Below are 144179 nucleotides of genomic sequence, written 5' to 3'. Positions count from 1 at the left end.
GGTTAAACTTAGACCTTTGGATTAAGATTTGATCGAGCCTTCTTCTACTTAGGATAGACTAAGTTCCTAAGCAAAGTTAGGCAAGGGATTAGGGTTTGGATTGACCCAAATGATTAGGACCAATTGAGAAAAATACAAGTGAGATAGATCTTTCTCTAGCACAAGGCTAATTGGGGATCAATAGATGATAAAAGGCCTAAGTTAGTCTTTGCAAAGTGTTGACCTTAGTTTGGGAGATTGGTGATTGATTGATTGATTTGAATTTGGTTTAAGGTGTTTGATTAGGTTGATGTGCTAAGTCCTCGAGGATGGAAAGAAAATGATTATGAAAGAATGAATTGATGATGGAAAGAAACAAGAAGGTTACCCAAGACGAGAAAGACACTCAATATGTGATTTTTGGTTGAGGAACGAAAGAGCGAAATACAACCACTCCTATTGATTGATTGGGATAAGCCTAACCTTGGATTGAAAGTGTGAGTTCTCAATGGTTCTTGGTCAATTTTTTTGTTGAACCCATGGAGATAATCATGGAAGTGATGCAAAAAAGGTTTGGTGTTTCAACAAGAGCTTTCAGTTCGTGTATAAGAAGCTTCAACATTTTAGGGTCTACTTGTAACTAAGCTTCTTCTTCTTCTTCTTCTTGATTTGATGATGAATGGACCTTTTGGGATGCTTGAGAGATTTTGGTTTATGGTACATGGATGGAAACTGATTTGGAAATTTAGTTCAAGCAGAGATGACAAAATAGAGGTAGAGACAGTGAAATTTAGGTGGAGACAGCAATCCTTAGGAAACATAGACGGAAAAATAGAGGCATAGATGGAAAAATTTAGGCAAAGACAGTGAAACTTAGTTTGATAGCGACAAGGTAAAATTTGATAAAATTTTGGTCAAATTTTGAAAAGTTGGATTTGTTTGACTTGGCAAGAGATACCATGCAATAAATACATATTGGCCAAGGTGATGCTTAAGACAAGTGTGAAAGTGAGGGCCTAGATTATCCCAATGTGACAAAATTTACTGGTTTGCACAATAGAAGACACGCAAAAAACATGTGAGCTAGGCTAGAAAGTGGAGATGCTAAAGTGTAGGTGCAAGCACCAATTTGTCTGTGCAAACGTTGATTGGGGTCCTACACAGATTATAGTTAGTCTGAAATTTTGAAATTTAAAAATAGAAAAATATGCGGGAAATTTTTTGAGCGGAGATGTCGATTGGTAAGTGCAAATATCGATTTAAGTTCTGCAAGAAAACTATCAATTTAAAAATTCAAAATTTGATAAACAGAAGACAGGCGGGAAATGGCAAAGGCATCGATGTATCGACGGAGACGTTGATGTGCAATATGTAGAAAACAGACAGCTAAAATCCACAAAAACATAAAGATTTTTAGAATAACAACAAATGCCCACAGAGTCGTCGAAACTGAGGCGAGGATGTCGGTCTGTATCTATGCAGACGTTGATCTACATTTCCTATGAAAACAAAGTTAGTAGAAAAAATTTAAAAACATGGAGACGTCCATTCAGGCCCGTGGAGACGTTGAAGGATAGGCAAAGATGCCTATCCAAGGCGGAGATGCCAATGCGAGACTTGCAAAAATTATCTACAAAAACTTGTAAAAAATGTTAGATGAAAGGGACTTGGGGTCCCACCGAGCATGCCAAAATGAAGAGGGAAAAATCTAAGACAAAGATCAATTGCATGAATCAAATAAAACATGATAAAAGCATTCAAACAAACAAATCAATCTTTATACCTTAGCTTTCTCTTCTTCCTTTGATTGAGCTTGAAGTGGATGTGTGTCCTATGCTCCACTTGATTTACTCTTTTGGTGAAGGATATGTGGAAATGATAAGCATGATTGGGGTAGATTAATTAGGTTGGATGACAAGGATTAGGTGAAGGATTTGTAGGAATCAAGGTTAGACATAATTAAATAAATATAAATTCATTTAATTAATGGTGAAGATTGAACTTAATTAAATAAATGTAAATTTATTTAATTAAGGGTGAAGGTTAAACTTAATTAAATGAAATCTAAATTTATTTAATTAAAGGTGGAGATAAAGATAAAGGATTAAATAAATAAATATTAAATATATATTTATTCAATTGGCTAGAATGGGATAAGGTGGAGTGTGGCTGGAAATGGACAAATTTACATGTCTACAATTGCTACTTAAATCTTATTCTAAAAAACGTTTGGATTGCAATGAAAATGACAGTGAAGATAGAAATAACTAAGTCTTGAAATAAGCCAAGATTGATACTATCATGCATTCCATCGAAATATTAATTACTAATGAATAAATTACCTTCACACATCATAATTTATCCATGACTTAAACATTGGCACATCCTAAGAACTGGAGAGCAATTTCGGGGAGAGAGCTTATAGTTGATTAAAATGCATTCCAAGTTACCTAACTGATGAAAAAAAAGATTCAAACCATAGTCAACTACATGCAGAGATAGAATCAAACAAGATCTATCGGCTTCTGCACAGCTATAGAATCGACCATAGCCTCGGTATCGTTCATGCAAAAAGACACCATCTACCCAGTTCCTACAATGCACCAACATCCTATACATTCAAAACATGTTAAACATACATATAACGACATGTCATTGCATTGTAGCGTATGCACCTCTTGCATTCCTACTGTGCAATCTATCTATAGTAAATGAATAGTAAATGAATACCCTCCATTCACTTCTGCTACTCTTTTCTCCTCTATTGCTATCAGTGAGTAATGTCTTGCCTCCGTAGTATATATACTAATTTTCTCCATTCCTAAGGTTCGATTGGCTTAGTTTTTATATTAAATCTAAGCATATCGATGGCTATAGAAAAGAAAAGACTCTATTTTTATAAATGAAAAGACTTTGTTTTTATGTTTATGTTAAAAACATATGGTTCGATACTTTTCTTTTAAAGGATAAGGTTTACTAATCTTAAAAGAAAGTTTAAGTTCTCCTTAATAATTTTATAGCTTTTCTTTTATTGAACTTTCCCTTAAAAAATCGAAAGCTTTGCTTTTATTTGAAAACTTTTTCATATTAAAATCCTTACCTTTTTTAATTTTATTTAGGATATTTCTTTTTCTTTAAGTTTACTTTTCCTTCTTAGAAATAGTTTTAAAAAAAGAGAGGAGTTTTTCATTTTTCATTTTAATTAATAAAAAATATAAATATAATATAATTTGTATTTAATTTTTTAATTAATAGTATTTAATTGTTAATATAATTTTTTTATTTTATTATATTTAAAATTTAAGGAAAATCAATATATATTAATTAAAATACTAAAAATAATGTAATATGAAATTATATTTCATGATTAAATAAATATTTAATTAATTTAATTATTAAAATAATAATCATCATGATATAAAAATTTGCATGTATCTAATAGTCAATGTGTTCCATCTAAAAGACATATTAAATAAAATTCAAATATATTTCAAATACATAAAACTAAATTTAAAAGATTTCAAAAGTTCAAGAATAAAAATCAAAATAAAAAATCATTCAAGCAATTCCCCTATGCTTCCATCTTTTACCCAACCATGGTTATCCCTTGTCATTGGTTTCTATCCATCCCTCCATCCAATCCAATCTAATCCATTTATCCTCCTCCCATCCTTCCAATCCAAAAATATTGATCCAACTCATACAATCTAGTTAATCCTAATCCATACTATCCAACTTGCAATCTAGCCCATCATGAAATTAATTAATATATACTTTAATTTGATATCTCTTGTCATATTCTACATAAATTTTATTTATAAAATATAAGTATGCTAGTTATTAGTACTTGTCATAGACAATATTATTGCATTCACTTAAGTCTAATTAATCATTTTTTTGCACCAATCAAAAGTGATTATTATTATTATTATTATTTTAAATAAACTTGGAATTTATAAAGTTGAGATTTATATTTTTCAACTAAAAATTATTTATCGACAATATGATTGGACCAAAAAAATTAGTTTAATAGGAGCAAATTTATAGGAATGATCGATTTTATAGTTTTTTTTTAGATTTATTTATATTTAAAAAATAAACATATATTTTAAATAAATTATTTTTTAATTTTTATTGATAATCTTATAAACAAACTAATTTTTTTGTATAAATATATATAATTTTTAAAAAAATATTATTCTTCTTTTTGAAAATATAGATATTAACTATTATATAGAGATTTGACTCACACCACTTAAATTTAATTTAATAAAAATTTATATACATAATTAAACTATCTCATTACAAGCATTACACAACAAATATTTCTATTAAAAGAAATTATAATTATAATTTTGTACAATTGTTTTTGAAATCATTTTATTTTTTATTAATACTTTTGTAAAATCATAATTTATTTTTTAATCATTTTAATATATACAATATAATTTAATAACATTTAATCATAAATTTAATTTTTATTTATTTAGTCACTAAAACATACCTATTTTCACTTTATTTTTCATATTATATAATTTTATAATTATTAATATTTTTGTATCGATAATTTATGATTATATTAATATTTCAGATAATAAAGTATTACATATAACATCAAAAATTAATTGGCTAACACCAACCATGGTCAACCCAAAACCCCCATAACACCATTCACATCTTATCTTCGAATGCTGACAAAGCATTAGAAAAAAAAAGACTAAAATCTATCCTCGCCCTTGGTCGAGGCCATGAGACAAAATGACCATTCTAAATACTGTAATGTTAAAAAATATAGCATTCTAATTGTTTATGACATATATGTTGAAAACATTTACAAACATAAAACAAAGGGCATAAGATTTTGCCCTTCCAATGCTTCATTGGTTACTCGATCCTCGATGTCATGACTTCCCTAGTTCATTCACCCAGAAGTCTTCTCACTGGAAGTTTGATCCATGGCTTTTTTAATTCGTCTTCTCCTCCTGCATCCTTTGTCTTTCAATTTTCTTTTCTCAGATGAAGTCTTTGAGCACTTCCCAGACAAATCAACCATTCTACAATACTATAATGTTCAAAATACAACATTCTAATTGTTTATGCCATATATATTTTGAAAACATTTACAAACATAAAACACAAGGCATAAGATTTTGCCCTTCTAATGCTTCATTGGTTACCCAGTCCTCAATGTCATGGCTTCCCTGGCTCTTTCACCTAGAAGTCTTCTCATTGCAATTTTGACCTATGGCCTTTTTTATTTGTCTTCTACTCCCACATCCTTTGTCTTTCAATTTCTTTTTTTTGGACAAAGTCTCTGAGTACTTCCCATCCAATCAGAGCTTCCTCTCACCTCTCTAATCTATCCATGTCATCCTTCCATAGGATAAAGGATCAGAACTCCTCATTCTATGGAAGGACAGGGGAGGAGAATGAGGAGTTCTGATCCTTTATTTGGACACATGCATAGAGCACCCATTCAATATCTTCTTTGGAGCCCAACTCTAATCCCCATGCAACCACCATTGAAACCACATCTACATTGGTTTGAATTTTAAATTCTAACCACATATAATCCTCCCCAAGAAGCACATCTAAAATCTGTATAAAATTTGACTCTTCAAACTTAAAAAATCCAAAAAATGCACTTCTCTAAGACCTTACCCAAGAATGCGAGCTGCCATTTTCTAAGTGATAGAGAAAAAAATTGCTTCTAGTCTCTTCGGCTTGCAAACAAATTGCCACCACCTCACATCCCACTACCACCCTTACTACCTTGTTTGAGGAATGTGAGAAAATGAGGAAAAAATCTCATGTTGTCTTTTAAAACCCACCATCAACCTCAACCACTTATATTCATCATATTCAGGACCTCGGTTGGTAGTGTACCTTCCTCCTCATACACTAGCTCATTCGCACAAAATATTCCCCCATCTCTTTACAATGCATGTCATTTAATGATAATCCCACTTTGGATAGAGTGTGTGCTTCATGATTTTCTTGGTGTGGGAGATTTTATAATTTTCAAATTCATATAAATATTTTTAAATTAATTTAATAATTTTTCCCAACCTCCATGAAGGTGTCTCTCCTTTGATGATCATTGAATCCCCTTCTAGATGCAAGTTAACAACATTCAATTTCTTTGCCATTATGACACCCCCCCCCCCCCCAATAGAGCTTCCTAAGCCTCTGCTTTGTTTTTTGTTCCCTTTGGAAGCCATCTCACTCCAAGGGCAATAATATTGCCTTTCCAATCATGGGTAATGTAACCAACTCCTGAGGGACCTGGGTTGCCTTTTGATGCACCATCAAAATTTATTTTAATCCACACCTCCTTTGGTTTCTTCCACTCCACAACAGACTTGTCCTCCTTTTTCGAATCAATCCAAGAAAGTCCGTTAACAAGCCATAATAATTAATAGTTATTTTATTAAGATCAATTATAAAAAAAAATTGGTTCATACTATAGTATTTTATTGATATTCATTGAAAATATTACATACATCAAAATACTTCCATCCAAACAGACACACCCACAAGATCTGTCTAGAATGAACACACCCAACCCCCCACAAAATTTGTTCCAGAAACCAGAGTACAATAAACCACCATAATGAGCATGTATTATGCCTGACAATCATCAAAAAACACCATACAATAAAAACTATTTCGCAGTCTTAAACCAACACAACTAACATAAAGGATATGCAACTATGCATTTATCTGTTATATGTATTTTCATCTTTGAACCTATACAGGGTCATCACCACCTCTATCCTTTGCATCCTCGGTCTCACCTCACGACCCACCTCCGCCCTTGCCACTTCATGCGCCGCTCTGAGTGCCTCTTCAACTTTCATCAATTTTGCAAATGTCTTCAATGCCTCCCAACCGCACCTCACCTTCAACTCATCCTCTTGCCAGCAAACAAAGGGTATGTGATTCACCAGCTCAACCACCCCTTCAAAAACATCAAATCCCACTCTAGGGATAGCCCATTCAAATATGAAGTCCATGCCCATCAAGTAATCTTCAGCTATTAAATCATGCAAAACTCTCTTCACCCTGTCCATCAAATCCTCAAATTCCAACCCCCAAGCTGCAATTAAGGAATAAATCTCCATATTAGTCATGTACCTATGACTTACAAATGCAATCTCTTCCCCCAAAATTAGCTTTACCGCTTGCACTAATCTCTCATCCTTGAAAAGAGATAGGCCTTGAAGCCGCCTATCTGTCACCTTGCCCACAAAAGGCACTAACATCTTCTCAGTTTTGAAAGTGAAACTCACCTCCATGTAAAAACTACAATGCCACCACCTCTGCAATCTTGTCCTTCACTCCCTTCAACTCACTCTCGGTGCGAATAGTAAAATAGCAAATAAGTAAAGCAAAGCCAACAAAATTAAATACATCAATCGATCCCACCATTGCCAAACTCGACACCATCCTCCTACTCCATCGACACAAACCAATTTCATCAATGCTTTTTCATAAATGCATTGTCCGAGTTTTATTCTTCAATCTGTCTGCATGATACGACATTAATTCCACCTCTAAATCGTGCCAATAGGTTTTGCTAATTTTCATCACTTCATATTTCCATAATTCTAGGAGTTGCCATAGAGACATTAACATCCACCACATCATCAGTTAGCAGACTGTGAAAAATATTCTAGTTGATATTCATGTACCTCTCCAAAAGATGTGGCCCATTTGGACAACACATCTGCCACATTGTTCCCTACTCTTCACACATGTGAGACTTTGAAGTCTCTAAAAAATTTAAATCACTCTTAATTTTATGGACATACTTATTTAATAATCATGCATGTATTTCCCCCTTAATGATTGCATTTACAATAATCAATGAATCACCTTCCAAATGCAATTTTTTGAATCCAAAATTTAAACCCCATTCAATTGCAAGAAGTGCAACTTGCACCTCTGCTTCATTATTCATGTTTTTCTCCAATCGCTTGGCACCTCATGCTATAATGTTGCCATGCCAATCTCGAAACACCGCCCCTACACTAGAATCTCTTGGATTATCTTTTGATGCACCATCAAAAAATTTACTTGATCCACCCTTCTTTAGGTGGTTCCCATTGACATTTAAAATGTGAATTTGTAGTCACCAAAGACGGATCATCCCGTCTAGGCCCATGAACGGGCCTAAAATGGTTTGTGGTAATCTTAGTGAGAATCGAACCAGAGTTGATGTGTAGCACTGAGATCATTAGCCTAACACTACGCCTCACGACTCGCCTTCACACCAACTCGACTACACACACACCCTTATTAAGATCAGTTATAATTAATATTACATAAATATTAAAAACATCTTAAACTAATAATTAATAATTATGTTTAAGATTAATTTTATTATTATAATTATAATTATATAGATCTTATAATTAAATTATGATTATATTCTTAGGAAAAATGTATATCTTCATTTTAATGTTTATATTATATTATAATTATTAACATTATTTTATCAAAATGAGAATTATAGTTAATATTACAAAAATAAAATTAAATAATATAATTTTAAAATAATAATAATTAAAAATTATAACAAATATTTTTATTACAATACTATAAAGATAAATACTCGTGTGACACTTGATATTAATATGATTTTATTAAAAAAATAAAATAAAAAATTAGAAAAAAATAAAATTTAATTAAATAATAATAATAAATTATATATGTAGTTAGAAAAAAATAATTAAACATTTAAAGATGCATGAAATCCATGATTAAATAAATTCACAATGAACAAAAAGAAAAATAATTTACAACGTGCATATCTTTTATTAAATTTTAAAATGTTGAAAATGAAATTTAAAACGAAAAAATATATATTTATTAGGAAATTTAGAAGTTGCATGTTTGTGTGATGCTTTATTGTAATTAGGGGAAAGGACCCGGTAGTCGTGCACCCTAACTTTGCGCTTCTCAAAATCCTACTTGGAAATTTCAAATCACTCCGATTTTTTTACAGCAGCTTACTTGGCAAGTCCCCTGCTAATAACTAAGGTTTCAAGGCCACGTCATCAAATATGATGCCACATCAGCATGCTTTTTGCCAAGGTGTCCAAAACAGCCCCAAAAAAAAGTGAGACCAATAGGCGTGCAAAAGAGACCCCAATAGTTGTGCAGCTGACATGGCATCACCTGATTGGTTACTTTTTACAATATTAGTACATTTCTTAACAACTATTGGTACATTTCCTAACAACTGTTGGTACATTTCCTAACAAAAATTGATATTTTTTGTTTCAAACAATAGGTTTTATTTGTTCAATTTTTGGAACAAAAGGTATCAACAACCCTCACAACAATTGGTACATGCTCAACTACTGGGTCCTTTCCCCTAGAAGTTTCTTATTTATTCAGAGGAATCACAAATAAATAGAAGTTGAATATCTTTAGAAAATTGCCAAAAAAAAACAATGAGTTTATCTTTAAAACTTTACATAGAAGTGAAAATAATATTAATAAAAAATAGTTTTAATTAGAAACTTCAAAAGAAAGCATCTCTTCGGTTTCTATATAATGTGGTTAAAGGAATGCAGAGAGACATGTTATGCTAGGAAATTTTCATTTGTGGACAGTTTTTTATTAGGATTTTAGATTTAGTTTTAATAAACTTTTATTAGGATTTAGTTTAGTTTTATCTTTTGAAAAGTTATAGATTGAAGAAATCTCAAGAGTGAATTTATTATTATTCTATATGTAAGATGAAGAATATTTCTATCAAAATGTGCAAGAAGGAAAAGAAGTTTGAAAAATTTGGGCACAAGAACCTTGGTTCAGCAATAAAGGAATTGAAATTTGCGAATTCAAGTAAGATCTTTGAAAAACATTCTCATTAGTTTATTTTTTAGATTTAATGATTTATTTCATGTAGTTTTAATATCAATGCATAAAGTTCCTTTAAAATTTTAGATTTGTTTAAATGCATGTTGATTCTATTTTCGAGGAAAAATTAAATTTACATGAATGCATATAGTTATTTGAAAAAATTGGAAAAATTGGAATCCATGAAATTCTTCTTTTATATCATGTGCTCTTTTATCTCGTAGGAAATTTCTATTCTTGAAAAAGAAAAAAAAAATACTTTCTTTCTTATTTACGAAATCTTTTTATTTTATTTTAAATATTAACAAAAAATAAAACAAAATAAAATTAAAAAATATATAATTTTTTTATATTCATTTTTTTTATTAAAATAAAAAAATTATTAAATTTTATTTTATTAATTTTTAATTAAGATCTATAAAATAATTTATAAATAGATTTTGGTATGTTTATTTAAATAATAGTGTTATTAATAACAAAATTTGAATCAAACAAGTTATTATAATTATAATTATAATTATATATACATACATATACATATAAAAAAATATTGATAGGAAAAAAAGAAAATAAAAAGAAAAAACAAGAGAAAGTAAGGATGAATTATTTAATAAAGCAACCCATGCATGCAAACAACTTTAAATAAGGTTATGTGCTTTTAAAAAATAAAAAATAAAATTTATCTATTAATTTACTTTTTAAAAAGTTTCTAATTTAGGTAATGTTTATTTTATATTAAGATTTAATCAATCGTAACAAGTTTCTTATTAATAAATTTCAAGTATTTTTCAATCAAATATTAAATTTGAAATAATATGATTTTGATAAGATGTATAAAATATATTAATATAAAAGTGTTAAATATATTTGACAGTGAAGATCATAATTAATTATTAATAGGAAAGATATTAAGATTAGATCTTATTAGTACTTGTCATAGGTAATACTATTGCATTCACTAAAGCCCAATTAATCAATTAGTTTGCCTCACTGTTCCTGTATTTTCTCACACTTCCAATCCCCATGCCATTATCAACAATTAAATGTCCATACGAGTTTTATACCTATGTCGAATCAGGTTGAATGCATCCCCTACAATGATGGCCACACATTGTGGTAGCAATTCGTCTGAAAACTTGAACATTCTGTTGAGCCTTTGGATTGTTAAATCCCCGTTCAAAGGGCAGAGTTGATTCCTGCTCTTCAACGTGAAATTGGCTTCCATTATTCACCTTGCACCACTCCACCACCGCACTCAATTTCATTCTAAACTATCCTGTTGAAACCCTTTGTCAAAGGTTCGACAATCTTCACCCTCAAGATGCGAAGAATGATGGGACAATTACTTGATCGCATACTTTATCCTCTTAGTACCTGAAATAAATGCATCACCATGATTTAATTGACTGTCGCCTTTGGACGCCACAACCTTGCACTCTATACTTCACCTACATGCATCATTAATAAATGCAGAGTCCTTACTCCTCATCGAAACAAACCTGCCTAAAGTCTTCAAAATTTAAAAATCCTTTAACATTAAAGTTCTTCAATTGTACTATGAATTTGATTCTGCAAATGTCAAGCCTCTATACTACACTTCATAATAGCTTGAATGACAATCAAGGAATCCCCCTCTAGATGCAATTTTTGAACACCCAAGATCTTACCCATTATAACTGCTAACAATGTTGTTGATGCTTCTGCTAAATTATTTGTGCCTTCTTCAAGCTTTTGATCACCTAAGGCTATCACCTCACCCTTCCAATCTCGAACAATAACCCCTGCCCCAGATGGTCCAAGATTGCCCTTAGAGGCACCATCAAAATTAAATTTTCACCATCCCTCATTGGGTCTCTCCCACTCCTCACTAGATAGACATAAATTGCTAGTTTGAACGCAACCATGCCCCTTAACAGGCCTGAAGCGAATACTCGGCCAATGGGATTGAACCCATCGATCTACTATAGTGAAGGAGACCCTCGGATTAAAAAATTGGGATGGTGTTGCACCTACCATTTCCTCAATAGCATTGTTGATTCTCCTTTTTAACCTTTCCAAAGACTGCCTTATCCAATAAAATACGCCTGTTACGCTCTTTCCATAACTCCCAAATGACTAAAGAAGGACTAACCTTCCAAATACAAGAAAAGGTCAATTTTCGCCACCTCCACAACCAACTTTCAAGAACCTATTTCAGTGTTGCTGGCATAGGACTCTGCCACCCCAATAGGCCCTTTAGCATTTCCCAACAAGAGCTAGCCATTTTGAAGTTTACTAATAGGTGGTTTATGGTTTCTTCATCTTCACCACACATAACACACTTCAATGGTCCATAGAAACCTAAATGCTTTCTCCTTTCACCTATAAGAATGCACCCTCTATAAGCCAACCATGCAAAAGCTCCTACTTTAGGCAGGACTTCCTTCCCCTAGAACAAATCAACTAGCCAATTATCCCCAACAGCTCCTATTTCCAAAAATCGATAGCCCAACTTCATTGAGTATTTACCATTGACAGCCCCACACCACACTACTTTGTCATCACAATTCACCCTTTGAATGTTTCTGGTACTAAATATCCCCTACATAAGATCTTTCCAATGATCTGGGATCTCTAAATCTTGCACACATTTCCACTTCCATAAACCACCCAAGGGTCCATCCTCAAAAGTAAGGTAATCATAGATCTTCTCACCCCAATGCAGTAGAAACCACTCCCTTAATTCCTCATAATCAAGGTTCTCCTTTAAAATCGGGTAACCATTCGAGGAGTTGTCCCCAAACTTTGCTTTCCTACCAGAACCTACCTGCCAAGTAATATGATCAACACTGCCTTTTTGACATGAAATGATAAAGCTCCAAATTGCAGATCCTTTTGGTAGATTGATAGTAGTAAAATTCTTGCTACTATCCATAGAATCTAGATATTTTTCTTTCAAGATCTTTACCCACAACAGAGAAGGTTGAGACTAAATGCTCCAAACAAGATTTGCCCCTAATGCTTAATTCAATAGGTTCCAATCCCTAAGACCTGTGCCCCCTTTATTCTTCGCCAAAAAAATTTTATCCCATGCTAGCAAAAGAATTTTATCTTGATCATGTGCCCCATTCCAGAAAAACTTTTGCATCCATTGCCATATGGTCTTGACGATCTTCTTAGAAATTCTAAGGCACGTCATTGAGAAAATTGAAATTGCAGATACCACTGATTTTAGCATTAGTATCCTTCCTGTTGAGGTTAACCATCTTCTCTTCCAACCATCGATTCTTCAGAGACAACTCTCAACTAAATCCTTCCAAACAGTTGATTTGCTAGCACCCCCAAAAAGAGGGATGCCTAAATACTTTCCAGGTAAAGTGCAATATTTCATACCCAAGATAGAGAAAATTTCATTTTGTTTTTGGCTACTTGTGTTAAAAAAGAAATATCAAACTTTCTCCAATTGATGCATTTACCTGAAGCTTGACTATATCTACCCAGAATGTCCTTCATTAATCTTACCTCCCTGAAAAATAGTCTCTCCCAACAGTAAAGTGTCATCTGCAAACTGCAGATGTGAAATACTCTCCAGACCTTCCACCACCTTAACATCCCCTCCAACTTCTGTCTCGCCTCTTTCTTGTGATCAATCTTCCAAGGACCTCAGCCATTATGATAAAGAGGAATGGGGATAAGGGATCACCCTGTCCTAAACCTTTCTCAGCCTCAAAGATTCCTTGTGGGATGCCATTAACTAGGACTAAGAATCTAGGGGTCTTTATGCATCTCTCCAATTCAACCATTCTAAACAAAACCCAATTTTTCTAAGAACATCAAGGAGGAAGTCTCTCTTCACTTCATCATAGGCCTTTCTTATATCTAATTTCACCAGCATACTATCCATTCTTGAGGTTCTGATCGAATAAATAGCCTCGTGAGCAACTATCACTCCTTCATAAATAGAGCAATTGGGTGAGAAGTCATTTTTCTCCAAAGAAATAACCAAATCCAGTACCACTTTCAGCCTATTTGTCATAACTTTAGAAATAATCTTATAAATTATATTATAAAGTGAAATAGGTCTAAAATCATTAAAAGACTATACATCTTCCTTCTTAGGTATGAGGACAATGAAGGTGTTTTTGAAGTCTTTCAACATAAAACCCTAATCACAAGCAAGTTTGAGCACATAGTGGGTTGTAAAGTGAGAGGGAGGGATATCAAACTTATTCATAATATCAGTCCAACTCAGAGTAGGTTCTAAAGTTCTTAGAGTGTGAGGATGGACTGATATTATGATTAAGTTTGATATCCCAATATTTGGATGAGCACCCTTGAAGAAGAGTCACGGGTTCCCCATTGTGTTGCAAATTCCACCATATGGACCATTCTCCACACACCTCTATATTGTTCCAAATAATATCACTGTTCAAAATAATTTTTCTCACAAAGTCCCAAGCTTTCTAGAGGAATTTAAAAATAGTAGATCCAACAGGTTTGACTTAAAGGAGATAGCAATAATATCACTGATAGATAATCCTTTCCAGTTAGAATTCCTCTTAGGAACAGATTGGGAAAGGTTGTGTCTTACCAATATTTTCCAAGGTTCCTCCCCTTGCAAAGCCTTAATTATTCATTTTGTAGCTAAGGAAATTCCATGCCACCTAAGGTGCTTCAACCCTAATCCACCATGGTTCTTACTCAAACTACACCATTGTCATTTAATTGCATGTTGCTTCTTCCCCCCTTTTCCATCTGACCATAGGAAATCCCTGATTTGCTTTTGGATATGTCCAAATTGGTAATTGCTAAAGAGACATGCCGATGCAAAATATATATTATATGAGGAGAGGATCTCTTGACAAATCTGGAATCTCCCACCTATAGAAAGGAACTGTTTATTCCACAATCCAAGCTTTCTATCAATCTTGTTTTTAATCCATTCCCATGTCTCCTTCAGATTAAGGTAAATGGCAAACGATACACCCAGGTACCTAACTAGGTGGTTAGGTCCCCCCCACATCAAAGTGTGTTTCTAAGCCCAATTAGAGGGTTTTGCATCCCATCCCAACATGATGGATTTGGCAAGTGAGATCTTGCTACCTGAGGCCAAGAAGGATGTTTTTAATTTACCCATAAGAATATTTATATTTCTTTCACTTAGCTCTGCTAAGATAGCTGTGTTGTCAACAAATTGGATATTCGACAGGTCCTCCCCATTTGGAAGAGTTATGCCTCTAAAAGAGGGCGAGAAGGAGGAGTCTCTTAAAAGGTAGTATAGGGCATTGACAACAAGTACAAATATAGTTGGTGCCAAGGGGCACCCTTGCCTGATGGATCTTGAGAGAGTAAATCTTTCTGACTGCACCCCATTGGCTTCCACACATGCACTAGCATCTTTCATTAGTGTGTTAACCATTTTGAAAAAATGATCAGGGAAGCCTAAGCTCTTAAGCATTGTATTGATAAAAGTCCATTCTATCCTATCATATGCTTTTTCAATGTCCAACAACAACATAATAGCCTTCTGATTAGATTTTTGAGCCCAATCCATTACTTCCCAACATGTGAGTAGGTTTTCTAAGATGTATCTGCCTTTAACAAAACCTGTTTGTGTGGGGTTTATAACTTTAGGGAGTATATTCTCCAATCTAATAGCCAATACTTTAGAAAAAAATTATAGGATACATTAAGCAACGTAGTAGGGCGCCAATTTTTTATGAGCAACCTATCCCCCTCCCTAGGGATTAGTTTGATGAGGCCTCTATTGATGTTGTTTCCCAATGAACCCTTATCCACTACTTCCTCATAGAGTTGCAAAAGATCATCTGCAATCCAGTCAATAAATTCTTTATAGAATTCAATTGGTAACCTATCTGGTCTAGGTGCTTTATCATTGTTGAGAGCCAGAATGGCATTCTTGATTTCACTAAATGTCAAGTTCCTATCAATAATTTCGGCCTCCTTAGCACCAATCTTTCTAGGGACCATATGTTTGATGTGTTCTCTAGCAATTTCTTTGTTCAGACTATCACCTTCAAAGGTGAATAGGTTCTGAAAATATTGTGCAAAATCTTTAAGGATGTCATCTTGATTAATTACCTCCAATGATCCTGAAGGTTTATATTGTATGTCTTTCTCAGCTTCCAATAGTGTAAGATGTGCCTCCATTTCTTCTTTCCTAGAGTCCTTAGCCCTCTTCTTCTCAACAGTTTGGAACAAGTTTATCCAACTGGTTACATTTAGGTTCTGTCTTATAATAGGACTTTTATGTTTGATGATCACAAAGTTGAACTGTCTAATAATAGCCACTACCTATTTTATCTCATCCTCCAATAATAGGCTTGTGTTAAGGGCAAATGCATCTTTTTTAATAGAAGGAAATCTATGGGATCCACCATGAGTAATCACAATGTTGATGGGGTGGTGATCTGACAATGCATAGGGGATTACCCTAACACCACTGCCCTTATCATCATTTTTAGCCTTAAAGAAGAAATTGTTGAAGTAGAATCTATCTAACCTACTATACATTCTTTTCTACCCTTGTTGATAGTTACACCATGTAAACAATATAGTGTTAGCTTCTGCCTTTTTGTTAGCCATAAGGTCCACAAACTTGAATTTATTGATCATTCTTAACCAAAAGGAATCTTTCATCCCCCTTCCATTCAAATCTGTTCTCACCATGTTTATCTAAAGGAAACTCAATCATATTAAAATCTCCACCCATAATCCATGAAATCTCATCCAGTTCACACTTCCATTTCCACAATTCAGTGCTTTCCTTGATATCATTTGAGGCATTAATGGAGCAATTCCCAAATTTAAAATCTTTATATTTCAGCTCCACCCAAACCAGTTATAATAGAGAGAATGTCCCCACTTGGTAACAAATTTGTTCCATTTATTACTCAAAAGGATGGTAGTCCCTCCCCTACCTTTATTATATTTAGTAGTGTAATACTTAACGTATCGTCATATGCATTTCAGGCTAATATCCAACCAATAGTCCACAACTTTGAGCTCTTGAAGCAGTAAAATGTCAATTCGTTTGTTCATATTAAAAAAATTCTTAACAACATATTTCTTGTTAGGGGATTCAAGACCCCTAACATTCCAAGAGGTGAGATTTACTTCCATATAAAATTTTAGGGGGCAATATCCATAGGCAACCTAAAGTTGTTATAGCATTTAGGTAGAGATTTCTTACCAGCCATCCCCTCATGAGAAGAGGTAATAGATTTTCCAAGTCTCCCTCTTTTCCTTTTGAACTCAAAGCTCTTCTCTAAGCCGAGCAGAGGGGTACTCTTTTTAGGCTTCTTCTTAGGGATTCTAAAGGTTTTTTTCCTATGTGCCTTTTCTTTACCAAATTCCTTTATGGTCTTATCTATAATGTCTTCATCGGGAGTCCCTTCGGAGGGTACAATGGCCCAAGCAACAACCTTATCCATCTCATCATTTTGTGAGGATCTAACCTCCACATCCATACTCATCCTAACAACACTGTCAGAGGAAGGGGAACTACACTCCAAAGAATGTTCTCGGGTTCTGAGGAGATTCTGCCCTAGCTTGAAAGGGGGGGGTACATGAAGGCTTCTCATGAGCCTAACAATCTTGACAAATATTTGAGATAAATTCATATTTACTATCCCTCCCAATCTCATAAGAAGGGAGAGGTTTATCACTGCTACCGGAACATTCCTTGTCCTTCTTCCCTATCCTAGGCTTTGACAGAATATCATCAAGAACCAGGGGGTTCTTTCAGTTGTATTGCCCCTTTCACTGACATTACTGTTAAGGGGATTAATCACTCCTGGATCATCAGGAATCTTCTTGGGGTCATATTTGTTCTCACAATTCATTGCCTTCTGAACCCTAAGCCGATTTGCATTCATTTTTTTAAATTTCTCTAGGATCAATTGTTGGGCATTCAAGGTTCTATGTTTAGGCCTTGAGTCACATACAAGAGAACATTTAGTATCCCCCTCAGAAATGGAGGAAGTTTGGAGGATGTTCAAGGATCGATTCACCTTTTTGATCTCAATACAAACAACATCGATCTTCTCGCTTAGAGAATGAGAACTATTATCACCATCTCCACCCAAAGCGGTCACAATAGGGAAGCTAGAGTCAGAGGTGGGAGAAATAGGGTAAGAGCTAAGAGCAACAAAATCAGTTCTTAGAGTGTGAGGGTGGAGACTGTTTAGTCAACTTAGAATTAGGACAAGTAGAAATTAAAGGGAAGAAAAATCAGGGACAGGAGTATCACAAGGATTATCATGTTCAAGCACAGGTGGGGGGGGGCTTGACATTCTTTTTAATGAGAGGGCAACTCCTTCAAACTTGTCCTTCTTTTCTACATAGGAAGAAAGATAAAATCCCCTCCATAAAATCAATAGGGCAACAAACAACCTTATCAGGCAGTCCGGATCTGAGTTCATTCGGGACATGTTTGCCAAGGTTAAGTGAAACCAAAATTCTTGCATCCATGTGCAGCAACAAATTCACAATATTATCAAATTTTATGATTCTCCCCAAATATTCAATGGCTTTAGGGATAACATTCTACAAGAAAGGTGAATTTTTCTTTATAGCAATCCATCTGGGGCACAACAAGGCCCAAATTTCTTCAGGATTAATTTCAGGATCCCAACCTAGGGCTCTGAAACAGGCTAAGCCAATGGTCCAAAACTATTTTTTAGCTGCCTCTTTTTGACTATTAGGGTTATTAAAGAATATGATAAAAAGTCCCTTCTAAATCATTTTTCAAAATAAATACCCTAACCCTAGTTTTTTTGCCTAGACATTTTGTAACCAATTATTCATGTAATTTCTGGATGGTAACTTATCCACAATCTGGATGGTAACTTATCCATTTTGTAAGCAATAACCTAAATCATATGGTCATTAAACATGATAACAAGAGAAAAAGTAGGGGAATCCTCACCTCTTCTTCCTACGTCTGCATGGTCCTCGGTCGATGCCCTAGTAGCAAGAAACTTCACGACTTACGAAACCACCTGCGCCTGCACCGCCTGCTTGTATGTCTTCTCACCATGGTTTTGATCTCTAGAAGTATCTCTGACTCCATCGTATGGGGATTTCAAGCCCATATAATGCAAACATCTACTCCCACATTAAATGCAGGGACAAACCACTTACCACCAAAAGGGTTCGGTCGGTCTTCGCCTGCACAAAGCAGGAGTTCGCATGCACAGGCCAAGACTTTGAAGGCAAGTTGTAGAGCATTCCTCTATATTATACTATATTATATACCTCTTCCTTTTATATACATGTGTCTTCCTCTCCCTCTCTCTCCATATCACAAACATAACATGTGTGTTTTGGCAATGGATCCTTATTACTCTCTATCACTCAATATCACCTTGTAGATCTATCTTTACATCTTGGCATCTATTTTGCATTATATCCCCCTCTCTATCTTCCCACCTCTTTATATTTATTTCTCCCCCTTTTTGTCTCACTCTATCTTACTCCTACTCCCTCTATCTCTAGACATGTGTCCCTCTATTCATTTATGCCTCTCTCTCTCTCTCTCTCTCTCTCTCACACACACACACACACACACACACATATCTCCATCTTTAGCTATACCTTTTTTTAATCTCTATCTCCTTACCCTATCTCTCTCTCTCTCTCACTCTTCTTCACTCCATTTCTCCCTCTCTCCCTATTATGAACATAACATGAGCTTAATTATCTTCTCAATCCATAACTTTTATTTCACTCTTGATCGAATCTTTCCAAGTGGATGCATAATTGATTTGAAGATATCATTTATTCATTAAGACATGTGTTGCACAAACAACATCACTTGGTAACTGGCCTATCAATTGACCTTATTTAATACACAATAGTATGCAACTAATAGACCAAAAAATTCCCTAAATGACCTTCCACACCTATTTGGCATACCTATTGCATACCAAAGTGCAATTGCTAGTTTTAGGCTAATGTCAGATTACTCCATCAATTGTCTTCTTTCACTTTCTTTGCTGAAATATATGTATGTTTATTTCAATATCAAAACAAAAATGGCAGTGTATATGGTGAAAAATGATGATGATAAACTATTGTAAAACCACAAAGATCCAACCACAATAAACCTTAGTTCTACAACCAAACATTCACCATACACCAATGAAGATACCTAAGAACATGCAAATCTATAAATGAAACAATGATACCATTCACATGCCAAGTAGGGTTTCAATCTCCATTGTCTCCTATCTCCATTGATCTCGTTTGATATATTTGCTCTCAGATTTTGTATGTGCACAAGAGCTCAACAAAGAACGAATTGTGGTTGTGAAGTCGTTTGATTGCATAAGTATTGACTAGGGTTGATAATGATGAGAGAGTCCTCTTAAATAAATGGTTGGCTAGGATTAAAGGGTAGGTAGTGAAAATGATAAAATATGAGGGGGTAGGTAAAGGAAAATTAAGAGATAAATGACGTGTCATAGAGGAAAAAGCTAATGAATTAACTAAAAAAATAAAGATTTATTTAATTAATAGAGGAAGTGGGACCAATTAATTAAATAAAAATATTTATTCAATTTAGGAGAAAGATAATTTAAATAAATAAAAATTATTATTTAAATGAGAAAAGGGCTAGAAGAGGCTGAATGATTTAATTAAATAAATAAGAATTTATTTAATTAATAGAAGACTTAGGATAAAATAATTAAATAAATAAAAAATATTTATTTAATTAAATAGGACAATTTTAGGTGTCTACAAGCGGCAAACAAAAAAATAGTTTGCTTGAAGTACTAGACAAGCCAAAAACCCCATAACTTCAATCACCAAGATCCTTATGAAATCTAAACAACAAGCAATCTTTTTATTATTTTCACAATAAAAAACAATAACTCATCAAATTTTAGCAAATAGACAAGGACTCTAATTGTATCACAACTCTTGTTATTTTTGTATTTACTATTCAAAATCACATTGAAAATGTAATTAGAATAATTATTTTAAAATTAAATTAATATTAGAGCTATTCATTCTTTTAACAGAAAATAATGACAATTTAATGATAAATATTTTGAAGAAATAAATAATAAAAGAAAATCAGCCATTTATCTTCATAAACCTTCTATAAAGTGATAGATATTCAAATGTTCAAAATAGTAGTTTAAATTCTTTTATAAAAGAAATTTGTTTAATTTATTTAATGCTTATTTCAAAATGATTTGATAATTATATTAAGTAGATTTATTTCGAGAAAATAATATTCGTGAAAATTATTCTAAGGAATTATAATTATTATAAAACATTGTTTTTAAGAACATTCAAAATTAGTTGAATTTATTTGATTCTCTTTCAAGAAATTATTTAATTTTAAATAATTTTATTTCAAAAATCATTTTTAAGTTTTAATAATAGACAGTTTTCTCGTATCAAAAAGTAGATTATGTTTTATTAATTAGATATTCTATCTATCAAGTAGTACCTTGCAAAGTAATTAATAGACCCATTTAAATCTTTACCCCCATTTTAATCTTTCCTACGAAACAATTAAATTTCTTCAAAGCATTTTAAAGTTCAAGTTTTCAAGTTCAATTATTAAATAGTTTCCCATTCAAGAAAATAATATTTTTCGAAGTAGATAATTTATTCTTCTTTAATTTTCATACAAATATTTCTTTCAAGTAAATTGAGCTACTTATCATAGTTTTAATTCTTATGTAGAGTACGTTACTTGTAAATTGGATTTGTTATCATAGTTTTATTTTAAGATAATTTTCAAGTAATTTGACCTTTAAGTTCCAAGCATTTTATAATGAATAGATTATTTTCATGTAATAAATTTAGTTTCATATTTCATTATTAGAAAATTAAACAAGAGGAGGGTGAGTGCAAGATCACACTAGGCCAAAAAGTGGCAATAGAAAAAAGAAAGGGTACTTTTCCTTACCAAACACTTCAAATTTTGCTTTGACTTTTTGTAGGGGTCAGGCAAAATTTGAATTTGGTTTGTAATAGATATCCACCAATATAACGAATATCCATTTCCTAACCTCAACATTGTGATTGCATGTTTTAAAAAACAAATATCCATTTCCAAAATGAATATTCGTTTTGTTTAACCTAAAAAGCATACTTTAGTAAAATGGGCATAACTTTTGAGTTTCCTATCAAAATTTTAATTTATAGGCATTGAAAAGGTGATTTAGAGACCTACAAAATGGATAAGTTAATATTATTAGATAATACACCAGAAATTAATTATAATCATTTAAAGTTAATCCTTTTCTTTTATTTCTTTAAATACTCAAAGCTTTTGCATACAAAGTCTTTTTATTTCATTTTTTATTCCCAAAGGAATTGAAATATTTAAAAAGTAGTAAAAAATGAAATATATAGATTTTTTTTTTTTTGATCGATAAAAGGCTGAAGCCAAAATTTATTTCTTTTATAAAAATATTACATCTCCATTCAGTGTGGGCACCGGTAGGAAAGAATGGAGATAAGAAAACCTCCGGTCTAGCCCAGATCCCTTATGGGATCAGATATTATAAACAACTGTAAATTTTTACAAATCCTCATCTGAGGATGGAGGTTGTCTTATTTAGACATTTTAGTTTCTTTCTGTACATAAAATCTTGCAACACTTTTCCGGTTGGATCCATCTTCACAAATTTGGCGAATCCACTAATACTTCGAGCTTTAACTTTTGTCCTGTATCCCGAATCTGCAAAACCTTATTGCAACTTACTTTGCCAGACTGTTAGAAGCATAGTAAACATAATAATTTGCAACAATCATTCAATGAATAATAGTATCTTTTCTTTTTATGTAAGAGGATTATAGCCTGGATATCCCTTAGCTTGAAACCATCTTAACCTTTTGGGTTTCAATTTAAGAGATTATCCAGGCTACAATTCTACCTACACTAATGAAAAGGATCAATTTCTATCAGTTCCTTAATTACTTTTAACTATGCAGACATCTGATTCTCCAAAACATAAATATATTCATATGCATATGTATGTATATTTATATGCCAATATGCGAAATAATCTATCATTGAGTCTGCCAGGATCATGAGTATATACAGATGCACACAGAAATATATATGCCTGGAGAAAGGAGTGAAACAACAAAAGAGCAAAGGGACTGTCCAGAGTCTTATCATAAATAGAACCTTCTAAATATCTGTATCCATGACTAAGCCTGGACTTTCCTCTACTTCCCTCCTTAAAACCTCTACAAAAAAACATGCCACCCATTCCTCAGTAGTTTGTAAGAACCCGAATGAACCCCACACGGTAGAGAAAGGGTATCTCAAAATCCAAGATAAGTCAAATGCTATGATTTTCTGTAAAATCCTCTTCTGTCATACAACCAACGAGACAGAAACCAGAGATATATGTCCCAATTTTAACACAGGGCTTATATCCTATGTTAAAATTATTACCAACACTAACCGATACATAGAATCTTGAATACCAAATATCTAAAAAAACTAGTAACCTTAGCACGAAGACACATAGCCTGGCAGTCCCTTATTGTCATTAGAAGACATGATATATTCCTTATTGAAGTCTATACCCTCGCTGCCCAGGACAATCTTAACTCAGACTACTTGCACTGGAGGGGAAACCTGCATGTGCCAGAGCAGAAATACCAGACTTCTACCAATCTCCTCTCTACACACCTGAAACACCCCTTTCACCCACACACAGAATTGGGTGTCTAGGGACAGTTGAGGAGAGATATAAACAAGCATATATGAAGGTTCAGATATGGATGGATATGAATATATATATATATATATATATATATATATATATATATATATATATATATATATATATATATATATATATATATATATATATATATATATATATATATATATATATATATACATACTCAAATACATATAGTTCCTGTATATATGTGTGTGTGTAATTGTGTATGTTTCTATTTACACCCACACACACACACACACACACACACATATATATATATATATGAGTATATATATACATATATATATATATATACATATATATATATGTATATATATATATATATGTATATATATATGATTGTATATATATACATATATCTATATATATGAATATATATATGTATATATTTATATATATATATGTATATATATATGATTGTATATATATACATATATCTATATATATGAATATATATATGTATATATTTATATATATATGAATACATCATATAACATGAATCAATCCGATGATAAATACATATGGGATTATCTATAAATATATACATATATATATATATATATATATGTGTGTGTGTGTGTGTGTGTGTGAGTATATATATATATATATATATATATATATATATATATATATATATATATATATATATATATATATATATATATATATATCTGAATCTTAGTATACCAAAATGCTGATATAAGGAAACGGTGACCGCACTTCCTAGAACTTATAAATGAGGGACTTGGAGAGGACTTGGAGAGGAGTGATATGAAGGGGTGACACGGCCATCACCTAAAATTAATCCGAGGGTATACCCTTCCTAAAGACATACGAATTACCATCTGCCTCTAAATTGGCTAACTTGTCTGCTATAGAATTCCCTTCCCTATAAATATGTTTAACCGAAGTTTCCTCAAAGTATTTGATCAAATCCAGAATTCTTTTTAATTCCGCTTTCAATTTCCAGTTTGACACTTCCCTAGTCCTGACTGCATTTATAGTTAACGTCGAATCCCCTTCAATTTCCAGATATTTAATCTTGAGTGATTTAGCTATAATCAATCCCTCCCGCAACGCTGAAAACTCAGCCATGTTATTTGAAGCCACACCTATAGGCTTATTAATGCTAGCTATTAGTACTCCGTTATCTTGGTGAATAGCACACCCTATACCTGCTACACTAGGGTTCCCTCGGGAAGCACCATCAAAGTTTAGCTTAGCCCAGCCCTTTCAGGGGGGAGCCCATTTTGTTAGCTTCCTATCTATCTCAGCCTGTTTACCTCCACTCCCAATAAACGGGGGAATTATCAAACCCATCCATTTAGATCGAAGTACCTCATCCCATATGGTTAAATTAATAGACCTTTCCTGTGTATGTCTTAGTCTATTATTGACTTTTTCCACAATTGTTACCTCGATCTTATTTAGAAGGGATTCTACCCTCAATTTTGATTCTTTAAAGATCCGCCTGTTTCTCTCCTTCCATATTTCCCATATGAGGATTGTCGGGGCAATTGTCCACACTAAGTGATATATATCCTTTGTGTGAGGAGGTTGCCAACTAATCAGCCATTCTGAAATGTCCCTAGGTCTCGGAGTCAGCCAACCAAGGCTTGAGCAAAGCCATTCCCAACATCTCTGACTGAAACTACAATTAAGAAGCAGGTGATCCACATTTTCTTCCTCTGATTCGCATAGAGGGCATCTCGATGGTCCCATGAATCCTAATTTTGAGAACCAATCTGAGGTAAGAATCCCTTTTTGGAAAGCTGCCCATGAGAAGATACCAGCTTTGGGTATACCAACGTTATTCCAGCATAGGCTAATCGGAATATTAGGATTGGTTGCAGCTCGTCTGAGTTTTAAAAGTGAGTATCCTTCTTTGGCTTTATAAATGCCCGAAGCACTACCCGCCCATATTATCCTGTCTTTCCCACTATGTAATGATAGATGCCTATGCCTCAAATTATTCCAGAGGATCTCCTTGTCTGCATTTGACAAGTTCATCTCATCAAGGGGTTTCCACTCCCAACCCAAAGCGGGGTCATTGGAGATAAGCTTGATATAATCCTTAACATACCTGCCCCTGATTTATTTGCAATGTTCTATACCTTCTTCGCTTGTTCCTATTTTGTCTAGGGCTGAATATCCCCCCCAAGAGTCTTCCCAGAACAGTGCCTCAGATCCTTCCGCAATATCCCATGTTAGATAATCCCTAATCACCTCTCTACATTCTAGCATAAAATTCCAGACTTTGGATCCCTTGGGTAGTATTTCCGTCCTCAGTATACTATCAAGGTTGGACTTAGTGAGATATTTAGCTTTGAGGATCCTTACCCACTTAAGATCTGGTTCCGAGTACATTTTCCAGACTAACTTCGCCCCCAAAGCCATGTTTTGTACCCCCAAATCTTTGATGCCAACTCCCCCTATACTGATAGGTTGGCTAATTTTATCCCAAGAAATTAAAGCAAATTTCTTTTTGTCTGAATTCATATTCCAAAAGAACTTCCTCATCTTTTTTACCATTTCTAGTCGAGCTCCTTTAGGTAATTGCTGGCAGGACATTTGATATATCGGAATAGCCGCCATAACAGCTTTTAGTAATGTAATCCTCCCAGCCAAAGAGAGGCATTTGTTCTTCCAAGAATTCAAATTGAGATCCATCTTTTCAAGGATTCCTTTCCATAATGAATTAATATTGTTTCCCTTATCCATCAGAATCCCTAAATATTTACAAGGAAGTTTCCCTTTATCAAACCCTAAGATATTACAAATATCTGTCTCTATGTTTTGCGAAGTGTTGAAGAAGAAGATTTTTGATTTATTCTTGTTCACTTCCTGACCAGAAGCTAATGCATAAATGTCAAGAATCCTTTTGAAAGCCATGGCTTCAGTCCTATTCGCACATCCCATCAGCATTGTGTCATCAACAAACTGCTGATGGGTTATGGCCTCCATTCCATTAGTAATTTTAATACCTTTAATAATCTGATTCATACGAGCACAAGAAATGATTCTCCCAAGGCCCTCTGCCATTATGATAAATAAGAAAGGGGATAAAGTATCTCCTTGTCTAATCCCTCTAGATATCTGGAAGAAGCCCGCTGGGGAACCATTTATAAGTAATGATACCATGGGAGATGAGATGCATTCGAATATTAAATCGATCCATTGTTTAGAAAAACTAAAGGATTCTAAACATTTACACAGAAATCTCCAATCGACTTTATCATATGCCTTCTTAATGTCTAATTTGATCATCATAGCAGCTGATCGATTCTGATGTAACGAGTGCATGACTTCTTGAGCAATAATAATGCCATCAAAGATAGATCTACCTGGAACGAATCCGGTCTGTTCCTCTGAAATTATGCAAGGGAGGATGCCTTTCAATCTATTCGCTAAAATTTTAGTAAAAAGTTTGTAAATTGTGTTACATAAGGAAATAGGTCGGAAGTCATCAAAATTTCTTGATTCCTCCTTCTTTGGAATCAAAGTAATGAAAGTATTGTTGATCTCCCTTAAAATACTTCCAGAGTTTCTAACAGCTTCCAATGCTTCCACTACCTCCTTACCAATAATGTGCCAGCATTTTTGAAAAAAGCAAGCGGGAAAACCATCGGGGCCGGGTGCTTTATCAGGGTTAAGTTGCCCCAATGCTAATTTTACTTCTGATTCTGTAAATTTGTCGCTAAGCGCTTTGTTTTGGTTTTCAGTTATGATCTTAGGAATATTCCTAAGCAAAGTTAAATTGGCGTCTTTAAGGGATGATTCCGAACTGAACAGGGTTTTAAAATGGTTCACCGCTTCTGTTGTTATGTCCTTTTGATCTTCCAGTAGTATACCATTATTACTCATGATCTTGTGAATACTATTAGTGTTCCTCCTATTTTTTGTACTATTGTGAAAGAACTTAGTATTCCTATCCCCATTTTGAAGCCAATTCTCTCTAGACTTCTATTTCCAAAATATTTCTTCTTTTGTTAACGTATCCTCATATTTCCCGAGAAGCTCCTTTTCTTTGAGGAAGCTATCCTGATCCATTCCTAGTCTAAACACTTTTTCATTTAGGTCTGCGATTTCTTTTTCTAATGAAATTTTGGTTTCAAAAATGTTACCGAAAACTTCACTATTCCATTTCAGTAACTTGCTTTTGAGATGTTTTAGTTTATTTACAAGGCAAAACATCTTTGATCCCTGAAAATTTACCTCAGACCACCACCTGGAGACGAGATCATAGAAATCCGGATTTTGCATCCACATTTTTTCAAACTTAAAGGGGCAACACCTCGGTGTAGCCTCTCCCTCTATGTTGAGGATGATAGGATAATGGTCAGATCCTGAAGATGGGAGTAACGAAGCTGAGAGGTTAACCGCTAGATCACTCAAGTTCCCTCTAAAAAGGAATCTATCTAATCTCTCAGTGATTTGTGTAAAGCTTGATCTTCTATTGTACCAGGTATACACACCATTACTAGTTTCTATATCTATCCAATTGTTATGAGCAACCCACTCTCTAAAGTCTTTTAAGGACTGCGGTTCCCTTCGAATACCACCCTTTTTTTCTGATAAATTTAGGATAGCATTGAAGTCCCCTCCTAGAATAACAGGGGAAGAGGTATCTAGCCCCATCATAAACGAGATTTCCGACCAAACTCTGTGCTTTCCTGCATCCGGGGTGGGGCCATAAATGTTTATTAGGGTAAATGTGAGATTGTTGTGTTTGCTTATTACCTTTCCCAATAGCCAATTTCTATTTCCTGCTATAGGACAAAATAATATACTACGTGGATTCCAAATGATTCCAATACCACCAGAAGCTCCCCTGGCTTCCACAAATTCACAGCTAAGAAGACCTAATTTCCTTTTAAAAGCCTCAGCTTCTACCTGGGCTAATTTAGTTTCTTGTATGAGAGCGATGTCATGTTTCCATTTTATAATGTTGCGTCTAATTAGACGCTGTTTGTTAGGGGCATTCATGCCCCTAACATTCCATGAAGAGATTTTCATTGGGCCGTGGGAAGGCCCTTCCCCTTCCCAGCATCAAAGAAGGCTGTTAATTTGCCTTGGTCTTTTGCATTTCCATCCTGCAATCTTAATTCGCTCAAAGATTTTCTGCCTCTACTTTTAGCTTCTCTAGCGCAGTCAGGAAAGTTTTTCCCCTCATATATGTTTTTTATCCCTAAGGTTTGCTGGGGAACTATCACTCCCTCTCCATCATCCTCTCCCAGCTGGGACTGAGCTACTGTGTAGTCATTGACAGGAAGAGGTATGATATCTCCTACCCTATTCTCATTATTTTCTTCCTCATCCATAGAAGCCAAGAGCTCCTAAATTAGAAACCTCTTCTCAGCTTCCTCTTCCGGAGAAAGATTTTCAATTACATTATTATTGAATACCTCTAGAGCTGCAGCCATTCTAGAAGACATTTCTTCTTGATCTGCCTCATTATCTTGTCCCAAGTTTTCGACTGACTTTGTTTCAGATGGAAATTTCAACGAATCCACCGAATCGGAGATTCTTTTTGACATCTCCACTAAGGCTTCTTCTTTTATAGAATTTGCCTCATCTATTATTTTATCCAGATCACTAATATTACTGGAATTATTGTGTTTATTTTCATCTGTGTTAGCCACTGGAGGGCAATTAGCATGTACAGGGGATGAATTTGATGTGATTTTTTCATACTGATCTGAAAGAGGGTTTTCCTTTTGATCGATACTTTTAACCAGTACTGGGCATGTTTTCAGCCATATATCAGTTTCATTTATAACCCCATCATAGAAGGTGGGATGAATGCTCCATTCCCCCCTGTTTGATACTAGCATGGTGGGTTCTAAGTCCGGGGAATTAATGTCAGATTCTACTAAGATTTTGATGTTCTTGTTTAAAACCTCTCTTTCTAATCCTTCACAGCCCAAAAAAGACCCAAAATGTTCCCCTATGTATTCTAAGATTTTAAAATCCAAATATTCGACTGGTAATGTGCCCAGATTAATCCATCTTGGGCATTTATTTAAATTCTGTGAGTGTGGGTCAAAATTCGGCATCCATTCACATCGAAAAAAACCATAGCCTTTATACAATTTTACCTTACCATGGAGAATGTCATTCCTTGTATTTTGATTATCACACAGAATTGCAAGAAAATTATTTTCCAAGATAGTGATACTTACCTGTCCCGGATATAGGGCCATCCACCAATCGATAATCTTTTTTGAATCTTCTCCAAATCCTGTCCATTTTGCAAAAACCCCACACTTGCTATATAAATTGAATTGGGGTTCCATCAAATTAGCTGGGATATTACATATTCGCCTCTGCCTTATTTTAGGTTTTGGCTCAAAAATTCTAACTTTCCCGAGCGGCACCAGATTAGCCCCAAATGCCGGAGATTGATTTGTGGCTGTGTGTTTGAGCCTATCGAAGTTTAAAGATATATCTCTTTGTTTTCCCATCTTCTTCTTGGATTTTTTTGAGCGAAAGACCTGCCAATTTCCGTCGGAGGGTAGCGACTTGGCTTCGGCATTTTTTGCCCTAATTACATCATTTTTCCCAAAATCGCCCGCTCTGTAAACCGAATCCCGCCTTTCGTTTGAAATTGTAATGTCTCTTGCAGGGTTTTTCTTACATGGCGGACTGAAGACAGAGATACTCCTCGGGCATGTGGCAAACACCTGTCTGCACCCCCCCGCCGAAAACCTTGACAAGTTCGCTGTATAATAATTTCGCATTTTCGCCAAATAGCAGAGCAGAACCATTTATGATGGATTATGAGTATTATTTGAAGTATTGAAATATATAGATTTTATGTACTAATGAGACCAATTTTTTTTTTCATATTTGTTATTATTAAAGTTTTCCTTGTTGTCTTTGATCCTATTCACATAAATTCCCAAGTTGACCTAGGAGAAATTGTCTCTTTATACCTCTCTCCCCCTCTCTCTATTTACTTAGCTATATATTTCTCTCCCGCTCTCCTTTTATCTCCCTTTCAATCCATCTCTCTTCCCAAGTTCTCTTACTATACTTCTATTTATATTTCTCCTCTTTCTCTTCATTGTCTACCTATCTCACTCCTTTTCTCATCCTCAAGTTGTATCTATCTCTAGATATATCTTCATCTTTCTATCCATATCTCTCTCTCTCCCACTCTATCCCTATCATTCCTTATTTCTATATCTCTTTACTAGTCTCACTTCTCTCTATTTATCTTTCTCCCTCTACCTATATGTACTTATTACGTGTTTCTATCACCTCCTTTATCTGTCACTCTTCCCCCCTATATCTTTATCTACCTATAGAGCTATTTGAACATGTTTGTCTACATCTAATTATCTCTAAATCTCTCTTATTCATTCCATCTCTCCCTCCATGTGTCCTCTCTCTATCTCTTTCTATTCATGTCTATCTCTACCTCTGTCACCCTATCTCCATCTCTCTCCCTATCCATCCCACTTTCTATATCTTCATCTATCAATATATCTCTTCCTCTACACATGACTAATCTATCTCTCCACCTCTACACTCTCTTGACTCTCTATGTATCTCTCTCTTTGTCTACCTCTATCTCTCTATATATCCCTAGCTCTCTTTCTGCATCCTTCTCTATATCCCTCTCTATATCTCTTTATATCTCCCTCTCCATTTGTCCATCTCTATCTCTATTTATCTCTTTATCACTCTATCACACCATCTATGTCTCTCTCTCTATCTATATTCATCTTCTTTCATATCTCTTTATCTCTCCTCTCTGTATCTCCCTCTGTGGACCACTCTTTATCCCTACCTCCCCATCTCTCTAAATATGTATCTAGATGCATTTACCACTCTCTATCTCTATATCTATTTGTCTCCCTCTACCTCTGCCTTCATTTATATCTCTATCTTGCTCTCTAATTTTCTATCTCTAGATGTGTCTCCCTCTTTCTGTCCATCCTTCTTTTTTTGTTTTTTTCCCTCTCTCTTTGTGGACCTTAAAATCTATATATATATATATATTTGTTTCTCCATATCTTTCATAGGTATTTTTATCTCTCTATATTTCACCTACTATCTCTCCCTCTCTTTATCTCTATCTCATTGTCTCCCCATCTCTCTTTATCCTTATATCAAGCTCCTCGTATTTATCTTTATCTTTATATATCTCTATCTCTCTCCCTCTCTCATTCTCTCCCTTTCTATATATTTATCTCTTCCTCTCCCTCTCTATTTCCTCCTTCTCTAGCTCTATTTTAATCTATATATATCTTTCCCTATTGGTAATGGAGCTTGATTATCCCTCTAAGTTAGATGCTTATGTGTTAGTTATATTTGGATCTTAATTATTAATGAGGTGTGTGGAGTATCTTCCCCCTTTGACTTTTGTTGCTAGGGAGGGAGGGAGAAGTAGGGAGTGTGTGTGTATGTGTGTATGAGTAAAAGGGATATATAGAGATAGAGATATATAGAGTAAGAGATATACAAATAGATGGAGATAGAGGGAGAGAAATAAATAGATGATAAGTCTATAAATATATAAAGAGAGAATGATGGGAAGAAAAGGAGATAGAGGGAAAGATATCTAAACTTAGAGAGATAGAGATAAGGAGAGAGAAATAGGGACTTTGCATGTATGAGTGAAAGAGATATGGGGATAGAGATAGAGAGGGATAAGGATATTGGCATACAAAGGGAGAGGGAGGGAGATAACTAGAGATATAGAAAGAAAGAGTAATATGGGGAGAGAGAGGGAGAGATGGGGTTAGAAAGAGGGATAAATGTCTAGAGATAGATATGAAGTGTAAAAGATAGAGGGGGACGAAAAAGGTAGAGAGAAAGGTAGAGAGGAAGTTAGAGAGAGAGAGGGATATGGAGAGGGAGAGGGAGAGGGAGTGGAGAGGGATAAGAAGAGGGAGAGTGAGGCATAAAGCTAAATATATAGAGAGGGAGAGAGGAAAAGTGGATAAATATAAGTGTAGAGCTTGATAGGGAGCTTTAGAGTGAGAGAAGGAGAGGACGAGAGGAAAACCAAACAAATATAAGTGTAGATCTTGAGAGGGAGAGAAGAAGAGGGAGAGAGGAAAACTAAATAAATATAAGTGTAGAGCTTGAGAGGGATCTTGAGAGGGATAGAAGGAGAGGGAGAGAGGGATCTTAGGGGAGAGATAGTGACATAGAGGAGGACATAATGAAGAGGTAGTAACATAAGTGTTAGAGCTGAGAATTAGAGAGACATGTCTAGAGAGATGTATGAAGATGGACAAAAAGAGATGAAGGGAGCAAGGGAAAGTTGAAGTGATAGGTTTAGATCGTAACAGAGAGAGAGGTACAAAAAAGAATAGAGAGAGATATGATGGTTTCCCAAATTTGGTTGCTCTCTTTAGTAAAATGCCTAAATTTCTTATTATTAATTACTCATTTAATGTTTCGAGTATTTTGAGATGATTGTTACAAAAAATCATGAAAGAGGCGATTCAAATGCAAAAGTTGTGAGCATTTGATGTTTTAGAAATGAAGGATGAATTCAAATTAATTGTTATTATTGTAGACACATAAAATTGACAATGAATATTTAATTAATTATGTCTTTATCGCATGGTTAATTTAATTAATCATATTAGCCTACCATTACCTTTAAATTAATTAAATTATACTTAATTAATATCCCCTTTCCACTTCTTCCAAATATTGATTTATTTCAATAAATCAAACTCACCTTTATGGAATATTCCATTTTTGTCCCTAATCCTAATTAGCTAAATTAATCCATGATTAATTAGGCTAATTTGGTGATTCCTACAAACCTATCATCCAGTCCCCTCATTATCCTAATTAATCAAAAGCCTAACCAATGTTAATATTTATTCAAATTAAAAATACTACACATCTACCCAAACCAACATGTGACTCCACATGTGACTCACAAGTCACTTCACATGTCCACATCACCTTTGACCAAGGGGTTCTCACACATGTGTGAGGATGCTCTTCCCCATAGAGTCACCCTACTCTTTCCCCTTTTGGCCAGTGTGCCATAAACTCTCTTCCACTAGCCCTTACACCTTTCCACAAGTGTTTTCACTTGTCATCTCTTTGTTTCTTCCAAGGTTGATCACACATGTGTGAGCACACATCCCCCTTCCCCTAGGACCTTTGTTCCTCCCAAGGTGGGACCACACATGTGGGACCACATTGACTTTCACCCCACTTCTCCTTGTGACACTAGTCACAAAGCTAAGCCTTCAAACCTAGGACCACATTCCCTTTCAATCTAAGCCCTTGATCCCCCTTTTAATCTTGACCGTCCATTTCTAGGCTCCCAACTCTATAAATTGAAGCCTCTATCCATCAATAAAAGATCCACTTTTTGATACATCCTCATGCTGGCCTTTAATCCACTTTTTAAGCATCCTCATGCTACCCTTTTATCCACTTTTTCATTGCAAACTTGTGTTGTCCTCTTGACATCATAAGCATCTCCATAGTATCTTTATCATATCCAAATCGTTATCCATACATCCTTACTTTTTAATGCAAATGTGAGCAATCCACACTTAACTCCACTCAATCTCCCACTCTTCATTTGACAACCTCAAAGCAATGTGGTTCGTGGAGACGAGGAGGAGAAGAAGAGCTAATGGCATCGAGAGTGTCTTGAGGGAAGTCTTAATGTTTATTCATTTTATCTCTCATATGCTTCTATGTTTAATCTTTCTTGATATCATTTTTAAGATGGTTTCGATTTCTAATGGTTTTTAATCTTACTAATCTTGACTTTAACCATTTTGATGCTTTTGAAGTCAAAATAACTTATGTAGCTAGTCATGTAGGATTCTAAGGGTCTCTGATGGTTACAAGGGTCAAAATAAATTCAATTGCACACACATAGACAAAATAAGATCAAAAGTCTCGAGAATCGATGGGGAAGTTTTTTGCATCTCCATTCACAAATCTTAGTCACTCGGTGTGTTAAGGTGGGTTGCCTGACAATTCTTGAGAACAAATTGAACTCCTATCTCTAAAATATTGTAAACCTTCAAAATGATCAGGTTATTGCAAAGTAATAACCTTAGACAATCATCCTTGCTCAAATAGGAACATGCATCTTTCATCTTGCATATTGCACAGTAGAATTTCATGTCAAAAATTTCATTGTCTCTAAGTGCATTTCTATTGATCATCACATCATAATAGGCTTGTATACTAGGGGCAAACTTTTTAACCCAATAACCCAAAAAACATTCGTAAAATCTCAAAATATAAAAAACATTGGGAAAAATTGTACATAATTAAAAAATCCAAAAACATCACAAAAACCAATAAAAAACATTGCAATCAACTGATTCTTGTTCACACAAACATTCAATCAGATGCAAAAACAAACTGAGCCTACAAATCAAATACTCAAACAAGACAAACTATCAATTAGTTTACAAAATGGTCAAATGCCTAAGCTAAACATCAAACAACTGCCTTAACAAGGATGCATCCTTCCTTACTACAAGACATGATGACACATCTTTTGGCAAGAAGATTCTTTGGTTGTTTGACTTTTGATAGTGCTTTTAACTTTTACTGATTTACATCATGTTCCTATGTCACTCAAGGATATCCACAAGTGATTAGAGTGGCCATGATGGTTCATGGTATCTTTTCTTTGTTTTTTGTTGCAGATTGTTCCAATGAAGTTCTGGGGCAAATACTAATGGTGTCTACATGGGAAGTTAACTAAGCTATAAGATCCTATACAAAAATACAAAGTCATGGATCACTATGGCTTATTGACTACATTGTATACCTCGACCATCAGTATGTGAACCAGAATGGAGGGGAATATTCCTTATCTGTAACAGGTGTAACTCTCAACCTTGGTTTCCAATATATCGGTCAAGATCATAACATATCCTACCATTGCATTTCATCAATCCATCAATCCATGTCGCTGCATATTAGTCATACATAGCTAACCCCCCTCACCCTCCCTAAAAAGATCATCATCACCGCATAACCTGCATCATTATCCATCTACTCGATCAAGCTATGTAGTCCTTGATCATCTAGGTCATCCTGTACACAACCACAAGTTGTTGTGTCTACCTTTTAAACTCAACTGTCAATTGGTCAACCAATCAAACACAATCCAAAAAAATAGTTACATCAATTGTCTAAGTCTCAACGGGTAATTTAACTCGTATACCTTGACTTCATCGGACAATTCAATCAATTGTATAAATAGTTCACTTTGACTCAATTACACATACTTTATCCTGTCCAAGTGACCAATTGACATCAACTATCATGCTTTTGTTGGCATTTCAATAAGTTTGTTAGTATAAGGATATTGAGAAGGTTGTTGGAGATTATTGATATAACTGATAAAGGATAATTACTGTTTTAATAATATTATTTTGTCATTGATGTCAAGAAATTGATTTTCTGATTCAGTATGATGTTGCCATATCTTAAGAAGTATGTTTTGATGAGTATAAAGATGTCGATAAGTGACACAGAATGAATGTGAAAATGAAGGGGAATAATAAGTTATTCAAATGGGCAACTATTACCGAGTTAGATAGTGATGAGATTTTGTTGTTTTGATTGTTTTGATATCCTATATATGTGTATTCAAAGACTGAACAAGAAGAAGAAAAGATTTCATGCCATAAAGCGAGTAAAGGTTTGATACTATTCTATGTTACCAAGCAAGGAGCTAGTCGGTAAACACTAAGGTTATCGATATCGGTTAAAGAAGGCAGAATGTCTACCGAGTGAAGTTCAGTATTAACCGAGTAACAACCGAGCAACAATAGAACGCATTGGATGAATAAAAGCATTATTAAATGAAGGATGCCAATGAGCTGGAGATGTATAGATGATTGGTATGTCGTGCAAGAAGTTTGTTGAGGATCTATGACAATGGAAATACAAGAGTCAGATCTACAGCGCAGATTGAATGGTCATAACCTAGCACAAGTACCAAGGAAGGAATACAAGTTTCAAGGCGAGATAAAACATTTTTCAGATCGAAGGATTCAATGAACCTAGTCAAGTATGATGATCTGATGGCTAAGATTGATCATGGGAAATGTGATCAAGGAGATTAAGCGGTTAGGAATTGTTTATAAATAAGGAATTGTTGATGAACAATGGATGCTGGCAAATAGAAGAACAGTGATGCTGCTGTAGTGATCACCGAGTACAGAAGATTAAAGAACGGATTGAGAAGCCCAGCAAGGAGAAAGATAAGTCTTATGACAAGATTATCTTGAGTACATTGAGCACATAGAATCTGCTTTAGCATTTCAGATGTGAAGTTGTAGATATATTTTATTACTGTTATTTATTCTGTAAGTGACATGAAATCTCTTAACCAAGTGGACCTAACAGTCTTATTTGTAAATCCTCTAGCAAGGTAACATTCTGAATGAGTGTTTGAAATCCTTTGACAAGGTCACTTCTAACAAAGTGAAGATTCTAACAGATCTAAGGAAAATCCCTTAACCGGGTCACATCTAGCAATGTGTTTATGTAATCTGTAACAGGATTGGCTTTTAATCGAGCATACTCTAGAAGGGTATATTTCTTAGTGGGTCCGAAATCCCATAGTGGTTTTTCCCTATTTGGGTTTCCACATTAAATCTGGTGTTAAATGTGTTGTGATGCTTTAAATTTGTTAGTTTATGAGTTTGAATGATTTACAGTCTAGGTTGCATATTGAAGTAAAGGCTACCGAGGTTGAATCTGATGAATATATTGTAATGGTGAGTTTATATGATTCACCCTCCCCCTCTCATCTTACTAATAGCTTTGACTAAAATTGGGGCAATTCAACCAATAACTCCAGATTGCACCAACACTATATTTTGATCAATTGCACAACATCACTCAAAGGCATCACAACATTGCATTTGCATAGTATCTCTTGCATGAGCTAAGGGTACACATTGGCTTATCATTATCCTTTTTCTCTCACCATTCACTTTCATCCTATCGCCATCTCCTTCCACCTTGTGATGATGACCTAATCCACTATTGCGAATCCAAATATTCTCACCAGTCTGAGCTTTTTCCCATCCATATGAGCTTACCTAGATTTGCGCATAATGTGTTAACCAAATCCAAACAGAGATCCTCTTGACTAGCGTCTCTCCCAGACAGCTTAATCTATTTCCTATCATCAATCTATCTTATCATTAGTGCCCATCGAGATGCATCCTTCCCATGACTGGCAACTTATCCAAATCCATATTCTACTATTGGCAAGAGATGTTTGTTGACCACGTGAGTCATTTTCTTGAATGATCTTTTTGCTTTGATTTCATTTTTTATCCTAGGCCTATATCTATTCATAGCTGCCTTGATCTTCCTATATCTTGGCATGTCTGGGTTGGTGTACATTGGGGCATAGTTTTGTGGTATGGTGTGTTTGCAGTTTCTCTTATACGATCCAACAAGTCTCACATTTACCCATCACGGGTGTTTGTGAACTTGTGTACATTGAGATAACCTATTGTTTGTGAGTCTAGTCCACACATCAGATATTCACTACATTTTGATTCCTATAATTAATAATGTCAATAATCCTTTGCAAATTCAAACATAGGATTTATCTCTATATAATGCATAACAAAAATCCCATCCTTTTCATCACCTTCCATTTAACCCATCATATCCTCTCTCATTCCATATCCCTGTTTCACCTCAAGGCTTTGATTTATTCAACTTTCTTATCCCTCCCTTTTCCCTTTCATTCTTTATTCTAATCCATTTCAAGAGTGCACCCATGTTCTTAACCCGCATGTCCTCTTGAGGGGGCATACCATGGCTCCTTCGTCATCCTTCCTCAACCCACCAGTGACTTGGGCATCATGCTACTAGTCCCTATCCTTTTCTGTCCACCAGATTTTGTTCTTCTTTGACATGTCATCACTTCATGTTGCTATATCAAAGAGGGGCAAATATAGACACATAAAATTGACTAAATTAATATTTAATTAATAATGTCTTTATTGCATGGTTAATTTAATTAACCATATTAGCCTACCATTACCTTTAAATCAATTAAATTATATTTAATTAAATCCCCTTTCCACTTCTTCCAAATATTGATTTATTTTAATAAATCAAACTTACCTTTATGGAATATTCCATTTTTGTCCCTAATCCTAATTAGCTAAATTAATCCATATGATTAATTAGGCTAATTTAGTGATTCCTACAAACCTATCATCTAATCCCCTCAGTATCCTATTAATCCAAAGCCTAACCAATGTTAGTATTTATTCAAATTAAAAATACTACACATCTACCCTAGCCAACATGTGACTCACAAGTCACTTCACATGTCCACATCACCTTTGACCAAGGGGTTCTCACACATGTGTGAGGATGCTCTTCCCTATAGAGCCACCCTACTCTTTCCTCTTTTGGCTAGTGTGTCATAAACTCTCTTCCACTAGCCCTTGCACCTTTCCACGAGTATTTTCACTTGTCATCTCTTTGTTTCTTCCAAGGTTGCCCACACATGTGTGAGAACACATCCCCCTTCCCCCTAGGACCTTTGTTCCTCCCAAGGTGGGACCACACATGTGGGACCACATTGACTTTCACCCCACTTCTCCTTGTGACACTTGTCACAAGGCTAAGCCTTCAAACCTAGGACCACATTCCCTTTCAATCTAAGCCCTTGATCCCCCTTTTAATCTTGACCGTCCATTTCTAGGCTCCCAACTCTATAAATTGAAGCCTCTATCCATCAATAAAAGATCCACTTTTTGATACATCCTCATGTTGGCCTTTAATCCACTTTTTAAGCATCCCCATGCTACCCTTTTATCCTCTTTTTCATTGTAAACTTGTGTTATCCTCTTGACATCATAAGCATCTCCATAATATCTTTATCATATCCAAATCATCATCCATACATCCTTACTTTTTTATGCAAGTGTGAGCAACCCACACTTAACTCCACTCAATCTCCCACTCTTCATTTGACAACATCAAAGCAATGTGGTTTGTGGAGACGAGGAGGACAAGGAAGAGCTAATGGCATTGGGAGCGTCTTAGGGGAGGTCTTAATGTTTATTTGTTTTATCTCTCATATGCTTCTATGTTTAATCTTTCTTGATATTGTTTTTAAGATGGTTTCAATTTGTAATGGATTTTAATCTTACTAATCTTGATTATAACCATTTTGACGTAATATAATTATTATTGTTTTAATAATAATATAGAAACACTACTCATTCCATTACGTACAACTCTGAATCACCTTTCCAACACCTATAAAAAATCAAAATTTCTATAAGAAATGTAAAAGTTATACGCATTTTACTAAAAAATATTTTTCTAGGATTTTCAAAACAAATATCCATTACTAACATATATTTATTTGTTCTAATATAATTTTTTCCCTCCACTTTTCTCTTGCGATTGCTTTGGTATTTGTCTTGGATATGCCAAACCTAGAAAGTCAACACAAATGTGTTTATAAGTTTTCCTTGGTTTTTAAGACTTTGCCCATGTGGCGAACAACTCTTTTTTTTAACTTGAAAATAATCGAACGAAAAAGACCTTTTAAGGAAATTGTCAGATTTTCACCAATATAAATTTTGCCTTATTTTAAATTTAATAAATAATTATTATTCATTTTTTCCATACATTGTGATTAAAGTCTTCATTGATATGTTGATTGGAAAACATCAATAACTTTCGAAGGATTTCACATTTTTTGTATCCAAAAGATGCACCTCATTCTATGCTTCGCATACTATAGGATTTTAAAAAAAAAATTATATATTTTTGACCAAGTTAGAATGGTCAAAAATACAAGTTTTTTTTTTTTTTTTAAGATAATTTTAGTAAAAAGTCCATAACTACTATTTACTTAGCAAAAAATTACAAAAAATATGTGTCACATCTAGACACGTGTCCTCTACTTATATTTAAAGTGGCATGAAAAAATATTATGTTTTTCTTGTACTTAGGTTGGTCAGACATACACTTGCTTTTCATCTTTTTTTTTCTAAAAATTTAGTAATAATGCATTGAAATTTCAAGTTTTCACCAAATAGGTTTTATTTAAAAAATAACAGCAGTTGCTTAGAAATTACATTGAATTTTCTACAAATTCTGTTCTTACATATTTTTAAAATTATGTTGATAAATTTTTTAAATTTTCATGTCAATTTGCTAACTGTGTTTTTTTGAGTTTTCATCACCACTTAAGGGCCTAGTTTGGCCCCTCATGATCCTGCACATACCCAGGATTGAAACCAAAAACTAGCAGTGCTTGGTATCAATGGTGCCTCTAGGTCAAACTTATGGGTAATGTCATCATGTTGAACTACTATGCTTATAACATAACAAAGCTACAATAACAACATTTGTGGCATCATCCCTTTAAATCACTAGGGAGAAATAATGAACATTTAGAAGTTAAAATCCAAGGGGTGGAAAATTCCCCTTGGATCGAAAATCTAATAAGAGAATTTTTCTTAATCAATCGACATCTGCAACAAAATAGTAGAAAGCTCCATTAGGGTTTGGATACGTAAAATGTTTTTTAATATTTTCTTTAAATCGTTGAAGAGTTTTGTGAATTGATAATGGTTTAAGGGCGACGCGAATCAAATGAATTAGGACTTAGATGAAATTGACAACAAACAAAAGATCACTATGGACCATTATGCTTATTTCTCAGCATGGGTAACAACCACAAAGAAACTGTCCAGGACAATGACCCTAGAAAGGGTTGTACCCACTATATAGTTTACATTAAACCTAGTTAGAAAATAAAACTACATATATATTATGCCTTGATCTCGTGCTGAAATGGTGTATGTAGGCAGTTTAGGGATAAAGTTATCTCTAGTACGCAGAAATTCGTGAATGGGCTTTAGGGTTTGCCTAAAGGAAATTGTGATGACATTATTTAGGTGTTTAAGATATATATAGTGGTTGGAAAACAAATGGATAACTCTAATTTAAGAGATTAAATATATTCAATGTATACTCAAAAGGAATCTCAAATGGATTCACTTGACTCCTCAAGGCTTTAGGTTGGGTAGACAAACTATTTGGGACAATGACCCTAGAAAGGGTTGTGCAACCACTATATAGTTTACATTAAACCTAGTTAGAAAACAAAACTACATATATATTACACCTTGATCCCATGTTGAAATGGTGTATGTAGGCAGTCCAGGGAAGAAGTTGTCCCTAGTATGCATACATTCAAGGATGGGGATTAGAGTTTGTTTAAAGGAAATTGTGATTACTTTATTTAGGTGTTTAAGGTATATATTAGTTAGGAAATAGATACATAACTTTGAGTTAAGACATTAAATATATTCGATATATACTCAAAAGGAATCCCATATGGATTTGCTTGACTTCATGAGGTTTTAAGCTAAATTTTGAGGTGAGATTCAAGCTATACTATATTTTCACATACTCCTAAGGATGACGACCTTGGTGCACTCCTGGTAGGGAGTGTAGTCTTTAGAGAGTGACTTAGGACCCGAATAATCTCGATGAGTCGAGGTCTTTGGCCATAGCATTTCCTATTCTTTATGAATATATGTTGACCCCATTTGGGTAAATGCCTATCCTAGATGGATAGATGAACTTATGTCCCTTATAGACAATTGCCTAACTAGTATGGTTAGATGCCTACCCGGTTTGGGTAGATTCCTATCTTGTATGGATAGAAGTATTTGAGTATGCATTTGAATCAATCATATATTAAAGTGATGTAAAGAAAAGTGAAATTTTGGGGTTATGGAGTATGGTTATTTACAAATTTTCCTTCATTTCTCATATAATTATTTGGTTAATATAGTAATTTATCATTTCCTCCAATAATTAAATGATTTTAATTGTTAAACAATTTTTTAATCTATTTAATTTACTTCATTTCTATGCATCTATTTTATTAAATAATATTTTATTATTAAATAAAAATGTTTCCTATTTTCAAATTACTCATTTCCATTTATCTATTTTATAAAATAATATCTTACTATTCAATTAAAATGTGAACTAATTTAACCATTCATAATTTCTATTTCTATATCTTAAGTTTTCATTTAAAAACTTAATCTTCTTCCTAAATTAACTCTTCGTTTTAGAAACTTTGTTCTCTTCCTTCAATCAAATCAATATTCAAATGGAAACTTTATGTGCATTGATTAAATAATATTTTTTATTATTAAATTAAATAAATCAATATTTAAATGGAAACTTTATGTGCATTGATTAAATAATATTTTTTATTATTAAATTAAATGTCTCTACATATCTTTTTGACTTCTATCTAAATATTTATTTTGGAAACTCATTTTATCTCTTTAGTTAACTATTCTTCTATTTCACAATCTTTTTCTCTTCTCTTAGTTAACTATTCATCACTTCATAAATTTTTTCTTCTCCCTTCACTTAACTCAATCTCTAAGTAGAAATTGAGTATGCACATTCATTAATCACTTAAAATGAACAATCTATCATTATCTTCTCAATTGATAACTTTCATTTTTAGTTTATTTTAGTTAACTCAACCCCTCATCCTCATCTCTATTTCAACAATCTATAAATTCGTGCATCAATCTCATGGCTAATCACAATCTTTGAATTATCAATGATCATAATCTTATTTTGTGCTTATGTTATATTCTAAGAGCAACACACCTATGAACACCCATTTTCAAGGTCCGATTGAAGAATCAACAATGATGGACAAGGTTTGTGCATGAGGTAATAACATTTATTTACTATTGCTCCATGCATTCCCTTGTTGTATGTCAATTTTATTATGTCTTAGTACATTGTCTTGCTAACAATCTTTCTTATTATACAATTTGCTTATAATTTTTTGTGCATGCTTGCTTGTTGCTTGTGTGTTATCAATTTTTGCATTTATCATAGTTTTTGCATTCTATTGCCACAAGGACATCATGATCTTCCATATCACGGTGTTGTAAACCATTTGTTTACATTTGATCATATGCTTGACTCATTGTCATCTTGGTTCCTTATATTTAAGTGCATAATATCAAGTATAATATTAAATATAGGTTGTTTATATTATTGCAACATGATGATCATCCACCCTGTTTCACTTATAGATACTCCTTTTTAACCAACCTCTTCCAAGCCCCTTCATCCGTTGTCCTTTAGTCTTACCATCCATTTTGAGAGCACACCCATGTTTTTCAAAACCACATGTTATTACGAGGGGGGATACTTAACTCCCATCCTTGTTAGTGATTGAGGCATCATGCCACTGATACTCATCTTTTTTTAGCCACTATATTTTATTTTTATTTTATACGACACTTTTCACAATTGCTATGTCCTATAAAAAATCGAAATATGTAGATACCTAAATGTGTTCATATCTAACCACACTTGATTTTATCCTTATCTTAACAATTAATTAAATACATATTCATTATTTATTTAATTAATTTATTCTCCACATTTTTTCTCACCTTATTCTAATTTTTAATTAAAAATATATAATTTAATTACATCAAAGGCATATTACACTCATATATGGATGCAAAAGCGTTAATCAATAAAAACTTAAAGCATTTGATTTGATGTTTGTGTGACACTTTTTTTTGATCAACGATCACTTTTGACTAGAGCTATGAACCAATGAGGACACATTTTTTGAGGGACCTCATCCTTAGATGTTGGGATTAACCCCTAGGCCAGAAGTACTTCCTTATCACTCCAATCTACTCCTTATCTCTCCACTCGCTCCTTATCTCTCCATTCTCTTTATCTTTCTATTCGCTCCTTATCTCTCTATTTTACTCCTTATCTCTCCTTGTTCTCGTCCTTCCATTTTGCAACACATCAACTACCGTTGGTATGTTCCTTAGCCATGTTTGCATTCAACCTGCTTTTGGAGAATCGAGGTATTAGCACCTTTGACACTTTATAATCCAACGTGCGGGGGCCTATCATCACATTGTTATATGGCATGTGGGGGAACAATCTCCATTACGAGCCAACGCTAAGTTAGTTGACATCGACAATACATACTTTGTTGCTATGTCAATGACCAACATCCTCCTACCATTACTCGTACTTTGAAACTACCAGCGACAATTATTTTGACATCGACAAGCATCAACCTACATGGGACTCAAACCAAAGATCCATTATCAACAATGGGTTTGCAACTACCATTGCACTACGGGGTGAACCTCGACGCGTTTGTGACACTTAAATTCATAAAGATAAAAGAAATACATTTTAAATATTATTTTTTAATTTTATATTAATTTTAATTATTTAATGCTAATTATATCTTCACTTCTACCTCTCAAATACCACTCACTCTAAGGTTAATTGATTAATCAATTTTGTCTATTTCCATCATGCAATGAGTTAACTTCATAATTATCTCAATCTAATGTTAGTAATTATGGGAGATTGAAAGTGTCCTACATAAGATCGACTTTTTTCTTAAAGATAAGGATAACATTGAATATACAATAATTTTATAATGATATGATAATATAATAACAATATAATGATATGATAATATAATAATAATAATAATAGTAATATAGTCTCAATTTTTTTTTTTGCTTTGGTCAAGAGTTTAATAGAAATATAAAAATCTAATATTATTATAGTAATTTGGTACTAAATGCTTTTTTTTACCTTTGTAAAGAGTTTAATGAAAACATAAAAATATAAAAACAAGAATATATTAAAACATATTAATATAATCATATATTAATAATAATTTAATATTAATATAATCCAAGGGGTTGAGCTTAACTGGTTAAAACACTGGGTTCTCACCGTGGAGACCCAAGTTCAATTCCCAATAGGGACATCTGAAGCAGAATTCTAAGCTGTAACTCTTGGCCTTCCATAGGATGGTGAAGGTCTTGGGGTCAATCTAATCAAACATAATAATAATAATAATAATAATAATAATAATTCAAAGATATGTAATGGGGATGGGGCCCCCTACTGTGTCCCCACTGGTTCATAGCTCCAGTCAAAAGCTATTAAGGCTTTGACCAATTACTGATAAAAATAATAATTTAATATTAATATAATATAATAATATAATAATTTTTTAAGTGGAATAATGAACAAATATGATATTTTTAGTGTACTTTACCTATATTCCTCTAAATATAGGTATGCTAGTTTATCTTTCACTTTTATCTCCCACTTTAATTAAATAAATACTTATTATTTATTGAATTAATTTATCCTTTCATATCACTCTTTTTCAATAATTAATTGAATAATTTTATTATTAGTTAATTAATTATTTAGAGTCACATGACTAAGACTTTGTTTAGATTCATTGAATCTAAACATTACAATAAATTGAATCTAAACATTACAATAAAAGCCAAACTAATTTTTCATCTCATCCATCTATTTTACACTACATCTCCAAATCTCAACCATTCACACAAGGATATGCCCTAATATACAACTTAAAGTTAACCCTTACACTTCACATGCCACTTGTCACATGATTACAATTTAAATCTAAACTCTAATCTTCAATCAATCTCAACCATTTACCAACCAATCAATTTAGGCCCTTGATTATGTTAGTGTAGGTTTGGAGATGTGGCAAAATACTTCAACTACATTTGTAACTCCCACCTACTCATAGGTAGTTATCATACACACTTTCTTTTGACTTGTTGTGCCACCTCTCATAACCACTATTTTGTCATTTCCTAAGTGGGTTATGGGCTAGTTGGGTTTTTCACCCTCTTTCGACTTAGCGTACCACCTTTATAACTCCTTTTTTGTTTTCATGTAAGGAGGTTATGTCACGTGTTTTGACATTTACCAAGTAGTTCAATGATACCTTAGTGAAAGTATTGAGAACCTTCTTAAAATTCTTTTTCTCTGTCTCTATTTTTCTCTTATTTCAAAATTATTTTCATTCGGCTTTTTTGATTTTCAATCATTTGTTATTTGAAGTTGTATGTGATCTATGACCAACATTAGATTCTGACTCGCTTCTCGCTTCTCATAGAATCTAACATGGTATCAAAGTCGTGTTGTCTGACATAGTTCATTGTTTTTTTAATTTTTAGAGAGATTTGAGACTATTAGATAGTTAATATTTTTCTTAAATACCAAAGGGGGTGTTGTATAGGTTTTTATTTTTTATTTTTATGTTAGGAGGTATTTATTTTCCTACACATTATTTAAGCTTGTTTAAGTTATTAAGAATGGTTAATATGTAGACGTGTGACAAAATACTTCAGTTATATGTATAACTCCCACCTACTCATGGGTAGTTGAGTTACACACCATCTTTTGGCTTGTTGTGCCACCTCTTAAAACCACTATTTTGTCATTTTCTAAGTGGGTTATAGGGTAGTTGGGTTTCTCACCATCTTTCGGTTTAATGTGCCACTTTTATAACTTCTTTTTTGTTTTCATATAAGGAGGTTATGCTATGTGTTTTGACATTTACAAAGTAATTTAGTGATAGCTCAGTTAGAGTATTGAGAATCTTCTCAAAATTCTCTTTTTTTGTCTTTATTTTTCTCTCATTTCAAAATTATCTTTATTCAACTACTTTTATTTTTGATCATCTATTGTTTGGAGTTGCATGTGATCGATCACATCAGATCTTAACTCGATTCTCACTTATCACAAAAACTAATAGATTTTATTTTGGAAACTGTATAAAAGAAATACCTCTCACCTCATTTGAATATTCATTTTTTTCATGCCTTTATCCTACATTATTTTTTAATCAAACCTCATTTTGACATCATGCCATTGGTCTAAACAACCACATCCCCTCTCCCCCAACCATCCCCAATTATAACATCAAAAGTAGCAAATCAAATAAAAAAGGAGCTCAACCAAAGAGATGAAAATATAATATGAACAAGGTAAATACAGATTTCATCATCTCATGATTTGTGTCTTTTTATCATTTTTATCTTCAAAAACATTAAATAAATTGCCTTAATAAATACAATTAACCCTCTACTAACTAAGCCATGACCCCTTCCACATTAAATAAATGTAAAATTCAATATCAATCTTAAATACAATAACCTTCAAAAGTATTATTTAATTACAGTGCACAATACCTTATCTAGATCAACTTCAAGAGTCTTGTCCCAATTGAACTGGTTTGGTGCACCTTAAAGAGGGTCGGTACCTTAGGTGGAATGATTAAACCATCATTTTGGGGACTGTGCAAGGGTCAGAGAAATCAGAACTGTGTGAGGATCATAAAGCCAATGAGCTGTACTCAACGTCTCCTTAAAAAATAATAATCTAAACGGGCCGTTGTACACCGGTAATGATGAGGAGGAGTTCCTCTAAAACTCCACAACCAACCTTAAACCCCACCCATTTTGCCTCCGGGACTGTTTGGAAACCGTCGGTGAAAAGCAATTTATAGGCAAATACCATCTCCTTCAAAAATGGGGAAAAAGGCAAAGACCCATCCCATCGGTACGGCCGCCACACTTGTCAGCGGCTGAAATCTGGGATTTTGGGATTCCAGACCAGTCCCTGATGGGTCCCATCTGAGCAGAGGGGAAGATCTTTATTAATTGACTGTAATTAATGAAAATCGAGGATTCTTAATATTCGCAGGGAATTCGGAAAAATTGAAGCTTAAGCGGGAAAATAAATTCATGGAATGGAGAGGGGCATTAGCTACTGGATTATAACTGTGATATTAACTGTGAAATTTCTTCTTCCGCATCTCTTTGCCTGCGTTCCGTGGCAAATTTGCTGGATCGGGGCCTTCTGCAGCCGGTAAGTTTCTATATTTCTGCTGTAAAAGTATTAATGCTTTATTGACTCTAACTTAAATGCTGTTTTTAATGACCGTATTGCAGTTTCAGGTTTCATTTCTATTTTTGGTTTTCTTTGTGCCGTACTGCAGTTTCAGTTCTCATTTCTATTTATGATTTTCTTTGTGCTTGTCTTATAAGTTTAGCAGTAAGGGCTCCATTGTGGCCCCGAAACCGGGCGCTTTTGTTTTATGTAATGCTCTTTGGGTTGTTGTGAGTTGCCGGGATTGAGAGTATAGATAAGTCCAGTCCAGGTAGGGCAAATCTAAGCATAGGCAGAGAAAATGCTGCACGGTAGATAACCCTCGCCCGACCTTTACATGGCCTCAATGTTAAATCTTGCTATGTTAAAGTTCAAGCATAATTTATATCTTGTATACCTCAACTGAACAATATATAAGGTAAGCTGTGAAATACTTGCTGCATATAATGTTTGGATGAGGGAGGGCTTATACCCCAATTGGTACATCGCTTGAACAAGTTTTGCCTTTGTTTTTCATGTAACATGGGCACACATTTGAGAATGGCTTATATTTTTGGGTACAGTTGAATCCCTTTTTGTTGTCTGGGAGACTTGAATTTCAGTAATATGTGTCAAATTGTCTTTTCATATTTATAGTTGGCACAGAATTGATCGTTGCTTGTTTTGAGTAGGAGAACCCCTTTTTGTTGGCTAGAGGGACTTGAATTCCAGGAATATCTGTCGCAGTGGTGTTTACCAACCGAACAAGCAAGGTTTCCCCGAGGATTGAACTTGGGCCGGCGGTCATAATTCCCCACCAATTTACTGCACACATTGATGTTAGGGTTTCATCAAATGCCTTCTCGTGAGCGGCCATGGCGGTGAAGATATTGCTTTCGAGGAAGGAGGAACAAGTAGTGTTCCTATGCACATGCGCACTGCAATCTAAGCACGATAAGTTGTGTGGGGTGGTCTCATATGCTATAAGCTAACCTGCATGCTAAGCACAATCAGGTGCATAGGGTACTGACCATCATAGCTGCACATGTCAAACATATGGTTTAATGATGTTTATTTACAGATTTGTAGTAGTTTGTGTTATGGGGCATTCTCTATCAGCTCATTGTATTTGATTTTTAAGAAATCTTTCTTGAAATATTCTTGGCAAAAGCTTCACTGAATTACTCATGTTTTCTTCTGCTAAGTTGCTAGGTTTGAAGGGATTCCATTCACCAATTGGACTTGCACAATTGTCACAATAATATTAACTTTTAAATCTAGTGGGTGGCTTAGGATGGAGTCCCATGGGGGTGCATTAGGATCTATTTTCAAGGAGGAGGGGTCTCATAAAAGGAAAAAAAAATTGCTATAGGGTTAATCGGAATCTTTTCCTAAATAATAGCAGCCCATATGTTTTAGATTTGCAAATTTGAGCGGGTGGAAAATGTGGGGCTAAAATTCTTTTTTGGGTGTTTTTTCGTGTTGTTGATCATTCATGGCATTGGATGATGTTTGAAGGGCACTTCTTGTTAAGGAAATGTAAGATTTTCGAAGGGAAAAGCAAGATTTTTTTTAGATTCGTACATGAAGTTATAGTCTTCCACAAAGCCATTCAAAAGAGAACATTACAGATTTTAGAAGAAAATAATAGGAATGTAGAATCCTCTAGAAAATAAGAAGCTTCTATATTTTAGATCTTGTAAATCTATATGACTCTGTTCACCGCAAATAATACTAACGTACATTACATTGGATTGAATATAATGAAAATTAGATTAATATATTTTTTCATTAAACCATTTAACTTTGTTTTATACTTTTTTTGGCCTTGTTTGGCAGCTGTTCCATTTTTATTGTTGTTCTTGGGCTTGTTTTTACATGGAATCAAAGCTGAGTTAGAGCTAGAAATCTTCCAATAGGGTTGAGCTATTGCTGGATTGATATTTGTTTAGCTAGATAATCTTTGAAGTTATTTAATCGATTGATTTGAGGGCATTTTTTTTAATGTGGATTTTACAAATGAAAGTTTCCCAATCTTTGACAAAAGCGGTTTTGCAGATTGCAAGATTGCAATCAACAATGCTTTAAGAGAAAAGACTCTATGGAAGATGGTGAATACAAAATTTAGAGAACCTGAACAAAATGAATACTCTTTCTTCTCTCTTAGCATTTTGTCTTTATCTCCTTTCTTATCCATATGGGCTTGCCATGCTCACTATCTTTGTTAATTCAATTTGTTCTCCAATATCTCTTGAATTCTTATCTTCTTTGGCCACGGGTGTGTTTGATTTTGGATTACATTACTCCTTTATCTTTTCCTATGGTAGTTATTTGATATCTTTTCTATTGGTCACATCCTTTCAAGGATTCCTTTTGGAGTTCCTCTCTCTTTCCATTTTCCATCCCTTTGATGCATAACTTCCTCACATAAGGCAAGCACCAAGGAGATAGTGCCACAAATTATCAAATAAATTCATCCTTTCTTTTTTTATATCCAATTTGAAAATTTAAAATTTAAGTGTACCTTGTTGTGTTGCATATGGTCTAATCAAGGTCTCAATAACAAAACCAATGTTAGCAAGAAAATGGGGATCATAGATTGAAGTTCTGAGCCCTAAGTGCTTTTTTGTGTGTTGTATTTATACCTTGGACTCAATTATACAAAGGGAGCAAGGAGTTAATCCAAATAGAGTACTAATCAGTTAACCGAACATAAAAACATATAACATAACACATCACATATAAAAGTTTAGTATATTCTTATTATCAATGTCAATCAAGTATGTTCATTTCATCCTTATATCTCCTATTACATCATATATATGTATCCCTTTTATCTCCAGTATATGTTAATTCATATTCCTATATGCACATCCACGATACATCCACACTTTATTACATATATCTAATAGATGGGACATGATCCATCTATTCTATCTCTATCTTAGATGACGCCTTTTGGGTCTTAGGCTTCACATGCTCTTTGTGATAGAATGTGATAGGTTTTCTTTCGATTGTGTTTGTATGTGCTCCTTTCCTGCCAACAATAGGCTTGATGAAACTCTAGATATAGTTCGCACGACACAACCAATTGTCATTTAGGATCAATTGATCTCTTGGGCTTTCTTTGAATTTGATTACTTTTGAATACTCTATTGGTGGCTAATAACCATGTCACCCAATGCCTCTCATGTTGGAGTAATTATAGTATTCACCTAATTAATTATCTAATTAGGCCCCTTATTACTATAGTACATCTTAAGCTAAACTTAAGATTGCTTTTGTATTATTAGATTGAGTTAATTATATGTCAAGTTGTCTCAAGTTGTATGATTAAGACATTTGTCATGCTCTAACTTAATTTTTTCGTAGGATTTTCATCTAGAGTTCTATCTATATGCTTATATAAGCATTCATTGTAATCTATCCAATCTATTCAATTCATTTATAGGTTAATCTCAATATCAATTTCCTTTTTGGATCAATTCTCTCTCAAGGTTACATGGCATCAATCATGACTTCTCTAGAGATGTGATAGGTGTTTTGGTTGTAGGTGATTATTGGGAGTTGGGGAGTTAGCTATCAACTCCAACATGGTATTTAGAGGAGTTTTGTAATTTTGAGACATCTTGCCTTGTGTTGAAAAAATGGCTCATCTTGGAGCAAAATGGGCATCACCATTAGAGTGTCCAAAAATATAAGGAACGATTTTTGTGTCGTCAAAATTTGAGTAGTTGATTTTTTAGAGAGCACATGATTTGAGGCAAAAATCCAACCATCAGCAAACAATCGGTGCACTTTGGAATATATTAGATTTTGCGATTGTGTTTGGGAGGCTTATAAACAAACAAATTCTAAAATGTTTGTCACAAAGTATCTAAAATTCTACAAGATTCTAAAAGTATCTATGTCTCAAAAAGCAATTGCGACCACCTACTAGGCACTTTGGTCGAATCTAGGAGATTGCGTTGAAACTATGCATATGCAGTGCTAAATTACATTTGCGTTGCCAAATCCCACGATTATGTCACGAAATTGGCAATTGCGTCACTTTACCAATGCTTGTGGTGAAAGCTGTTAGGAAAATGGTGTCTCAACCACTCTTGTGAGGGGGTTTGGGGGCAGTGTCCCTGAAAGCCACATTCTATGTATAATTTATCATTGTAAATCTTGACTGTTTATCATTAGGTCATTTGATCTAACAGTGGATATTTTGTGTGCTTTGATTTGCCTATAAGGCAATCTTATTTTATGAGGGCATTGGGTTGGGTTATGACTATGTATTGTGATGTATTCTACGAGTTTGATAGTTGTTGAGTTGCCTCTAGATCTCCGTTGGTGATACTCCTATGAGAAGTTTGCTCTACAAGTATATTGTAATCTGTTGTTGATTTCTAAATAATATGTTGGGGGACTTTTGGAGCATTGTGATGTATTCTAAGAGTTTGATAATTGTTGAGTTGCCTCTAGATCTCCATTGGTGATACTCCTATGAGAAGTTTGCTTTGCAAGTATATTGTAATTTGTTGTTGATTTCTAAATGATATGTTGGGCGACTTTTGGAGTATTTGGTTTTTCTTTGGAAATGGCTTTTTCCATGTAAATCATTGTGTTGTCGTATGCATGCTATTTATGTTTATTTTCTTAAGTTTCTGTAATTGTTGTTAAGATTTGAAAAGTTTTGCAATAGCCTCCTTTCAAGATTAGTGTAGAAAGTTGTTCTACGACTTTAACTTTCTTTCAAGTGGTATCAGTGCTTGATCACTTTTGGTTTGAGTTGTGGGTTGTTGGGTGTTTTGAATTAATTCAGATTTTAGTGGGGGCTTGTAAGGTACTTTGTGTTTGTGTTGCACCAATTTTCAGATGGCAAGTTTGTTAAGGAGAATAGAGGTGGATAAATATTCTCAAAATAATTGAGATTTGGAATTTGAAGGTGGAGGATCTATTAATAGATTGAGATTTGTGGGATTCTATTGATGTTAGACCTACAAATCCTATTGCGGTTGCTTAGTATGATGTTATGGTCTATAAAGCCAAGGGTCTAATTATATTGTGCTTCATAGACTCTATTTTACTCAATGTCCATGAAGAGTCCTCTACAGAGGAACTATGGAAGAAATTTGGTGAGATGTATGAAGTCAAATCTTTCGTGAACAAATTTTATTTCTTGAGAATGGAAGATGGTGGATTAATTACATACCACAAAGAAGCATTTAATTTATTGGTGGCTCAATCGACATTTGTTGGTGTCAAGATGGATGAGGAGATATGTTAGATCTTGCTTTGTTCTTTGCTTGATTCGTGGGATTCTCTTGTGATGGCTATTGGCAAGCTTTTGTTATTATGAAGACTAAAGATATGGGTTCATCACTTTTTGAAGAGATGAGGAGGAAGGTATCCATCAATGCCAAGGAGGATTTAAGTGTTTGTAGAAGACCTAAGAAAAAAAGGCAAGAAGAATGAGAAGCATAATAAATCCAAGTCCAAGGGGAGATTCGAATCTCTTAGAAAGTCCCAAGTTATTTGTTTGAATTGCAGTAAGATTGGACACTCCATAAGGAGTGCGAAGAAGAAGAAGAAGAAGAAGAAGAAGAAGAAGAAGAAGATGGTGATGTGTTCATGCAACCTTGGCCACTCATGCGGGTAATGATTCATGGTTAATTGACTCAGGTGCCTTTTTTAATATGACCTCTAACAAACAAAGATTGGTTTTTTGAATATGAAGAATTTGATGGAGGTAAGGTGTACTTGGATGATGATTCTCATTTATATATTGTTGGCCATGATAAAATTAAAATCAGGTTTTCTAATGGTAGAATAAAAAGGATTAATGATGTGTTGCATATTCTTGGACTAGCATGATATTTGTTATTTATGAGGGTGTGCAGGTATTCTTTTTTGATGTAGGATGCAAAATGATGAGAGGTGCTATGGTGATTGCTGGAGGTGTTAGATTTGACACATTGTATAAATGAATTTGTTGGAGTGTAATAGTACTTATGTGAAATAAATTTGTGAATATTTTGTTGGAAGAGGTGAGGGTTTCACCTTCAGTAGATGGTCATGGCTTTTAGGTACTTAAGGGTATTCTTTACATTAAATCAAAGTTACCTGCATATAAGAGTATGTTATGGCCTCAAAGATTTGGCCACATTAGAGATTAGGGTCTAAGGACTTCAAAAAATAAAACTTCGTTCTGAAAGTTTAAATTATTGTAATCTTGACTTTGATTTCTGTGAGCATTGCATTTATGGAAAACAAAATTGTGTTCAATTTTATTCGAGTTGTCATAAATCTTGTGGTGTGTTGGATATTGTTCATATGATGTGTTTGGTCTTGTAGATGTTTCTTCCATTGCAAAATCCACATATTATGTTTCATTTATTGATGATTATTTTAGGACAAATATATTTTCTAAAGAGCAAATTAGTAGTTTTTAGTCAATTTAAATCAATGGTTGAGTTGTATACTAGAAAGAAAACAAAATGTTTGAGGACTGATAATGGTGGTGAATTTTGCTTTAATGATTTTGATAGATTCTATAAAGATAGTGATATTAATAGATAGAAGACAACTTTCTACTTCACAACAGAATGGAGTTGCATAAAGAATGAATAGGATGATGATGGAGAAGGCGAGGAGTATGTTGAGTGGTGTCGGTCTAGAACAAAAGTTTTGGGTTGAAGTTGTTACCATTGCTTGTTTTTTGATTGACAGTTCTCTTGCATCAACTTTTGTTGATAAAACACCTATGGAAGCATAGTCGAGTTATAAGCCTTTATTGAGACATCTTAGATTTTTTGGCTTGAGACATATGCACATGTGCCAAAAGAGAAGTGAACAAAGTTGGAGAACAAGACAATGAAATGTATTTTCATCGGATATAGTTTGGTGTGAAAGGATACAAGCTTTGGAACTTTGTTGCGCAAAAGGTGATACATAGTAGAAGTGTTATTTTTAGAGAAACTAATCGTCCTTTTGTTACATTACAGATAGAACAAATTGAAAAGGAAGATGTGATTCAACTTGTTTCTATGCCTAAAAAAATTGAACCCCTATGGAAGCATGGTTGAGTCATAAGCCTTCATTGAGACATCTTAGAGTTTTTGGTTGTAAGACATATGCACATGTGCCAAAAGAGAAGTGAACAAAGTTGGAGAACAAGGCAATGGAATGTATCTTCATCGGATATAGTTACGGTGTGAAAGGATACAAACTTTGACACTTTGTTTCACAAAAGGTGATACATAGTAGAAGTGTTATTTTTTAGATAAACTAATCCTCCTTTTGTTACATTACAGATAGAACAAACTAAAAAGAAAGATGTTATTCAACTTGTTTCTATGCCTAAGAAAATTGAATTGAGGCCCCTATATAGACAAGAAGTTGAGGAGAGCTCATCTAACTTTGAATCATCAAAAGAGGAGGAAGAACCTCCAACTCAGCTTGTTTGAAGGTTTATAAGGCATAGACAATTGCTTGAAAGATATTCACCTAATGATTGGAGATGTATTATAACTTTGAATACTAACATAGATGAACCTAGATTTGTAGAAGAGGGACTAGATATGAATGATGCGAAATCCTAAAAAATTGCTATAGATGAAGAAATGACAACTTTGAAAAAGAATGATATATGAGATCTTGTACCATTTCCTAAAGAACAAAACCTTGCTGATTGTAATTGGGTGTTTAAAAAGATTTGTTCAGATGGAGGTGTTAAGAAGTATAAGGCAAAGTTGGTTGCAAAAGCCTACTCTCAAGTTGAGAGTGTTGATTATGGTGAGATATTTTCTCTTGTTGCAAAAGTGACATTGGTTAGAATTTTGCTTTCTATTGTTGTTGCTTATGAGTTAGAGGTTGAAAAAATGGATGTGAAAACTACTTTTCCTCATGGTGATTTGGAGGAAGATATTTATATGAAACAACCAGAGCATTTCAGGGTAAAAGTGATTTGTTTTGTAATTGAAAAAATCTTTGTATGGCTTCAAACCGAATCCTAGGATGTGGTACTAAAAATTTGATAAATGTGCTAAGTTTGAAATTTGTTATAAATCAAATAGGTTTGTTTATACTTCATAATCATTTTGATGGTGATAATTTCCTATATGTTGCATTATATGTTGATGATATGTTATTCATTGGTAAATCAAGGTAGAATTTTAGAACTGAAGTCTCAATTTGCTTCTAAGTTTGAAAGGAAAGATCTTGGTGCAACTAAACATATTCGTAGGAAGGAACTTAGAATAGATAGAGTGAACAACAAACTATGGTTAGGATAAAATAAGTATGTGAATTCAGTTTTATAGAGGTTTAACATGCAAAATTATGGACCATTATATGCTTATTTTATGGTTGTAGCAAAGTTATTTGCTTCAAATTGTCATACGTCCCCATCAGAGATGAAGACATGAATAAAGTCCCTTACCAAAGTGCAGTTGGAAGTTTTATGTAACGGCCTGCATTAGACAAGACTTTACCCAAGTAGTGGGAGTTTTTTCTAGATATATGTCTAATCCTAGTAGACTTCATTGGGATGTAGTTAAAAGAGTATTTAGATATTTGAAGGGTACATCTGCTTGCATTAGACAAGACTTTACCCAAGTAGTGGGAGTTTTTTTTAGATATATGTCTAATCCTAGTAGACTTCATTGGGATGTAGTTAAAAGAGTATTTAGATATTTGAAGGGTACATCTGCCTGCATTAGACAAGACTTTACCCAAGTAGTGGGAGTTTTTTCTAGATATATGTCTAATCCTAGTAGACTTCATTGGGATGTAGTTAAAAGAGTATTTAGATATTTGAAGGGTACATCAACATATTTTTTGTGTTATCATGGTAATTTGATAGGAGACAAGATTTCTCTTGATATTCATGGTTATATGGATTTATTAATTGATATTAGAAGATCCACTAGTTCTTTATGTGTTTACTTTATTTGGTGGTGTAGTGAATTGGATGAATAAGTGACAAGATGTGGTTGTTTTGTTCACTACTGAAGTTGAGTATCTGGCAGCTACTCATGCTTGTAAACAAGCTGTTTTTCTTAAGAGACTGTGTTAAAAAATTGGAATAAAACAAGGTGCAATGATAGTTTATTGTGATAGTCAAAGTGCAATTTGTCTAGTTAAGACCTTGACATTTCATGTTAGAACCAAGCACTTTGATGTTCAGTATCATTTTGTCAAAGATATGGTTGAGGATGGCAGGGTTAGGTTGGTTAAGGTAGAGACTTTGATGAATGTCGGAGATTCCTTAACCAAGACTGTGAGCATATGGAAGTTTAGATGGTGTTCGGAATCTATGGACCTCATAGCCCCTAGCAATTAATTTATAGTGTAGATATCTCTCTTTGTTGTTGCAAGGTGTTTGACAAGTGAGAGAATGTTACGAAAATGCCGTCTTAACCTTGCATTCACATAATGTTACAATTTATACTGAGTTTACATTTGAGCACGGATTGGTCCAAAAGATCCCCCAAAGCTACTTATTGGCTAAATAAGCATGCCAGTAAATGTTTGTTGCAAGATCATGTGTAGATTTGAAGACATTAAAGTTTCTTTTTTAAATTTTGTTTGAAAATTTCAAAGGTGATTTTGAAAGTCTTAGAGGTTTCGAATGGGCTTGAAATCGGTTGTAATCATCATAGCTGGTTATAGCTTGATAGAGCACTTCACGAGCTTTGCAATGTTTTAAATGGTTCATCAATTGGACACTTGAATCAAAGTTATGACCTCTGAAAAAAGTCAAAATGTGTTGAACGCATCAATGAGCTATAAAAGGGACTTACACGTGTTGGTGCGTTTTGACATATAGGGCATCTTGGATTGGAGATAAGTTGTGCATTATTTTTTTGGGTGGTTTTTAACTCATGGTTTTGTAATACTGTTTGGTTGTTTCATGTATTGTATCTCCTATTTATTAGGTGTGTTAGATGGAGGTTGTGGGTAAGAGTCTTATAGCTATTGAGTTACCTCTAGATCTTTGGTTGGTGATACTCTTGTGAGAAGCTAGCTTTACAGGTATATTATATATTGTTGTTGATTTCTGAATAATATATTGGATGACTTTTGTAGTGTGGGGCTTTTCTTTCGAAAGAGTTTTTTCCACTTTAATCATTGTGTTGTGGTATGCATGCTATTTATGTTTGTTTTTGTTATGTTTTTGTGATTGTTGAAAACATTAGAAAAGTTTTGGATAACCCTCCACCCTCCTCTCAAGGTTAGTGTAGGAAGTTGTTCCGCTAGCACAACTTCCTTTAGTTCCTATCCTTATTTTCTCTCTCCTATGGAAGGGACATCTATTGTACTCATGAAATAGAAGTAGTTATTGGGGGATCACATTGACTCCTATCCTCCTCTCACTAGTGCAATTATTTCGTTTTCTCTTTTTTGGAAAGGAGCTTTTTCCTATGCGGTTTCCTCCTTTTCTTTAATCATGAAAGATTGCATTTGTGTGTACATGGGTACTTACTCAAGCCTTGTAGTTGGGACCCATCCATGCCTCTTTTCATGCATTTGTGAATCCATCATTGCATTTATCATTAGGTTTAGAGCTTCTTCCTAATTTTATCTTAAAGGGGGTGTTAAAGAATTCAAATAATCACCTAATTAATTGTCTAATAAGGTCTCTTATTCTATTTTATTACACTTAAGCTAAACTTAGGAGTGCTTTTCTATTATTAGATTGAGCTAATTGTAAGTTGTCTCGAGTCATATGATTAAAACACTTGTCATGCTCTAATTTAATCCTCTCCTAGGGTTTTCATCTAGGGTTTTGTCTTTATACTTTTATATTTTTTGGGAGCTATGGGGTTAGCTATTTGTGTCGTAAATCACACCCCCTGTAATTCCACGCTACATAAGTGCCTTGGCTTTACGCTAATTGGAGAATTTCTTCATCGCTTTGTCCTTTTGTCCATTTCACTTGCCTCGTTACCTTTTGCTTTGTCTTTTTCTTGACTCTTTTGGTTGATTAACTTCTAGATGCGTGCATGCCACATAGATGTTTGCGTGCTGCGCTAGCATTCCACAAATTTGTAGGCCGAAGGTGGTTGTTGAAGCTTTACACTTGTGCTTGATAAAGATCATAATGTCTCTTCCCGTGGCCACCAATGTCACTTTTGTTCCTAGTCTTCATATCTTGCCTTGAGAGCTTTATTTTGGCTCTTTATGAACTCTATTGGCTTTCTATTGACTCTATGCATTCTTTCTAGCTTTATCTTATTGATTTTCTAGCACTCTTGGCTCTCTCACATTGTAAAGTTCATGTTTGAGACTCAACATTTTCACGCTTTGAGGAGGGCTTCATGCTTCTTCATTTGGCAAGCTGTCCGCTTTGGGTGCGGAAGGGGAGTTCTCTTCTCACTATTATCTCCATTAGCATACTTGTTATTACATTTACTATCTATTCCGTTTACCATTTTATCTATATCAATCTATCCTAGCTGCTCATTGAGGTGGAAACACCAAAATGGGGGTTTGACTATGGCATACCTCTAAAACATAGACCCAACATTTTGTTTTCTTGCTTGTGTGCATGTTACTAAGAGGAGTCTATTGCTTGAAGCTTCATTCGTCGATTGGTTGTAAGCTTGCTTCTTTTCGTTTGTTCATTTCTCTTTTATTTAAGTATATTTAGTCTTCTTTTTGTTTTCTATCATAAGTTTGTTTAGTTTAATTTATATGGAACATGTATCTGTTACACTATAATTTTTATATGAAACTCTATACTTTGTTTGTACAAGACGCCAGCCTGCTGTGCTGTCGTCCACGACCCATGCGTGCCTCCTCAAGTAGAGAGCTAACAGATGTCCTCAAAAGATTTTTGTGACCTATCCCATGTTATTTACGGGGCACCTGACAACTTTTTGTTTTGTGCGTATTCTAAGTGGAGAGGTCGATTAGTGAGTCCTTGAGAGGTTGATATTTGCTTGTTGGAGTGGTTCACTTTTCTCCCGCTATATTTTGGTGAGCTTGACATGAAGCCGGTATTGTGTAATTAACTTTAAAACATCTAAGCATTTCCTTAATTATTATTTTATTATCATTCGCCAAACTTCATTTCTGCATCATCATACCTTGAGTTGAGTGGTGGCTCATTTGTTAACAGTGGGGAGCTTGCTTCGTTATACTTCTCGACAAAGATAAGCAATCACTGTCATAGTTGTGATGGTTGGTCCCACATGCCAAGTTGATGTTATTACGGAGTTCCTTTTTACCAATGGTTTACATAGGGTGAGATATGATGAGTGTCATGGCTTTGTTCACACGCATGGTGGGCTATTTGTTCCCCCTTTGGGTAACACCATTTTGATGGTCCTTGTGGGACACAAGGCAGTGTCTAGTACGGTCATTGTCATTCTCAAGGTGGATCTGTTCCGGGTTAGGTTGGGCATCCCCTGGCTGATCACTATGGAAGCAATCCCCTTGGTTGTTCACAAATGTCTAAGGTTCCCTCACAAGGGCACAATGCATGTTGTCTAGGATTTTGGATTTCAGTTGTTCATTGCCTCTGGGGGCTTCTCATTGGATCATTTTTGGCCTGCTCTAATTGGGCTTATCTTTCCCCAATGGAGACCTTCTATATAAGGCTTACTATAAATACAAAATGGGGGAGTTGGCTTCTACATTGGTCCAACTTGCAATTTCCTTATCTCTTGCATTGATTTTTTCTCCTCTTTCCCTATATGCTTTTGTGTTGTAGCGGGTTGTATCTTTTGTCCCTTCTTCATCGAGGGCTAAGGATATACCTTTTCCTCAGGGAAGACCTCCTTGCCTACCTAGGACCATGCAACTCCCAACAATGTCTTGTTCATAAGGCCAAGGAAAGACACCCATGTTGTCGACGTCTGAAATCCAAACTTTGAGCTTTCGATCCTAGCTGATATCCCTCGTCTTGCCTAGTACAATATGTTGATTTTAAAGCAATCAGATGTTAATTCAATCAATTTGATTATAATCAGACCGTGTATAAGCAGTAATAGTAAGAAAACACAAGACACAAGAACAATAACAACAATAAAACACAAGACACCGATACCCTGGGAAAACCTCCCTCCTGAAGGTGAAAAACCCAACCTTTAAGTGTGATATGTATTATCTCAAATATGGATAGTTTACAAGACTTATCTCAGATTGCAGTTCAAGAAATCAGTGATGGATGCAGCCCTTCATTAACAGCAGATGATAAGCCGAAGCAACAGAAGTTTGGATCTGATTTGCACAAGATACCTTGAGATGAACTTTGACAACTTCGCTATATTCAACCTTGCATAATCGCCTTGCACAAGTTCGCATTAGAGAGAATCGCTGCTAGGAGAGGAGATAGGAACATATAAATGTGTTGTATATTCAAATGACTTCATCTTGGAGTATTATATATCAACCTTAGGCGCTAATTACCCTCAGGTCGACTTGCATGAATAATAATATATTATTATTGTATATTCCCATGTTGGACATTTGGGTCCAGCCCAATAGTTGTTTAATTGCTCTTGCACGTTACATTTTGGGCCCCGCCCAATGACACCTTGTATTGCTTTATCACGCTTTGGGTCTAGCCCAATAACTTATTAAGATGACTTTCACGTTACATTTTGGGTCTAGCCCATTGGCATATTTACATAGAGGATAATACAAGTGTATACAATAGGTATCCGAGCTAGCTACAATTTCAACACAATAAGGGTAGGCGTTCACCTCGAACTTGTCCATCACCTTTGTCTCCTACATCACAGCCCTTGAGGGCGCCCCTTGTTCCTTCGATTGCTCCACAAGCAAAATGAGAAAGGGTGCTTGCGGTTACATCTTGCTTCATCGGTTGGGCCTTCTCCTCTGCCAACAACAACTCTTGAGGCCTCTCCCGTGGAGCATGATGCTGTTGAGCCATCTTCAACTTTCACTCTTGGTCCCCATTTATACTGGAAGCAGCTTGTGCATGATTGCAAGTGTCGTCGGTGAGTGATGGGTTGGGAACGCGAGGCTGCTCTAAAGGCTACAAATGGTTTGTCGGTGTTTGGTTCTGTCATTCCTGTTGCATTTTTTGCCTTCTCCATCTTTTGTGCTATTTCTTGTTGCTCTCGGGATTGTCGATGCGCCTTGTCCCAAAAGGGTATAAGTTTTCATTGCTTCCTCCTTGGAGCCACCTCTCATCATTTCCTTGCTTGATGTCCACCCATTCTCCCATTGTGTTGAGATGTTGCATACATAGGTTGTGTTCAGTGTAGCGTTGTTTGCTTCGCTTGCCTTGAAACTTCATCTTCATCAAAGCTTTCTTGGGGCATTGAAACCCACTACGGTTGATTGAAGGCCTTCATCTTTGTTGAAACTAACTGAAAGTTTGAGCAGGTTCTCGTTCCTAAGTTTTGTTGTCGGAAGCTAGTTTCGATGCCCTCTTTTTTTGTTTCTTTGTCTATTTCAGTGATTCTTTCGTTATTTGCATTTGTTTGCATCATTGAGAAGGTTCCACATTCTTCAGAGTTTGTCTCCGTCCCTCTTCTGGAGGTTGGCGGTCCGACTTCCGTTTTGTTGCCTCGGGTCAAGTCACTTGTCTCTTTTGTTGAGGGGCATTTGTTTGGCTCTTTAATGGATATTCCGACATTGCCTACGATTTCAAGCGATCGTTGACTCTTGTTGACTCTTGCTTCTTAGGAGCTTTGGGATGAGGATGTGGAAGCTGCATCATCCATAAATCGTCATTGGCAAAGCGCCAGGTGTTGCCCTTAGGGTTGTTCCTCTCCGATCTTGCCCTCCCTCCTTGTATGATCATGATTGGGAGGATGGTGACCTAATGGGGGACGATTACTAGGACAATCCCCTCCTTATCTTGTAGATTAGAGCATTCTTGTCTGTGTTCCCTTGTGCTTGCTTTATGTGTTTTGTGCCCCTCTAAAGGATCCAAGTTACTCTATTGGTATTTGGAAACATGGGGTGTGGACTGTCTTTATGTGTTTGTGATATCCTAAAGGACCCAAGTCACTTTTAGGTGCTTGGAAATAGGAAATTATCCATCGTAAGCTTCCTTGCATTTGTTGATCTTCTTTCTTCTATTTGTTGTATCTAAGCTTCCTTCTATTTGTTGCATCATCCATAACTCTCGTTGTTGGCAAAGCGACAAGTGTTGCGCTCACGGTTGTTACTCTTCGGTCTTGTCCTCCCTCCCTGTATGATCATGATTGCGAGGATGTGAGCTAATGGGGGGCGATTACTAGTATGGTCTCCTCCTTATCTTGTATATTAGAGTATTCTTGTCTGTGTTCCCTTGGGCTTGCTTTATGTGTTTGTGCCCCTCTAAAGGATCCAAGTTACTCTGTTGGTGTTTGGAATCAGGGGGTGTTGACTGTCTTTATGTGTTTGTGTTATCCTGGAGGACCCAAGTCACTTTTAGGTGCTTGGAAACAGGAAGTATCCATCATAAGCTTCCTTCTATTTGTTGTATCTAGATTTTTGACATTCAAGGATGATGCAAAGCATTGGGGGTATCTAGGCTCTCTTCCATGTTGACCCGATTTTTTATTTTATCTTTGCCTTGTACCTTCATATCCGCAAACTTTGAGACCATGATGAGTAACTCATATGCAGCCATATGCATTATTTAATTTTACTACTGTGAGTTCTTTTGACATTGAACTATCAGATCTACCTATCTCTATGTTTTTGTTGATGTTGTGGATTTTATGTGTCATCTATTGCAAGGTGGCATTCCATGAAAACATCTAGTTACATTGACGTGACACAATATCTCTTCTCCTTAGAATGACATGCATTTCAAACATACCATTCTAAGGGGGGGCTATCATATCTTTGCATTTGCATCTTAGTATCTATTTATCTAATGATCTTTATTTTATCTGTTGGCTTAGTGGGGGCCAAATCGCTTGATCTTTATTTTATTTTTTGCCTTTGTGGGGGCAAAACCACTTGATCTTTATTGCCTTTGTGGGGGTGAATCCACTATCAAATCAATCTATGGTTGGTCTATCGTATGGCTATCTAGTATAACATATCTTGCTATCCATATCAGCAAAATCTTTTTTTTTTTCATCTCAGTGATGACTATCTTGTTATCTATGTGTTTGATTGTATCGTTTTATCAAATATTTTGCTTTTTCATCTAACATGTTTGTCTACAATTGACATGTTTGATGGAACAACCTTGCAACATCTCACGAAGGTTCAAGTCTTTTCCCTTGGGGCAACTATGCACGGTTAGAGGATTCTACTTCCCCTTCGTATCTCGATAAAATCTAACTCTTTTTACTTTAGCTCACATCTTGTGATAATAACATGCTTGCTAAAGAAGGGGCAAAATGTAGTGTCGTAAATTGCACCTTGTGTAATTCCACGCTATATAAGCACCTTTGCTTTATGCTGATTGGAGAATTTGTTCATCGCCTTGTCCTTTTGTCCATTTGGCTTGCGTCATCACCCTTTTCTTTATCCTTTTTCTGACTTTGTTGGCTGATTGACTTGCGGATGTGTGCGCACCACAAAGATGTCTGTGCTCTGCGCTAGTGTCTTGCGAATTTGTAGTTCGAAGGCACCTCTTCCTATGGCCACCGACATCAGTTTTGTTCTCAAGCTTCATATCTTGCCTTGAGAGCTTCATTTCTAGCTTTATCTTATCTATTTTCTAGCACTCCTGGCTCTCTCACATTGTGAAGTTTGTGCTTGAGACTAACCATTTCACGCTTTGAGGAGGGCTTCGTGCTTCTTCTTCTTCATCCGACAAGGTCTCCACTTTGTGTGTGGAAGGGGAGTTCTTCTCTTCTCATTGCCATCTCCATTAGCATACTTGCTATTACATTTACTATCATTTACTATCTATTCCGTTTATCGTTTTATCTATCAATCTATCCTGGCTGTTCGTGGAGGTGGAAACACCAAAATGGGGGTTCGACCATGGTGGACCTCTAAAACACAACCCCAACATCTTCTTTTCTTGCTTATGTGCAGGTTGCTGAGAGGGGTCTATGGTTGGAAGCTTCATCTGTGGACCAGTTGTAAGATTGCTTCTTTCCCTTTATTCATTTCTCTTTTATTTAAGTATATGTAGTCGTTTTTTGCTTTCCATCATAGGTTTGTTAAATTTAATTCATGTGGAACACGTATCTGTTACACTGCATTTTCGGTATAGAACTTCATACTTTCTCTATACAAGACACTAGCGCGTTTCTCTATCGTCCATGACCTGCATACTTTCATGTGGAACACGTATTTGTTACACTGTATTTTCGGTATGGAACTTCATACTTTGCTTGTACAAGACACTAGCGCGTTGCGCTATCGTCCATGACTTGCACGTGTGCCCTCGTGTAGAGAGCTAACATAGGTACTTCAAAGATCTTTATGACCTATCCCATGTTATCTACATGGCACCTAACAATTCTTCGCTTTGTGCTCATCTTGAGTCGAGAGGCCAATTAGTGAGTCGTTGAGAAGTTGATATCCACTTGTCAGAGTGGTTCAGTTTCCCCCCTCTACAACTATCAACTCCAACATCTTGCACCTTCTCAAGTCTCAAATTCATTGTGTGTGGTGTGATTTGGGTCTCAACATCTTAATTTTGTGTAAAAAATAAGTTAGTAACTTATTAAAATGTAAGTAAATATGGCATAAATTAAATAAGTAAATTAATATGATGTTTTTTCACAAACATTTTCATTTCTTCACCCTCGATGTATACAGATTTCACCCACTCTATTTGAGTGCTAATCGCTTGCATCACCAGGTTAAGAGTGTATGATGCATGGTGTCCAAAATGTGTGCATATCTTTCTTCAAGAAAAGCATCTGTAGCCCATGCAAATTTTCACATTGCTTGTGATCACTTGGACAACATTTTTAGGACCTATTGTTTTTATATAGACTCAATGAGGATTTTAGAAATGAATTTTGCATCCTTGATTTGCCCCTTACAATCAACTGTCTTAAAAACAAGCCTTAAAGAAATTGTATCCTTGAATTTTGCATCCTTGATTTGAAGGTAAGTTATAAGTTGGGTCAATTTGTTAATGGGATTATCATTGTCTTCAACAATATAATCGATGTTGAGTGGAACTAATGTGTTTTGTTGGTGAGTATTACTCTGTTAGGTGATCAATTAATTTCTTAAAGAAAGCAATACTTTATCGTTTTTGGCATGGGTGGTGCTAGGTTGTCATAATTTAGTTGCTGGTTAATCTTTTCTTTCTTTTTAGTTAATGACCATTCATATTCATTTTGGTGCATTTTCTTGGGCTGTTGATGATTGATGGTTGTGGACAATGTTCAAAGGGACACTTGGAAGTACCGATGACATATGGGAATCAAAGAGTTGTCATTGGTAGGCGATTGTCATTTAGTAACAAAGGAATCTTTTGTTATGTAAGAACCTTGCTGGTTCTAACTCTCCTGAAATACTATTGTTGATGTGTTTTTGAATTTTCAAGGTTTTTGAACAATTTTAGAGCAAAAAATAACACGTGCTAGGCAAGAATTGCACATAGAAACAAATTGAAATGAAATTGAGAGCAACTGCAACTATATTTAATGAATAAGATAACTGCTACAATAAATTCTATTGCTAATTGCATACCTGTAGGTCCTTAGATTATTTTAAATGAAGAATTCTGGAGTTTGTTAGCCAAAACTGAGAAACTGACCAAAATTGGTGTACAAGTCCAGAATGTGATTTCTCTGAGCCAGAAAGTTGATGGAATAGCCTGAATAGGCTAGGCGTAGGGAATCGTGCACTCAAAATGCAAATTAGGGAGGCGTTTAAGCCTCCAGCCAAAAAATGTCCTTCCTGGAACCCCCACGTGGTAAGCTTAAAGTGTACGACCAACAAAGGAGAAGTGTATGATTGCCTTTATTGAATTCAAAATGCTGTTGTTGAGGCGTCTAACCTGTATTGCCTCCTTCCTTATTCAAATTTTGCAAATAATTATCACAATTAACTTCTGGTGAAGCACATAAAGACTTCTGAATGAAGCCCTCTCAGTTTGCAATAGTTCAGCTGATCTTTCATAGCCTCAAAATCACATATCCATGAAGAATGAACATTCTTCAATAGCAAACCCTCTGAAACCTTTGACTCAGACAATCCACAGAGAAATAATCAAGCAATGTCAAATAATCAATAATAATCCATGAATTTGACATGCTTTGCCTTATAACACCCAAAAGGCATGATTTCCAAGAAAGTATGCCCTATTGCAATTTTAAATACATTAAAATGTATTTATCTTACTTTTCCATAGTTAAAATTCATCTTAGGCATACTTTATGATTTAAGTGATAAAAAATCACTTTATAACATTTAAGTGGCTTTAATATTTTATAAAGTCACTTAATGACTTTATAATATTCATATAAGTTAATTTAATAACTTATCCACTAAAATATTAATATCTCCCTCAATATTTAGTCTTTTGATGTGTCATCTGAAGTTGGAGTCAACACTGAATAACCCCCATGTGTCTAGGTGCTTTGACTAAAAATAGCACTATTGCCAGATTGACTTACTATAAATAGTATATCCCTCATTTGAGCCCACACACTGACTGCTAAGGCCCTGGAATTGAACCCAAGGCTGAACTGAAGAAGTGGAACTGCCGCTGAGACTCTCTATCCAAAATGTTAGCCTATGCGAGTCCAAAATAATAGGCTAACCCATCAGTCATTGAGACTGACTAGAGTGGGGACATTACATGTTCGCCATCAAGGAAAGATTGCGAAGGAGTTCAAGATCAAAAAAATGATCTCGTGACTAAACATGGATGAAGATAGAATTCATACCTTATGGGAACAAAAAGGAATTGAGCTAGGGAAGAGAAGGCTGTTATTGAACACAACAAAAGAATAGTGAGAAGGGTAGAGAGCTAATTTTCAATCTATAGTTCATGCATTGAAGGCACAAACTATCATTAGGGCTTGATTTGAGTGTGTAACCCATAGCAGCAAAAATCATTCAGGGAAAAAATCGGCAAACCAAAAGCATTAAGGTTTTTTGAAAAAATCAGCAAAAATTGAGAAAAAAGATAAGATAAAAAATTGTGGAAAAAGAGACAAGTTATTTTTTTTAAGAACTTAAGGGCATTTCCATAGCATAGAGAATATAGAGAACAAATGAAATAGAGTTTAACCCATGAATTGTAGAAAATAATTTTTTGTTGTTTATATTCATATTGCTGATTACATAGGCAAATATCTAGTTAACTTTTTAAGAAGGCAGTCATCAAATACACCAAATAGTTGTCTTAAGTCTGTGATCAAAGATTAGCTAAGTCTATGAAGTAGCTGAGATCAAAATTAATTAGATAGCGAGATCCAAGACTTTCATTGTGATTGAGGCAAGGAGGTTTCTAGGGGTAGTTCAATATTTGAGAAAGCTTATCAAATCATATTCCGTAGTTGCAATGCTTTATATTCCCTAACGTCAATTAGTAAGTCTTTTATATGTGGTAGAATTCAACAAAAGGCATTTGTTTAGCTGAAGTAAAAGATTAGTAAGCCATTGGCTTTACCAATACCTAGCTTGCAACTACTATTGTAGGTAGAGATTAATTTTAATGATTATGTGTTGGAGGCTGTATTATTACAAGTATGTAAGTTTGTTTTTTGTTGTTGCAAAAAATTGCGATTATACCCGATTAATCGTGAATCTTGGAGCCAGTCGATTTATTCCTTGAAAAAATCCCAATTCATGAGCATTTAAATCATTTTACTCTTCAAAACAACCACACGAGCCAATTGAAGCATAAAACTATTTCTATTTGCAATGATAAAAAATATAATGTCCTTTTTAAAGACTTACAAAAAATTGAGAAGGTAAATTAAATGTCATTCCAATCCTTTTTAGGTCTAATAAGATGGGGCTAGGTGAGGGACTCCCGATCATCCCATGTAGAGTAAAAGTTGCATTTTTGTTGCAGACCATGATGTTTTGATGCTCACATATGGCAATTTTAGTTTTGTTCGGAATTGTTCCCAATGGGGTGGTAGTGCTCGAGTATTCTGGCATTTCGCTCTTTCCAAAGGTGGCATCATATCATTGCAGGGATAGCTTGCTAGAGTCCATAGCAAAGTGAGCCTTGGTTATTTATTTGCCAACTTTTGAAAATGTCATGTACATTGTTTGGCAAGGGCCCTTGCCAATTCAACAATTTTTGAAATGTTGTCCAACATATGTGTGCGAAGTTGCATTGGACAAAGAGGTGATCAGAGGTCTCATCGTTGGTAAAACAAAAGGGGCCATGGAAACCCAATTTTGTGAGTTGATCACTTGTAAGAGTGTGCTTGTGAAGCACAATCTAGGCAAAAGTACTGGTTTTTGGTAGAATATCTTGACTCTAGCAAATCTCGATTGGCCAAGGGCAGTGTTCGTCATTCCAAGTTGTCACTTCGTAGCCCGATTTGGTTGAGTATTCACCCGATTTTGCAGCACACCAGACGATTTCGTAATGCCTAGTGGTGATTTCAATATGCCTCTTATTGAGTTCTTTCATTACTATTTCCTTGCAGTCTTGTGCAACCATATCAAAGGGTTTCCAGTTAAATGTGGTGAGGCCATTGGAATAAAAGATCTCCATGTGATCTTTGACTTTTGTGTCGTATTGATCTTCAATGGGATGAGCAAAATCGGGAAGTTCTTGTATGATAGAGAGAAGGGGTTACTTGTTCCTGGAGTCCACCCAGAATGAAAGTATTTCCACCATCAGCAATCTTCCACGTTAAATGGTTCGTAATTACTGGTCTGCACTTGCACATGAAATTCCATATGGAGGATCCGTGGGGAAGTAGGGTGGTAGTTAGAATATGATTCGAGGAGTGTTCATCTAGGTATTTCTTTTCGAGTACTTTGCATCACATCGCCTCGGGGGTTCGGTACATCCTCCATACCAGTTTTGCTCCATGTTCCGAAGTTGGATGTCGCTAATTCCAATACCACCAGATTGTTTGCTCATTTTAACCTTGTCCCAAGCCATTAGGGGGAAGATTTTATACCTTTAGATGAAATGTGGACCAATGCATAGAGGGACCATGAAGATGAATGGACATGAACATGGATTCATTAGGAGGATAAAAAACTGCATTGATTAGATCATGATGTCTTTGGAGAACGGATTCTTCTACTAGAGTAACTACTTTTGCGGTGTAAATATGCAGTATATTTTTTTTGTAAACAGCCATGTATTATCTCCTTTTATAGGGTAAAAATGCAATTTTCCATCCTGATCACGAGTCTATTTTTTTTGTAGTATTTTTACTTGATTAATAAAATTATGATTGCTGCACCATTTGGAATTTCAAAACAAGCATATCTACATGATAGATATTTCATTGCATGACATTGTATGGACAGTGTGATATTCTGAATTTGTTTGTGGTGTGTTTAATGAGTTCAATTGCAGGGAGACATTCTTTAATGGTATAAGAGCTTATCTTTTAATGGAGGACCAAGAGGATGGAGGACCATTCCCATCTCTTGTTAGCTTCTTGCTTGGTGATGGGTAGATTGCATGAGAGCAAGTTTTTTTAAATAATAGATGATTTTCTGTTTTCAGTTTGGTGTATGTTGCAGTTTTGGCTTTCTGGTGTTAAGTGTATTCCATTTTTTTTGAGCTTTAATGAGGAGTGAAGATGGTGTGAATGTTATCATTTTCCCTCATGACTGCTAGAGGGAGAGGTTTAAGGTTTTGGTGATTGGTGGTTCATGGTGATTAGGCCAATGTGAACTGACATATGTTTCTTTCAGAGGAATGGAGAGCAAAGTGGTGATGTAATCATAGCTGGAGGTGAACCTGACTAGAGGTTCAGGGTCACTGTGGTTGAGCAATGTTGCTGTTTACTTTGCATGAAGAGTATACATGGTTAGAGTCATGCTGAATCAATTATTTGCGTTTCATGTAAAAAGTTGTGTAGGTGTGTTTTTCACATTGTCAAACTGCTTTAGGGTCGTGAAGTATTTGTGTGTACAGTTTATGTTGTAAATCTCTTTGGATATTCAGTATTAGAACTGTTGTGATACCTTTGCATATTATAATCCGCAACACATGATGTGTGGTTGGCTCTGTACCTTACTATTTTCAAGTGATTTCTTAACAATGTCAGTTTTAGCTTAAAGTGGCTTATTGTTAGTCTTGAAGGGTAACTATAGTTTTTCTCTTTGCATATATGGTATATCTTTACTATTTATTTTTGGAACTAGGTCAATAGGAGATTTCTTATTCATCGTATTAATCGTTCAATGGAACCAAGGAGGAGAAGTGAACGATCCACTAGCGGGGATATACCGAATGATGAATTATGGTACTAGCACAGTAAATATTAATGTTTCTAGGCTGCTTTATAGGATTTGTTAGGCGTGAGAAAATGATACTAACTAGGTTTGAAATGTTCTTTTCCCACTAAAATTTACTCTAGAGCTCTGCACAGCATCATTCCGGTACAAAATTGAAACATTGTACTTAGCTTGAATCTTATTGATTAGACTTGTCCATTTAGGTATCAAAGCAGGATTGGCTATAGCATTGCTATCTTATCTGCTGTGATGCTGATGAGTATAACACTAGTTAGTCGTGGGTCTAGCCTGTTTTTTGAATGCTCAGATCATGTGGGGTTAGTAGCTGAATTCTTGGATGAGGGGCCCACTGTATTATAAAGAGCAAACACATTTTGGGTTTAGTCACCCATCTTACCATTTTTAAGTAATATTCAGTTTACCGTTTAGTTAACATGTTTAGATTCAACATGTCATGGCTGCTTCAAAGGATTTGGTATGTAGAATAAATATGTTTTCAAAAGTTTGATTTGTTCAGGATGTGAAAAGAGTTCAGAAGTCTGGAATTAAAATATAATAAGTAAAATTTATCTAGTCATTGAAAAGTTTGGATTGACTTGGAAAAGCTGGATCCATCCGGATTCGGTTAAAAACAAATCCAAATATTTTCTCATGTCTTCTACAGTCTTTCTCTTTGGCATTCTGGAAGACTGTATTTGTTCCCAAATGCAGAGCTCATTCTGCTCTTGGAGTTGGCCTGAATAGGAGACCAAACCTTCATAGCCATATGGCAGTCTAGTGATTTGTGTCCAGCATGTTTGATCAATGAGTTGCATTAGTTCTAGGCAGTCTACTGTTATGTTTTCAGCATGTTTGATCAATACGCTGTGTTATTTCTAGTTGAGGCTTTTGTATTCCACAAATTTGCTAGTTCCAAATGTCTGTTTCCTGATTTTGACCTTTAAATTTTCTTTTAAAAGCCCACTTTTCTAAGCACACATCAATGAGATATTTGTATAATTATTGGTTTAGACGCTGTAAACTTTCAATTGAAAGTTCTGATTTCATTCTTTCTATTATTCTTAGGATATAGTCACTCTTTCAGTTTGTTATTAGTAGTGATCAGGTACACACAGCTTTCTGATGTGACTGCTAGCCCACATGTCGTCTTTTAAAATAATAGCTTATATGAACTGTCCTTATCAAGGTATGGGGTTTTCTCTTACTGTTCTATACATTCAGCAACGGTAAAGAGCAATGTTTCGTATCACTAAAATCGCTATCATGTTGTTTGGGGACACTCCTACCCATTATTCCTTAAGCTATATATGTTATTATAAAACTATGAACTGCTGTGGTAAATGTCTAATTTTTTGCCCCTTCATTCCATGCTGGTTTTAATTTCTCATTTGAATGATGTACGTAATATTTGTTTACTGTATTATAGCTATAATGCTAGAACAAATGATCTCTGTCTTAATTTGGAATTTACTGGTTAACTTAAAAATTTACTAGTGCAGGAAATGATTTACATGGTTCATTTGCCATGCAAAGTTTAATGCAGCTAATTAATAATTCTTTTTTTGTTTTGATCTTGAGGTTGATTTCAATTGCATTTTTTAAATCACAATCTAAATTACTTTCTTGTTTTTTTGGTAGGTTGTTTCACTAGTGGTTCAAGAAACCAAGAAAGTTAGTTATACTTGTTATTTTGCTGATTTGAAGACAACAGATGAAAAACCGACAAATTTCGTAACTGGCTTTCTCTAACAGTAAAGGCAGCCATGGTAAGGAAAGAAGCCCGCCCGTTTCTGACAAAACAATATTCTGATAAAAAATCATTTAACTTGATAGAATTATATTTAATTCTTTTCCATCCAATGTTTTGGATCCCTTATAAATCCAGATATATGTATTGGCAAATAAATAATACAAATTATCCTGAACATGGGAAGGAAAAATTCTAATCACAACTATATCTTGGTCATTGATATTATTGTATACTTAAATTTTATTGTGCTAGTGGTATATTATGTTTTCTAAAAAGTTACTATCATAGCTTATGCTTTTAGCATTTGCTTGAGTTATAGTTAATGTATCTATGCTGGAGCTCTCTTTTTTATGTATGGTTTAGTAACAGGGAGGTTATAGCTTATGTAATCAACTCTCATTTCTTAGGTTTGCTATTTAAATCATTAACTAAAGTTATTATGTTATTAGCAGGTACAATTTTTCATTTCACTTTTCGTTCATTATTTAATGTCTTGGTGGTGTGGTTGTAAATTTCATAAAAGGTTAAGATAATTTGGTGCATGAGACCCATTAACCTTATAGATTGTTCAATTTTACTCCTTCAGTTTCAACTTTCAACCTTACGGTCAAGTCTGGGAGTAAGCTGAATTTTGCCAACTCACCTATATAACCAAGTTAGTAAGACAAATATGAAGCAATTGTTAGATGGAAAACCCATCTTGTTTGGTCCCTTTGTTTTGGCAATACTTTTGGTATGCAATGTTATGTGTATCTTAGTGGTGTAACTAACTGATTGAATGGCTTGCATGGTTTAGTGTATCCTACATATGAAACACTTAAACAAAGGCAATATCTTCCACTTAACAATCAATTCATTATAATCACTTTGTATTCTACATAGTGATGATCTTTATTTTGGTGTCTCTTGACACCTGCACATATTGTGTCCTTTCTATGCTTGTGCAGTTTGTTACCTATTTTTCTGAATCTCACATGGTATCAAGATCAAAGATTGAAAAACCTTAGGTTTCTGTTCCTTGTTGCTGTGAATGTGTATATGGAGAAGTGGTTATATTTCAGAAGATGTTGGGTCAATATTTTAGTTCTTTGTAAAATGTCAATTTTATTGAAAAGAGAGGTGTAGCAAAATTCTTGGGCAAAGGACTTTTTTCTTATCCTTGATCTGCATTCTTTGCTGACTTAGGAGAAAGCTGTAGCTCTTCCAAAGAGGATTACGTCTGTGTGATTCTGGTAGTGTAAGGTTTTGTTTTGTATATGATGCAAAATGAGATAACAACTCTCCACTCTGCAATTTAGAATCTCACAACACAAAACTCAAAACAGAGGCTCTTTGTCAATTAACACTCAGTTTGTAACAAAATAAAATCAATCTGCATTTAATACATACACACATTCAGTATTCATAAACAAAATGACCATTGTAAGGCCTCTCAGTTCTGCCATTCTTTACCCAAATTCTGTCTCCTCTCTACTCCTACGCAGCCACTCAGCCTTCTCTTTTCTCAATGCAGATTCTACTCTTTCTCTATGCAGGCCACTTCTCATTCTTGGCTTAATGCCCACACGCACACTATTGGCTCATGGCTCTCCTCTCATATCGCTGCCACTGTTCTTCTCTAATTATATTGCATCACTCTTCTATTTTGCATCGATTCATATTTTCAAGTCTTTTCACATTTTCTGATTTCCAACGTTTCACTTTTTCTTCTTTATTCGAATCCTCTTTTACATTATTTAAATATCTAACTCCTCCTTTATTGATCTCTTTGCAAACATACACGACAAATCATATTTCTGCTATCTGCCGTGCACTTGAAGTCGAATGGTCATTTATATTAAATTTAAAACATAAACTCTTTTGACAGTTTCTAAAGCCTTTTCAACACGGCCATTCTCTGCATACATGCCAAGTCTATGCTCCACATCTATCGAACAACATCCATAAAAAATCTATTCTGGTCGATTCCCTATTCCAAATCCCCTGTTTTGGCACATGTTGGTAATACTGTAGAAAAGTTGTTGAATCCGGCATTGCACACAACTGCATTAGCTTAAAATTCTCCAAGGCCTTTTTGACAAGCCCATTTTGTGAGTATCCTGCAATCTTTGAAGTCTAAGAGACAATGTCTCTTTGAGGCATTTGGTCAGACAGTTTGCATGCCCTGTCTATGCTTCCATAGCTGTCCATACTTTGTTTCAAAGCTCTCATTTGTGCACTGGCATGAAGGAACTGTGAAATTTGGCATATGCAGATATAAGGTAATGACAAATGAATCAATGAAGGTTGCCCCAAAATTCTAGCTCCAAATCTCCCAAAAATAATGACAGCCAATTTCATCATTAATATCAATTTTTAGAGGTGAAAATGAAACACTACAAAGATTAAGCAGAGAGATGCCAAACAAAACTGAAAACAAACCAAAACTTGAAGAAGTCATTTTTTTGGTTGGTGCTAATTGCTTGTCAGCCTGGATGCTCCTGCACCAGTATAGGAGAATTAGGAGTTTTGATTGAAGTCTTGTTTAGGTGGAACTAATTCCAGATCTGATTTGATATTTGGATTCATTGCAAAAATTAGTAGTTCATTTCTTGTTTGTAGGAAATTTTGTTTGTTTGTACCTCCAAAATTGGCCACAATGTTTTCCATTTCTAGTTGCTCAAGGGCTAGTGGGTTGTAATGGTGGTGATGGAGTGTAGAGAGGATGCAGCTTGCAACGGTGGTGGGAAGTGTTGGTATTTGAATGCTAGGGTGGTAGATGGTGAGGTTAATGTTGATGTCCATTTGACTGTGTTAGTACAGGTTTTTTGGTTTGATCTTCTAGAGGCCATAACTAAGTCATGAATATTCTATTTGAGCTTGTTTTGAATCATTGGAAATCTATTTTAGAGTGGTCTGCAATTGTATTATTTTTCTCAACATTTGATAACTTCAGTATTGGTCTTAGTTTTTATGATGTTGATTTCAGAGGTCTCTGTCTTGTTAGGATACAGCTATTAGGCATGGGAATCCTCATTTAGATTGCTTGGATTACCATGGGAGAAGTGGATTGTAAGTGGGACTAGAAATGTCCATTTTGTTGAGAAGAATATATAATCCAGTAGATTGGTGTAATGGGATTTAACTGACCCATTTTTCTTGTGAGTTCCATCTTCACTTGAAGGATTCGAAAGCTCCCAAGGCTTTGGTGGAGTTGTTGAATAAATTGCTCAAGTAGTTAATGAGTTAAGGTGCTAGAAGATAAATGACTAGCTATATACATATATCTGTTGTCATATTACGAGATTGAGGAATCTTTAGCCCATATAAAGAATCTTTATTTTTAGCTGGGTAAGTGTGATAATCATAGGGAGGAGGACTCTAAGGTCATTGAGATTGTATGTGAAAAATTGAAGTTGCCTTGTGATGTCTTTCTCTCCACATTCTTTTATACAAAGGCCATTGTGAAGGAGAAAGTGAAGGGCGAAGCAAAACTTTAGGGTAAACCAAGACAAGAGAAGCATATGATAGAAGATTGAGAGAAGCAATTGTGATGAGATTAAGAGGATTTCATATGATGGTGATGACAAGGGTGAGAAGAAGTTCAACTAATGCATCCATTGTGGCAAACTTGGGCATGTTGAGAATGGCTACTATAAGAAGGTAATGGATTTAATTTACGTCATACTTCTCATTTTTTTCATGCATAGAAATCTAAGTGTGAATTTATCTTGTATTTTGGTTGAATTCATTACATGGCGAAGCGTGAAGTTTAGTCTAATCACTTCATAAAGTAGCTGATGAGAAGGTATTTATGGTGGATGATTCACCAATTCTTATTTCTAGCAAAGTTGACATTGTGCTAGAATGTTAAATATGTTCTGAGTTTGCGCGTGATTTTTCTATTGATTTATTGGATAACCCAACAATGAAACTAGATTGAGTTTTGGTTTGATAGGTTTTATTTTTCAGAGCACGAGAAACAACTTCTAGGTTATTGTGAATGATATGATTGATGTGAAAGCTAAGGCTTACATGAGTGGACATTGGCATGAGACACTAGGGTGTTTGAATTTAAAAAGCTTAAAAATGATGGGATGGGTTGAAAGGAAATGGCTTATGAATTATCTTTAGTTTCTCCATGTAGAGGGTGCTTGCAAAGGATATGGTCTTGGCAAACATCAATAAAAAATGTTTTAGAAAGGAAAGGTGAATTCTCCATTTAGAGGGATGTGCAAAGGATGTGCTCCTAGGAAAGATCACTGTAAAGGGTTTTAGCTAGGAATCATAGGCTGTGCTAAGGAGCATCATGTGATTCTTTATTCCAATTTAGGAACTATGAATCATCCATCTCTTGCTAGGTCTTTGTATATTCTGAACTCTATTATTGATTTTCCTAGATATGCTTGAGTTGATTGTTTGAAATCAATGTCTTAGGCTTTGGAGAATTTCATTAAGTTCATAACTTGTTGGATAGGCCATTCAAGCATGTGGTCAAATGCTTGAGATGATGCTAGCCAACTATAGCAAAGAAGGCTAGGACCCTTGAACTTCAAAAGCATGTAGTTGATGGACTGAAAATAAATGATCCATGAATTTCCTTTAGATAACCCATCCAAAAGCATGTGCAAACAATGTGCACTCATGAAATATCGTTAAAAATGCTTTGAGAGATGAAAGGCACAATATGCTAAGGAGCATCTTGAGATTTTTTAGTATTTTTGTGAGCTATTATTTAGCCATCTCTTGTTGAATCTAGATATGCTTGGGTTTATTGGGTGAAATGAAAGACTTGAGGAATTCAATTAAGTGGAGTACCATGGCGGAAAGGCAAAATAAACATATGCTTTGGAGGAGTATCTCTAAGAACAATATTGCATGGTAGTATGCTTTCGACTATGCTCCCCAATAGAATGGCTAGCAAAGAGGAAAAGCAAGATTTTGGTTGAGATGTTTTCTTGTATGCTAAAAACAAAGGGATGCAATTTTCAAGTAGTTTGTGATACCATATGAGAAATGGTGTGGTTGGAGATCTATTATTAGTCACTAAATAATGTGGTTGGAGAGCTATATTGGTAATATAGCTTGGGTCCTTGTATCAGATGAGAAGATAGGGAAATCACAAGTGCATAACAACCATCTATTCGTTATGGGATCTTATGAAGAACCTTATGGGATCTTATGAAGAACCATCTTTTCAAGGATCTTGCGAGGATAAGATGAGACTCCTAGTTCTAGTATAGAAGGTTCTTTAGGCTTGTGTTTCAAGTATCTTTCAAGAGGAAATGCAAATGTTTCAAAAGATGTATAGTAGAGTCAGCTTTAGATGAAGAAAGGTTTGGGTGTCGACGTATCATTGATCTGAACTAAGCTGGTGATTTAGGGGACAATACACTAGTGAAGAAACTTAATGTATTATAAGATGCAATTGAACAAAACTCAAACAACGCAAGATGGACAATCATTGAATATTTGAACAAACTATATTCATATTCAATTCAGAGCTTATACAAATTGGGTAAGTTCTAGAGGAGAGATATATGCTATCTACTTTGATTACATGCTACAAAATCAACCATTATATAACTTTACAACACAAGAAACTAAAATCTTATAAAAAATAGCAAATTAGGGCTCTTGGTGATTATTGAAGAGCCACTATACTTGGTACTGACTTGTAATGTCCCCTGTTGGGAATTTCCTTAATTTAATCCCGAAACAAGAAGTCCAACTTAGAGTGAGAATTGTAATACAAAATTTACCCAAACTGAAGACATTTTATTATGATATTTAATTTAAAATTCTGAGAATAGTTCAAAGGATAGGATTCATCTCCTAATTTGGAGAATGTTGATGTTTATGCAATGGATATCTTAGATATTCGGATCTACAATATATGATCCTTGCAACGTTAGTCTGATGCTGATTCTGATATATATATATATATATATATATATATATATATATATATATATATATATCAGTGGTGCTGTATCTGAAGTAGCCTCCCTCCCTGCTTGTAATTGGCTGGTACCTCTATATATATATCTTTATCAAAAGGTGTAGTAGACCTTTTGCCTTAATAGTGATTACTTTAACTTGATCACTGTCTTAGATCGCTACATAATAATCTGTTCTTTAATTGCTTCCTTTCCAAGTTTAATCGATGCTTCCTGTCTCCAATAATAGTCACTGACTAAATATCTTTAATAACCATTGTTGCCTCTTCATTCACTCTTGCAAAGTACTTTTATTTATTTATGGAACTTTCACCACCTTTATATCAGTCCCTTAACCATGCTATGAGTTGATATTTGTTTGATTAATCAAACACTCCCTCAGCAATATATTACTCTCTGGTAATATTGGGATGGCTAATTGTTTGATGGATGTTATAGCGGTGATGCACATAGGAGGTTTTCATGTCTGCCAACCAATGCCTTTTTATATGCCTGAGAATACAATCTGGTTCGCCGGTAATCCTACAAATGGTTTTGTTGTATTAGATATTTGGTCACTGTATTATATGATCGCTACCCTCTTAGATCAACGTATATAACCTCTGAAGAATTCCTTTTATAGAGTCAGCCACCATGTTTCTTTAATATATCACTACACATATCCATTGCATCTTCAATCATTGTGCTCACTGAAGTCTGAGAATGTAGTCCAATGACAGAATGATAATGTTGCAATTCATCATTTACGTGTATTGTTTGTTCTTAATTTCCATCGACATAGTAGCGGGGGTCTCTGTGCCTTCCATCAGGAAGGATGGTTATTGTTTGTTTGGAGGTTATTAATATTTAGCGGCAGAAATATTGATATTGATTACTACCCAGGAGTCTCGAAACTTCTATTTGTGTCCACATACTCAGGACGAACTACTCACACAGTAGCGGAAGATTAATGTGCCTCCAAGTCTAGCATTTGAATCTTATTACCACAGTACCTTGGCAAATCGCTATCGTGCCATCTCAATATCTAGTTGCTGTCCATATTGTAAGAGATGTCGATAACCTCATCATAGTCCATTTATAATTCTCTCTCAACTTGGTGAATTGTTATGCCAGCAGTACTCTGGATATAATACTTGCGATAGACTTGTTGAGCATATGTAGTCTCCACGTGGATTACCTTTGCTGAGGTAGTCTCTATTAAGTTGCTGTAATATCGATAAGGATTCTGAATTCTTAGTTATTCCTTAATACATTGGTCCACAGAAGGATTGGTTTGCTTTCTTAACCATTTCCTATACTTTTCTTCATTAACATATACATCTCTAACTGCTGCAGATTCCTCATCAAATTGTCATCAAATGATTTGATTTCAATTGCATCACTTTATTATAAAGATAATAGAAGGAGCTTTCTCAATATTAACAATATTTGACGAGGTTCGGTTTGGGGACATCACATGACTAGTGTCTATGGAATTTGAAATGGACAAGTGGATAAGGGCAAATTTATTAGAAAATTGGGGTCATAACTTCTAGCTTGTTACTTACCAAGCTCCAACTGTTGCATTGCCAAGTTCCACTTTAGAATGCCTCAAAAATATAAAATACAAAAAATTAGAAAAAAAAAGATTTTCAGAACATTTCAAACCAAAAATCACCTTTTGGATGACTTGAGATGTTTTCTAGATTATTTGTCCTGAATAGAGTTTCAGAATTTTTTAGTTTTTTCCCGAAAATCACCACTTGGATGACTTGAGATGTTTTCTAGATCATTTTCCTAGTTTTTGTATTAGATGAGGCAAGTTTTAATGAATTTGATTCTCGGTGAACAACTTGTCTTGATGCATAAAATGCCTTGCCTTCGCTAGCTGATTGAGTGGGATTTATTAATTTTGTAATTAATAGGGATATGAGTGACAGTAAGAGGGTTCAATTATGTGCTCTACAATCATTCATCAATATCTAACATGTGTTACATTGGAAGAGAGTATGGTTGAGTAATTCTACATTGAACACTAGAAGCGACTTGAGATAGGATGGCAAGTTGAGTGTTGAAATGCATTATTGACCACCTTCTTGTTGGTGGTGTAGGATCATTTTACAAAGTCTTGGTTTCTTGCTTATTTAAAAACTCGTTTAGAAATCTTTTCAATTATTCATACTTCTTCTAGCCAATCTTTCTTCTCTTGAATTGCTTGAACAAATCATTGGTGTCTAATTTATGTGCTGAAGTTGTTTCTTTTCTATTCCTTTTTCTTTGTTTGATCTTCAATGGTGGTTTATCAAGAACACTTACAGCTTTGCCCTTTGTTCTCTTGAACAATCCTTTTCTGCCTGTGTGACTCTAATTTTCTTAACGTAAGCTCTAATTTTATCTATTTTCTTTGGAAACATTATCTATTAGAGCTTTGTTATCCCAAGTTCTCCAAATATCCTATTTGAGAAGTGTCTATTACCTTATGTTCCCATGCAGCTGCTTGACTGCACTTTCTGCTTAAATTTAAGCAGTTGGAGTGTTCCAATGCAAATTTAAATTATGGAAAAGGATATTTTAGAATGTTTTCCTATTTTAGTGGAGGATCATTCTTTAGGAATTGGAAATAAGCTGTGGAAAAAAAGTGGGGGCTGGAAATAAGCAGCAACTGCATATTGCCAAATATACCACGTGGCATCATAAATTTCTTTCCTTTTTTTTAATATTTTCTTTCTATTTTCTCCCTCAAATTTTAATTGCATGGGTTATTAATGGTATTAATATAAATTTAAAATGGTTGCTTAAAAATAAGCAGAAAAGTAAAAATAAATGGAGCCAGCAGCTCCACAAATAATTCCTAAATAAGTTGAGTAGTGGCTGCTAGCTAAAATAAGCTAAGCAGCTGCATGGGGCCCTGCCCTTAGTCCCATTATCTTAGGGAAAGTTGCTTCTTCAGCTAGATCAATTTTTTTTTCAGAATATATGTTTATGCCCAGTTTCCAATCTTGCATGGCAGAGAAATCAAGATAATGCGTTTTTGTTGCTGTATCATTTTGCAACATGGTTGCAAGTAGGTATTTTTCAAATACTAGGCTATAGGCATGAAACCTTGAGAGCTTTAAATTGTATAACAAGGCCTTGGCTTCTACTTTATTTGTTATACCCTAACATAATTGTTCCATAAGTTTATATGTCAATTGAGCCAAACCTATTTCAGCTATATCTTCTATGCTTGGGTCTTGAAGTGCAATTTGTCGTTTTTCATTTTTAGGACCTTGCTTAGCTAGTCCTACACATAATTATAATTTTTGGCAACAAAGATAGCTACGTGAATCATTTTTGAATGTCATAACTAGGTTTAGATGCTCATTGAGATTAACAAGTTAAGGCACTAATTTCATTGTGAATAGTGTTCAAATTGCACTACATGAATTAATGGTACACCATTGAAAAACACTATATCATCTTAGGGATACTAAATAGATTTATTCCATCTTGATTAAGATTATACATAAAGATTGTGATGAATGTGTGCCCTCTATGCTATGGGAATATTGAACGACTTACAAATGGTTGATAGAATATACACCATTTCAATTGGCGTATGGAAAGGAAGCAGTTGTGTAGGATGAATATTTGGTTCCAAGTCTCAAGATTGTGCAAGTTGTATGCACTTGATCACGTAGAGTAAAAACACTTACTTGCATGTTGGTGGTGATGAGTGTAGATAAGTTTTGAGAAGGTATGACATAGTTGAAATATAATAATAAAGAGTTTTAGAATGTGATGATGGTGGTACTTTATGATAGGTTTTTAGAAGCACCAAGGAAATTTGAAGGCTTGTTTGTTGGGGCCATTCATTGTCAAGCACACAACATGTGGTGTAGGAAAATTGGACTCTTGATGGATAGGTTTTATTTGGAATGAGTATTAGTAGTGAACTAAAGTTGTACTATGTGTGACCATCTTTTTATTAATCTTTCCCTTTTGTCTAGTTACCAAGGTCTCTGTGATTAGTAGTTTAGGATTTTTTCTTTTAGTATTTTCTTTTATTCAACAATATGATTTACATTGATGAGAAATCATGTATTGAAATAATTTGCATATATAGGATGAGCTTATGATTTTTCAAAGATGTGACTTTTAGTGTCCATAGGAAGACCCTCCAAGTTCAATTGAGATAATGGGTTTGCATAGGGTTTGTACAAGTAGAAGTGTGTGTAGGTTTTGAATATTATAGAGTTAGAGGTAGGATATGTAGTATTTTTTAAGAAGTTTCAAGCACTTAAGCAATTCATTGGATTTGGTTCATGCAGAAGTTGAGTTCAATTTTTTACACACTTAACTAGATATTTGGATTTGTTTGTCTATGGCAAATCCCAACACTTAGGATCATTTTCTTGTCAACATTTCATGTGCAAGGGTTATGTATACTAGTTGAATAGTTTTTCTAGGCATCCACTAGAATGCAGAAGGGATTGTATGTGATAATTCAAATTGGGGACTTAGGGAGATGTGGATGTGCAGGGAAAAGAGTACATCAGAAGTATAGTGAATGCGTGAAGGATAGATAGAGAAAAGAAGTGTGTGGAGATCCATTCTAGCTAATTTGATGCATGAGGGAACTCATTATGTGACACATTAGTAAGGATTTTTAATTGACATATAGCAAAAAGGAAGGAAAAGGAGGTAATGATGCTCAAGGGGATTGGCAAGATGACTAAGTGGCATATGTGGTAGGTGAGATAATTGGAAAAGTGATTGATTAGTAAAGTGGCAATATAAAATATAATATAACACTTAGCTTGTCAAAAAAAGTGCCAATGACATGAAAAGGATGTGCAAGTTTTTTAGAAGATGTAGAATTAATACAACCTTGAGGTATATTGATGATTGCAAGATATGGGGTTTATAAATGTGCCTCATTTCATGTGATTTCATAAAAAGGCAAGCTTTGTGCATAATTGATATTTTGTTTTACAAGCATATTAGTTAGTTTAAGGATAGAAATTCGAGCGCAAGAAAGAAAAGTAGTGTAAATTCATGGCACCACATAGAGGATTAGGTATGATGATGGAAATTGTTTAATGAATGTTGTGAGGTTGGATACTTGTGATTTGTAAAAAGGAACTAAAATTGATGAGACATTCGAATGAAATATGCAATTGGGTTGAAGGGATTGATCACCTAGCCTCCTTTAAAATTCTCAAGAATAATCATATGAATTTGTTCAACAACAATAAAATGGCAAAGGGGATTGCTAAACTTGTTTCCCTAGAGAATGGCACTACTACTAGAGAATGGATTGAAGTAGGAGTAGAGATAGTAGCTTCATTGGTTGTCAATTTGAGAAGATTACCCTATTTTGATAGCACAATGCCATTGGTGTGTTTGTTGGTTAGAAGATTCCATGATGGAATCATTTATTTAATCAAGGATCAACAAATAATTCCCTCTAAAGTACATTTATGAGTTAACTACTTTTTTGCACAATGTTGAGGTAGGAAACCTATTTCGTGTTGAGGGATCATTGACAAGTGCTTAGTCATTGGTGACAAGATATATCTCTTGGTTTGAAGTCTATGAGTATTGCATGTGATTGCCATTAATAAGCTTCTTGATTATAAGGTTCAAGTGGCTTATGCATGCATAGATTTTAAGCTTTTGTGGACAATCTATATTGATCAAATACCTCATTGCTGCAATTTTTGTAATATATGAGATGGAATGGATGGAGGGAAGTGTTTCTATTGTGCACACCCTGTGAATGAAATGGTGGAAAATGTATGCTTGTTTGGGGACCTTAAGACGGATTTTTATTTAGGACCCCTATTAATTTTGAATGCTAAATGTGTATGGTGATTTGCTAAGTGCTTAGTCATTGGTGACAAGATATCTTTCTTGGTTTGAAGCCGATGAGTATTGCACATGATTGTCATTAATCAACTTCTTGATGATAAGGTTCAAGTGGCTTATGCATGGATAGATTTTAAGCTTTTGTGGACAGCCTATGGTGATCAAATACCCCATTGCTGCAATTTTTGTAACATATGAGATTGGAATGGATGGAGGCAAGTATTTCTATTGTGCACACCTCACGGATGAAATGGTGGAAAATGCATTCTTGTTTGGCGACCTCAAGAAGGATTTTTTATTTTGGACCCCTATTAATTTTGAATGCTAAATGTGTAAGGTGATTTAGACATGGTACTTCAAATCACTACATCGTGCTATAGACATCATGCTATAGACATGATGTGCATAAAATTAGAGACCAGAAGTGTGTGTGTACATACAAAGAAGCTGAAGTTATTGATAGTTGCACCAAAGTCACTAAACAAATCAATGGTGGTGCATTGAAGAGATTGCAAGTGCATACCTAGTTGCAGAGTTCTTATTTTCTAGGCATAAAATTAGGGTAAACTTCATAAATCTTAATTTTGCTATGAAGCCTTGTGCTTTACGTTGTTATATTATATGTGAATGTTGGGGTATATGTACTAATAACATTTAAATTTGGATGATGATACAGAGGGAGTAGGTCTTTATAACATTTAATTACAATAGTTGGCACCCAATGATAAAGATGGTGTGCTTGAGATTGCTATTGAGAGAGTTCAATTGAAAATGTGCTTGGCATCCAACCTTGTGCAATGGAATAAATTTATGTGGAACACAATTTTGGTAGATGCACCTGAGTTCATGTAGATAAGTGTTTTGGCTCATGATAAGAATATGAAGTTTTTTTCCCATAACGCATGTTTAGTATTTTATGGTGTTTTAGCCTGTTGAGGAGAAAATACATTGTATGGGGAGGATGTTGGTGCTTGCTTATAACTTGTATTCATAGTGTCACAAACAATGCCTAGCTATATATAGAGTGCAGAACTAAGGTTCATGCATGCACATAAGTAGGGATAATGGGATAGACATGCATAGATTGTATCGTGTCATGATGTATTTTGGGATATGTGCAACTTGTGGTTCATTGTGAGCAAGTGTGCTATAAGCATAGTTGGAAAAATCGGACTCGCCGCAGACTCGGTAGCCCAAAAATTGGGCTTGGACTCAGACTCAGCAAAAACTCAGGAAGGACTTGACAAAGACTTGGCAAAAACAAAAACCGTAGTTTTACAAAAAAAACAAAACGAAGTTAATGCATTTAGAGAACTTAAGATCCATAATTGAAACATTACACATATCATATGATATCCAAATACTCAATATTTGAATTTTCGTCATTCATACTCATAGTTTCAAAGTTTAAAATGTATAACAGCAGCATAAGTTTATAAATGTTTACAAAATTCCATATGATGATATGTTTAAATGTGAAGAACAACAAACTAAAGACTACATCTTCCTCTTTCCTCTCCTAATATAACTTAATTTTTTAGGCCTTGAATTATTAGGTGCTGAGGTATCTAAATGATTAGTTGATTCTTCTTCTTCAACTTTAAAGTCGTTGTCTTCATCCTCCATTTCATCCAATGTTGCTGCTTCTACTTCTTCCGTTGCTCCTCTCTTTAATTTTGCAAGATCTTCAGTAAGGAGGACATCATCACCATCGTTTTGCTTATTGATGGTCCAATCACCATATGGATCAATTTCATCCAACCTATTTCTCTTCTTCGTGTGAATGTTCTCAAATAAACTCCAATTCCGTTCACATTTAGAAGCACATTTAAATCTTTAAAAAATTTTGAAAATCAAAATTTTTAGAAAAACGAATTTTTATGAAAGTAATTTGGTAAAAAATGATTGTTGTTTTTATGAATGATCATGAAGATCATTATAAAGAATTACAAAGAAATACAAAATAGAAAGTTTCTAATAAGAAACTAAAATTACAATATATTACATTATTGAGCATTAATAACTTAGGAAACTATAATATTAATACCCTCCCTTAATGCTCAATCTATCAACTACACCAATAGACCCCCTGAATTTTACAAACTTATCTGTACTGAGGGGCTTGGTGAGAATATCGGCTTGCTGCTCCGCTGTAGGAGCATACAACAACTGAATGGATCCGTCTTCAACCAACTGTTGAATGTAATGACAATGAAACTCTACATGTTTTGTTCTTTCATGGAAGACTGGATTCTTGGCAAGTTTGAGAACTCCCTGATTATCAGAGAACAAGGGAGTCGGACCTGCTTGAGATATTTGCATATCCAGAAGCATCCGGTGAAGCCAAATTGCCTCACAAGCATCCTTAACCGCTCCCCGATATTCTGCTTCTGTTGAGGATAGAGCCACTGCCTGCTGCTTCTTGCTAGTCCAAGTGACTGCACCAGATCCCAAACTGAACATATATCTAGAGGTTGATTTCCTGTCATCAACTGAGCCTGCCCAATCTGAATCTGTGAACCCACTGAGGCTAGATCATGACTCCAAGTGTAAAGAAGTCCATAATCAGAGGTACCTTTCACATAATGCAGCACACGCTTCGTTGCTACCCAATGATCAGCCTTGGGGGCTGTCATGAAGCATGAAATGTAGCTCATTGCAAAACTGAGATCAAGTCTAGTAGCAGTAAGATAGATGAGACTGTTGACTAGTTGCCTGAATTCTGTTTCATCTACAGGAGGAGAATCAGACTTGGTTGACAACTTCAAGCTAGTCTCCATAGGTGTGGAAGCAGGTTTGCAATCTTGCATTCGAAACTTGTCAGGCAAGTTCTTGGCATACTTAGACTGAGAAATAAAAATGCTACCATGAGTCTGCCAAACCTCAACACCTAAACAATAATGGAGAAGCCCCAAATCTGTCCTATCAAAATCCTTGCACAGATCCTGTTTGATTTCTGCAATCAAATGTGTTGAACTGCCAGTAATGATCAAGTCATCCACATAGACAATAAGAAAGAGAATATCATCACTAGAGTGTTTGATATACAGATTATTGTCAGAAGGGCAACGTTGAAAACCATGAGCAACCAAGTACTGATCAATCTTAATGTACCATGCTCGAGGAGCCTGTTTATGCCCATAGAGTGCTTTAACAAGTCTACATACTTGATGTTCTTTGTCGACAACCTTGAAACCAAGAGGCTGCATCATGTAGACTTCTTCCTGCAACTGACCATTGAGGAAGGCACTCTTAACATCCATCTGATGAACTTTCCATCCAAACTGAGCTGCAATAGCGAGAAGAAGACGAATGGTACTCATCTTAGCAGTAGGAGCAAATGTCTCCTCATAATCAATGCTCTCCCACTGTGTGAATCCTCGAGCAACTAATTTGGCCTTGTACTTATCCAAGGTACCATGTGCATGATACTTGACCTTATTGACCCATTTGCAGCTAATGGGTTTCTTCCCTGGAGGAAGATCATAGAGAACCCAGGTGTTGTTCTTCAAAAGGCTCTGGTATTCTACATCCATTGCCTGTTCCCACTTTGGAATCCCTTTTGCTTTGGTATAAGTCCGAGGCTCATAAATGCTATGAATGTTGGCCATGAGAGCAAAGTTAACCGTATTTTGCTTCTTGCCCTTATTTCTGGAAGATCTACCCTCAATGAGCTCATTAGGATGAAGATCATTGATGGTCTTAGCCCACCACTTAGGCCGGAGAGTAGATGTGCCAACATCAGATGGAGGAGGAATAACTGGAATTGGAGGTGGAAGAGGATCTGGAACAGGTGGAAGATTAGCATCATCCGGAGGAAATTCAGGTAGTGCAGCATCAAATATAGAATCTGCATCATCCCTCCCATCAGGTGAACCAAATGGAAGACGAACACCTCAATCGGAAGCCTTCAAAGGCGGATCTTTAAAATTCTGCTCAGAGGAGGAAAGCTGAAATAGTCCTCGATCTTCATCAAAAACAACATCGCGACTGAAGATGAGACGATCAGTGTCTACATCAATCAGCCGGTAGGCCTTATGGTTGTCACTGTATCTTGTAAACATGAGCTTCTGACTCTTGGAATTCAACTTAGAGCGCTTGGCATCTGGAATCCAAACATATGCAAGAGAGCCAAAAACTTTCAAATGGCTGATCCTGGGTTTGCGACCAGTCCAGGCTTCCTCAAGAGTCTTCTCTTTAACAACATGAGTGGGAGATCTATTAAGGAGATAGACTGCAGTAAACACTGCTTCTGCCCAATACTTCTTAGGAACATTTTTGTGTTCCAACATAGACCTAGCCATTTCTGTAATTGGTGTGGTTACGACGTTGTACAATGCCGTTTTGCTGAGGGGTGTATGGTGTGGTTAACTGACGTTTTATGCCATGTGTATCATAGAAAGTGGAGAAGGCAGTAGAACAAACCCCCCCCGCCCCCCCCCCCCCAAAAAAAAAAAAAATTATCAGACCTAAGAGTAATAATAGAACAACCGGACTCTTTTTCTACCAAGGCCTTAAATTTCTGAAATACAGGAAACACATCTGATTTCTGTCTAAGAAAGTACACCCACATCTTACGACTGTAATAATCAACAAAAAGTAAGAAATACCTGCACCCAGTAACAGAAGTAGTATTCATTGGACCACATACATCAGTGTGGACCAACTGTAGTACCTTAGATGCTTGCCATGAGTCACCATCCTTGAACGGTGTCCTGTGCTGCTTCCCAGCCTGACAAGCGTCACAAACTCGCTGATTCTGAGTTTAAATTTCAGGTAAGCCATGTACTAAATCTTCTAGAACAAGCTGAGCAAGATAATGAATGTTCAGGTGACCATATCGCTGATGCCATAGACAGGAGATAGAGGAGGAATCACTTGTATCCACAAGTCTATAAGGACCATGATCCTCAATACCAACAACAATTGTAGTGCGTGTCGCACGATCAACAATAGAACACTTATGTGCACTGAAGATGACATCAAGCTGAGGAGAATGTTGCATAATTTGACTCACAGAGAGAAGGTTCAGTTCCATGCTAGGAACGTAGTACACATTGAGGAATATGAGATTCCTCCCTCCAGATTGTATATGAACGTTGCCCTTGCCAACAACGGTGTACTCCTCACCTCCTCCAAAAATAACTGAATCAGTATAGGGAGTGAATTCTGTAAACCAATCACGCCTGTGAGTGAAATGCTGAGAAGCACCTGAATCAATATACCAAGCAGAAGATTTCACATGGTCTGCAAGTCTTTTAGCCATGAAGGCGTAAAAGGCAGACTCTTTCTGCTCTGTGTGCTTAGTGACATTGGCTTTAGGCTGAGACCCTCCCTGCTTCTGCTATTCGAAAGTGATCCGAGTGTGACAATCCTTAATCAGATGGCCATATTTGTGACAATAATTGCATTGAACCTTTTTCTTTTTTGAGCCTTCTTGTGATTGACTAGAGCCCTTCGACTGAGAGAATTGAGATGACTGAAATTTGCCTTTATCCTTGTGAAAGGATTTGGCTGCAAATGCTTGCTCAGAGGAGGATGAAGTGGCATTGCTACCAAACTGTTGTTTCCAACGATCTTGTTGCAGAAGTTTGGTGCATAACTTTGGAATTTTCAGATCAACATTCGTAGACGTAATGTTGAGTCTCTATGAAGTGCTCATAGGATTTTGGTAGATTTTTGAGGGTTATGACTACCATATCCTCTTCCTCCATTTTCCGACCAATAGCTTCGAGCTGATATCAAATGTCCTTAATCTTCGTGAGATGCTCTTGTAAGGACATGCGTTCATCCATGATGATGGAGAACAACTGGTTCTTCAAGAAGAACGTTGGACTTTTGTCAGATGTCTCATGCAACTCCTTCAGATGCTTCCAAATTTTTGAGGTTGATTGACCAGAAGGAATCTGAGGTAGCTGGTCATCTGTGACAAAGAGCTTGAGAAGCATGATAGCTTCCCTATTGCGGTCATCAAATTTGTCTTGATCGGCTCCGACTGCAAAAGGACAAGATTCTTTTCCCAAGACAAGATCATCTAGGCGGCGATATTCGAAGATTGTCAGCATGCGTTGCTTCCGGGTGTTATAATTTTTGCCATTAAATCACTGATTGCCTTCCAACATCATGTTGGTCAATGATGCCATCTTGCATGTTTCCCAATGAACGGAAAACGAAAAATTAGAGAAGAGGCAATAGCATGGAATACAAAGCACAAATCCCAATGCAGAAAACCGAGGCAGATATAGGTACAGACTTCAAAAAAATTATGAAGTACGATTGGCACGGATTTCAAGAAAATTTTTTGACTAACCCAGAAAAATTTGAAGACAACCTAGAAATCCTTGCAAAAAACTTAGAAAGAATCTGAAATTCGTTGGCACGAAATTTGAGGCACATAAAACAATGCACCCACAAAATTCTGAAAACAACCCAGTTGAGCTCTCGAAAAACCCACCAAGAATTTGCAATCGGAAAAAAAATTCGACTTGATCTGAAGGGAAAAAATCCTAGTCAAAAATGCAGATTTCCGTCCAAAAATGACAGAAAAATTGCAAATGGAAAAAAAAACAGATTTGCGTTGCCAAATAAATCCTAGCCGTCACGATTTTGGATGAAAATCGCGAAATGCAAAGTCACCATAGGTAAAAAACGACGTGAAATCCGTCACAACGCAGCAACAAAAAAACTCCACGAAAAAATCCACAGGTTGTGTAGGCAGAGAAAGATCATGCAAAATGAAGGCGTGTTAGAGGAAATCGCCCAGAAAAAGATCTATTGAGAATGAACTAGCATAAAAAAACGAAATTTTTCATGACACTGCAAAAAGCAGCCCAGCAAATGTTTTCCAAAAATCTTAAAAAAATTCCGAAAATCGAAATTTTTAGAAAAACGAATTTATATGAAAGTAATTTGGTAAAAAATGATCGTTGTTTTTTTGAATGATCATGAAGATCATTATAAAGAATTACAAAGAAATACAAAATAGAAAGTTTCTAATAAGAAACTAAAATTACAATATATTACATTATTGAGCATTAATAACTTAGGAAACTATAATATTAATACATGTGAGACATCAATAGACTTTAGCAATACCATTGCACCATTAGAAGCTACCAAGAATTTGTGGAGAGTCCTATTATGTCCATTTGTCCATCCATCCGATAAAATGCTGCATCCTCTTCTCTTCCAAAATCTTTGTTGATCATCAACCACAACCTGTGTACTTTTTACGGTTTGCTCTAGCAATGTCCCATTGAATTCTCTAGCTGTTGGGGACTTAAACCCCTTGCCTACAACTGTAAATGCACTAACCAAACCTTCCCAATATGGGTTGCTTGCCGCATTGAAAGGTAAATTACTTGGTGAGTATGCGGTAAGTCCGTAGAGTTTTCCAACTTTGGCTATAAGTGGAATTATGCATAATTCTATGAATAGTTTAGGCAGCAATAGGGGACAAATGCCTATATATTAGTGACATAGTACAAATTGTAATATTTAACTATAGAACAACTAACTAAATATTGACATTTTGTGGGATTGAGTAATATGTTATGAATTATATTCTATGTGAATATTCTCTTAATTTAGTTGGATGTCATTTTTTAGTACGCAAATGTAATATACACCCAAATTGCCTATTGAAAATGTAATATAAACTACTTGACAAAATCACCCCAAGGACAAATGAAAATTTGGTGTAAAAATGAGTAAGGGACACTTTACTCAATCTGCATTCTTATTTCCCTGTATGGTACGATCTGCAAAGTAGGATTGATCAGCAATAATTAATTACCAAATTGAGTCCCTCACCTTCGAAACAAATAGCCTCAATATGTACGACCATACATGATAACGATTACGGCCTGGTTGGTGGAATGGTAGGGCCTAACAACAAGGGAAGTTCTTCAATCACCCTTCGAACTTGGCAAAAACTCTTCAGCAACTTCACAATCACCTTCAACAATCAAAACTACATCACAAATTTCAAAGACATTTATGATTGCAACACCTAAGCTTTGAAACTTCAATTTGTAGCAATGGTGATTCTTGTATGAAATCACACCAATCTAGCTATAGGGGTTTTTGTCCACGAAATTATAAATCTTGAGATGGTTTTTGTCCTCAAAAGATTTGGAATAACTCTAGGTCGCTTCCAAATGAGTCTAGCACCTCTTTATATAGTTGTTTTTTGGAGGGAATTTACAATTAAATTTATAATAATTCATTTCCAACGCAAAACCTTTTTGAAATAAAAATAACATTTCCTGTGCAAACTCCCCCTTATCTTCCCAAGCATATACTTTTGCAACAGTTAATCACCTTTTTAACAAATCTTTCACTTAAGTTGCAATTTAATATTATAACTTCAAAAACTTAACCAAACATTTAATAAATTTACCCTAGTTGTGGAAATTACATAAACAACATCGGAATTAAAATTTGATCACATTGATATGATATTGGAGATGTAGGATGATGACAAGAGCTAATTGGTTGGGTATCTAAAATAGAAGACCTCTCCAAGAAGTTTGGATAACACCCCAAATGTTAGAAAACACTTTTCAATGCTCTACAGTACCAACTTAGCTCATTTCCATAAACCAAAGTCATGGCTAACACATGAAGAGGCTTATGAGGAAAACTCGATAATTGAGCTAAATGCTCTCAAATCAGTTCCGCTCAGAATGGGGACATCATAACACATGTATAATTAGGATTTGTCACAAGTAGTATTTTTTGGATCAAAGTGGAGGTTGAGTTCTCAATGTGCTATGAGTGAGATAGTGAAATATGCTAGTATGCATGAGGTGTCAAGTTCTTAGCCTATGGTCATTGCACTTTGGTTGGAGAATGGCTAACAACCTTAGTGTTTTTTCGGGATGCTTCCTTGAAGTTCTTAATCCATTTTTGAGAATGGGGATGTCTTCATAGTGGTGAGATAAGGCCAAAATGTAACCTTGCTGTCTCTCACATCATTTAAAGTTAAAATATTCTTTGCAATTAAAATGATACATATATTATATTTAACCCTAAACCTTTTATGGGGACCCACCAAGTTCTTCCATCCTAAAAACCTAATAAATGTGCTAGTCCATGATCATTTTATGCTTATACAAGATGCACCCAATATGAGTGTCGAGTTGAGCAAAAGGACTATCTTGAGCTGTAATTTTGAGTTTATTTGTGTTTTTAGGTGGTTAGAGGTAAATTTTATGGTTAGGGTTCATTTTTTTACATTGAATAGTTAATTTAGGAGGTCAAAAAAGGAAAGATGAATCATATTCTTCTTGGGTTCATTGTTAGTATTGCAATGTGGGTGACTTTTCTTGGGTTTGTTGTAGAGCAAACTCAAAGGAATTCAGGTTTGTTTTTATAGGCCTTGGCTAGATGCACATGGGACTAATACTAGGTGCATGTTGGATCCTAATTTGGGCTACATGATGACAAACTCACTAATAGAGACTTAAAAGATTGTAAAATACTAAAATTCTTAAAAATTAAAAAAATTAACATTTGAAAATATTGAAATACATGTAAATGAAAGCAAATATTAATTATGGTGATATTTGATAATCGTTATATGTCGTATATATTAAAATCATGGCCACCTAGAGATGATAGATTGAGGTTGGGAGTGAGATACCATTTTTTTTAAAAACATGATACATATATTAAAATCATGGCCACCTAGAGATGATAGATTGAGGTTGGGAGTGAGATACCATTATTTTTAAAAACATGATACATGGTTCCTTGGAGATGGCTCTATTTTTAATCAATTGATAAAACATCTATGGGTATCTGTATAACCATCTTAAGCCTCATTATTGTTTCTCTTTCTATTGTTATATCTTTATATTATGTGAAAAATTGTAAATTAGGATACTATTAGTATTTTTGTTTACTTCTTTCAAAGGAAATCTCCCAACTTTTAAGCAATGTTTCTAGGAGATGTATATTCATTATAAGTGTCATGTTTGGAGATGACCCCATATGGGTCTTTGAGACAAGGATGTGTTATTTGTTGACTTGGTGGTCAGCACCTCCTTCGGGGTTCGCGACATGGCTTAACCGCCTCTCGTGGATCTAGGTAAGTTTGACGTTTGTAGCGGGCGTTGATAGCTCGAGCTTTTGGTGCAACGGCAAACATACCTACAATTGGTATCAGAGCATTGGGTCACGGGTCGAATCCCGAGAGGTCTCCTTCATTCCGGTGGTGCGGAACCCTCAGTCGATGCTGAGGGGGAGATTGTTGACTTGGTGGTCAGCACCTCCTTTGGGGTTCACGACATGGCTTAACCGCCTCCCATGGATCTAGGTAAGTCTGGTGTTTGTAGCGGGTGTTGATAGCTCGAGCTTTTGGCGCAACGACAAACATACCTACATTATTGGCATAGGATATGAGTACTAAGGATTGGGGTATGAGTTGCCTAGTAACTATGTTTTCTTTGTATTTGATGTCATATAAGGTTCTTTATTTCATTCACAAAGGATTGGAAGAAAAATTTCTATTTACCGTAAGAGTTTGTGGATAAGGATATTCATGCCAGAGCATGATTTAACCACTTACATAGCAGTGCCCTTTTTCCTTTTCTTGCTTTGTCACATGTAAATTTTGAGTGGTTTTACATTATGATCAGATTAGTGGTAGGATAAATGAATTTTGGTGTTTCTTGTGGTTACATTTTAATTATTATTTTGTCTCAGTTGCTTTGTTTTATCAGGCTATACATAACAGACAATAATATCACCTTCAATATTCTATACTGATTTCAACAGAATTTAGCTTCATATGTTGAAGTATGATTGAGTTGATGTTCCCACAATGTCTTATAATAGATGTTTTTTTGTGCAGTTTCAGGTTTGTGAGATTTGTGGTGATGCAGGCTTTGCAGAAATGCTATTTATTTGCAATCAGTGCAGGGGTGCTGAGCATCTGTATGTTTTCTGCTAAACTTTCTTTTTGATTGGCATAAGAATAGTGTATTACTGAGATATGATACTTGGTTAAGTAGTATTACATAGATACTGTAGTAGACTTTGATACTTGAGAAAAAACTGAAGTGCTCAACATCCTGTAGTGCTCTACCCTGCCAGGCATAGCTTGATAATCTTATTTTGTTGTAGCCACTTCTGTCTTAGCTGAAATTTATTTTTAGTTTCAATTTTCAACTCCAATTACATAAGTTCCTGTTTCGTGCCCCACATTGTTTTCCAGAGTTGGGTAACCATACAGTAATCTTAATTTGGAGTGCATAGTGCATTTTGTGGCAGGGTTAGTGGTTTTCCTGTTAACTTCCTGCATAAATTCTTTGCGATTTTATAGTGGCTTCCCTATTGGGTTTACATTGAAACCAACTAGGACCTCTTTTGTTGGCAGTATATGTTCTATTGTCACTTTGAAAATGTTCTGTCACTTCTGTTATATCCAGGCCATAGGTAATGGCATGAGGTTCAATGGTATCCTTCTTCCTATCCTTGGTTGCATTCTCTATCTTGAGTACTTTTCCTTTGACTTACCAATCATCCTGCTTCTTCTGCTACATAATCTAGTGAACCCCCTTTCCTTGTTCATATTTTTGTGCATTTCACAGGTTAAATGACAGCCGTAGTTCTCTCTATTACAGTGCCCATTATCCCCACTAGTATTTTCAATCCTCCTGCAACCTCTATTTCTTTAGTCTTTGTTGCAATTAATGCGGAAATGTTAGCCACTCAAATATAATTCTCAAATTCTAGGCCAGCAACTGGATGGCAAATGAAACCTTTTAACAGTTGCCAATGACTAGAGACAATCTAAAATAACCTGCTGGGGAATTACGTTAACATGGAAATGCTGCCTACTAGGTTAAAGCTTGTCATGCTTGTACTGGTCAACTCTTTAACCCATATGTACTAGCCTCTTCCTATGTCTCGAGTCTATGAGCCTTTTACCGAGATGTGATCAGAATGGAAGAAACACTCTGCTCTATGACACACATTCATAAACATCCAAGACAGGCCAAATCTCTGTTCAAAAGTATTGAAAGATATATAAAATAAAATTATAGTCTTGTTTTCACCATTCCAGAGTCATTAAGGCTTTATCATTGTTGCCTATGTGCTTTAAAGTCTTGCAACTTTGCCTAGGTTCCATTCACCTTCTCAAAATACCTATTACCTGTTTCTAATTCCCACCATGTGTGAGCTCCAAAGCAGCTTTAGCCAGGTGATAGCCAATCCATTGACTAATGTTTATACATGGATAAGATTGATGAAATTGAAAAAGCCTCTAATGTTTTTATTTTCAACATTGGAAGTTTACAGTGACTGGTGTCAGGCATTAAAATAATATTCAGAAAGGTCATTGGGACCTCTTAATTTATCTTCACTGTTAAAGTGCTAAATGCAGTAAATCAAGGGTATTCTGACTCATCCAAAATACCTCATCCATTGTACTTGTTTGCCCCTCTTTGATTTTTGCAAACCACCACAACATGTTCCTTTCAGAATCCCCAAGGATTCCCTATATTTGACAGATTCCATGCACCCTATTCATTTGGCTTATGTGTCCCATTATTCAGTTCTCTGTTATTAAGAAAGCTCTAATCTATATGTTATTTCTTTTCATCCCATGTATTTTATTGTTTGTTTATATTATTATAAGAACTTTTCTCTTTTGCAGTTTTTGGTAGATTATTTTCTATATGGTAATTGCTGTCTTTAACCATTGCATTGTGTTTTTGTAGCTGGATAATCAAATTCGGATTGTTCCTTATGTGTAATGGTTGATATTTTGTCTATTTTTGCCAGCTATTGCATGTCGAAGCAGCCTGATTCCGATGGGGAGGCTTGTTGGTCTTGTGAGACATGCAAGTTGAAGCAAGAAACAATACAAGGGACAGTTATCTCCTCATTGTATTCTGAAATTGAGCAATCACAAGAAAAATTAAGTAAGTGTCAAAGGGAATGCCAAGATTCGCATCCAGCTATCAAGAAGCAAGCACTTGAAGGATCTAACGGTACTGATTCTCCTAACAAAAAGCAAGAACTTGACGATTTTGATGGTACCAAGTCTGTAACAGCTAGCAAGAAGAAAGCAATTGAGAGTTCTAATAAAACTGATTCTCTTCCAAAACACAGAGAGAAAACACATCGGAGTTATACTGGTATTGAATCTCTTTCTATTAACAAGAAACAAAATGTTATTAACAATAAACAAAATATTGAGAGTTGTAATGGTATTGATTCTCCAACAAATAACAATAAGCAAGCACTTGATAGTTCTAATGGTACTGAATCTCTTTCAACTAGCAAGAAGCACACATTTAAGAGTTCTAATCATACTGATTCTCTTCCAGCTAGCAAGATGCAAGAACTTGAGAGTTCTGATGGTACTGATGCTCTTCGACTTAGCAATAAGCATGAATTTGAGAGTTCTAATGTTACTGATTTTCCACAAAGAAGGAAAACGCAAGTACTTAAGAATTCTAATGGCACTGGTTTTTCAGTAATGAGAAAAAGGCAAGTAGTTGAGAGTTCTGATGGTACTTATTCTCTTCCATTTGGTAAGAAGCAAGAACTTGAGATTTCTAAGGGCACCAATTCTCTTGCGTTCAGTAAGAATCAAGAACTTCAAAATTCTAAGTGTTCCAATCACACTGATTCTCTTCTTATTAGCAAGAAGGAAGTGGTTAAGAGTTCTTTTAGTACAGACTCTCCTACAGCTAGTGATAAGCAAACACCTGAGAGTTCAAATTGTACTGATTTTCTTCCAGTTAGAAAGAAGCGAGTATTTGAGAATTTCAAAGGTACTGATTCTCTTCCTGCTAGCAAGAAACAGGCACTTAGGAGTTCTAATGGTGCTGACTCTCTTCCAGCCAGGAAGAAGCAAGCAACTGAGAGTTCTAATGGTACTGATTTGTCGAAAGAGAGCTCTGAGAATAAATCAAGTTCTAGACAATTACCTGGCTCGAAGGAACAGATGGTTACAGCTCCTGTGTCATCTGGATCAAAGAGTGCTATGGTAGACAAATCATGGGATTCTTCCTGCCCAAATGCTTTGGATTCAGAAAAAAAACCCTTAAGTAGCAAGGAGATTGGCAGTGGATGCGAGCAGTCATCATTACACAGCAAGTTGTCTAAATCAAAAATTACAGTGGAATGTAAAATGGAACTTGAGAAATTAGTGCCAGCTGATAGCATCAAAGAATTGGAATCAAACAAAGATGGCTCAAAATTGGCAAATAAGGTGTTGGAGAAGCACAAATTATCAAAAATGCCAGAATCTTTATCATCTATGGAAGTGGATATGGTGTGTAGCAGGGGTGCATTAACAAAGGGGGATTCTTCAGGTTTGTCAAGTCGTAGCTTTTTCAAATTGGATAAAAATGAATACAAAGAACATATATAATGAAATGATGATAAGTTAGTTAATGATTCTGCAGTTTTAATAGGACAAATTAATATAGGCACTCTATAGAAACTTCTGATAAAAGTCCTTGCTTAGTTATCTTTCTGATAGTGTTGTTACCTCTTTTAATAAGATTAATACAGAAGAGAATAATATGATAATAATGAATGGAACTAAAGGCATACTATTACAAACTCATTTATTTGCATTTTTTGTAGTACAAAAACTTGTAAATTAGATTATGGTAGGGTTTTCCAGATTTGGTGTTGGTGGTTCTTTCCTTCTAAGGAGCAATGTGTTTTTTGTGATGGCAATACCAATTCATGTGGATTTGCAGGTTATGGTGCGGTTTCTGCTGGGGTAACTAATGATCGTAAAGAAATAGATCAAAGCTTAATTGGCAAGTCAACAGTTGACGATACAATTACCGTAAATGAAAGAAACTATGAGATCAATAATAGAAGTATTGAAAGGAATTCTATATCCCAAGACAGGGACAAAAGGAAGCTAAATGTAAATGTAGTTTCTTGCAACAATCACTCTCTGAGATCCCTAACTGAGTATGATAGAGAAAAGATTGGTCACTCCATGATAAACTTTTCAGAAATAAATGTATCATCTTCATCAGAATTAGAGAATCGATCCTTTAATACATGTGAAAGAGGTTACAATAAAGGGAACATGCTATCATATACAAACTACTCTAGTGGAACTTCCCTTCCACAGCAGCTACAACTTGCAATGCCCCAATCTCTGATATTATGGAAGTATGAATCTGCACAAACCCCTTTTTTTAGATTTTTGCTTATGGCATACTTGTACCTGTTGGCAAAAGTATGGTTTGTTTGTCTGGATGCATGATATTAGGGTATCCTTGATGCTTTTTCTTTCTATTCTATTTTTTTATTGAGAGATGCTTGACTTTTAGTTGATTCTGATATATTGTAGAATTTCTAATAATATTGTTGTTATTGATCTATTTATTGAAGGGGTACTTTCAAAGTTGTTGATATTGCCTGTGGACATGCCATTTATGGTGGGATGCAAGCACATCCATCAACTACTGCATCAGAAAAAGTATATGAAATGTCAGAACAATTTGGTTCACAACTGTACCTGGAGCAAGTTCATCGTGCTGAGGCATGGCCAAAACGCTTTGAGCATTCTCCACCCACAGATGACAACGTGGGTCTCTACTTCTTTCCAGAAGATGGAAGGAGGTATATCGTCAGAAAAACTTTAATAGCATGGGTTAATTATTTTATATAGTTTTTAAAGCTTTTCATTTTATCTGTAGATGGTTTTTTAATATGTTGCTCTGCAATTTTTTCTCACAGTGAATGGTCATTTGCAACGCTTGTGGAATACATAAACAATCATGATCTGGCCATGAGAATGCATTTGGATGGTGCAGAACTGCTTATCTTTTCATCTATTCAATTGCCCAAATATGTTCAGAGTGAGTTCCTACAAGTCTCGGTTTTTGTTAAATATTTTATGTTGGAATGTTTTATCCCTTAGGCCAAACTAATATATGTTTGTATATGTGTGTGCACACATACAAATATTAAAGTTTTGAGTCTTCTACAGTGGAAACGTTTTGATTATTTGCTTCTGGTTTTTAAAGATTCTCCCTAAGTGATCGTAGAAGAACACAATCAATAATATCTATATTATTTTTCAGAAGAGCCCTCTCTATTTAGAAATTGTGCCTTATGAAATTGAGAATGTGATATGGAATAAAGTGCTCAAATGCTTGGAAGTTGTTTGTAGAAATTAGAAATGAGAATTGAGGAATTCGATGAACAATTGTATATGATATGGAAATTGCATATATACACAAGGAATAATTGGTTACATTCTAACTAACCTCAACTACCCACTAACCAATCCCATGGTTATTGAAATATAAATACTCACATTGAACAATAATATATGACTTTATTGTTGTAATATGAAGTCATCTAGTAATTCAAAATTTCAAATATAAACACTCAGGTTAAACAATAATAATATATACCTTTTTATTATAGTTATTTATAGTGTTATTATGACATAATAATATTATTTTATTCTAGCAATCTGCCCTTTTTTACATCATTTTCTCAAGAACAAATTAGGAAGTGTTGAAAAGCTTTGGGCTTCATTGCTGAAAGAAATTAGGTGAAAATTTCTACATGTTGCTCTTGAGCTGAACAATGCTGGCGCTAAATATTGTGTTGTTGAACATGTTCTCAAATGTAGTGGCATTGAACCTCAGTGTGTTTAGTGCACTCATGAAAAATGGCTAAGTTGTCAGTCCTGGTATGGGGATGGATATTGGCTCAGGTATATGCCGATATGCCATTATTTTCATATATATATTAAAAATAAAAAAAGATATAAAACTAGTAATACACATAATTGCCAAGAAACAGAATATATAAATGCCTCATAATTTGCAAAAAAGAAAATATATATAAATTCATATTTCAGTTATTTGTCAAATGTCAATACAAAATGAAATTATAATCAATTTTGAATAATTTTTGTATAGCTCTTCCTCTTGAGCATCAATATCAATGTTTGGTTCAGTTTCATTTGAACCACAATCAGCATCAATGCCATTTGCACTAGGCGTGTCATATGTAGATGCTGCCTCATCTATAGATACTTTGGCAGGATGTGCAACAATAGCATCTAAGTCAGCATACTTGGAGTTAATCCCAATTTGTCATCATGCCTTTTGTAATCAGATCTGTTATGTGACAAGAGATGCAAGTTGGAGTGCAGAAAGATCAAATATTTAGCCTGTTTTGCACCCAATCGATTGCACTTTACTAAGTGGGAAAAGGAATATGTATTCCAATTTGAGATATTTGAAGAAATCACAACTTGTTGAATTTGCAAGAATTACAAGTATAATATACAAATATATATTAGCAAAAGAAAAATGAGGAAGTTAAAAAGTAAAAATGATGTACACTTGGGATAGAAATATTAGTACAAGAGGCTGCAAGAAAATAGAGCTCTGGACATGTATGTACCATTATTTATGAGAATTGTTTTTGTAGTTGTCTTTAAGGGTGTAAACATCATGATTCCTTGAAGATATGAAGTGGTCACTATATGTGTGTGTGTGTATTTTTGAAATGTGTCTTCTATTTGTTAGCAACCTTTGCATCTTTATATGGTGTTACTATCTTTGGCAAGGAAAGTATTTTTGTGTTATATTTTTTCTGGGATAGAGAAAATGCTATGAGGGATGCAATGGGGTGGTCATTTTGTTACAACAATCAACAATTTTTTTTTGAATTCTTTTGAAAATAGCTTTTGTGTTGTTGTGCACCTTGGCTTCTATTATGGTCCTTATTTTTTCAATCATAGAGTCCCTGCCAGCATAAACATCAGCCAAACATGGTCTATTTGTATTAGCATATCTAATCATACTTATGATGGGTCAAGTGAAACTCAAAGCGTATTCCGTCCGAGCCCACTCTACATCATCTATAGGATCAATATTCAATTTTTTGTGCTTTTTTTTGTATTTGATTGCTTCCATACACTCTAAAGAGTGTTGATTCCCGTGAAACTCAATTCCTCTTGCACCTTGACAAGTCTTTTGAAGATGATTTTGTGATCATGTCTTAGCAACTTAACATGGTGTAAAAAAATATAAACAAAAAACAAAAAAAATGTAGATGACAAAATACTAATATTAAAAAAATATAAATAAAAATAAAATTTACCATTAACAATTCCAAGTTGAAAAAGGTCTTGAAGATGACTTGTAACATATGATGATTTCTCACAAACATTGAATTTCCTTGATTCTTTGAATCACTTGTTTTCTATGTCAATCTTTTGCAAGATCAAGTTGAGTGAGTGGACGACACACGGGTTCCAAAAAATATGCCCACATGTATCCTCCACTATTGAATTAGTTGCCCAACGATTTTAGTGTTGTTCATTATGAGTTGGACAACATTTTGAGGGACGACCATCTCAATGGACTGCATAAGGATGTGGGCAATGAAGGTTACATCCTTCAATTTTCCCTCACAATCTACTATGTTCAAAAACATCACCTCTTTCGGGGACACATTGACATTTTTTAGTGTCTATATTTGCAATCTTTCCATCCATCATAAATGATGTACACTTTTGTATTGAGCCATGTATTCTTTATTGATTTCAATGATGCCTCTACAAAAGCTTTCTTTTTGGCCAATAAGGTGGTGCACACCTTTTCATATCTAGTATTAATGTAATTAGCAGGTACATTGGCAATTGTTGTCACCATGTCCCAACAATATGGTGAATTAGTAAGGTTGAAAGGAAGTCTATTCTATAAATGTGACAAGCAATCCTCTCATCTGCTTTTTGTATTGCTTCATTCTTGAAGGCCTTTTCCAATGGGTTTCTTTACGAGAAAGAAAGGGGTATTTTCTCCTTGGGGAGATGATACTTGCATGTAAGGATGTTGGCCAGCCAGTTGTGTTAATCTATTAGGAGGTTTCTACGATCCTTTATTGGAAAGAGGACGTATTTTTTTGTCTTATCTGTCACTTAACATATCAATGTCCTCTTGTTCATTGATAAATTCTATTATTTATTGCTTTGGTAACCCTCTTTTATTTGGCCTTGGACAATGTTTTATTCTTAAGTTGTTAATAATAAATAGCACATAGGTGATTTTCACTTGAGTATAGGAACTCTTATATTCATTCCCAGATTGGTCACAATGCCAATGATAACACCTACCACTAAGATGTTTAAAATCAATGTTGATTGTCACCAAAGAGGTGATGTTGCATCAAATTTAAATGAGCTCTCTACATGTGGGGCAACTGAACTAGAACATCCAACAACTATTTATGAATATGACTAACAGAAAAATCATTACAAATTTAGTTACCTACAAATTTAATTTTTAATTGGCTTTATAACCTCTATATTTTGTATAAAAGGTTTAAAAGAATATTCAAAACATTTTAAATGATTTGATTTTTTTTAATTAAACTTGTAAAAAATTACCAAATTCACCTGCCTTTGATAGATAAATCTTTAGCCCTCGTTGGTGTAGTTATCTCTCCTGTAGCCTTCACATTTGAAAAAATTGCAACAACTTCAAAAAATCAACAGTAGCATCTTGGAAGCAAAATTATTGTTTTACTCATTTGTGGTTGTAAAATGATACAAAAGAGATTACAAGCTCTCACTTTAGGGCAAACTAAAGTATTTAGGTACATTTTTGTTTTGAAAAATATTTCAAAACGTTTTAAATTATTGTTTTGGGTGCCTTGTGGTTTTGCTTGGGTCCTAATCAGTTTGGACAAGGTCCACCTTGGGCATCCTAGGTTCCCTATGGGTCTGTTGGTTAACAGATTTATCACCTAACTCTATATTCTCATGCCTACAAAGGTGACAAATGCAACCACAGTCGAACCAGTCTGAACAAACTATCTACTCACTGATTCTTTGCTTATTTTATAAGTTGCAAGCTACCTTAAGATGATATTCAATGAATAGGAATTAATTGAAATGCTTTTAACCAGAAAGCAAATAAGGAAAGAGCTTTCAACCAGAAAGCTTTTTTTCTATTAAGTATAAGAGAGCCAAAATAGCAGAGTTTTTACATGATTACGCACATGGAGGACGTGCTAGTCTGATATCAGCTGTATATGAGAGTCTATCACAATACAAAGCTAACAGATACATACAGTTTTACATCAGTACCCTTCAAAATAGATAGCAAAATACATCACAGAAAAAAAAAACTCAACACAAACTTAGCAGAAATCCATCTCTCCCAAAGGATGACTGTTTTTTCTCAAGGTGGGGAACCAAGCAACCCGTTCAAAATCTGCTCCTTGTGCGGGTGTACTACCCGTTGCTGAATCTGCTGCTTGTGCGGGTGTACTACCCGTTGCCTTTAACCAAACAACAAATAAGGAAAGAGCTTTTAACCAGAGCTTTGAAAAGGCATGCATAAAATACAAACACTTTTCAGATTTTCAAGATTTTTAATCAACTAGATCGCCACAAAATACCATTCACAGATAATATCTTCGCGGCAGCAACAGAAAACTGAAACCATTCACCACCTCAAATATAAATTCATTCACTAATAACCATTCAAAAGAACATAAAGCATCCACACATCATAATTCAAAGATTACGAATATCTAAAGCCACCAACAAATTTTCTATCTTCAAAATTGTAAACAAAAATACACTTAAAGAAGTTTTGTTCTTAAGAGTAAAACAAAGTTTGCCCAAAAGATCCCATGAACCTACTAATCGACTTATTTATAACTATTCTTCCCAGTCTTTTTGGTTTCAAGAAATGGTTTCTTTAAAGATGACGGTCTTGAAAGTGACTGTTCTCAAAACAAAAAAATATCCACTAAACAACAAATTCTAAATCACATCACAAAACCACAAGGCTATAAAGTCACCGGACTCGGGCTCGAGCATCAGGTGTTAGGTGCTGTTCTGCAATCCATTTATCAATCTCGTCCGCTATTTCCTCTTCTTCAATCATTGTTAGAAGGATATTTGTAAACTCTTATTCATTGAATACAATAGCTTGAAAAAAGTCAGACAGATTCATGAGGATATCCTTCTGCAATTCTTTAAGGTCCGGCTGCACCACAGGGCCTTTCTTAGCTTTAAGCACAATCTTGTTGAACTCAATTACCTGGGTTTCTTCCTGCTACGAGCTTGTCCTGCAAGCCTTGTTTGTGGTTTTTCAGCTTGCTCTGCAATCTTATCTAATATGGTGACGACCTTCCTATATTCCCCGAAATCAGTTCGTGCTTTCCATGCAAAAGACCATAATTGTCAGACTATATCCTTCTGCTCCTTCTCCGGCCAATTCAAATCCGGGTTGTGAAACGACAACTCACCGTCATAAGGCAAAACCATTTTGATACGGGCAAATCATGACAATTCCCTTTTTAGCTAACCTTAAATGTTTTATGCAAAAATGGTAGCATTAAATGTAGTAACACATGCCACCACCTTTTTTCGTGTCCTTATTTGCTTAAATGCCATTAATGACGGTACTTTGTAAATCTTCCCTTGATATGTTCCCTGGAAGTAGTGCATGACATGGCAATTGATGAGGTCGAAAAAGTAGTTGCAGAAGGCAGTTATTCTTTTCGACTTGATAGGTTTATTTAATTTTGATAGGTTTACCATCTCTCGTGCTGCCACCCCAATAGAGTACTGAATAAGTTGGGATTGCATCATCAAGGATGTCCTTGCTTTGAAATCAGAGGTCCTTTGAAGCTTCGAGGAAGCCTAGCCTTTTCACAACATAAAAGATGTCGGGGGATCGGAAGATCAGGGAAGTTCGCAACCATTGAACTCTTTCAAAGACAACCACAAGTCCGACTATCTTATGGTGCCAGCTTCTTGCAGACTCCCCTAAGCATGTCGGGTGATCGGGTAGTTCCAAAAGTTAAGAACCCTGCGACAGAGTTTAAGAAACTCGGAAAAGCCGCGACAAGGGGGAAAAGGAGGGGAACAATAAAGATTCATGCTTTACTAAAAGTTAAAAAATTTATAGCTAACATATAGGGGCTTTGAATGAGGACTAGGACTAGCAAGACACAAAGAACTATAGAACTCAAACTAGTGTATGAAAATTGGGCAACAAAGTCAGGCGTAATAGAAGGAAAGGGTGCTGCTTAGTAGTAGGGTGGAGGGGCGACTGGGCTTAAACTCAGAACGAACAAGCCAAACCGGAAAGTACACTAAAAACATGACCTAAGTATATATAAGGCCATAAGGGCTGAACTCCAAAGGAATGTAACACTTTTCAAGCAAAACCATTTATGAGTTGGGAGAAATATATACTTGTGCGGAACAAAGGGCTTTGGACATATGACATGACACGAGACGAACAATGTCCGATGATGATTCTAGGACCAGGCTTCCAATTAAAGCTACACAAAATTTTCTTGTAGATGCATCCATGCCCAAACATTCACTCTTCATGATAGACTTTTGGGACTAGGCTTTGTACTTCCTCATGACTTGCTTGGGGTAACTGACAATGATCTTCCTGAAAAGATTTAATCAGTGCCTTCTGTCTCAGGTCATGTAAGATATCAACACAACTAATATAGTCCAACATGTAGACTTCACATGGCAATGGCTTAAGACTTTCAATAGTTGATATCGGTGATTTCGTTAACAGACAGATAATCATTGACAAGGGCTTTGGGGTTTAGATTCGGGAAATGAACATTTCTGCTTCCCGTTTTTGCATGATAGCATAAAGAATGGAATTCGTCATCATCAGAGTTATCTTCAAGGATACATCTCTCAAGTTCATCAGAATTATGGAGAGATGAGGGTTGTTTTATCGAATGAGGGTTTATTACTTCAAAAAGAGGGTTATCTCTAACCTTGGCATCCTCATATGATTCTATAGGGTAATACAGGGGATTTAAAGGATTCCATTCAATCCCTATTCCCTGGGTAGGGGACTGCTCCTTAGAAAAAGAAGGGAGATCTTCTTTGAGTGCTACGCTTCGCACAAAGCCAACCAAGTCACATAGAGGGCCATCAGAAAGGGGTCTTTTTTCTCGGCTTACCCAAAGTCAGAACAAGACTCATGCATGTTGTGCATGAGGATATTTGATTGTCATATTCCAAAGGCATAGGATCAAATCTCGGAAGGACTTCATCTTCCCTTGCATGCAAGAGTTCGTCTTGGAGAGTGACTTGAGATGGTGTTTCCTTCCTTTCAACTTCATCGAAAAGGTTTATGAATTTTTCCACCTCAACCTCAGTGTGACCTTCATCATCAACTATACCACATTGAAAGTCACCTTCAAAACCTTGCCAGAGCCAATTTGAAACGTAAGCCCTTTTGAATTCTTTTGATGTCTTCTCTTCTTTAAAGGTACCTAGCAGTAGTTCTTCGGGCTCGACTTTACACTTACCATCAGATGTACTTCTTTTCTTTACTGATCTTGCTGACTCCATTACTTGGACGTTTCAGACAAAGCGTCTTCGGAAATTCTCCCTATGAGGGTGAAGGAGCCAAGGGGACAATTCCTGTGTTTCTGCCAAAATCTGATAAGTCCTTTTCCCACAAAAATTCATAGGAAGAGAGGGTTATTGACTAACTTTCTCTTTCAAGTGTTAACTATTTATTAATTTGGGCCTGGCCTAAAACCCTCCTTTGAGTCTATACAATTAGAGTCACCAGCCTTCTTGTCAGAAGACGTTTAAAAATGTTTCCAATGACACACTTGCTCCCATAAATCTCCTAATTTCATTTGGTTCCCAGCAGAGTCGCCAAAAATCTGTTGGTTAATAGATTTATCACCTAACTCTATATTCTCATGCCCACAAAGGTGACAAATGTAACCACAGTTCAACCAGTCTAAACAAACTATCTACTGACTGATTCTTTGCTTATTTTACAAGGTGGCAACTACCTTTAGATGATATTTAATGAATGGGAATTAACTGAAATGCTTTTAACTAGACAACAAATAAGGAAAGAGCTTTTAACCAGAAAGCTTTGAAAAGGCATGCTTAAAATACAAACACTTTTTTAGATTTTTCAAGATTTTTAATCAACTAGATCGCCACAAAATACCATTCACAGATAATATCTTTGCAGCAACAGAAAACTGAAACCATTCACCACCTCAAATATAAATTCATTCACTGATAACCATTCAAAAGAACAGAAAGCATCAACACATCATAATTCAAAGATTACGAATATCTAAAGCCACCAACAAATTTTCTATATTCAAAATAGTAAACAAAAATATACTTAAAGAAGTTTTTGTTCTTAAGAGTAAAAGAAAGTTTGCCCAAAAGATCCCATGAACCTACTAATCAACTTATTTATAACCATACTTCCCAGTCTTTTCCGTTTCAAGAAACGGTTTCTTTAAAGATAATGGTCTTGAAAGTGACCGTTCTCAAAATAGAAAAAGATCCACTAAACAACAAAATCTAAATCACATCACAAAACCACAAGGTTATAAAGTCACTAGACTCAGGCTCCAGCATCGGGTGTTGGGTGTTATTTTGCAATCTGTTTATCAATCTCGTCCGCTATTTCCTCTTCTTCAATCAGTGTTAGAAGGATATTTGTAAACTCTTCCTCGTCGAATACAGTAGCTCGGAAAAAGTCAGACAAATTCATGAGGATATCCTCCTGCAATTCTTCAAAGTCTAGCTGCACCACATGGCCTTTCTTAGCTTTAAGCACCATCTCGTTGAACTCAATTACCCGAGTTTCTTCCTTCTGCGAGCTCGTCCTGCAAGCGTTGTTTGTGATTTTCAGCTTGCTCTGCAATCTTATCTAATATGGTGACGACCTTCCTATATTCACTTAAATCAGTTCGTGCTTTCCGTGCAAAAGACGGCAACTGTCAGACTATATCCTCCTGCTCCTTCTCTGGCCAAATTCAAATCCAGGTTGTGAAATGGTAGCTCATCATCATGAGGCAAAACCATTTTGATACGGGCAAATCATGACAATTCCTTTTTAGCTAACCTTAATGTTTTCTGCAAAAATGGCAGCATTAAATGTAGTAAAGCATGCCGCCACCTTTTTCGTGTCCATATTTGCTTAAATGCCATTAATGACGTACTTTGTAAATATTCCCTTGATTCGTTCCCTGGAAGTAGTGCATGACGTGGCAACTGATGAGGTCGAAAAAGTAGCGACATGAGGCAGTTATTCTTTTCAACTTGATAGGTTTATTTAATTTTGGCGACGCCCAAGCATGACCTATCTTTACCATCTCTCGTGATGCCACCTCAATAGGGTACTGAATAAGCTTGAGATTACATCATCAAGGATATCCCTGCTTTGAAATCGGAGATGTCCTTTGAAGCTTCGAGGAAGCCCAGCCTTTTCACATCATAAAATATGTCGGGGGATTAGAAGATCGGGCATGTTTGCAACTATTGAACTCTTTCAAAGACAACCACAAGTCCGACTTTCTAATGGCGCTAGCTTCCTGCAGACTCCCCCAAGCATGTCGGGTGATCGGGTAGTTCTAAAAGTTAAGAACCCCACGACAGAGGTTAAGAAACTCGGAAAAGTTGTGACAAGGGGGAAAAGGAGGGGAGCAATAAAGATTCACGCCTTACTAAAAGTTTAAAAATTTATAGGTAACAGGGTGTTCCTAATGAAGGACAACAAGGAACTTGGGGTAGACCCTAGGTAAATTGAAACCATACAGGTCTGCATTAGTGTTCAATAATATCCGATGTCATAGAAGAATGAGATTACAAATAATTGTCAACACACCCAGAATGTTGCATAATAGAATTGTAGCTTGTGATCTTGGTATTCCCATTTTGTGAAGATGCAACATAATGTAATGTCCCCTATTTGGTTTACACCTGTTTTAACCATAATTAATCTATTTCAATATACTTATGACTTAAACTGAATTGATTAGGAGATAAATCAGTTAATTTTTTCAATTATTAATATGTAAATTGTTCATCTACCATACGATATAATTAATTCTATTATAATAGATAATTAATTTCATCATCCATAATTCTTAATGCAAGTGTCTACCTTTGTTACTACTTCAGTTCTAAGGAACTTAGAGACCAAAATACGATAGGCTCCCTCAAAGTTTACGGATCCAAGCCCTTACCCTATCTTGAGACCATGCCTTCAAAGTTTATGGGACACTGATCCTTACCCTATCTTGGGAGTCAACCTATTGATTGGATTTAGACTGCCCCTCTATGGAAACATCTCAATACCATATTCTTAAATACCGACAGTAGTAACAAGAATGAAATTGTATATACATATTCTTCTTAATGTTTATTACCTTTAGAGTTCTTTCTAATTTTACAATATAATATTATTATTTTTCTGATCAAGACATTATATATATAAATAATATATCAGAACTTAATCACAGTAGTAATATTTCAGAACTTAATCATCCATAGAAATAACACACGTGCAAGACCTAGCAATAAGGAACACAAGACACACACATGATTTACGTGGAAACCCTTGTGGGAGAAAACCAGTACTTGTATAAAATCTTCTTACAAATTTTCGTGGGCACCAAACCACAGGAGAGATCAATCCCCTCTTGATGATTCATAGGGATCAACCCATTGCAGACACCAATCCCCAAAACTGAGCACCAAGCCAGCAAGATACACCAATCTTTTTGATTGAGAGGCACCAACCTCCCAATCTCCGCATTTAGGAGGCACCAACCTCCAAAGAAATAAGATGATGATTATATGAAACTTCTTGAATCAGCTCTAATTCTCCTCCACAAATCTGCTCTAAAAATGCTTCTTTAAAGCTGCTTATAATCTTCAATATTCTCTGCTTGTAGATCTGCAATAATTCACCTCAAAATCTGATCATAAATCTGCTCATAAATTTGCAATAATTTGCCTTAAAATCTGCTTACGAATGCACCTTAGATCTGCTCTAGATCTGATCTAGAAAGGGAATAATATTTGATAATTTTTTGCTGCTAATACCACTAATTCACCTTTTTAAATACCCCACACAAGCACCTCTTCATCCAAGAGGGGTGATCCATCAAAGGAGGTCAGCCAGCAATTTTTTTTTTTTTTTTTTGATTTTTTATAACACCTCTTAACATGGGTGCCACATAAAGAGGGGTCGGCTCATAACATCAACATTTATTTGCAATAAATAATCTCCAAGGGGGGTGCTCAACAACCGGGTCAGCCTAGGCAAAGAGGCCTAAAAACGTATTTTAATTTGTTTATTTTATTCTTCAAGACGAGGTGCTAAAGACTAGGAGGTTGTCCCAAAATATTATTTAATTATTCTTCACGCAAAGCTGCCAACCAACATCCTCAATGATCTTAATGACACCATTTATCCTTTCACTTCCTTTGACATCAATGACAACAAATTCTAACAAACATATGATTGCTTAGTTGGATGACAACTTAGAAATGTAATTCTTCTAGTCAGGCATTTATGGATTTGGAAACCTCTAATTTTGGATTGCAAGAGTATAAATTTGTGTGCTTTTTTAAGTATGCATTTTAAACTTGTTTAGAAATGAAAAGGCCAGTTTCTTGATTTCCTTATTTTCAAAAATAATTATTAACTTGATATTTTATTACTTTTTTCATGATATGCAGAAAGTGTTTTTGTTTTAGGGCTTTGGGCATGGTCACAGAGTTTCCATATTTCAAGATAAAATTTTGTTATCTTAAAAAATCAATTGTCTCATTTGATAAATTTATTAGAAATCTTTAAATCTACAAATTGTTGTTTGTGACTGGGATTTTTTGGAAAATTTCTTCTGTGGCCGGTATTATGTTGTGCTGAGAAATTCACAACTGATCATAAAGCACGGGGCATCAACTCATCATGATCATGCAAGGGCTGATATGAAATTCTTTTAATACTAGTCAGACGTTTGTGGACTTGAAAAACTCCTGTTGGCTGGTAAGAGTAGAATTTTGTTTGCCTTATAAGTATGTATTTTAAACCTATTTGAAAATGAAAAGACTAGTTTCTTGATTTTCTCAGTTTCTAAATTTTTTATTGATATGATATACTATTTCACTATAAGCTGCTTTTGTTTTAACACTTTGGGCATGGTCACATTGTTCCCTTTAGTCGTCCTCTCTAAGTGGTAGTATGGTATGTCTCTTCGAGATAAGATTTTGTTATCTATGTTAAAAAGATGTTTCTCTTGATGAATTAATTGTGATCTTTCGAATTGACGAATAGTTGTTGCAATTATTAATTTTTTGCAAATTTTATCTGTGGGGTGTGTTTATTCGTGCTGAGAAATCCACAACTGAATATAAAGCACAGGAGACATCGACGCAAAATGATCATGCCACTGGCTGAAATGAATTCTTTCGACAATAGGCATGCCTTTTATCGATTTAATAAAACTCTGGATTGCAAGAGTAGAAATTTGTGTGCTTTTTAAAGTATATCTTAAATCTATTTGAAAATGAGAAAAGCCAGTTTCTTGTTTTCCTCATATTTACAAATATTTAACTTATGTCATGATAAGCAAAAAATGCTTTTATTTTAAGGCTTTTTGCATGGTTACATAATTCCCCTATTTCATACTCTCTAGGTGGAAGTATGGTGTTCCTCTTCAAGTTGAAATTTTGTTATCCATAAAAGATATGATACTCTCTTTTGAGGAATTAATTATGATTTTTCAAATCAACAAATTGTAGTGGGCTGTTTTGTGATGCTAGAAAATACAGCACTTATCATAGAGCACAGAGGGCATCTATGCAACATGTTCATGTTAGGACTGACATGGAATTCTTCCAATACTAGGAGTCCACGAAAATTCTTCTGTTGGATTGCAAGACTGGAAAATTGTCTTCTTTTTTGAAGTATGCATTTTAAACCTAATTAAAATGAAAAAGGGCAGTTTCTTGATTTCTGCATCTTCTAAAATATTTGTTAATTGATATCCTATTTACATATTTCATGATAAACACCAAATGATTTTGTTTAAAGGCTTTGGGCTTGGTCACATGGTGCCCCTATGACATGCTATCTAAGTGGATTTCTCTTCAAGCTAAAATTTTGTTATATGTGAAAAAAATGATTGTCTCATTTGATGAATTAATTATGATCTTTCAAATTGGTAAATTTTTGTTTGACTCTAGGAATTTTCAGCTAATTTTATATATGGGGGGTGTTTTGTTGTGCTGAGAAAACCACAACTGATCATAAAGCACAGGGGTGCATCCAAACAACATGATTATGTCAGAGCTGATATGATATTCGGCACTGGTCAGCCATTTATGGATTTGGAAAACTCTTCTGTTGGATTGCGAGAGCAGAAATTTGTTTGCTTTTTAAACCATGCATTTTAAATGTATTCGAAAATGAAAATGGCTTTGCTCTTAATTTCCTCATTTTCTAAAATGTTTATTAACTTGATATGTTATTACCTTTTTCATGATAAGCAAAAAGGATTTATGCATGGTTACATAACTCCCCCATGTCATATGCTTTCTAGCTTATAGTAAGGTATTTCTCTTCGAGATAAAATTTTGCCATCTATGAAAAAAATCATCTCATTTGATCTTCAATAAATTGTTGTTTGTGACTATAGGAATATTTGGCAAGTTTTATCTCTGGGGGGTGTTTCGTCGTGCTGAGAAATCCACGATTGGTCATAAATTACGAGAGACATCTATGCAACATGATCATGTCAGGGCTGATATGGCCAATTCAGTTGCTCCTTCAAGAAGCAACAACAGTGATTCAGATACTAGTGTAGTAGAGATTCCAAATGTGCATAAAAATGGGGTGAAAGGGAAAATGGACTTTGAAATGGAAGGCGAAAAAGATGATGCCATATCTGAGAGGCAATTAAGAAGAATGGATTCTCAGCCAGCAGGATCGCCGCCCGTGCATATCTCTCCACTGTCTTTGCCATTAGATTCAGAAGTTAAGCATATTCGGGCTTCTGGGATAAAAGCAAATGATACTAATGCTAGTGGATGTGCATTATATGGGCAAGATCAGTCGTTACAGGGGATCAGATCCAAGGTGAACTCTGAAAATTGTACCGAAGAGGCATCTAGAAGATATTCTGGGAAACAAATTGATCAGTCTCGTGAACGGTACCATTGGAGTGGCATTGAAAAGGTAGATGGTCAATCTGTGTTTAATTCGTCGGATCCACATACTTCACATAGGCATTATTCTGGAAAGTCACGAAAGTCCATGCATGAGAGAAGTAATGAACATCACAGCCATGAAGAGCTGAATATTGGAGAATCAACCACTAGATTTGGAGCATCAAATAGAATCCCTAGTCTGGAAGAAAAGGATGAAATTGAACTACATACATTACAGCCACAGGCTACAAATATAAAACCTGGGTTTGCCCCTGCCTCATGTCGAACAGATTGTAATTCTCAGCCATCCTCGTCAGATCATCTACATGAGAAGCGAGGATTCATGCACTTTCAGGTAATTATAGTTCACGTCTCTTTGGAACTAAAATCCTAGGAATTGAAATTAACAGTAATTTGCAAAATGTGTATCTTAATGAAATAGGCATTTCTAAGTACAAAATTTTGGTGTTTTTTATGGGACAGGTTGAATCTAATGCAAATGCTGGTGCAAAAAACCAAAAAGATCTGAGAGATCAGTGTCATGTTTTATCAACAGGGAGTCGACTTGATGGGCTTCATAAGTCTCATCAATCATCTCTATCATCTGGTGACAGTGACAGTTCTTATGGAAACAAAGGCCGCTCACTCTCTCAACCTCCTGCTCAGAGGAAAATTTACAAGTACGAGGATGTAAATAGATTTAGTAGGAGTCAAAGCTTTAAAGATCACATTGGCGTTCAAACTAAGAGATATAATGAAGAGAAGGACAGAAGAAACAAAGATACCAAATTGGGAATGAAAAGCTATAGAGAGAGAAGCCATAGGCATTGGCAAACAGAAGATGGAAGAAGACACGTACACATGGAAAATTGTAGAAGTTCTGTTATAAATTATAGAGGTGAGTCATTTTTTTTCTTATTCAAATTCCAGTTCTCTTTCTTACTCATGCTTATGTTCCTTTTCTTGTCATACAGTCAACTCGTCTGATTCCTATTCCAATAAAGGTTACATGGTTGAAGAAACATCAATGCACAGAGACGCCTCAAGCTACTCGCATGAAAAAACGACCTTGCACCGATGGTCCTCAAACAACCAACAAATCCAAATCAAAACTTGTGTGGACAAGGACATGGCCGGTAATCTTAAGTCTGTAAAACATGGACTATCTTCCATTAAGAGAACGCAAGGTGAAACAATTTTGCTAGATGTCGAAAAGGATTGTAGTGTTATTCAATTGGGAGAAGCCTCAGATCAGTACCAGGTGGTTAAAGATCAACAGTCATTCACTCCATTGCACAGTGCAACTGATGAAGCTGCAGAAAACAACACTGTTTCTGAGATTTTAAATGCTGCAACTCCTCCAGAATCTCCAGGACAGATTTATCCTGGGGAGACCGTTCCTCGAATTTTGGAAGCTGATTTACCAGTAACAGTAAACTCAAGTACTGAACATACAACTACATTGGCATTGGATCAGAATCCCTTATTAAGCCATGCCAGCTGGTATGCTGATTCTAGTACAGACCAAGCCGATCAAGAACCTGGGAAATGCCTTAAACTTTTTCCACTAGAGGAGGAGAATCTTGGGGCAACAAAAAATATTGTTAAGGAATGGGACATCAACCTGGACTTGAGTCTTGGAAGGAGTAGTTTGAAAAATGTTTTGAAAGTGGCAGATAGACAAGTTTGTCCGAATAAGTCAAATTTAGAGGGTCCAGATGTGCATTCCTGTTTGGGTGTTTCATTGCCACTAGAAAAAAGAAAAGAAACGTATTACTTGAATTGACATGGAAATTTGATGTCAAAGTTTTGGATGTAAATTTATTCAAGCTTCTGGCAGAAAATTAATCTTTTGTATTTGATCTTGTAATTTAGTTGAAATGTAAATTTTTAATGCTTTATAAAGTAGGTAGCCCATCTGAGATCAATGCCATATGTCAGGTTATCCAAAGATCCATCTTTTAGAGGTACTGGTCGAAACTTGTGTGATGTGTTGATGTCAATAATTCTCTGGCTAAACAGATCTATACCTAAACAGTTCCATGTGAAGACCTCAATGTTAAGTAAACGATAGAATGTTTCCGAGGTCAAATGCTAAACCCATCTGGATATTATATATGTATGTTACATTATATGAGCTCTATAAGTTCCCATTTTAAATATTTTTGCTAGCTCATGGTTCAACGTTTGGCTAGACTCTTTTCTAAGTTTAAACTTCAAGTCTTCAGTCAAGCTGCCATTGTTTTTAAACCTTTGCTCCGAATGCATCACAAAGCCTTAAGCATGGCTACTGCATGCGAAATAGGGATGCTTTCTATGTTTACAGTTTACTATTCGTATGGCAAACTTCTATTTGCAATGAAAAAAACATGAGCGACTCTTTAAAGGTAACATGAGATAACCAAATGTTGCTATCTGGACAGAGGAGACTATAACTGAGTTGCATTGAGATGCACCTCATACAATCATAGCGGAGGATATATGTAACTTAATGACACCTGTCAATGCACCACTTAAAGAAGGGCGAGCTGCTGCTGATGTACTGCTACAAGCAATTGAGTTTACCAGTCCAAGAAAAATTTCTCATCACTTCACACATAATCAAACCTACATCTACCAACCCGATGCAATAATACTGGATGGCTACGAAAATATAAGGGGATCAGTAGCCGAATTCTTTAGGCACATCAAATATGCATTAACTCCGTGCTAGTAATCATTTTCAGCAATACATCCTTTTTGGTAGGTTTTTACTAAGATGTCTACTCTTTACTTAAAATTTTTTGGAGTTCCCAGCACACCAGGTTAAATCTTGAGCATTTTACTTGATATGCTCCTCTACCAGGCTCAATGGAACATAGCAAAAACTCGTAGTTTTGGTTTTGTCGAACCACTTCTATTCATTTTTTTTATTTGGCATTCTTTTAATGCGAAGTCTAATTGAGTATACTTCTAACTTATTATAACACCATAGTTTGCAACCACAATACTGAGCGCCCTAGCAATTTGGGTTCTTCTAGTCTTATGCATCAACATGCAATAATTTTCAAACTAAATAGACTATCTATTGGTGTGGGTTCAGAGATAAGTATTATGCACCTTTTTTTTTTCACTTTTCACTCCCTCGTAGCATCTTATTTAGTAAGCATAATCTTGTCTAATTTATGACCATTTGGCACGCTAGTTGTTCCAGAGATCTACACCCATTGCACAATCAACCCCTTCCAAACTTGAATGCCTTGCTCATTTTGGCTCCTTATCATTCTGTCTATTGTAGACGTTATTACAAGTGGTTGTGTTTGTAGGGTTCAAAATTGGACTTTACCCTTACTGATTCCCGCCGTACTTGTCTTCTCATTTTTTTCATTCCCTCTTAGTATCTTGTTTAATAAGCATAACGTTTTTTTTGGTCCAAAATTATGACCGTTTCACACCAATTATTCCAAAAGCCACACACCATGACATCATCCCCTTCCAAAGTTGAATACCTTACTCCTTTTCACTGTTGTTATATCTATTGTAGACGTTATTACATGTGGTTGTGTATGTAGTGTAAAAAAATTGATTTTTACCTTGTTGGTACTTGCTTTTCGAGCTTTTCTTACATGTAAAGCTCATCCCATATGACTAAATGGCCATAAATGGTCACATTATACTCAATAAATAAATTATTAAGGGAAAACAAAGAATTAAACACAAACAACTAGAAGAAGCAACATGCATGTACAAGTGTGTTGGTATAAATAATTATTCATCATGGATATTATTACACTTAAGTTTATTTAGCTACATATATTTCATAGTAGTTTGGGTATGAGACACTTGGGTGTTTGTGCCACATTGGGATAGAGTGTGTAGGAGAATTTTCACTTTTTATGGTGTGATCTTGTTACTGCTTTATCATATCCACTTATTGTGGAGTGATAATTCCACCTTCGATGGGTGATCCACTTCATGTGAAATATTATATTGTTTCTCTTACTTACCACACTTATTTCTTACCAACTTTTGTTTTTTATTGAGCCACGTCATGTTTGTGTGTTCACATATCTATATAGTCTTGCCTATATATGCAGGCTCATATTCATCTATTGAACAACTATTGATCTTTTGATCATTTATCTATTGATGAGAACATTTTATTTTTTGTCCTATATTTTGTCTCTTTATTTTGTACTTTTCATTGAGCTCTTGATTTTGGCAAAATTTCACACCCTCCTTGGCTGTCAGTTGGAAGCATTGCAAGACAGGTATGAAGTGACAAGAAAAAATAGTGTTCATTTTTTTGCTTATTTATGAGTATTCAGATGATGCTCAAAGCAGGTTGTCTTCAAGTTTGATCTTTATCATGTTGCAGCGAGTGATTCATCGTCATCGACTTGGTACCTAGTTTTGTTACCCTTTGCCATTATTGGTGCATCATTGACTCTCTTTCTTCCTAATGGGGAGGTATTTTGGTCAACATCATTGGACCATCTTCGCAGGAGATTTTACATTGAGGGGAGCAAGGGGCGGGCGGGGGGGGCTTCATGGTCTGTTCTTCTCTCTTATTCATCATTGAGAGCATTATGTTCTTTCATCATCTTTCTTTTGTGAGGGAGTTTTTTCCCATGTGGTTTTTCTCTCCTTCTCCGTTTACGAGAGATTGCATTGGTTTGCATGCATTTGCATTTGTACATGGGTACCTAACATGGCCTCGTAACTGGGACCCATCTTGCATTGCTTAGTTGCATTGTAAACTTAAGTGCATTCCCCTAAGTTGCACTTAAAGGGGGGTGTTGGTGTAAATAATTATTCATCATGGATATTATTATACCTTAGTTAAGTTTACTTAGGTACATGCATTTCATAGTAGTTTATGAAACACTTGGGTGTTTGTGCCACATTGAGATAGTGTGTGTAGAAGGATTTCCACCTTTTTATGGTGTGATCTTGTTACTACTTTATCATATCCACTCATTGTGGAGTGATAATTCCAACCTTCGGTGGGTGATCCACCTCATGTGGAATATTATATTGTTTTTCCTACCTATCACACCTATTTCCTACCTACCCTTGTTTCTTATTGAACCACATGTCATGTTTGTGTGCTCACATATCCATATAGCCTTGCCTATATAAGAAGACTCATCTACATTGTATGAACAACGCTTGATGATCCAGCTAATCAGTATTTTCATCTTGATAGAATAGAGTTTATTCCTATCATACATTTTGTTCTCTTATTTGTGCTTTTCATTGCCTCTAGATCTTGACAAAATCTCACAAGGTGAAATACAAAAAAACCGTTAAGAGTAGAAAATAGAAGATTGAGAAACACTCTATACACACCACTACAATGATGCAACCCCTGACCACCTAGGCATTTTACTTTCTTTCTAAGGTCAAATCAATAACTTTTCACATTTTTGCGTGACTTGACCGAGGCACAAGGACAAGTTTCCAAAGGAATTTGTACTTTGAGTCTACTCACCATGACTTGGGTAAAATGGACTCTAAAGCTATCACTCATTCCTACATGGCAAGAGTTGTTCAAGTCAAGGAGTATTTGATAAACTACCCTCATCATGAGGTGTGTCAAGTGGGTAACAATAATATTATCACAGGGGATGGGAATCACACCAATTGGTTCACCTAATTCATGAAGGAGTTCCTAATGGAAACCAATGGTGTTTAGATGAGTTGGAGTTGGGATAGTTGGGTGTTGGTTGACAAATCAATATAGCAAAAGCATCAAACACTTGTGACAAGCTTGATCAAATCACTTGTACTTGCATGGTAAGAGCCATTTAAGTTGGGAAAGTTTGATGGATTACTCTCTCTGTGAGGGAGACGTGTCCTATGGTTGATAGGTTTGGTTCATCCACTTCACAAGGAAGGAGTGCTTAATGGTAGAAAATGGTGATCAGATGTAGCATTGCAGTTGGATAGCCAGGTGATGCTTGACAAATCTTTGCAAAGGCGTAATGCATGCTTGACAAATCTTTGTAAAGGCATAATGCTTGACAATTTTTTTGCAAAGGTGGTGTAATTATGATCATGATTTTCCTAGGTATGTTACTAGCTCAAAATTTGGTTCAACTTGTATTAAGAAAAGGCACAAAATGTATCACAGTCTAGATATATCTACTTTAATCAGCAATGAAGTCTTTTAAGAGAGCTTATTCTTTTGTGGAATTCTGCTTTTTGCATATCCCTTGTTTTCTTCCTAGATTTGATGCAAGCTTGCAACTTGCTCTTGAACTTGTTTCGTATTGAATATTTTTTGGTTTAGTGTAGAAAAATTAATCCTTATGAAGGAATATAATACCCTCGAGAATTAATATCCTACTATACATTTAGATGAATTAGAAGTTATTTTTCCTATCTCAGATTTCCTTTTTATAAAATAATTGTAACTTGAAGTTGAAATACATTTAATGATTAATTATTTAGTATATCCAATTATAATGAATTGGTGAAAATATCTTACTGTATAAAGAATAATTACAAGTTGATATACGTTAAAATAAAAAGTAAAAGTTTTAAAGATGATTCTACGACTTTTAGGAAGTCTTAGGAATAGACACTAGTGCATAGTATAGACATCCTCACATTGTGTTGTTATTTGGCACAAACACAAAATGAAAAGCATAAAATGCCCCAAAACCAACGTTTACACATGCAAAATAAATATTAGAGCTCATTATATACAAAAGATATTTGAATGATAGAAATAGATAAAATATAATGAGAAGTTTTAAACTATGAAGATAAAATGGAAATATATCACCAAAGAGTATTGTGAAAGATAAAAATGTGAATCTAAATAAAATAGTAACAACGCAATGCAAGATCTAAATTCACACTCACACTCAATAAGCTTAAGATCTGTGAAAAATCAAATGAAAAATACCATAGCAAATATATTAAATTTCTCCATTGTTTTTTTGATATTTACTTGAATGCTTGATATAGGATTGCTCTCACAATTTTAGCATAACTATGATATCACAATGATGGAGAGATGTTTGATAGTTGATAGTGATTGTGCTCCTAATAATGATATCTTGATAATAATGCGATCTAGGGACAAATGAATGAGCAAAGGGTTTTATTTATATATTTACTTAATGTTTGATCAAAGATGGGGATTAATTAGATAATGGATGAAAAAAATTGAGAGATTGCAAGACCTAAAATTAGCACATGAATTGATGACATGAAAGAACTAAGAGGGGATCAAATGAATAGGACATGGGGTGGAGAAATAAATAAAACATTAATTTTATTTATTTTGGTGGGAAATAAAAGTAAAAATGTGCTTGGAAATTTATTTAATTTTGAAAAAGAATGTTTGCTAATTAAATATTTTTAATTATAGTGGATCAAAAAATAAATGATTAAATAATTAAATTAACTAGTAGTGGAGGAAAAATGATATATTAATTAAATAATTAAAAAAGATTACTATATGATAATTAGGATAAATAATTAAAAATTATTTAATTATCATAGATGAATTGAGAAAATATTAGCTTCATTAAAAATATGGATAGAAAAAATAATGAGAAAGTGATGACATGACCATATGGAAATGCATGAGTCATTTCTAGGTGTCTACATTTTGCTTTTTGTCGAGACAATGTTTTTTATGGCATTGTTTCAAAGAAAAATGATGAAACTCGTGACAATGCAAATGTGATAGGATGAGTGCCCCTTAAAGAAATTGGCCAAGAAAATAAATTTTGAGTCAATCTTGTAACATGAAGGACATGATATGTGATTGCGAGTTAGTATGATAGAAGAAATGTAGGATTAAGATGGTTATTTATCAATATTAGGTAAAGGAATGTGTAACAGATGAAATAAACTAAATGGATATGAAATGGATTGAAAATGTGCTTTTGTTATGCTTTTTATCATCATGGTACATTTTATTATAGTGAATGGATATATGAAGAACTAGGGTGGCTTTGCTATCCTTTGCATGAACTTTGACTCTACAAACAACATATGCAAACAATGACCAAGATATAAATATGAAGGTGGTGTCAAGTTTTATTAGAGCAAGAAAAAGCAACGATCAAAAGATACATCCAACATATTTGACAAGGATAAACAGATCAAAGATCAAAGATTAAGATTAAGATAAAACAATAAGTCTGAGTGATAAAAAGATAAAATGATTAAAGATCAAAGATCAACTATTCAAATAAAACAATAAATCCAATAGATAAAAAGATAAATCAACATGAAAAAATTTACATGACAAACAAGTCACCAACTATCATATTTCTTGTAAAAAAGATAAGCTCAATGTAGATAGATTGTGCCCAATATAGGAAAGATACACATGTCAAAGCATAAATAGATAATAGTGGCTAAGATATGAAAGGTACACTTGTCAATGCATAAATACTTTGGATAGAGATAGATACAAGAATGATTATGCAAAAAGCTATGTATGCAGTAGACTTCGTTCAACATTAATTTCTTGCTCATGGTTTTCATGAAAACTCAATGTCTTGTGTAATACATAGTTTTATTTTATTTAAGTGTCAAGTGTCTGTCATATTGCTTTTCTGAAGATAATGACAATGAATGATCCAACCCAAAAAAACTAGGCCAAGGAGATGACCCCAACTAGGCATGAGGTATGGTGGGATGAGATGGATATATGAAGCTTTATTGTAGCATGATCGAGTCTTATATCATGCTTGTTGATTGTCTTCTTTGAACATACAAGTTTTGATCTTCTTGTTCTAACTATGATGATGGTAATTTTGGTAATTTTATAAATGATAACTAGATAGGAAAGCTAGGAGATAAATCAAGATCAAATCTGGCATGTGAAGACTTAGATAGGTGAAAAATATATGATGGAGAATATGGATAAAATAAACAAGATCAAAGAAAGGAAGGAGAACTATACTTGGATAGGATGAAATATTTATGATTGAATGGATGATTCAGTGGCGTATGAAGTTTTTCAATGAGAAGTTTGGATGCCAATTTAGCTTTTTTTTGACATGAATTGCTTGAATAGGCATGGTTGGATCTTATGGAGGATTAAGATCATGATATGGATTAACATGAATGTTGCCCAATGTTGAGATGGGGATAGAGGAACACTTTGATCTTGACTTGGAATACGATCACGAGGTGGAGTGGGGATATCTTGATCTTCAAGTAGGATAGGATCATGAGGTGGGGTATAAGAGATATCTTGCTCCCGAGCTAGTAGATTATCATTGGATGGGATGGAAGGGGTGCTTTGATCTTGATTAGGGAGGAGATCATAAAACAAAATGAAAGGGATACTTTGATCTTGATTTGAAAGGAGATTTGTGGATGGGTTAGGAACATGAGATGAAAGTGCATCATTAGATGATATGGAATTGATAATTTGGTCTAGACATGGATAGGGATTATTTTTACTCTTGAAGAGATACTTTGATCTTAATTAGGAATTTGGTGAGGAGATCTCATATGAGGGATAATTGGCTCTTGATTTGGAAGGGGTTCATTGTATGCAATTATACTCCTTTGTGTGTAGGTGTACACACATGCTTTGCTTTTTTGATGGAAGGGAATCCTTCTACTCAAGCTACGATATTCATTTGGAATGACAAAATAATTGGCATTGTTGAAATTGCTATCCTTGTTAGAAGAATCTTCTTTTCCATGTTTAGGGCGTAGATCCTCAAATATCTAGAGATCATTCTTTGATGAGGAAGGGGTATATTTGGTAATGACATAGCCCTTTTCTATAAGGTCTTGGATAAGATGTTTTAGTTTCATATAATTCGAAGTTTTATGCCCTTTGATCCTATGGTAGTCACAAAAATAATTATCTCTATGTAATGTCCCCTACTAGGTTTAAGACTGTTTTAACCATAATTAATCTATTTCAACAGACTTATGACTTAAACTAAATTTATTAGGAGACAATTCTATCTTAACCTGACTAAAATCACGGATAACGTAATCTTCTTTCTTATGTTGAACTGATGATAATCCAATCTGATTTATTTTCTCAGTCTTACTTGTCATTCAGATTATTAAGTTCGGTACTTAGATTATTAAATTTAGTACTCAAATTATTAAATTATAGTATTTAAATCATTGTATACCCAGATCAGTATGCTTAGCGGTACTATCTTTTATTACTATATAATAATATCAATGATCATATTCATTGTATGATGCAGAAGACATCATTTCTTAATGCAAAACAACGTTGTCGATTTCTCCTTCTATTCTGATTAAGTTGTGAGTATAAACACTAACAAAGAAACATAGTTTCTACTTACCTGTGTGTACCAACTACGTCTCACGATGCCTTCATTTTTCTCTTGATAACACTTGATCCTTGTTTATTATCTCCTATTAGTCTTTCTTTAAGTATCACACCAAGAGCAAGGATGTTAGTGCCTCTAACTGAATAAGAGTTCTGATCTGATCTGATCGATGGCTGCCAGGTAATATATATATACCCTTTTTCCTTCCCTTCATGCATCGACTTCCCCTTATTGCTGGTAATAATACTTTCTGTATTCGGTATGCCGATATACTTATGCAATGCTGAAGATGCTAATAACACTGACGGTGATATGTTGCTGTTCCTGATCTGGAGATTTATGCTTGCAACAATGAATAATGGTGCTGTCTTGGATATGAATATGTATGCATGCAACCTGATGTGCCAAATGCAATGCCCGATAAAGAGCAGATCCATAAGGATATAAAGAATAAATAAAATACAAATCCCATGCCTGATTGTGGGTGTCTGATTGTCGTAATATATCTTGCAATATGAATGGATCACATCTCTTCATAATCGATGAGACACAGCTCCCCAAGTCGAACTTCTTCCTAACTATCGGTTTACTTGATCAAGGAACCATAATCGCTATCATCAACAGATCTTGTAATCGATGTCTTTGTTACTATAATATGTGCATTTTGATAATGCTCAACTAACACGATCGCTGACTAATCATCATTTCATCACCTAATTTCCTCTCATTAATATTGATTTTCATCACTAATCGCGGTTTGTTTGGATGCCTTAGTCTACTTGTATTCATATTTGATTTGTGTATTACTTCATCCTTTGTCTTATAATGATCTTCACTATTAATGGATATTGTCATCGATTGTATTCTTCCATGGACACTTGGCGAGTATACTTAGTCTTCCTCGATCTCCATGCCATGTATACGCTTCGACCAGATATCTCACATATACATGATAATCGATATCTTCAAGACAATAGTCCCTTATTGCCAATGGTTACTAGTATTCATTCTTGAGATTATGCGTCCATAGTACTTAGTCGATGCTAATTGTTATTTAGACTGGGTAATTCTTATTAGTCATTGTCCACATTTATTATTGAATATATAAATTATGTGTTTATTATTTTAAATATATAAATTGTGTTTATAATATAATATTAATTTATTTTTATTTGAATATTTCAAACATTAATAAATATTAATTAAATAATAATATTTAATAAATAAATAGATTTCAAATAATCATTCTTTGATAATTATTATATTAATTAATAATAATAATTGTTTCATTTAGGATATATAACGATCAAGGAGGGGATATGACAGTCTTATTATAATATTAATATTATTTTTATATTAATGAATGATTAATATTACTATTAATATTATTAATTACATAATAAATGATAATTTATTATTATTATGAAGAATCACAAAATCTATTATTGATTACATCACGAGGATGTGGGGTTATGACAACCCTCTCACTTAGAGGAAAATTGTGAAGTCTCATAAATGAGACGATTTTCCCATATTATTAAATGTTAATTAATAAATGTTTTAATTATCGTATTTATTTAATCACAATAATCCAATGTCCAAAGAGGGGTTATGACACTCTATACCATGGAGGTTTCACTTGAGGTTCAATATTCATAGCTTCAAGTAATGTGATCATCTTAGCTTATACCATTTTTTACAAGGAAATTTCAATAGGTCCCCCTAAAGGAGTGAATTTTCTTCTTGGAGCATTGTTTTGTTTAAGGGGATTTTTTTTCTAGAAAGGGTGGCACGTTGTAATGTTCCCACTCTAGTTAGTATCAGTGACTGATGGGTTAGCCTATTATTTTGGACTCTCATAGGCTAACATTTTGGATAGAGAGTCTCAGTGGCAGTTCCACTTCTTCAGTTCAGTCTTGGGTTCAGTTCCAGGGCCTTAGCAGTCAGTGTGTGGGCTCAGTTGAGAGACTTACTATTTATAGTAAGTCAATCTGGCAGTAGTGCTATTTTTAGTCAAGGCACCTGGACACATGGGGGTTATTCAATGTTGACTCTAGCTTCATATAACACGTCAAAAGACTGAATATTGAGGGAGATATTAATATTTCAGTGGTAAAGTTATTAACTTAACTTATATGAATATTATAAAGTCATAAAGTGACTTTATAAAATATTAAAGCCACTTAAATGTTATAAAGTGATTTTTAATCACTTAAATCATAAAGTACGCCTAAGATGAATTTTAACTATGAAAAATTAAGTTAAATACATTTTAATCTATTTAAAATTGCAATAGGGCACACTTTCTTGGAAATCATGCCTTTTGGGTGTTATAAGGCAAAACAAGTCAAATCCATGGATTATTATTGATTATTTGACATTGCTTGATCATTTCTTGTGGATTGTTGAGACAAGGGTTTCAAAGAGTTTTCTATTGAAGAACGTTCATTCTTCATGGATTTGTGATTTCGAGGCTGTGAAAGATCAACTAAACTATTGCAAACTAAGAGGGCTTCATTCAAAAGTCTTTATGTGCTTCACCAGAGCTTAATTGTGATAGTTATTTACAGAATTTGAATAAGGAAGCAGGAAATACAGGTTAGATGACTCATTAGAAACATTTTGAATTCAATAAAGGTAGTTGTACACTTCTCCTTTGCTGGGTGTACAGTTTCAACTTGCCACGTGGGGATTCCAGGAAGGATGTTTTTTGGCTGGAGGCTGAAATGCCTCCCTAATTTGCATTCTGAGTGCACAGTTCCCAACACCTAGCCTATTCGGGCTATTCCATCAACTTTTTGGCTCAGATAAATCACATTCTGTACTTGTACACCAATTTTGGTCAGTTTCCTAGTTTTGGTTGGCAAACACCGAAAATTCTTCATTAAAAATAACCTAAGGACCTACGAGTATGCAATTAGAAGTATAATTTATTGTAGTAGTTATCTTATTCATGATATAGTTGCAGTTGCTCTCAATTTCATTTATATTTGGTTCTATGTGCAATTCTTGCCTGGCACGTGTGTTATTTTTTGATTTAAAATTGTTCAAAAACCTTGAAAATTCAAAAACACATCAGCAATAGTATTTCAAGAGAGTTAGAATCAATAGGGTTCTTACACACCTTGAGTGTATTGTTGTGTGTTTGTTGATATATTAGGTGATGTTTGTATATTTTGAATAGCTTTTGAGTCTACACCATAATTGAAAAAATTCATGTTTTTTTTCCAAAGACAATGTTTATGATTAGATGTAGTGTGATTATCCTTTTCTTTATAAATCTTCTCAATAATTTTATCTATAATATTTTTTCAATGGTGATTCCTTTTGTATGATTTCGTCAAATGTCTTGGAACATTGATCTTATAAGTGGAAAGCTATTTCTTGTTTTAAGTTCTGGACAAATATGCGAACAAGTCATTTTCAAGAATATTATAAGGACGCTTACTATATTTCTCTATCATTGTAAGAAGGACGAAAATGATTCTCCATTTCTTTATTTTTTATTATATAGATCTCAATTAGATAAACCTCATGTTCAATGTTCTATGTGAGATAATGTTTTCTACTAAAACATGAAATCTTTTAATTCTATGAGGTAGGTGTGAAAATCATTTGACTTGTAATAAGGAAGCAAATGATTCTCCATTTCTTTGTTCTATATTTTATAGATCATTCACCAAAATCTCATGTTCAATATTCTATGAAAAGTGAGATGATCTTCTTCGTTAATTCTTGAAAGGTTTTATCATTAGGAAGGTGTGAAACCATTTGATAGCTTCACCTCCCAAAATTTTCAGAAAGAGATGGATTAGATAGGTATCATTGTAAGCAACCTCAAGATTGTTGGTATTTTGGTATGGTTTTGTCATTGATGTCAACACCTACTAAACATTTATCAAACTCTGACACTTTGGAGAATCAACAACATTCACCAGCAAGCAAGTGACTCATGCACAGTCACCGGTATCCGGTACACCGGCAAGATATAATGATCACCGATACTTGGAATGATATGGAAAACACTTGGTAATGTCGAAGACATCATTTGGACATCTTGTCCTGGAGTTTTGTTTATTGGTATATTCATATTTGCATATTTGCTGTTACCGACAAATAGGTCCAAGGTTACACCGACGGGTTTATCTTTTCCAGATCAGCATGGCACGCTATGGAGATGATTAATTATTGTTGTAAATGCATTAAGCCAACATGTTCAATCGATTATTGCATCGGATATTGTATTGTTTGTAAAATGTTTTTATTGTAATATCTTGTAGAGCCGACCTACTAAAATTGGTCTTAGGTTATTGTATAAATGTAAGATCTTATTTGTAAGATCAGATGTGGAATGCGAAAAAAAGATTTTGTGAAGGTATATGCGAGAATAAGCAGAGCTATACACGTAGACATCATTTGAAGATTGAAGGAGGGTTTTGTGAAGACAATCAGAACTACACCGGTACTGAATCCAACATATGAAGATGCTATTTTGTGTAGTACATTCTTATTGGATTTAACCATCCAACTATAGTCAGTGTGAATCCCATTTTATGATTGAGCAGTGAGCTCTAGGCGCTTGGCCTTTCTGCATGTGTAGACCCCATTTATGTACACTTACTATCTGCAGTAGTATCATCTGATTGTGGGTAAGGTTTCCCACCGTGGTTTTTCCCCTTACAGGGTTTCCACGTACAAATATTGGTGTTATGTGTTGTGGATGATTTTGTGTTTATGTTTCATGCACTAAATCTTACCAGTATAGCAATTAACTGTTAAAACTGTCTACCAACATATTGAACTGGTTTACCGGTATTAAGCATTAAGTTGGTTAAGTTGTTTTTGGTTTGAATTTATTTGACAACTGATTTACCCACACCCCCCCCGCCCCTCTCAGTTGTCTCCGGGACCTAACAATTGGTATCAGAGCCTAGTCCTCTTTTTCAGAAGTTTAACAGCTTGAGGAGATCCAATGTCTACTAATTATTTCAGGAAGGACAGTCCTAAACTTGATAGAACCAACTATGGCATATGGAAGATCAGAATGGAGATACATCTAAATTGCATTGGAAAAGACATCTGAGATGTTACAAAGAATGGTTATACTGCTCCTACTCAGAGTCATCCCACTCCACCCAACTTGACTAAAGATGAAGGAAAATGATTGCAAAGCAAGAGAAGCACTTTTGAGCGCATTATCAGATCAACAAATCATGGGACTATCAAATAGGTCTACTGCTAAAGCTATTTGGGATCATTTGGAAACACTGAATGAAGGAGATTCCACAGTCAAAATTGCAAAACTTGAAAGCTTCCGGGTTAGGTATGAACATCTGAAAGTGGAAGAAGATGAAAGGATTTATGCTTTTATGGAAAGAGTAAATGAAATTGTTTTGGGTATTAAATGTTGTGGAGGAACCTTAAGTGAGGATGAAATTGTTTCAAAAGTTTTAAGAGGATTGCCACCGACATATAAAATGAAAGTCACTGCTATAAATGAGTTAAGAACAATGCCTAATACATCAGTTACTAGGTATACATTAACTGGGAAACTTTCAGCTTTTGAAATTGAAGAATTTGGTCCTGTTGCTACTATAAAGATAGATTTGGCCTTTAAAGCATCAACATCATCTGCTCCATCATTTGACAAATCTGATTGGAACGCCTTTTATGCAAGAGAACTTGAAGAAAGCAGGAAAGAAAATGAAGAACTTGAAGAACTTGAAGCACTATTTGCAAGGAAAATGCCTAAAGGTCCAGTTGGAAGTAAGTATGAAGGTAAAACACCCTTTAAATGTTTTAACTGTAATAAGATTGGTCACATGGCTTCAAGATGCCCTAATAGATATGCTAGACTAGGAGAAGAAGCTAGAAGAACATACAAGCCTAACCCTAAATATCATAGATACAGATTCAAGAAGAATAAAGACAAATCTTGTTACATTGTTGATGAAGGTGTGACTGATGATTTTGATGAGGATCTAACAGACAATGGATGGGTTTTTGTTGCTATAACAGAAGATCAACCGACACCTACTGCTCAACTGGTAGAACATGCCTTGGCAGCTAAAGTTGAAGTAAAGGATGAATGAAACATTGATTCAGGATGCTCACATCATATGACAGGAGACAAAGGTAAATTCTTGAACTTTCAAGAATACAATGGAGGCTTAGTGAGATTTGGAGATGACAAAGCTTGTTTAATCAAAGGTAAGGGTACAATATCTCTTGATGGTAAGCATAACATTGACAATGTTTACTATGTTGAAGGATTAAAGCACAATCTTTTGAGTGTTGGTCAATTAGTTGAGAAAGGATTTTAGTTACAATTCAAAAATGGAAAATGCAAAATCATGAATAGAACTGGTTTGGAAATTGCAACCGGTAATCAGACTAGAGGTAATATCTTTCATTTGAATAACAGTGAAAAGACATGCTTAATTGCACATATAGATGAAAGTTGGTTATGGCATAAGAGACTCTGTCATGTAAACTTTGATTGCATGGTGAAGATCAGTACTACTAAGGCAGTTAGAGATTTACCTAAAATTGTCAAACCTCAGAATACAATATGTAAGGAATGTCAATTTGGAAAACAAGTTAGAGCTAGTTTCAAAAGTATTCCAGAAAAATCCAATAATGCTCTTGATTTGATTCACACTGATTTATGTGGTCCAGCTAGAACTAAAAGCTTACAAGGTGATAGAAATTTTATGCTAATCATTGATGACTATTCTAGAATGTGTTGGGTTACTTTTCTCAGAGAAAAATCAGAAGCACATGGAAAGTTCAAACTGTTCAAAGCAATGGTAGAAAATGAAATCGGTAAGAAAATCAAATGTCTAAGATTAGATCAAGGAGGAGAATTTACATCTAAGGAGTTTAATACATTCTGTGAAGTAAATGGAATCAGAAGACAACTATCAACACCTCGGACACCATAGCAGAATGGAGTTGTTGAAAGGAAAAACAAAACTATCTTGGATGCAGCAAGAAGTATGTTATCAGACGCAAACCTACCACATGTATATTGGAGAGAGGCAGTCAGTATAGCGGTCTATACATTCAACAAAGTTCACATCAAAGGTGAAACCGGTAAGACCCCTCATGAACTATGGTTTGGTAATACTCCTACTCTTAAGTATTTTAGAATTTTTGGAAGTAAATGTTATATCAAAAGAGATGAGTACATTGGCAAATTTGATCCTAAAAGTGATGAAGGAATATTTCTTGGTTATTCATCTAAGAGAAAGGCATATAGATGTTTTAACAAAAGATTGCAAAAAATTGTTGAAAGTACAAATGTAAAGATTGATGAACAATTCAGAGGAACTTCAAGGTATATAGACTTTGAACCGGCAATAGAAATTTTGACAAATGAACCTACACTGAATCCACCGGTACAGAATGAAGACCTAGTTACCCCGGTATCATTTGAGGATTCCACAGTAATTGAGGAACAACAACAAACAAAGACACCCCGATATGTAAGACTGAATCATTCTGAAGATCAGATAATTGGAAACAAGTTTAAAGGAGTTATGACAAGAGGAAGATTGGCAAATGAAGAGGTATGTCTTATTTCTCAAATTGAACCATCATCTGTTAATGAGGCATGTGAAGATAAATTTTGGATTAAAGCTATGGAAGAAGAATTAGAACAAATTGAGAAAAACAACACTTGGACATTAGTTCCCCGGCCTAAAGATAAAAATGTAATTGGAACCAAGTGGGTTTTCAGAAACAAACTTAATGAAGATGGTAAGGTTGTCAGTAATAAAGCAAGACTAGTGTGTAAGGGATATTCTCAAAAGGAAGGACTTGATTACAATAAAACCTTTGCATCGGTAGCTAGAATTGAGGCAGTCAGATTATTTTTGGCTTTTGCAGCACACAAGAACTACAAAGTTTATCAAATGGATATTAAATGTGCATTTTTAAATGGAGATCTTGAAGAGGAAGTGTACACTGAACAATCTGATGAATTTTCTTTGACAGATAACAATGATATGGTTTGCAGGTTAAGAAAAGATTTGTATGGATTGAAACAAGCTCCAAGAGCTTGGTATGCAAGACTGGATAAGTATCTTTTAAAGATTGGTTTTACTAAAGGAAATGCAAACAACAATTTATATTACAAAATAACCAATGATGACATCTTGATTATAGAAGTATTTGTTGATGATATAATCTTTGGATGAGAAGATGGATTATGTAAAGAATTTTCTATTAAAATGCAACAAGAATTTGAAATGTCTATGATTGGAGAAACAAAATTCTTTTTAGGATTGCAGATTTCACAGACTGATAAAGGTATATTCTTGAGTCAATCCAAATACTTAAAAGAGTTACTAAAGAAATTTGGGATGGAGAACTCTAAATCGGTAAGCACACCCATGACAACAAGTGACAAATTATCACTAAGGGATGAATCTACACCTATTAATCCAACTAGATAAAAATTTATGATAGGAGGTTTACTGTATTTGACACAAACCAAACCTGATATTATGAATGCAGTATGTATTGTTTCAAGATTTCAAAGTAATCCTAGAGAAAATCATGAATCAACAGTAAAAAGGATTTTCCAGTACTTACAAGGCACTATAAATCTTGGATTATGGTATCCTAGAGATGAAAAATTTGAATTATGTGCATACACAGATGCAAATTGGGCAGGAGATGTGGATGATAGAAAAAGCACCATCGGTGGAACATTCTTTCTTGGAAACAGATTAGTTTCTTGGTTAAGTAAGAAACAAAGTTGTACATCTTTATCAACAACAGAATCAGAATATGTTGTAGCAACAACTAACTGTACACAAGTACTATGGCTTAAACAAATGTTGAAAGACAAAAAGGTAAAATGCAAGGAACCTATTACTATCTATTGTGATAACACTGCAACAATTGATATATCTAAGAATCCGGTATTACATTCTAAAACCAAACATGTTTCTATCAAACTAAATTTTGTAAGGGAAAATGTTGAAGCAAAGGAGATAAAACTAGTTTATGTGAATACTAAAGAGCAGATTGTAGATATTTTCACTAAACCTTTGCCTAAGGAGACTTCTGAATATCTCAGAGATCAGCTTGGAGTCATACCCCCACCGGTAGAGACTTAGACAGTTAATGATTGTCATCAACCGACAGAATTAACAGAAAAATCTATTATTCTAGTCTTTGATGGGAAGCTACTTCTCAAGGGGAGTAGTTGGTATATTAACTTGATTGGTATTTTGTATATGAACTTGGCTTAGTAAGATGTTTTGTTGTAACTTTGGCATTTGATGTCAAAGGGGGAGAGATTGGTATGGAAAAACACAAGGAAAACACATGTTGCTCCCAGGGGGAGAGATTGTTGTTTGGGAGAGATTATTACTCTCTGTATCTGTATTTTGATTTCTGGTTATGACCTTTTTGGAGATTGTTGGTTTTTGGTATTTGGCATTTCTGTTTTGGCACTTTGATGGTTTTTCCGTCTTGTGTTACCATCAATGCCGAAGGGGGAGATTTTTGGTATTTTGTTATGGTTTTGTCATTGATGTCAACACCTACTAAACACTTATCAAACTCTGGCACTTTGGAGAATCAACAACATTCATCGGCAAGCAAGTGACTCATGCACAGTCATCGGTATCTGGTACACTGACAAGATATAATGATCATTGACACTTGGAATGATATGGAAAACACTTGGTAATGTCGAAGATATCTTTTGGACATCTTGTCTTGGAGTTTTGTTTATTGGTATATTCATATTTGCATATTTGCTGTTACCGACAAATAGGTCCAGGGTTACATCGATAGGTTTATCTTTTCCAGATCAGCATGACACGCTATGGAGATGATTAATTATTGTTGTAAATGCATTAAGCCAACTGTAGACACCTAAAATTGTCATGTCTAATTAAATAAATATTTTATTTAATTAAATAAATCTTTATTTATTTAATTAATTTATTTATCCTCTTCTAGCCTTATTTCTCATTTAAATAAATACATTTATTTATTTAAATTATCCTTTTCCTAAATTAAATAAATATTTATTTATTTAATTGATCCCACTTCTTCTATTAATTAAATAAATCTTTATTTATTTAATTAATTCATTAGCTTTTTCTACACATGACACATGTCATTCATCTCTTAATTCCTACACTACCTACCTCTTTCATTATTTTACTATTTCTTCTACCTACCCTCTAATCATAGCCGACCTCCTTCTACACCTCTCAATCTTATCCCTCCATTTCATATAGTGTCTTCTATATAAGGAGATGCTTCCTTCATTATCAAACCCTAATGAGCTAATCATCCTAATGACTTAATGCCCTAATGATCATTTTGACTACACTACGATCCTACTTGCAACCACATTCCGTTCTTTTGTTGAGCCTCTGCCTGTGGCTCCCCCTGTCCCTATACCTGTACTTGTACTAGTCCCTGTCTCTGTCCCTGTCCCTGTGCCTGTACCTGTTTGGGACCCTGTGCTACTGGTACCTATAGCGACAATCCACCGCGACCCCTCACCACCCGACCTGGTCTCTCCTCATCACCCTCCCTCCGAGGTGCAACCCTCCTCTCTCCAACTACTCCCCTCCTCCTCCGTCGGCCTCGACCCCCATCACCTCCACCATCATCATCATCTCCCCCACCATCTCCCTCCAGTGCCTCTCCTGGATCTGTCAACCGTGGGAACGGATGCTCTGCCCAATAAGCTGTATACTCGGCATCCATGCCGACGTCCTCGATCTCTGGCCACATGTCCCAGGGTAGAGGTATCATCTCCACCAGCTGTGTCACTGCCTGATCATACGACAGCAACGGCCCAAACTGTGCCTGATCTCTCACGGTACGGGCATACATGCCTGAGCCCCGTGACATCCTCTGAATCCGGCCAAACTGTCGGCCAATCCTGTCTACCAGCTGCCTCTCTAGCACATAGGGCGTCCGCCCAATCAGGTACCTGCTCCGAAAGGTGTACGGTAGCTCAACTGCGTCATCCTCCCACTGCTCGCAGCCCAGATAAGGTTGCCATATGACCTCATCAATGTCATCAATCACTCGCCGCCAGTACTCTAGCCTGCCAATCCGTGGCTGCGAAGTGATCATATCATATAAATGCACGAAGCTGCACCCATGACCTCTGCCCCTGAAGTGTATCAGTCAGGTAACCGACAGATGCTCGTAAGCCCATACCTGCAGCAATGTAACTCCGCAGCCCAATCCCACTGACCCATGATAAACAAACTAATGCAACTCGTAATATAAGTGTTCCAGCACACATGGTCCCCAGGCATATCTGGTATGCTATGTCATCAGCGTCTCCAATGCTCCCCCCCAGCCCACAGCCAGCCCCCGTGTCGACCTGTCTGAACACAGGAACCCACTGATAGCTCCTCCGATCATTGTCGGCAATGCTAACCCTGTGGTTGTCATGGTATCCCATGCCACGTGTCCTGCCCTCATCTCTAATGCAGGGTCCTGGAATACTCGTCTCAAGGCCTCTCTGTCGCCATCTCGATCGTATGGGATCAACTCCCCATCGATCGGCACCCGCAGAATCCTGTATACATCCTCTAGGGTGACTGTCATCTCACCCATAGGCAAATGGAACGTGCACGTCTCAGAGTGCCATCTCTCAGCTAGCACAGTTAGCAAACCCATGTTTGCCCGAAACTTAGGCACATATAGTACATGTCTCAAGCCCATCTCCTCGATGGCAGCTCGGTCCTCGAACGACAACTCCGGTCGCAACCTCTGTGTCGACGGGAATCTCTCCCGTGACTCCAGCATCGGCAAATACTCCTGCAGTCAAGCAAACTCAATCATGTCAGTTATAGTGACATTCACTGTTTATCACAAAATACTACTGTGTGGGGGAAAGTGACACTAAGCAAACATGCCCTAATCTCACTTTCAATCACACACTTGTGGAATACGAAAGAGCCTAGAGGTATCACACAATTGGCTACTTCTTTTTGTGGAAGAGAGAGAGCCACGGGCTACCTATTAGGATTTCTATTCCTTTGTTGCAAATGATAGATAAAATGATGCAAGTTCAACTACTAGTCCTAGAGTGCAAGTATGAACTAATAACAAGATTGCAGAATTGAACTTAAACAATGGAAAGCTGTAAACACAAGGACAAGACAAGAATGTAAATGCGTACCCGGAGTTAAAATCTGAGTGAAAATGTTCGGGACGGGGGCGCGGGTGCCACTGTCCTGATTCTACCCCTAAAACTGCTTCGAAAACTACTATTTTGCAACCTGAAAAGCTGTCAAAATGCTAAAACTTGTTGTCTGACAGAAGGACCAGGGTGCCCAGCGCCCCTGTCCTAGGGACCAGGGCACCCAGCGCCCCTGTCCTGGCAGGACCAGGGCACCCCACGCCCCTGTCCTGGTCTTTTGCTCTGAAATTTGGTGTGGAGTGCTGTCTCGGCCTACTTTTCCCGGATCTGCAACTTGCGGTGTCGTTCGAATCCCGAAACCTGCACTTATATCTGAAAAAGTGTGGTGGGTGGCTATATAGGGTTTTGCCTTAGTCAAACCCCCGCTTTGGTGATTTCCACCTCCACGAATAGCCAAGTTGTATTGTAAAAGTAGTGTGTGCAGACCTTGTGTGTGTGCAAGATCCTAAAATGCAAGTAAGCAAACTAGAGCAACCTAGAAAGTAAACCCTAATTGCTTGTAAATGCTCCAAATCAAGATGTAAAGTGATCTAAAGCATGAATACAAGTGATATAATGAGGCTTATGCAAAGATATGAAAACAACATGAAATCATACCCAACCCCAAGGGAGGGGTACAAGCCAATCTTCAGTCGGTAATCCCCTATTGTTCTTCAATGTCTTCAAAGCCCTAAATGGATGAATGAAATTGATGGATGCTTGATGGATGGATGTTGAATGTTGTTGAAGTCTTCAAAGATCTGCTCTTTCGCTGCCTAGAAGGTCCTTGAAAACAAAATTCCGGATCCTTTCAAATGAAGAAAGAGAGCTCTTATATATGAAACCCTAGGTCTTAATTTCAACTTTTGGCCAACCTAGAGATTGAATCTCCCACCAATTTCTTGGGGTTAAGCTTTATTTTATGATTGGATCGTGCTCCTAAAATTTTGGGAAAAATGTCTGGGACCATGTGCACGCCGAGCGCCATGGTCCTCTCTGGGCGCCATGGTCTTGACAACTTTTCACCAAATTTTTAGGGCCGTCGGATATGATGATTTTAGAGAGAATCCCGAAGTTACAGGTGATTTCGAGATGTTTTGACCCCCGAAATCAAGCCCCCAAGTTCAAAATAGGACCTAATTAGGGTTTTTGATTAAATGATGTATTGGAAGAATAAAATGAAAGGGGCACACTTTAATGAAAAGGGCCCAACTTTATGATATGGGAGATGATAAAATAGAACCTTAGACCTAATTAATTTAATTAATTAAGTGCTAAAGGGGAAATGCAATGCAAAATGCAAAATGCGCCAAGGCGGGTGCTAAACTAGGTGTGAAATTGTACCACCCTAGCAAGTGCATACAATTTACGATGCTACAACTACTCGCTATCTAAATGCATATGGCTATCTATCCTAGTGACACTCACTGTTCATCACAAAGTGTTGCTTCTATCCTAGTAGTACTCCCTGTTCAACACAAAGTACTACGTGTGTGACACTCCCTGTTCATCACAAAGTGTTACTCACATTTGCACTCCCTGTTCATCACAAAGTGTTGCTCATACTTTGGGTACTCCCTGTTCATCACAAAGTACTCTATCTTGGTACTCACTGTTCATCACAAATTGCCTTGATCTATCCTAGTCTTCCCTAGAGGACCTGCTTGAGTGTATCCTCTCAGCAGCTTATCCAATCGACAACATATGTTCATCACAGAACTGCCGAATTGACCTAGAAGACCAAAACTTGCATTTTTCAATGCAAATGCGCTTACATTACACAAACGCACCTACAGACTGCATAGACGTGCCTGCACAACACAGACGCGCCTGTATCACGCAGACGTGCCTATGCCGGGCATAAACACGACTATACTACATAGACACCCCTGCACATCGCAGACGCGCCCACATTCGACGCAGACGCGCCCGCATTCGACACAGACGCGCCTATTGAGCACAGACGCGCCTGGCACCAACGCAGATGCGCCTAAACATTTTTTGACATTTTTTTGGACTCTACTTCTAAGCGCATTTATTGCCCTATTCGACATGCATTAATGACAAAATTAAATGCGTCCAAGTACAAGGAGGTTTGGTGGTACTTATCGGCTCTCCTGCCTCTACTGGCCTCTGAAATCGGCGAACACGGTCGAACTTATGCATGAAAGCCATCGCTGCTGACTGCTCCTGCTCTTTTCTCGCTCTGCACTTTGATCTCATGAAGGTGTAGATGACAATGAGGATATTTTCCCCCGTGGTCTATCTTATAGCCTACCCTAGCCTTAGCCTTCATTTCCTGAGTCAGTCTTCATTATCCCGTGACTTTGTCACTTTATCCGGTCAGTCCATTCTAGCCTTTCTTTCTTATCGAGAGATTGTCTGCAATCTTTTCAGACATTTTCATCCAATCTCTCGAGGGGGCATATCATTCCCATCCTGGGGCAACTCGGTATCAGTTCATCTTATCTTCTTTGAAACAACGCAACAAGCCGCATTGTCTCAAAGAGGGGCAAAATGTAGACACCTAAAATTGTCATGTCTAATTAAATAAATATTTTATTTATTTAATTACCTAAGCCTAATTCTTCTATTAATTAAATAAATCTTTATTTATTTAATTAATTCATTTATCCTCTTCTAGCCTTATTTCTCATTTAAATAAATACATTTATTTATTTAAATTATCCTTTTCCTAAATTAAATAAATATTTATTTATTTAATTGATCCCACTTCTTCTATTAATTAAATAAATCTTTATTTATTTAATTAATTCATTAGCTTTTTCTACACATGACACATGTCATTCATCTCTTAATTCCTACACTACCTACCTCTTTCATTATTTTACTTTTTCTTCTACCTACCCTCTAATCATAGCTGACCTCCTTTTACACCTCTCAATCTTATCCCTCCATTTCATATAGCGTCTTCTATATAAGGAGATGCTTCCTTCATTATCAAACCCTAATGAGCTAATCATCCTAATGACTTAATGCCCTAATGATCATTTTGACTACACTACGATCCTACTTGCAACCACATTCCGTTCTTTGTTGAGCTCTTGTGCACATAAAATCTGAGAGCAAATATATCAAGCAAGATCAATGGAGATAGGAAGAATGGAGATCAAAACCCTATTGGACATGTGATGGTATAATCTTTGTGATTTCATGTGATTTGCATTGTCTTAGGTAATCTTCATATGTTATGGTGGATCTTTGTTGTTGTTAGGCTAGGGTTTTGTGGTTGAATTCATTTATCCTTTCAATCTTGTTGTTATTGTTATCCATTTTCACCATATACACCAACATGTTCAATTAGTTATTGCATCAGATATTGTATTGTTTGTAAAATGTTTTTATTGTAATATCTTGTAGAGCTGACCTACTAAAATTGGTCTTAGGTTATGGTATAAATGTAAGATCTTATTTGTAAGATCAGATGTGGAATGCAAAAGAAAAGATTTTGTGAAGGTATATGCGAGAATAAGTAGAGCTATACACGCAAACATCATTTGAAGATTGAAGGAGGGTTTTGTGAAGACAATCAGAACTACACCGGTACTGAATCCAGCATATGAAGATGCTATTTTGTGCACTACATTCATATTGGATTTAACCATCCAACTGTAGTCAATGTGACTCCCATTTTGTGATTGAGTAGTGAGCTCTAGGTGCTTGGCCTTTCTGCATGTGCAGACCCCATTTATGTACACTCATTATCTGCAGTAGTATCATCTGATTGTGGGTAAGGTTTCCCACCATGGTTTTTCCCCTTACAGGGTTTCCACGTACAAATATTGGTGTTATGTGTTGTGGATGATTTTGTGTTTATGTTTCATGCACTAAATCCTTACTGGTATAGCAATTAACTTTTAAAACTATCTACCGACATATTGAGCTGGTTTACCGGTATTAAGCATTAAGTTGGTTAAGTTGTTTTTGGTTTGAATTTATTTGACAACTGATTCAACCCCCCCCCCCCGGCACCCTCCCTCAGTTGTCTCTGAGACCTAACAAAGATAAGCTAGATAAATTCCCTTACATGTCCACATGGATCACCTTTTCCTTTGTATTTGTCAAACTTAGGTATCCCAAATTTTTGAGGAAAAGATATCATGGGTATAGATCTATCAAAGGATAAGGGCATGTCCTCAAGTGTGTAACTCTTTGTAGTATGTCTCATTTGGATGTTTGTTATTTGTTGTTGCAAGCTCTAAATTTGAGATTCCTAGTCATTTGTGGGTAGTAATGGAGGTCTATTGATATGGATATATGTGAAAATGGGGGTTGAATTTGTGGAACATATGTGGAAATGAGTGTTTGTCTTAGTGAAATATAATTTAGGTGAGGAATGTATTCATGAGATGATTGACTGAGTTTTTTGGTAAGTGTGGGCATGTGATGCCATTGGTTGAGTTTGTTGATAGGTATATGCATATGATGTCATTGGTTGAATTTTTGGATAAGTGGAGTGAAGGGGTAAGTTTGAAATTACCTGGGATGTTTGTTGTGGTGTGGATAAGGACTGCAACAAGGATTCTGCATGGCCTACTTGGGAAGGATAAGGTGGAAGGGATATGTTCCACATTGAAGTGATGGAAATGGGGATAGAAGGTGTGATAACAAGATATGGATTTAGTGTGAATTAATAATTGTTTTTTCTATGAATGCCATTGAAACTTGTGTAGAGGATGGGATTTTCTACCCTCGAAGTGATTAACTTCAAGGAAAAACCCAACCTTCGCTCTACCTCACTTTACTGGCGCTTAAGGTGAACTAGGGGATACAAACTATAAAACTAAATAATTAACAACATAGAGACCTCTGAAACAACCTCCACTAAGTCTTTGTTCTAAGGATGAAGTGCAAAACTGGGACACCAACACGACATGCTAACTTCTTGTATGCACATAGTACCAAGATCGTATAGTGGATGTGGATGCAACAATGCGATTAAATTAATGACGCTATGTTGAATAAAAGAAAAATAATGGAACACAACCAACTAAAAGAATGTGGTGAAAGACAAATGAACCTTACAATTGATCCATGATTGAAGCTTGCAGCAAGATAATATGCTTCCCTTGATCACAACCTACACACAAGCAAAAAGTGAAAATGTTGGGGCTGTGTTAAGAGGCATGCCTTAGTTAGACCCCCTGTTTCAGTTTTTCCACCTCCATAGACAACCAAAATAATAGCCACAAATGAATGGAAGATGATAGAGATAGAAGTAGATAAACAAGACAATGAATATGCTAAATAGAAGATAGTGAATATGATATTATGAAATATGAATGAGGAGAGGGAGATAACTTCCCTTTAACATCCAAGAAGTTGACACTTGAAGGAATGAAATCAATCACCCTCAAAATCCTTGAAACTATGACAATGGTGGATGGTAGACATTGGAAAAACTTGTGAGAGATAATAAATTTTTCCAAGAGCTTGAGAAATTACCAAATGATCAAGAAGTCCCAAAATCCTCTCAAATGAGTGAGATATAGACCCCCAAGAAGTATCTTGATGTTGGTGGCCTAAGACAAAGGTGTTACAAACTCTTCTAGGAGTAGGCATAATGCTAAAACGACCACCTACAGATTGATGTATTTGTGGGATGCGAGCGCGGCACACAAATGTCTCTGCGGTGTAATAATGTCCATAAGTCAAATGGGCAACATGGTCGGGAAAAGGTCAGATTCTAAGCTGATAAGGAAATCTGTGTGGACAAAAGGACAAGGGGATGAAGAATGACTCCGATCGGTTTAAAGCGAAAGTGCTTATTTGATGTGGAATTTCACAGGGTGCAATTTACGACGTTAAATTTTATCCCCACTTTAGCGAGCATATAATTATCAAGAGATATGAAGATAAAGTAGAGAGATGTTACTGAGATTGCAAAGGGGAAGTAGAATTCACTCATCAAACAAAGTTTCCCTTAGTGAGGTGATATTGAAATTGCATTATATTTTGCTAAGTCATTTCATCACAAATATACTAGTTGCAGACAAACGTGTTAGACGAAATTTTTGATAATAAGCGATCAAGCACAAAGCCAACAAGATAGCGTAATAGAAATAGACCTCACTTAATGGATGAGAACCCCTATTATGAAATACATAGGATAGTGTCGGTATGGGTATCAAGTTGTGTTATGCCAGATAGCCATATGATAGGGCAAGATTTCATCGGTATGGGTAGCAAGTTGTGTTATGCTAGATAGCCATATGACATGGTGACCATAGATTGATTTGATAAGCAGTGGGTTGGCCCCTACAAAAGGAAACAAGAGAAATAGATCAAGTGGTTTAGACCCAACCAAGACAAAATAAATAAATAGATCAATTGGTTTGGCCCCCACCAAGGCAAACATGATAAATAGATCAAGTTGTTTGGCCCCCACCAAGGCAAACGAGATGTCAAGATAAAAAATGCAAATGCAGATTATGTAGATATGATAGGCCCCCTAAGAATGATATGCATGAAAGGCATGCCAGTCTAAGGAGAAGAAATTTTGTGTCACATCAACATAGTGAGATTTT

General features: G+C 35.3%; 1 protein-coding gene across 2 annotated transcripts; it reads left to right on the top strand.

Annotated features, from left to right (window-relative positions):
* The first annotated feature begins 47873 nt into the window (after positions 1–47873).
* LOC131065841 (uncharacterized) lies at positions 47874–117028 on the top strand. 2 transcript variants are annotated; one of them, XM_058000482.2, is made up of 11 exons: positions 47877–48359; positions 73281–73408; positions 96019–96101; positions 97956–98311; positions 98504–99496; positions 99893–100322; positions 100545–100775; positions 100893–101014; positions 114660–115525; positions 115654–116068; positions 116145–117028. In XM_058000482.2, the coding sequence occupies exons 2-11, from the start codon at positions 73406–73408 to the stop codon at positions 116954–116956; spliced, it is 4311 nt and encodes a 1436-aa protein (XP_057856465.2). In that variant the 5' UTR covers positions 47877–48359; positions 73281–73405; the 3' UTR covers positions 116957–117028. The 2 variants fall into 2 exon arrangements, with proteins under 2 accessions (XP_057856464.2, XP_057856465.2); XM_058000481.2 differs by having other exon boundaries at positions 47874–48359; positions 97956–99496.
* The last annotated feature ends 27151 nt before the right edge of the window (positions 117029–144179 follow it).

This window comes from Cryptomeria japonica, chromosome 6 (assembly GCF_030272615.1).
Source record: "Cryptomeria japonica chromosome 6, Sugi_1.0, whole genome shotgun sequence".
NCBI classification, from domain to species: domain Eukaryota; kingdom Viridiplantae; phylum Streptophyta; class Pinopsida; order Cupressales; family Cupressaceae; genus Cryptomeria; species Cryptomeria japonica.
This window is presented reverse-complemented; position numbering and strand designations above follow the sequence as displayed.

Bases quoted from the DNA above. Each gene is read 5' to 3' on its own strand.
- LOC131065841 (XM_058000481.2), top strand. The intron at 101,015-114,659 runs GTGAGTTCCTAC...TTGTGACTATAG, and splicing joins ATTGCCCAAATATGTTCAGA to GAATATTTGGCAAGTTTTAT. The intron at 115,526-115,653 runs GTAATTATAGTT...TTTATGGGACAG, and splicing joins GAGGATTCATGCACTTTCAG to GTTGAATCTAATGCAAATGC.